General features: G+C 41.6%; 1 protein-coding gene across 5 annotated transcripts; it reads right to left on the reverse strand.

The window, feature by feature from the left end:
• Positions 1 to 31,357: 31,357 nt before the first annotated feature.
• NPR3 (natriuretic peptide receptor 3) lies at positions 31,358 to 102,037 on the reverse strand. Of its 5 annotated transcripts, none has more exons than XM_073891054.1 (8): positions 101,532 to 102,037; positions 89,912 to 90,036; positions 79,053 to 79,219; positions 46,260 to 46,395; positions 41,157 to 41,251; positions 39,428 to 39,563; positions 37,877 to 37,961; positions 31,358 to 36,852 (listed from the first exon to the last, which is right to left on the reverse strand). In XM_073891054.1, exons 1-8 carry the CDS (start codon positions 101,903 to 101,905, stop codon positions 36,741 to 36,743), a joined length of 1,230 nt encoding a protein of 409 aa, XP_073747155.1. In that variant the 5' UTR covers positions 101,906 to 102,037; the 3' UTR covers positions 31,358 to 36,740. The 5 variants fall into 5 exon arrangements, with proteins under 5 accessions (XP_073747155.1, XP_073747154.1, XP_025722454.1 ...); XM_073891053.1 differs by having other exon boundaries at positions 37,877 to 37,964; XM_025866669.2 differs by lacking the exon at positions 101,532 to 102,037 and adding an exon at positions 99,808 to 101,241 and having other exon boundaries at positions 89,912 to 90,034.
• Between the last annotated feature and the right edge of the window lie 42,142 nt (positions 102,038 to 144,179).

Genomic DNA, 144,179 nt, shown 5'->3' on the forward strand with positions numbered 1-144,179 from the left:
GCCAGAGAAATTTAAAGACAAAATTCCATGCAGAATATTTTGCTCTCTTCTAAGAAGTAAAATGAGAACACCAGGGGGAAAGGAAAGCAGTTTTCATCAGGGAGGAACCCTGTGAGGGTCAGAGTTGAGAACAATCTCAATTTGTCTGAGCTGTTACTATAGATTTAAAATATATAGCCATGCAGTGTTTTTGGCTGATTTCCCAGGGGCATATATGCTCCAAATTCCTAGCTCATCTATCAAGAGCTGTTAAGTGTTTAATGTTGCTTAAGACACTGTGGGTGTTGCCAATACAGTCTTCCCTTCAGGGAGCATGTGTTTCCCCTTGATAGTTTTCATCTTGGCTTGTTTGAGGCAAAGGCCTTAAAAACGCATCAAGTGTTTTGCTCTGGGTATTACCACACCCTGACTGCTCCTCCCTATTCTATACCTCATAGAATATAGAAATGAGTCTTTTCATTCATTCTTTAATTCGTTAAGCCTTTAAGCCCATCGTATTTGTTCCAGATACTAAGCTTGGAAGACTTAGGCAAGTGGGAGAGATCAACAAGTCAACACAAAACCAAAATCCAAGGGGATTATTGCTAAGAGATTTAGAACAAAGTGCTTTTGGAATATTTTTCAACAGTCTTGTCCTCAACTAAATTATGGGCTCATCTCAGTGATTTTGCCTTCTTAGACTCTTCACTACGCCCCAAATATAAATATCTCTCATTTAGCTTGGTTTTTTCTAGAAGAGCCTTATACTCTATTTTTTCTAGTAGATGGGCTTAGAAAGTCTAAGTATGCTTTGCACAAAGCCATTAATTATTTATTCTGTTATAGCTCTAGTATAGTCCCTAAAACATAAAGGTCACTGGGAGATTTTTGACCCTCTTCTCCAAGGTACCATGCTATTCCAAATAATAGCTAAGAAGCATATGGGCTTTTGTGCCATGAAATTCATTCAAGAGAAAGAGAGGCCTTCCTTCTGAAGGATTTTGTGCAAAATATTGAAGATGTGAATTCAGTCACTGGCCTCCCAAGCAGAGGGTTCTTTCAAAACAGGAAGGAGCAGCAGCTAAATGTTCTTTCAGTTAAATCATCTGAAAGCATAAACACAGGAATTCCACTTCCTTATCAATTTATCTCCAATGCCTCTGATGGATAAAAGAGGTGATCTCACATTGTTGATTTGGATGGGTAACTATTTTACTTGAGCTCTCCTGCAACAAGGCATTATTTGGAATATGTTAGAGAAAAGAAAAAGTAATGCCAGTTCTTTAGAACAATTATGGAGAAACTGCCAATGGAGCTGGCATTTCTTTATAAACAGTTGGCTTCAAATGGTCCAGAGATTAATGGACTGGAAGCAGGAATGACCTCATCAGCTTTCACCTTGACGTCACAAAACTACTATTGCTTGCTCTTCCCTCCTTCAAACAAAGGGACTCAAAGCTTTTGGTGAGTCCATATCCCTATTCCCATCACCAAAAGCCGTCATGCATTTAAATGTCAATGCCTCTCTAAAGGGACCTCAGCCCTGCTGAACCAGGAAAAGGGAGAGCAAACAGATGCTTATCTGCAGGACCAGAGGAACAAACTGCTCCCTCGTCTGAACCTGAGTCTGCAGCTGAGCCAGGCACCGGGAGGATACTGCCCGGCAGGAGGCCATGGCGCGGCCCTCTGTGGACACCCGGCGCCCTGAAAGAGTTCATTCACTCCACATGGGTGAGCAATTTCCTCCCAAGTGGCTACTCACCAATGGCAGACCCAATTACAGACAAGATTGATGAGTCTGCCTGGAGTGCTGAATCTACCTTAGTTCTTTTTTCTTACTTTGAAAAAAAAGTCTTCACACACAAGAACTAAAGCTCTGGGACAAATCTCATCTCAAATAATGGGATGATTTCTTTAAATGGAGGGTAAAAGGAAACAAAAGGAAAGTCACAGAAATATTATAGAAAGTAACACAGGAAGCACTGCCTTCCACACCTCCCTCCTACACACACACACACACACACACACACACACACACCCCAGAAAGGCAATAATTCTCAGGGCCAAGAGTTGAAGACGCTTTCTTACTAGTGTGGGAAAAGCCGTAAGTTCTGCCCACGGGAATGACAGGGGCTGTCTGCATTCTCTCCCTTCCTGGTTTCATTCCTGCAGCCTGGGTCTGAGGCTAAGGGGAAGAGTTTGCCTTTGTCACATTTTATCTAGAATAACTCTTGCTAGGGCTATACTGCAACCCCAAGCCCTCTAAAATTTCACCTACTAGCATTTTTCTTCCAGGGCCAGCTACATAACTTATGTGGCTCTGTGCAAAATGCAAATGTAAGATCCTTGTCCACAAAAGCAAGAAAAAAAGTTTTTCCTTTCTTTTGTGGTCTTTCAGCCGGTCAAGGTAAGGGTTTTTTTATTTGCTATTTAGTGTTGTACTCCCTTGAGTGCAACAGGAAACTTCCAGGTGAACTCACAGGTGTCTGGGTCCTTGCCCCACAGTTTAGGGTGCATATGCTTGCCCCCAACCCTCTCACCAGGGGTAGAAGACAGCAGCAGTAACTGAGCACTTTTAGGGAGTGGGAAAAAGAGAACCCATCCAACAGAGGTGGTGGGGGAGAGGAGCACAGGTAAATCAAGGCTCCAAAGCCACTGTGCCTGCTTCATTGTCCCTTCGGAGTTCACTTACAAAAACACAATTTAAAGATAAAATTATCTAGAATTTCAAAATGACAACCACAGAACACTAAACCCCAAGCATGAAATGCTTTCTGAGCTATGGGACCCTGTGCAACTGTACTGGTTGCCCACTCAGGAAGCCAGCCCTGTTTTCTCCTAATACAGGAAATACGGATATGAAGGTAAAAATTGTAAGAGTTTCCTCAAACATACAGATTGAGATAAACAGAGGATATACACACACACACATGCATTTACATGTGTGTAACTAGCTCTTCCCTATACTGTTTTCTTAAGCTGGTTGCTCAGATGCAGGATTACTGAGACAAAAGTGTAGACACTGTTGTGGCTCTGGATGCACATTGACAGATTACTTTGCTGAAGGGTGTGTTAACTTACAGTGCCACCAGCAAACCCCAGCAGAACAAGGTAAATATATCCGTTTAGGCACTGGGGGGTACAGTGTGTTGGTAAACAGTTTTGTTCATTTAATATAAAAAAGTAGCCTAATTTTATTTTCATTTACATTGAAATATTATTTTATGTACCTTATGTCTGAAATATCTTGAAATTTTTGAAACCATCAACATTTTTCAAAATTAAACATGCTATTTAGGGATCTCATACAACAGGCAGTATTATAAAATGTCACCTTTCATGTTGATCTTAATGAGCAAGTTTGTGTCCAGCAGAAAAGGAGAGGAGAAGAGAAAAAGAAAAGGAACAGGAAAATTAAACCTCAGTGGGAAAATGTCTTATGTTAAAGTCATGTCAAATGTGGCAGTTGGATCTATCCCTTGTCATTGCAGTAGGTCCCATAGAAGACATTAGATCTATCCCTTGTCATTGCAGTAGGTCCCATAGAAGACATTATCAGTATTCATAAGTCCTTTATCACTGGCTATTTTTACTGTGGTTACTTTTACCTATGTTTTATTCCCCATTCTTCTATCCTTAAGCAAATCATAAGCCCCTCAGGTTTGATGCAGCTTTGCATGATCCCACAATGCTTAGCACACTGATAAGTACATTGTCTTCATAAGACTTTCCAAAAGCATCAGGAAAATTCACTCAGCCTATGCATGTTGAGGTCCCTCATCCCTCATGTATAGCTATTACTAGATTTATGAGTTTTAGGTAGACTCATATGGTAACCATGAATTAAAAGATGAAGAGTCAAATCTAAAAACAATTATCATATATATATAGATATATACATGCATATATGTAAGGTATGGGTATGCAGACACATGCATATAAGAAAATGACATTTGGTAAAACTGTAATACCTGCACTATTCAGAACATACAATGTTGCATTTTTCTCTAAATTGTTTCCTAATTAATATCTAAATTCAGGATATTTAGGATATAATAGAAAAATAGTTTCTAACTGACAATAAAACTATATATATATAAATTTTATAATACATTATACATTAAAAGTTTATAAGTACTATAATGAAGCTAACAAAAAAATAAGGTTAAACATATCTGCAAATATTTTTTTTTTAAAGATTCTATTTATTTATTAGGGAGAGAGAGAGAAAGCGCAAGCAGGGCTAGCGGCAGGCAGAGGGAGAAGTAGGCTCCTCACTGAGCAGGGAGCCCAATGTGGGACTCAATCCCAGGACCCCGAGATCACGACCTGAGCTGAAGGCGGACGCTTAACCGACTGAGCCACCCAGGCATCCCTCTGCAAATATTTTTAAACTAAATACTAACCTTTTTCTTAAACCAGAGTTGAAACCAATAATAATAAATATAGACAACTTAATACAAAACACACTACAAATGGAAACAAATATTTTTAAAGGAGATCCACCAGACAATGCAGTTACTAAATATAGGCATCCTGGCCAGTAAGAAACTTTACATATAGATACAGATGTAGAGATAGACATAGATAGACAGATACAAATATATATAATGGATAATTCAAAGTATTATCATCACTGTGTTCTCAGGGAAGAGGAGACACTATACAGAATACTAACATAAAAACAAAGTTTATTGAGCATTTATCATGTGAAAGGTATTCTGGGGTATTTCATTTAATTCTCACAAAAACCCTAAGGAATTAGAGACTATTGTTTACCTGCCGTTTTGCAGAGGAGGGAATCGAGACACAGGAAGGTGAAATAAGCTAGTAAGCTGTGGAATCAGAATATGAACTCAGGCAACGAACAATTCAGCTTTAGCTTCTACGTTTGTCTGCCTCTCGCGATGTTTTAGTAGATTCACTGCCCTTAAAGCTTGGACCAGGCCATCAACTGCTTCTTGCCACGGAAGCCAATTTGTAGAGTTGCCAGATTTAGCAAATTAAAAATATAGGATGCCCAGTTAAAATTGAACTTCAGATAAATATTAAATTTTTTAGTATAAGTATATCCCAATATTGCATGGGACATACTTATATTTAAAAATGTTTCATTATGGGGCACCTGGGTCACTCAGTCAGTTAAGCATCTGCCTTTGGGTCAGGTCATGATGCCGGAATCCTGGGATGGAGTCCCACACATTAGGCTCCCTGCTCATCGGGGAGTCTGCTTCTCCCTCTGCTGCTCTCTCTCTCTGTCAAATAAATAAAATCTTTTAAAAAATTAAAAAATGAAAAAATGTTTCATTGTTTATCTGGAATTCAAATTTAATTAAATGTCCTATATTTTATCTTGCAACCCTACTGGCTTGCCATCTCCCAGTACCTCTGAGTGACCATCACAGTTTCTGAAATGACAGCAATGTGGCTTTTTGAAAAACATAGAATAATTCTAAGTTGAAGTTGGCATCAGAGACAAGGGCAAACCCTGTTTCCATAGGTAAGATCTCCACTTCATAGCAACCAAAATGAAAATCCCTCTTAAACTTGCAGATTGGGCCAAATAGCCCTATAGAACCCCTCCTCTTGTAGGCCGTGTAAACCTTAATCAATATTTACAGAGTAAGGGCCCTCTGACCTTTATGCTTCTCACCTTTAAATAATGATAACATTTCACTGGGTTGTTTTGAAGGTCAAATGAGGTTATATATGTAAACATTTACTGTAAATGCTGCTTGGGGACTTGTTTTTGGACATATAAAATTAAGAAGTTATGTCATTTTTTTCCAAGAACCAAGAATAAATGTTGTTAATCCAAGCCACTTTCAGTGCACATATAAACCAGGGAGCCTAATATTTAAACAGATTAAGATAAAAACTAACATACTTGAAAGTGTATTTTTTTAAAAAAAGATTTAAATTTTGAAATCAGCTGTAAAATCAGTGTCTGTTCAAGCAGCCATATACAAGTAAAACTAATCTTTTTCATTATTTATTTCCATTATTATCCAGTGTCAACTATTTTTTTATTATGTTCAGTTAGCCAACATACAGTAGTATATCATTAGTTTTTGATGTAGTGTTCAATGATTCATTAGTTGCATATAACACCTAGTGCTTATCACACGACATGCCCTCCTTAATACCCATCACCCAGCTATCCCATCCCCCCACCCCCTCTCCTTTGAAACCCTCAGTTTGTTTCCTGGAGTCCAGAGTTTCTCATGGTTTGTCTCCCTCTCTGATTTCTTCCCTTTCAGTTTTCCCTCCCTTCCCCTGTGGTCAGTGTCAACTATTTTTAAATGATATATCAAAAGCAAGTAATAATATTAAAGATTATCCTTTTTTCTCTTTTTAGCTGAAAAGTTACCAAGGCACAGTTACATAGAACAAAGATTTAATAAAAAAAAAAAAAACTGCTAGTAGCCAAAAGTAATATGGGAAGAGGAAAAATAAATGTTATACACATACAGGATGATAATGAAACAATGATTTTTTTAGTGAAGTTTTAATTTACCAATATTTTTCAGATATCTGCTCAAGTACTTGTTTTTTTAGAAAAGTCTTGGTTTTCTTTTAAAAATCTCCCCAAATCGGAATTTCAACTCTTTTTCTTTAAAAATAGAAAACACCTCTGAAGAAAAATTAATTGAATAGAAGTCTCAAATATTCAAGTTGGATTGATTAACTGAAGCAATTTATTCCTCCAAATTCTTTGTGAACTGGCAAACGTCAGTCTGACCAGCGTCAGAATACTTGAAATGTAACTCTACTGCTAGAAACTCCTGATAGAGTTTGAAGAAATTTTAGGGAGTTTGAGGAGAAATGATGGAGATACAGAGCAGAGAGAAAGAGTTGAAGCTGATGAAACTGAGTGTAAACTTGTGGTTTCAGACAGCAGGCAATGGAGGAGATGGGGTTGTAATGAAAAGAATATAGAGCTTGCAAGGTAGGAAGATCTGAATTCTTGTCCTGTGTCCACTACCAACTTGCTGTGACACTGGGCAAATCACTCAATCCCTCTAAGCCTCCATTTTCCCATTTTCAAAACAGAGTTGGTATTATATCACAGGGATATTGTGAGGAGAAAATGAGGTAATGTCACCCCAAAATGTACTTTTTTAAAGTTAATAAGTGGTTGTTATAAATAATATTCTTAAGTATTTGTAAGGGAGTAGAACCTAAAGGCTAGATGCTCAGGAAAGAGGGGATTCAATGAACGGAGAATTCATAGGCAGAATTCAAGGACTTTATACAATGGAGTTCATTTGGGTACAGGAAGAAGAAACTGGGGTTGGAAAGGTAGATACGGAATCCAGAAAATGAGTTATAGTTCCAGAAAATTCTGATGTTAAGTGGTACATAGACCTGAAAATTATTGTAAAAACTTCTATTGTCTGTACACTCATAACTAAAGTCATTATACATGTAAGTGGTCCTACAAAATCTCTTCACATAATAACAATCTCATTTGTTCTATGCCTGAGTCTACTGAGTGGAGACAACCCAGGATAGGAGCAGTGACTCAGGAGAGTGTGAAGGAAAGACTGTGGCTTTGGAGGAGAAATCTGTGATTGGATGTGATGGAGGAAAGTTTCTCAAGTGTCAACCAAACCAGATAGCTGCATTCTACTTGGATGATTTCATGTTTTGCAATGATTCCAAATTAGAAACAGTTGGCAGGCAGTCAAATCAAATCACATTATGAGTTCAGTCTCATCTCTTCCCTCTGCTGCCCTGCAAGTGGGAATGAGGGATGAATGAGCTACCAGGTACCATATCCCCCAAATTCCAGGGATACATAAAAGCTCTTCTGAGTGATTTTCTTGAAGTCTCTTCCCCCATTTGACTTACGGTAAAAGGGAAGTATTCTCTGACCCCACCCCAGGATGGGGGCTATAGCCACCATGCCAAAAATGTTCTCCAGAAATGTTCTCCTATTGGCCTTATCAATGTCTTCATTAATTCATAGCCTTCTCAAAAATATAGCTTCTTATATGAACTAATAATGGCAGACCGGAACCACTCACTTTGCAAATCCTGCATAAATAGTCTGATAACCTCACTCTAGAATGCAGGTGTTGACACCTATTGTTTTATCCTCAATTTTATGGGCCTCTAGCAAAAGAGACACTAAGAAAATTCTCAGTTACATCCAATTTCATTAGTATATTGATAAAAATATCTAAAGGAATATGCACAAAACTATATACAGTGATTTTCGAAGTGAAAATGATCACAAGGGACTAACTTTCTACATGACACAGTTCTACTAAGATTAAATTTTTTGTGATAAGGAAAAAAATCATTAATATGAATATCCACAAGATCCTAAGCTAAGGTATTCACAAGGAATGTTGAATTGATTATGAATCTCTCCTTGGGAAGAAAGCAAACTCCAGTTTTAAGGCATGAAGTTTCAAAAGATGACATCAGCTCTTTGCCCTCTCTTCATACAAAACTTGGCTTTGTCTTCCTCTGAGTTGGCTTCATTCCCAGGCAGACTATCTCCATGTGGAAGCAAATGTGCCTTCCAAAAGTTCCAAGTTCACCTGGTTTCTTTGTCCTCACAAAGTCAAAAATAAGGGGTCTCTCCTTCATAGAGTTTATAGTGATCTCTCCTATTCCAGAGATTCTCAGTGGCCCTGCTAGGACCTTTGGACCAATCACTGTGTCCGGGGTAGAGCACTTTGATTGGTGAGCCTGGGTTAAGTGGCTTGGCCACTTAGTGGCTCACCAAGTGGCAGGTGAGATAAGATCCACTTGATGGTAGGCCCCATCTAAAATATATGTAAAAGAGAAGAGAATGTTTCTTAAAGTGATATAGAGCCAGACCAAAAGAAAAAAGAAAAAAGGAAGAAGGAAAGGCAGGGAGGAAGGGAGGGAAGGATGGAGGAAGAGATGGAAGGAGTGAGGAAGGGAGGAGAATAAAAAATGGCTTAATACCTCAGAGATGCTGCATCTATAGAGAACATTTATTGACTGCCATCTGCATGCATGACAGATCCTTAGAAATCTAGGATTTAAGATTGAAAGTTTTAGCTATAAGGGATTTCAAAGATCCAAGATAAGATGGCATATAATAAATTCTATGGTGATAGTGTTTCCCACATTGGTGAAACCCAAAATTTATTGTGCATCAGAAGCACTTAGAAGACTTAACTAAAACACAGATCGCTGCCCCAGTAAGTCTGGGGTGGGGCCCAAGAATGTACATTTTTAGGAAGTTCCCAAGTGATACTGATATTGTGAGGCTAATACTTTGAGAACCAATGCCCTACATCAAAGGATTTCATGAAGACAAAGTAGATAATATAAGGTGGCTTCTGCTAATTTGAATCTCTACTTCAGCAAGAGTACTAACCTTATTTGATGAACAAGTCAATTCAACTTCTGCATCTCAATTAGTGGCGTCCTTGACTTTAAGAAAACCATAAAATCAATGTGTGCTTCAGAATTATCAAAATTTGGTGTTCAAAGTTTAACCAAGAGTCCACCCTAAAGAACAATGAAATTCAATGTCAGATGCTAATTCTCTAACTGAAGCTAAAGCCTGAAGGAAATATCCCATCGTTACCTTTCCCCACTGCTGCCTTATCCTATGAAAAATAATGCAAGGCATGGTCAAGTCAAGGACACCATCAGAAAGAAGCCAGCAAAACAGGCAGAAAAGACACCAAGAGCTTTAAACTCAAGATGCTTTCAACTCCAAAACAGCCATGTTCTTTCTCTTTAGTTCATCCAGTGTTTCTGACGGAAGTGAAATTCTTCTCTGGCATCCAAGAAAGATTTATGACCGGAAAAGAACAGATTTTACCTGGCAGCTGGTGCGTGCAAGCTTTGTTCTCTTTCATAGCAGGTCCAATTCCTCTTTATTTTGCAGATGCTAATATTAGACTCAGTTAATCATCGCACATTCCTTTTATTAGGTGAGGAGCTACATTCTTGAAACCACTCTCGAGAAAACAATCCTTCACTTCCAGACCACCCTGAGTTGTAGACTTGGGGTTTCGGCAGCAGTAGCACCACTGGGTCATGTGGCAGACGTCTGGGCAGCCCAGAGACATCTGTTCTTCAGCCTCAACCCTTTGCAAGTGGTTCAGGAACTTCCTCTTTTCTTGCTCTCTTGACCCAATGTTGTTCCTTCTACAAACATCCAGAAGGTGTTAGTGCCACCAGAGTATCAGACTTTTATTGCCACTTTCCTGATGGGAAAATTGGCCTGTAATGAAGGCCAGCCTGCTAGAATAGGATGTATTCAATCTACTTTATTTGAAGCCCTAATTCAGACAAGTTAGATCCATCTGCGTTTTGTACAAAATCTGAAATAGTTAGACCATATTAGTTCTGTTAGTTCTCGGCGAATATGTCTTGTTTTAATAGTCATTTCTAAGTTGATAATTGGCAAATTCGTAGCCAATTTGCCATAGAACCATTGTGGTTAGATTCTGAGCCAATCCCCAGATGCTTCCTTAACTCATTTTTCTCCTGAAGTACAGTACTACACTAATAGTAGCATGAGATCTCATCACCACTTTCAACTATCTACTTTTGAAATTAAAACATCCCAAGTTCCAGTTGAGGACTCTAGGGAGTGATGCTGGGACTCTCCTTCATTCCCTTCTGTTCCACCCATAGTAACCTGCAGAACTCCCAACAGTGAGATGCAGATCCCAGAAAGCAGAAAGGGGATCCTGGGGGGAGACTTGAGGTGATGGCAGCAATGGAAGTCTAGGCCTTTGGTGAGCATCAGCAAGCAGGAGCAGATATCCACAGTTTACATGGCAGTCCCCGTCTTTGCTGAGTGACAGTGATGGTAGAAATGGGGAGTAGGGAAACAAGAGGAGGAAAAGGGGGCCCCTCACAGAAGCAGTGATGCCTGCAGGGAGATAAGCTTCTGGCTTGGCCTCCAGTTCACAAGAAGAAAATACTGCAGAGTCTTGAATTAAGAAGTGGTCCATTTGAGGGCGCCTGGGTGGCTCAGTCGTTGAGCATCTGTCTGCCTTCGGGTCAGGTCATGATCCCGGAGTCCTTGGGATCGAGCCCTGCATCGGGCTCCCTGCTCCGCGGGGAGCTTGCTTCCCCCTCTCCCACTCCCCCTGCTTGTGTTCCCTCTCTCGCTGTGTCTCTGTCAAATAAATAAATAAAATCTTTAATAAAAAAAAAAGAAGTGGTCCATTTGATGACCACAGTGGAACACACACACACATACACACACACACACACAACACACACATTGCCAACAAAATCCTTTGGGGAATTGCTTCACCAAGGAAAATAAAATGGTGTATAATTGGTACATCAATTTGAAACATAAATCCTTCCAATATGCTTGAAAATCATTTATTCCTTTAAATCTTTTAGCACCTACTTCTCTGCCCACCCCCAGATTCCATTATCAGACCTCACCCATCAACTATTTACTGAGTACCTACTCTGTGCCAAGACCAACCTCATGTATCTACTGTTAGTTTGCACAATCTACAAAGCATTTGCTGTGCGTCAGAAATACTCACTTGCCCAGTTCCTTCCCACGTACTGCCTCTGGGCCCCCTCTTTCTTTTCTTCTTTGCTCCTTCTCTTCTCTAAAATTCACTCAACCTGACTGGCCCTCCTAGAAGGCCTGTGGGTGCTGCTTATTCTAGAATCCCACTCCTGGTCATATCCCAAGCCCAGATAGACGAGATTCCCCCCTTCTCCCAGGATAAGGAAATAGACACCAGTCCTGGCTGCCGCAAGACTGTGAAACAGGATAAATGAAGCCTGCCTCTATTTCTGCCTACATTCTATTTTCTAGGCTCTAAGAGGACTTGCTTCTTTTTCCTTCTTTCTTTCTTTTCCCTCATTCCATTTTTCCTTTTATATCCCTTTGTTTTTCTTCTCTTTCATCCTTCTTTTCAACCTTTATCTGTGAAACTCCTGCATTCTGCTAAGTGGTATGGAGAATCAGAGGAGATATCAAGTATACACATGCCCAGCTCACACAGAGGAGAAATGCATATATTAGGCTGCAAATGATGAAAACAAGGAATTGAGAAGTACATCCCACAGAACTCTTCTTGGGAAAAACTCCTTACAGGCATTCATAGAAGGCTCAAGCCTATTAGACTTCATTTACATTTCATAGCTTTTACTGAATTTTCTTCAACTGTCTCTCCAAACATACTTCTCTGGTCCATAAACCATTTCCAGGGAAACTTAGATCATATTGGGTATAATTCCTGTAACTTTGCAAGAATATGAGATGGACCATTCATTTCTAAGCAAAGCTCTCTATTTAAAAGATAATGTTTAGTAAAAGGTGAATCCTCAGTCAGCATTGTCCATAACACCATCCTCCCACATTCTGATAATCATGGTGTTCTGTATCTCCTTAAAATACTGCTTACTGGGACCTGCATGCCACTTTTAATTTCATTACTTCTTTATAAACATTTATTTATTAAACTATGAACAAGTCTATTCAGATTGCATGGGGCCAAATGTGAGAGAAATACTAATAACATTGGATATGCCCAGGCTTCCCCAACCCTTTTATTGCTTTTAAGTAAAATATTTTTCATGCTAAAATTAGATAACATATAAGGCTTGGAGGTGACTTCTTTCAGCATATTGTATTTTCCTTAGGGATAATGTAATATGGAATTCCAAGGAGGGAGCATCCAGGCTATGTTGTGAAGTTTGTGAAATATTATAGCATTAAGGTAACCACTTACTCCTGTGTGTCTGGGGGCTCCAAGAAGTCAGAGGAATTGCTCACTGGCCCACTGCTTCCTGGAGTTTCACTTTTAAAATGACCACAATGTAATTAGGAGGCAGCCTGATCCATAAAGACCACCTAAGGCAAGGAAATTTACCTGTAGGATAGACATTAGCTCTGCCTTCCCTTGTCCTGGAACATGATGAACACACAAAGGCAAGCTCCTCTTTAAGCCACCTGGAAGAAACAGAATCTCTCTCCTGGGAGTCTAGCCAAGGAAAAGAACTTTTGTTAATCATTACTCATTATCAATTTGGCCAAAGGATTGGGGGTTTATTTTTTTGCATCTGGGTGGCACAGACTCTGGGCAAACTTTATCACATAAACAAGTAGTTTACAATTCTGGGTGGTTTCCCTGGGGCAGAAATTCTCACACCTGTCCTTCTGAATTTCTACTGGGATCTATTTCACCTTAAAATAAGAAAAGACTTGGCATTTTCAGTCATCCTCTTGACTTGGTAAGATGGAATCCTCCGTGCATCTCTTCAGAGCTCAGGAGGCTTTTCTGGAGAAAAAAATAATTGTACAGACTATCATTTTCATGTACAGTTATCCTAAAATGGAATAATCATAAAAACACTTCTGTGCCTTCTTCTGCCCCATCATCTGGTGCTGTAGACTCAAGGATACAGCTGGCCTTTGGGAACAGGGGAATGCTTTTCAATACTAGTAATGGATCTAGCTTTTCTTCCTCAGGATTAGTTATTCGAATGGTGACCTTATATGATTTAAACAAGCCATGTTGGTTCTTCTGCCTTCAACAAATAGAAAAGTCCAATAGAAAATCCACATTAACTCTTATGGATACCAGATATGCATTATTAATTACTCTAATTCTCAAAGGCACTTAGAAACACTTAGTTTTCATTGCTTATAATGCTCCCTGGGGATATCTCAGGCAAAATATCATTTGCTTAGGTAGGCAGGAGATTGTGAGGTCTTTCATTTTATTTCTTTTCCTGAGAGCACTTGGAAAAACTGAGAGACTTCCATTCCTCTGATATGAGACATAAAAAAGTAAATTATTCTTTTAGAACCCACCACCAAGCAAGATGGACTAGCCAAGATTGTTCCTAGTCTAAGAAAAAAGCCATTTGATTTTTAGCAAAATCAAATTGTACTTTTTTAGAGATTAAATTTGAGACAGCATTTTTCAAACATTTGTCTTTACTATAACTCACAGCAAAAAAATGTAATTTACATCATTTACACACACATATATATATTTACCTGAAAAAACATTATGGGATTTTTTGGGGTTTTTTTAATAACATTTTGTGAAACATCACTTATTCATACCATGTGCTATGAATGTGCTATGCTCATGTTCATGCTATGAACTCTGATATTTTCATCTCTTCTATTTCATCCTATTCAATTCTATTTCATTCTTTTTAAAATACTAGCTGCAACTCACAAAATTGGCTTCCCAATCTATGACCCACAGTGTGAAAAAAAAACTCTTGGGGGTAGGGGAGAAAGAAAATAATTTTATCATAAATCCTCTAAAAATCCTCCCACTTCTACTGAAGATGCTTAAATTTCCCATTGAAGATGGCATTGCTTTAGCTAAAATGGTCTCTATTATTAAAATGTAAATGAACCTTGAACGGGTAAGAGATTCAACTTGGTCTATCATTTACACCTTTATGAGACTGAAAATATTACATGACATCGCAACACATCACACCACAACAGAAAAGAGGTTGAATAGGGGAGGAGATGAGAGTGACAATAAGAATGCTCAGAGGAAGGACTGGGTGAAAGGCTTCTAAGGAGATTAGGGCACCTTGGTGATCCTAGACCTTTGCCCTCTCCCCATGTGAAGGTAGAGAGAATGTAGGCTTTTTTTTAATAACATTTTTTTAAACATTTATTGGTGTCACTTATGGTAGAAAAAAGTATCTAGAGATGTGCATGACCCAGTTGTTAAATAGAACATTTCCAAGGTGAACACATGCCCTAGCTTTTTTACCCACTTTCTAAGATAGCCAATTCCTCCTTTCTCCCCACCCCAAGGCCTCCTCAGCACACCTCGAGTTCCCTGACGGCCCCCCTCCAGTCCAGCACATATCATAGGGCAAGAATGGGAAATGCATGCAGAAATGGAAGGAACATAACCCAGCACCATAGGGCCTACAGTGAAGCTTCCATTAAGCAAAGAACAACCCAGGAGCAGGAGGCCCCACCTGGCCCCACCTCTTCCCCTTCTGTACACTCTTTCTCCCTCTGGGAATGTCCTTCCCATTCTTCTGCACCTTGCTCACCTTTTCCAATAAGAAGTTTCCAACTCTGCCAGCCCTGCTCTGAACCCCAGGAGCACTTTCTACCAATACCACTCCTCTGTCCTTTCAAAGCAATGTCTGCATACGTCCATCAGAGCACTGCATGCAGAACATCATCACGGTTTGATTGGCTGCCGCAGTTATTAGATTGTCAGTTCCTTGAGGGACCTAGTCATCCCTAGTACCCAGGACAGTGACCATGCCCCTTACTCATTCATACCTTTCATTCATTTAACAAATACTAATATAGTGCCAGTACACTGGGCCAGGTGTAAGTAGTGCGGTGATGAGCTGCTGTTATAGAATGTTTGTCTATTTGTCAGTGTTGTCTGTTTGTCAATTAATAAATATTTGCTGAATGAATGAAGGGATGGAGGAGTGAATAAATGAACCCCATACTGTCATATACTGTTACCGCACCACTTCATCATATACACCTATCCATTCCAGGACAGCTTTGATTGTGAGGAAGCCCTTATACTGAACCAGTCTTTTGCCCTGAAGCTTCTATGTATTAGTCCATAAAGAATAAGAGCAGCTGACAATAGCTGCTCTGTCTCTGGGCTTTCTCCTCTCCAACCTAAACATCCTCGGTGCTTTCAGGGGTCCCCAAGATAGCTGCATCAGCAATAACATGGAACAATTTGAGTTCCCTCACCCATCTACTTGCTCTCCTAGAAACATCTTCCATGTGGTCTGTAATCTCCTGTAACCATGACACCATGACAAAACCCCAGCCTCCAGGTGTGCTAACTGCTGCATCCAAAACTACACATCTATAGACCCAAACTCTTGATATATCAGCTTCTCCGAAAAACACATTCTCTCATTGACTTACTATTAATGTTGGCCACATACTTATATTTGAACTATATAGTGTTGTTTATCCAGAAACTCCCTTTACTTCTTGAAATTTTGGAATGGCCCTCCTCTTTCCCCCTGCCCATAGCACATTTAAATGACCATTTTGAAAGCTTCCTTTTTTTACATGATTGTGTTTCCCTGGCTACAGGAGAGCCCTTACCAAATGTCCTATCAGAATTCTTTCACAGAATTTTCTGGGTCTCTTTCAAGTCTAGTAGCAAAAGTCAGAAGAGGGAAGACTCACAAGCATTTAAAGTTCATAATGCTGCCTGGCGTGGAAAAATGGTCTGTAGTGAGAGAAGAAAACCCAAAGGAGAGAATGCCACCCGAAGAGAAGCCAAGACTAGAATGGAGGGCCCCAGGGCTTTTGTGTCCCTTGCCCAATTTATCCCTGAAACCTAGCAGCAATATTCCTTCCCTCAGTCTGGTTGTTCTTGGATTCTGAGAGCCAATAAATTCCCTTTTTTGCCCTTTTGCCTAATTCCAGTTGGGTTTCTCTAAGTTGCAACCAAAAAATTCCTGACTAATACAACCCCTAATTTTTTCTTCCTGAGTGTTGCCATGCTGTTCCTAAACCAAATAATCTCATCCTGTACTTACATGTTTTTCAACTCAAAGGTAGGATCTTACATTTACTGCTGTGGAACATCATCTTGTTTTATTTGATTCATAATTCTAGTGTAGCTGTTCACAAATTTGTACACACTACTGTCAGTTGTCCTAAGAAAAAGTGGCTTTTGTAAACTTTTGGTAGCAGAGCTAGTCACCCTCATAAGACCCTGCTGAGTGGCAAGAAAAAAATAAATTTTCCAGTAACAGTGTCTCAAAAAAGACTTTTAGGCCGAAAGAAACTGACTTGATTCTTTTGAGTAAATTTTTAGTCCTTTAGAACACTCCAGCCCCTCTTCTCCAAGATGTTGACTGGCTAAAGGAAGGAATCATGAGATTTCATGATGATGGAAATGGGGCCCCAAATCCAGGTGACTTCCTCCGGTCTTCCCTGGTCTGTACAGTGGAACAATTTGTCCGGTCTCATCCCAGAGGTGTTGAGGACTTCACCTAAGCATTGGGTCATCATAGTGGCATCCACAGCTGGATCAGTGTCCCTGACCAGTCGACTCTGGTTACAAACTTACTTTATGCTGTTATCAAATAGAAACAAATCCAGACTTACCAAGGAAAGACTTGATTCAAAAGGATTGTTCCAAAAGAGAGAAGAGAAGTAGGAGTAGGGACTATTGTTATAGGGAGGACATCTTGAGCATAAGGTCTGCAAGAATCTCAAGATTTCGCAAAAATAGTTTTTCTTTTATACAGAGGAGTTAACAAGACTAAAAAGAACTGGATGTAGGGAAATGGGATGAAACTGTGGTATGATGGAATAGTAGACCAGAGAATATTTTACCCTGAGGCCAGCCTGTTCATAGGAGGGCTTGTATGCTGATTCAGGCTGAGGGTGGGCCAAAGTTCAGAGACCTGGGGTAAGGAGAGAGTCCTAACTAACTAAAGTTCAATTAGAGGGCAACTGGGTAGCGCAGTCGGTTAAGCGTCTGACTCTTGATCTCAGCTCAGGTCTTGATCTCAGAGTCATAAGTTCAAGGCTCTGCAATGGGCGTGGAGCCTACTTTAAAAAAAAAAAAACTTAAAAAAAATAAATGAATGAAGTTCAATGAAAAAGTATTTTTTCCTGTTTAGTCAATAGACACAAGCAATTCATCTAATCATTTATGAGGCAAAATGGGAATTTGGAGGATGTGTGTATGGCCTTGTTGTAGATAAGGCAGGCAGCATGGGGAGAATCTTATCTAGGTCATATGGGAGAGGGTGGTTCTTTGCAGTGAACCCTCTCCTGGAACACAAAAGGATGGGGGATTTCTTCCCCTCTCTTGTTTCAGGATCACAGAGCTCAGGTAAGGTCCAACATTGTCACTGTGAACCTTGGTTTTCAGTCCAAGCCCTCTTAGCATCTCCATATGCCCTCTCCAGGGCATGTGAGAATTTCTGGGCTCCAAGAATGACACAGATGGATTACAGAAAGCTGGAAGTGGTGCCTTGGATCCATCTATCAAGCCACCTCTCTGTCAGTGATACACCATCCTGGAAGCTATTGATGCCCAGCCCATTGTGAGACTAATTCTAGAAGTTTGCAGGTTACCACAGACTCTGCCTACAGAAACTGAACAATCATCCCAATATGATTGGATTCCCATTCCATAAACCTATCTGAATACTTCTGCACCCTTGAATTTTGGGGCCCTTGAATAAGGTCCCTGAGGGCCCTACCATCAGACCTTCATACCCTACTTGGTCTCCTTTCTCCTTCCCACAGCCCTCTGAGATTACAAAGGGTGAATTTTCCTTCCTTCCTTAATGGCTTCCATGACATGATACCTAAGTCCCCTCTGCCCTCAATGATCAAAACCATTAGTAGGAACTAAAGTTTAGAAAATCTATTCTCCCCCACCAAAACTTGTCTTCCAAAATATAATCAGTTTGTAAACTCAAAACTTCCATTTTGGAATTTAAAGTTCAGCATTGTCTTTGTTGTTGCATTCCTGCTGCAAAAATTCTAATATTCTGCAAGGCAAATGGGTGCCTCTGGCTGTCTAGGAGGTCACATATAAGGAAATTCAAATATGAAGATTATTTTACATAAATCAAAAATATTATCCCCATTACATTAGCATGGAAATAAAAATGGAACCTATTTGTGTCATCTAAATTATTTGTTAACTCTGATCTCATTCACCCATAAATTTGAAAAACTCATCTTCATTGGTAAAGAATAAAATTATTGAACAAGGTAGAGGATCTTGGAGATGCACCTCTAAAAATATGTTTGCAAATGGACTGTGATCCACAGTGAAAATACTGCTTGCCTCAAATTTATTCTGATGTTAGCACAAGTAAATCATTTTTGGGGGGATGTAGTCTACAGACCCTAAAGTGACCCCCAAAGATCCTCATCTTCTGGTATTCATGCCTTTCTGTAATCGCATTGCCTTGAGTCTGGGCATTACTCGTGAGTTGCTTCTAACCAATAGAATATGGCAATGGTGATAAAATGTCTCTCCTTGATTATGTTAAGTTGTATAAGACACAATCTTGTTAGAGACTTTCTCCCTTGCTGGCTTTGAAGAAATAAATGGACATGTTAGAAGGCCCACATGTCAAGAGGGTGAGGGTGGCCTCTAGGAGCCAGTATAATAGATAGTAGATATATATTGTTTTAAGACACTGTGTTTGTGGCAATTTGTTACATAGCATAGAAAACTAATACAGAATCATATAGTGAGGGAACAAACTGTTCAGATATGTGCCTTGGTTCTGATCCCTGCTTCAGATTATATTGCCTTTTTAGGCAGGTGGCTGAATCAGTACTCAGAAGAGCTAGGATTCAAGACAAATCCCAATAAATGGTGACAAACAATTCCCTTCCCTTCTCTGTGCCTCACTTTTCTCATCTGTAAAATAAGGACATCATAATGGGTGAACTCTAAGGGACCTTTCAACTCAAAAGTTTAATGTCCTATCATCCAAAAAGAGGAAGATACCCTTGAAATGCATTGGAAGTGAGGTGAAACAAAAAGGAATGTAATTTGGAAATAATGGAACAGAAATGAGCAAGTTTTGAAAACTGAAAGGAAATTCAGTTCTAAATAAAAATTTGTAAAAAGCCCATATACTGATAGTCCCATAGAAGTCAATGAAATGAAACAACCCAGACCAGTTACAAATGTGATGCTGGCACGTCTAACAAGTGGGCAATGGGGCCGTTAGTACTTCTCAGATTAGTTTTATGGACTTCATTCTGGAGACATATGTTGTTTAAAAAAAAAAGAAAAGAAAAGAAAAATTCTAGTTCAAATCTTTTCCAGTGAAAGAAAAAAGAACTTACCTTCAGCCCAACTCTGAGAAACTTAATATGGAAATCCTCTTCGGGTTGTCCACCCCTAATAACAGACATTGCTCAGTTATTAGACCACTGTCATGACTTCTGGTTAGTTGGAAGAGCAGAGCCAATGTTCTTAGAAGTAAACCAGAGCAACAAACTCATGTGAAATAGTTTTGTGGGTCTCCATTTTCTAATGCTACATAAAGAAAGGCTTTGAATAGTGTTGGATTCTGGGAAGAACCACGGTGAGTATTTTCTAAGATTTCAAAGTCAATGGGGGATATAACTGAGAACATAAATTCTAAAACCATCATAAGCCGAATGTTGGAAAAAGAGAAGCAAGTGTTCTTTTCAGTGTGAAGGAAAAAAAAAACCTGCTCATTAGAGCCTTAGAATGAATCTACTCTTATAAGTCTAATCCATGAATAAACTAAGAAATAGAACTTTGCTGAAAAATTCCTCATGGATTTACAAGTTGCTATAAGTCCCCAGGGAGTGGGGTTTGAGCTATAAAGTTGCCTGAGGTACACAGCTCTGTACAGTGTAGTGAGAATTTGGAAACTGACATCTCTCCACAACAAAGACACTACTGATACCAAAAACCAGACCTATCTGGCTTTCTGTCCCCTGTGTTAAATAGTACTTAGTGTGGGTTTAAGAGTAACTTAATGGTTGCTGGCTTTAAAAAGAGGGAATTTTTGAGGGACTATTGGATATGGGAAAGCAGAAGTGCCTATCTAGATTTCTTTAAAACCTGGGACATGGAAGTCATTTAATTAATTTTTTATTTTAAATTGATAATTATGAATGGTGTAATAATACTCAAAATTCTTAATTACTTAAGAACATATAAATAAGACCTGAAAACAAGTGTACATATACTTTTATTTTCCTTGTCAAATGAAATTACAATGTTAAAGAGCCCAGCAAATAGAAGGTATCAATAAATTTAGGTTTCATTTAACTTTCCATTCTGTGCTTTTTCCAAATTCCCTATAATAATGGACCAATTTTTTGCCAACTCTTAGATTTTGTAATGAACTCAGCTGAATGTTAAGTGTGTTGTTTTGGGTGGACACCAGGTATAAACAGTCACAAAACTATATTATAGTAGACTAAGCTGATGATATTGACTATCTTGCACGTTATACCAAGCTCTGGTAATGGAGTACTCAATCCATTTTTAAAGTCTGCTTTGACTAAATGTAACATTTCTTTCTTCCTCAAATGAGGAAAGATCCAATTTGGTAGTACTGCAGAAAATAGGAAAATTATCAACTTTGGGGGCATAAGATTGCTGGTCACAGTAAGGATTATTTTATCTTCTGTATGTTTTGATCATTAGACTGAATCAGAAAACTGGAAGTCAGTGATTCATAATGATCTTACCACCTTAGACAGCTGGTTGCTCACCAGGTAGAGGGCTCCAGATAAATGTTCCATGACCCTGAGATCTCTCCAGGATGAGATTTTTATTTACCTTTGTGTTCAATCAGATTTTCTAGTTCACATTCAAGAATTCAATTTAAAAAATTAGCAATTTCACTCAGTATTTTTAATTACTTACCAAATACTCATTCACCAAAGAATGTATTGGTGTCCAACTATATTCAAAACACCTTGTCAGTTAGGTAGAGCAGTGTGGGGATAAAGATAAAGGCATAAATAAGATGTAATTTCTAGCTTTTAAGAACAGCTTCTCTAGTAAAAGAAATGAGACATAGTCACAGACAACCACGCTACAAGGTAGGATATACCCTAACAGGAATACAGGTAATATGCAATATGAGTTCAGAGGCAGGATAATTTGATATTGGCAATATTCAAAATAAGATTTGACAGTATTTATCATTGATGCCACAATGTGGAACAATCATAATTATCTTATAATCAAGGATCTCAGAAGTAGGAGAATTCTGAGAAATCATCAAGTCCAGTCCTCTGTCCCATGGGTTCTTAAGTAGAAATTCATAGACTAACTTTAAGATATTCAGACCTTCTACATTGTATATCCTTCTCTGTCTCCTTTGGAGGCTCATCCTCTTCTATCCCAGCATTAAATATTGAAGTGCCTCAAAGATTCATCCCAAGCCCATCCATCCATATCCAGGACTTCAATAGTTATATATATCAATGACTCCTAAATTCATCTCTCCAAACAGGATCTCATTTCTAAGTTCCATATATTTCAATGCCTACTTGGCATTTTCACTAGGAAAACTTAAAGGCAGATTACATTCAACATGTCTGAGATGTATCTCATAATCTTCCCACTCAAACCTGGTCTTCTTTTATACTTACCCCAGGCATTCATCCTTAAACCCCTACAATACCACCTTCAACACTGAAACTAGACCATCTTTTTGCAATTCATATCTGACCATGTTACATTTTTGCTAAAACCCTTTAGCAGCTTCCCATTGTTCATTACTTAAAACCCTAAACATGGCTTCAGGTTTTGGATGCTTTGGATTGCAAATAACAGAGATCCCCACTTAACTATCTTAAATAATAATTATGTCACTTAACAAGAAGTCTTTAAAATAGTGGCTCTGGATGGATCATCAACATCATCAAGGACCCAGTTTCTTTCCAGTCTTTCTTCTCTGCCATTGAATTTTTTTTTTAAGATTTCTGGTTTATGCTCACCATAGTCTTCATCATGAAAAAAATTTCCTTTCCATACCAATCCCTCACACATTTATTGTGTACTTTAATTATGATGAGGGTACTTCTGCAAGGTGTTTTCAAGTGTGAGTAGATAGGGTTCCTGAGATCTGTTGCCTCAACAGGGTGCCCAGTTTGAGAACCATCACCTTGGTCACATGACCAAAAAACATCATGGTCCTATATCTATTTATTTATAAAGCACCAACCAATGAGTTTCAAGGTCAGAAGCATTCAGTTGTATTGGACTGAAATGTCTAATGGTGTTTGGTCAAGCATAGGTTGGCACACTGTGTTGCCCTCAGTCTACCTCCTAATGAGATGAAATATTCATCAACTGTGAGTCATAAACTCTCTCCTTGCCATGTACTTTGCTGTGCTGAATGCATGCAGGGATTTAACTCAAGAGATGATAAGGAAATAAAAGGTAATATAAGAGGTATGATTTATTATTTTAGAGCCATGCATTGGAGGAGAGGCACACCAGGCAGAAAGGTACCATAAGATACCCTCCTTGGGAATGGCATGATGCTCTTAGGAATGCAGGCTACCAAGGTGAGTATACCAGGTTTTGATCCAATATCAACTGCAAACAAAATTTGATAAACAAGAAAGTCATTTACAGTGAAGATATGTTACTTGTGGTCATTACTTAGAGGTAGCCAAGGTGACCTTTGTGACCTCCAAAAGAAGCCAACCACCCCAGTCTGAAGAGAGACCAATACTTAGAATCAGGAGGGATTGGAGTTCTAGCCTAGTCCAAACATATAAAAGACATGGCACAATGACCTTAGCATGAGCTCACAGAAGAAAAGTAGAAGCCAAGATGAAGTGGTCTTTCCATCATTAGGAAAACACACAGAAGTCTTGTAAGGAGAGCACTATGAAGTTTATGTAATGAAACCAGGTGGAATTTGGTGGTGAACACTAATTGAGTGATAATTTTGGATGGAAAACAAACATGAATGTTCTGGATGTTTTCCACTCTTGATCAAAAACTCTTAATTTGTCACAGTTTCTTTGAATTTTGAAGATCATTTGAATACCCATCAGCCATTTAAAGTCAAACTGAGCAACCAGAGGTTGGTTGATCAGATATTTTCAAAACATCCATAATTCCAGCAATCGTATGAAGAAGTATAAGAAAGACATTGCCACCACACACCCATTAGGATGGCTACTGTCAAAAAAACAGAAAATAATAAGTATTAGCAAGGATTGGACCTCTGTGCACTGTTTGCAGGAATGTAAAATGCAGCTGCTATGGAAAACAGTATGGAAGTTCCTCAAAAAATTAAAAATAGGACTACCACATGATCCAGCAACTCCTCTTCTGTGTATACACCTGAATTTAAATCAGGGTCTCAAAGAGATATTTGCATACCCATGTTTATAGCAGCATTGTTAACAATAGCCAAGATGTGGAAGCAACCCAAATGTCCATTGACAGATTTATGTAAAAACAAAATGTGTATACATACAGTAGAATATTATTTGGCCTTAAAAAGGAAAGAAGTCTTGCCATATGCTACAACATGGACATGAACCTTGAAGACAGTATGCTAAGTGAAATAAGCCAGTCACAAAAAGACAAATATTGTATAATACCACTTCTATGAGGTATCTAGTAGTCAAATTCACAGAAATAGAAGAATCATGGTTACCAGGGAAAAGGGGAGTCGTTGTTTTAGATTTGCAAGATAAAAAAAAGTTCTGAAGATCTGTTTCACAACACTGTGAATATACTTAACATTATTGGACTTAAAAATGGCTAAGATGGTAAATTTTATGTTATGTACTTTTTACCAAAATAAAAGACTACAAATTCTCTCGTTGACAATGAACTTCAGTAGAGATCTGGTGAGAAACTTCTTCACAGACAATGGGAAGATGGATGGGAGAAAGAATACAGAGTTTTAAGGGGTCTGGACTTGGCTGTCCTTCCTAGTAACTTAGGAAGTATTGAATGTAAATGAAGATAGAGCTGAGATAATAACTTCAGAATACAAAAGGGATTGAAGAGGTTAATGCAAGACCTCCATTCTGCTAACTGCAGGTCTCCCCAGTTCTGAATGTCCTGATAGATCCACATCTTTTGATAACACAGACCCACCCATTCTCTCCTCCTTAGAACCTGTACTACCTGAACTGTCAAGGCAAAGTCTTCATATGATTTGCCCCTATCTATCCATTCTGGGAAGAAGGCTAAAAGAAAGTACTTATATCCTGGGAGCTAAAACACAAGAATGGATTGGGCTTGGGGGGAAACCTGGGGATCAGGTGAGCGAGCTAAGGGGAATACGCATACATAGTTCTTTAGTTTGGAGCAAGGCATTGATTCAAAACATTCAGGCAGTGAGAAACCAGAGGGTAACAAAGAACTAAAAACAAGGCTAGCCAGGGGGACAGAGCCTGAGGAGCAGAGCCCAGTAGTCCAGATCATAGGCATGAATAGGAACTTCAATTCCCCAGGGGGTAAGTATAACTAACGGAGGTTTCAGAACTCAGTCAGGTGGTCCAAGCAGCACACCCAGGAATCCTACAGCAAATGTAACTGATGCCCGTCAGAAAGCTCTTCGCAGCAGAAATATAGACCATTCCATACAGAAATTCATCTTACCTCAAAGACCCAGATTGAAGACTTCGCCAATTATTGACCCTTCCAACTAAGAGTAAGAAAAGGCATTCACTGTTTCTAGCTTGATCTCTTTCCATTCATTGCCTTTAATTAGATTGCAAAGACTTTATTTCTGGAAGTACAGAGGATATGATTACCTGGAAACTGCCCACTACAGAACAGCTAGAAATACTGGAAAGAGTGAAAGAGAGAGAATCAAACATTCCTGTAAATTTATAGCTGAGCTCACAAAAAAAAAAAAAATCAAGGGCCCCAGGGCCCCAAAATTCAGAAGGAACTGAATGAACTCCAGAGCAGTAAGAGCATGAGCCAAATGGCCACTGCCCTTGACATGAAGGAGAGGTGGGGAGTTTGCCATTTTACAGAAACCAGGACTTGGGTCTTAACAGCCATGCCAGAAAGGAGAATGAATGTTTTGGAGAAATTTTGCCATGACTAGGTGCCTCTCTTGGGTGACTTTGGTGGACTTCTAGCCTCCTTGTCAGAACCAGTCCCCAAATCTTTCTTCCCATTCGTTGTTCCTAAAGATGAATATAATGAACTTTCTTCAGTGCTTCTTCTGGATATGTTTATCTCAGAAAGCAGAGGACATTGAAGCTTCTTAAGTACAATAACAAACCCTGGAGACCCTCAAAGTCTTCTAGTTTGTGCAAAATTTAGTCATCCATGAGCCTTTAGCTTCTCGTCTTCTCGTCCAGGTTCACAAAGTTTAGGAATACATATTCTCACTTGCCTCGTTAAAGGCTCCTAGATTCTGTAATCTATAGCCCAGAGGATCTTGAGCCCAGAACCTACCTTACCTTAAAATGAACAGTTAAACCTAGAATGTTCTTTCAGAAAAATTCAACAATTATTCCTTTTAGAAGAAGGAAGCTTGCAAGTTTTTTGTTTGTTTTGTTAGGTTTCCTTTTTTTTTTTTGAATCATTATGTCCCCAACATCTAGCAACAAGCACTTAAAACATTTATTGAAAAGGGGTGCCTGGGTGGCTCAGTCCGTTAATCGTCTGACTCTTGATTTTGGCTCAGGTCATGATCTCAGGGTCGGGATGGAGCCCCACGTTGGGCCCCGCATTGAGCACGGAACCTGCTTAGGATTCTCTCTCCCTCTCCGTCTGCCCCTCCCCCCACCCCTGCCCCCTTCTCTCCACCCCCCATCCCTCCATGCTCACAAGCACACATGAACTCTCTATTAAAAAAAAAATTATTGAAAACCAATGAATGATTGCAGGCCTTTATACCACATCATGTAATCAGTCTTTCAGCACAGAAGGGTGGCATCTCTGGATTGTGATCTCAGTTGCTACTTAGAACATTAATAGGCTGGGTGATGTTTTCCTCTGTGCTGCAAGGGGAATCCCATGCTCAGGGGATGGCTTTTTCCTGCCCTAAAGACCAGTCTCCCAGTCTTTGCTTCATAGCCTTTCTCACTTTCTTTTTTCTTCTCTTTCTGGTTTCCTCCTACTTTGCAACCTTCAAGTCAAACAGCTAAGTTGAATTTTGTATGAGCTTAGTTTTTTTTCTTAATCTATTGTTGAAGTATAATTGACATACAATGTTATATTACTTCCAGGTGTACTGAAACTACTGCTTCAACATTCTATACATTACTCAACATACTGCTCAACAATTCTATACATTACTGATGATGCAACAATTCCAGACATTACTCAATGCTCACCACAATCACTGTAGTCACCATCTGTCACCATACAATGTTATCGCAATATTATTGACTATATTCCCTATACTGTACTTTTTAATCTCTGTGACTTATTTACTCTGTAACTGGAAGTTTCTACCTCTTGATCTTCTTCATCTGTTCTGCCCACCCCTCTAAACACCATCTCCCTTCTGGCAACCACCTCACCTGCCTAACTGTTTTTAAAGCCAAATAGGATGTCTTTCCTTTAACAAGTCTCCATAGTGACAGCTTTGGTCATGGCCACCTCAGGCCTGGAACCAGTACCTAGCTGAAGAATTAGAGGTCTCAGGAAATGGTACCAAACTGTCAGGAAACCAGTAGACATCTAGAAAGAAAAAAAGGAGCACATAGTTACAGTAAAAACAGAGCTCCTTATCAGTGATGGTCATTCTTCTCAGACAAGGAATTTTGTGTTTTCCTGAGAAGGTAAAAATGAGAAGATCATTAGCCCTGAGATAACTCACTGAAATGCACCCAGAGTGGCTATATGTTCACTGGGAGACCCCCATTGGCATTGCTGGCTGTAAATTATGGTCATTCCTAAGAGGTAACAAGAGAGGTTCTGTCAGCTGTGCAATTACTTTGTTTTGGCAGGACACTTTGGAGTCAAGAAAACATTGGCTGGAGTTCAAGGCCAAGATTTTGGATCAGCTGCCACCATAATTTTTCAGAAATGTGATGACCGTACCTCAAGAAATAGTTTCCTAAGTAGGCTGCAGGAATGTCTCCTGTACATGTTTGAAAGGGATTTAAGGAATGAAGCTCTTGGGGACTTTACCAGTATAGCTGAGTTACCATGGGCTTCTCAAGCAAAGGGCGAGAAGTCCGATTGAATCGGGAATCGTCTTCACCAAATGCAGTGAAGTAATTGGTGGCTTTAATTGAGATAGGGCATGCCTGGACTCCGTATCTTCTACATGATGTATGAACACGGCAATATAAAATCTATCAAGGTTACCCAGATCTCTCTTCGTCATTGAAAGTTCTGTGTTAAACTAAACAGCATAAGCTTCCTACACTTCTCAGTATCCTGTTTGAATGTAACAATAGTGAAGAGAAGAACCATGTGAACATCTAAATGATCCCCAAACTTCCAGAGGGCCAATAGATATACTGAGGGTCCATTTCTTGCTTATTCACAGTCCTTCATTTATATATCAGAAAGCACCACTCATTCTTAAAAATTTCAGGGGATCACTGCAATTTGAATACCTAGGTCTATGGCTTGACATGGAGAATATTTCCTGCCCATTTGTATTTAGCATAACATTGCATCTAGACAAATACTCTATTACTAACAGTATATATTGTGGTTGTCAAGGGAAATATTTACAGTGTACCTGAGTTCCTACAATAGAAAATAAGATAAAATTTGAGTGGTGGGAGGTTGGGTGTGAAATTGAAAATCAAATATTGAGTCAGAAATACCATCACAGGGGCACCTGGGTGGCTCTGTTGGATAAGCATCTGCCTTCAGCTTAGGTCATGATCTCAGGGTCTGGGGATCAAGCCCCAAGTCAGACTCTATGTTCAGTGGGGAGTCTGCTTGAGATTCTCTCTTACTCTCTCCCTTTGCCCCTCCCACTCGCGCACTCTCTCTCTCTCTCTCTCTAAACAAATCAATACAATCTTAAAAAAAAAAAGATATATCATCACAGAAGTATAGATATGATACCTACAGAGGAACTGAACATGCTTGGCCAGTGAGGGTAGAAAAAGAAAACCCTAGTCCTTAGAGGGCAGTAGCTGGGCCAGGCAAATAACATCATGAAACGACCAGGCAAGCCATTAATTTATTATCAATTATTACATTAATTTTATTAATTTTATGGAATAAAACTAAGTATATTAAAAACACTTCTATAAGTGATTTAAAAAATAGTGGTGGGTCTCTGAGAATTTATATAGGAGGCTGGACTCCTCATTCTGTTTGGGAAATTATATTATTCATTACTCTTGAGGAAGCCTGTAAAATTTCTCTGCTGCACTATGAGTGTGCTCAGATTGGTTCTACATTATAAATGTAATATTTAAAATGCCGCAAGATATAGTATAATGCAAATGCATGGACCGACGTCTTACTTGGAAGGCCTACTATTTTCTATATTGTTAATCGCATTTCCAACTTTACTATGTGTGCCATGTATGGGTATGTATGTGGTGTGTGGGGGTGGGAGCCGTAAATGGGGGAAGAGATGGGGTTCTTAAAGGTTCAACAAAAGCAAAGTTTCCAATGATCAGATTCCTAAGGGTTCTCATCCTTCTGGCACCTTCCCTTCCCATCCTCCAACTTCCACTGCACATACAAACCTCACTAAAATACTGAGGGTTTCTCATAAAACAGTTGGGACTATTAGCTATGGCCATAAAAGCATTTTTGTCTTTTAAGGAATCAGGAATCAAATCGTTGATCTCTTGGGAGACTCTCAGGGCAGTGCTTTCTCCAGGGCCATTAGTAAGCTGGGAAGTTTATCCCAATATTCAAGGTTTTTTTTAGAGTCTGAGGTATCCTTCGTTCCCTAGCATAAAAAGAGTACTAGGTAGGCTTTTGAAGACCTGGGCTCTAGTGCTGGGTTTACTGTTTATCAACTGTGAGACTTTGAAAAGGTCATTTAACTTCTCAGAATATCAATTTCTTTTTCTGTGAAAGAGAAGCATCGTTGATGGGTTGCATTCTGGGCTCACCTAGTAGGAAGAGGAAAATGGTAAACAATGGTACGTTGGTAAACATTTAACAACCAGTTCTCTGGAGGGAATGTGCCATGATCTGTAGCATTTGTTGGTGTTTATGGTGTAAATACTCATAACACGGCCAATGTCAAGCTACCAACCTGATTCCATTGAATGTGGAGCTAAAAAGAGATGTACAGTAGTGCATGATTCCTTACAGATATCTTGCAGATAGAGTAGATGTAAATAACCTCAAATGCATAGATAACAGTAAAATGTAATGAAATAATTTGAAAGTATGCTTTGTTTTTCACAGGGTGCCCTTTAAAATAACCACTTGGACTTAAGCCTGTGAAAAGTTAGAGATCTCTGCCCCTACTACCTTATAAATAATAGATGCTTGCTACCCTGTTTCTCCCTTTTTTTTAAGATTTTATTTTATTTATTTGAGAGATAGAGAGAGTGAGAGTGGAGGAGAGGCACAGGGAAAGGGAGAGGCAGACTCCCCAGAGTGGGGAGCCCATTGTGGGTCTCGATTCCAGGACCCCGGGATCATGATGTGAGTAAAGGCAGATGCTTAACTGCTTAACCGACTGAGTGACCCAGGCACCCCTCCTGCTATCTGTCTCATGCTGACTCATGACCTGGGACAGAGGACTGCCTTCCCCCTTCCCTACTCCCCTCATTGCATTTCCTGTCCTCCACACACCTGTTCCTGGGATTTGTAAGTAACAAATCTTGTGACTTTACTTCCTTTGTGTGAGTATATTGAAACTGTGCCTTCAATCAAAAGAACCCCAAGGTTTTCACTTGCTTAAAGTGGGAGCTCCAATGCTAAGGGAGCTACCTGCCAACCCTGTGTGGGTACCTTGTGCCCCCTCATTCATGAAATCATACTCTGCATGTTGTTAATTCAGTACACTGGCTTGGGCTTCCCAACACATACCTCTCTCTCTCTCTCTGCACATGTATGTACCCAGGAAAGGACATGTGAGGGTACAGCAGGAAGGCAGCCATCTATAAGCCAAGAAGAAAGCTCTCACCAGGAACCAAATTAGCAGGCATCTTGATCTTGGACTTCCAGCCTCCAGAACTGTGAGAAATAAATTTCTGCTGGTGAAGACCCCCAGTCTGTGGTATTCTGGTCGGGCAGCCCCAGTGGACAGCCTGTGTTTCCTGGAGATTTCCTGGCCCCACCCTTCATTGCTGTCAGGCCCTCCACCACCACCCCAACCCCCCACTCCCACCTGCAGCCCAGAAACACATCCTGCTCAGAATCTTCTCAAACCTGGGCACCCAGTGTGAATGGCATTTGTGGTGCTGTCAGGGGAGATCACCGGCAGCCGTAGCCACAGCAGGAACAGGGAAACATCACTCCAACCATGAGAATCGCTGTGTTTCTCCAGCTTAAAATAAATCATAAATAACTTTCCAGATAATGAAGCAGCTTTTTACAACCCTGAGGCAACTGGAGATGCTTGAGGCTAATCAGTTTGCTTAGTCTGCTAGAACCTGAGGAGCTCTTTAGAGTGACAAAACTGACTTAGGATCTCTTCCAGCTGGGCAAGGGACATCACCATATGAGTCGGTGAGGCCAACTGTGTAACCATGTAGAGATGCAAAGTAACAGTGTTCCTGAAGAGTTCTTTCCTTACCTGCCAATTCAAGGTTTACCACTCATTATAATATATTGTTTTCTTATTTCTATAAACTTCCCTTTGCTGGGCAAAAATTCTTGTGTTCTTTCATGGGTACCATTCAAGCAGTACAATTCATCACAACCACTAACTGATCTTTACTTAAACTCTCCCTAGGAAAACAGAAAGTCCTCAGAGAATATGGATATGTGCAGTGTATGTTGGTTGAATTATAAACAGGAAAAGGTTTCCGTGGGATGTATTTTTAATGAGAACACATTGTTATACTGCGAGCATGTGGCATTCTTGCTTAAGAGAAACATTTACAAGAACACATACACATTTCTATCCAAACACCAAACGAAGTAGATACTTTAAACGACCAGTTTGCACCAGAAATAAAATATATTATACAAAACGGGGGGTTATATCCACAGTCATTAATTTTCATTTTCTACACAAAACAATAAATTAAATCACATTATATGCAGATAGTTCTACTTACATTAAAATAATAAATTGTAGCTTGTGCAGCTTTTATTTTTTTTTCTACCATACTCATGGTAGATTTGTATTGTTTGGTAGTCCTATATTTAGAATAACAATGAGTAATATGGCCCAGAAGACAAGGGCTGCAGAAATAATCCTCCACGGTATCTATTCCATGTCCTCTTGGTTTCAACTATTCACCATGCATGAGGAACAAAGCTCAGATTCCCAGGACCCAGCAAAAAGAGTCTGCAAACTCACAACATCTCCAGGCTGTTGAGGGCACCCCATTGCTGTCTTGCAAGTAAGATGCACCACTTTGAACTCTTTCAGATGTTGGCATTAAATAATAAATAGGGCATCCTATATAGAAATCCAACTTTTCCTCTTTCTCGAAATTTTCTGCCCAATTATTGTGTGCTATCACAGCTTTGTTCCCCTAGCAAATAAAAAACAATTTGGTAGTCATGTGACGATTTATACCCTTGGTGGAAGGGCCCTTTATTCCTGTGCATAAAATTTAGGTCTTTAAACATGTGAATCAAAGTAACACCATTTTTGCTAACTCTTAATTTTGCTTGTTCAAATGTCTCCCCTAGGAAACATTCCACGCCTGATACATCAAAGAGCTATTATAACACATGCATTTTTACTTCTGACACTCGACTCCCATTGAAACCCTTTCACCATGTTCGACGTAGCTTAAAACAGGAGCATTAACAGCATCAGCTGGTTTAGAATTGCTTTACCTTTGGTATGAATTAACATTAGTGGTTAATGAAAAATTTGAACAAACTCCAATCTAGCCCCTTTTGAAAGTCATTTTAATCCTAGGGTCTAGCTGTGGGGTATGCCTTCAAGAGACATTCGTGAGATCTACATGCTGAAAACCAAAGCGAGGCTTGTTGGAATATAGGCACATCACAGGCTTGCCCAGCCCCAGAGCATGTGTGGGTTCTGATCCAAAGCCAGCTACGTTCTTATAGGCAGCACTATTTTGTCTTTTTTCCCTCTGAGGAAGTACAGAGGTCCTACTCACAAGTTTCTACCTGCATGGGCAAGATGCCAACTCATCTTTGGAGCTTCAAGTGGATGGTGCGGGGGTGGGGGGGTGTTGAGGGAGATGGATGATGGCAGGGGTTGTGAGTGAGAAAGGAGTGGTAAGGACAGGGGCTAGTTGCAATGCCACTCTCTTCTGTTTGTTTTGGAGGATCAAGCTCCTGATTCTTCTGGCTGGATGTGTCCCAAGCTTCTTGCTGAGTCTGGCTGTTGAAGATGGGCTAAATTATTGGGTATTCTGTAGTTTTAAAGATCAATTGAAAAAGAAACAAATCCCTCTGAACAGCACCTTCTCATCTTCTATGCTTCCACACTGCCCCCAAAACATATTCTGTGTTTTCAGACAGTTTCAGTTTTTTCCACTGAAGAAGAAATTCAGCCTATTTTCATCTTCTCCATGAAGCACTAACCACCAGGGGCATAACTAAACAGAACCCCTGAAATATAGATCGAGGGGCCTAATTTGTGTTGGTGTTTGGTTTTATACTGTACCCACTCAGGATCTGCATTCTTTGGGTCCCAAGAAACATAAGTATGCATTCCTTTCAGTTTATAAACAATCCCTTATACTGGTGGTATAATATTTTATTTGGCCTCCTAAAGAGACTTCCACAAATAGCTCTGTATACTCACTCACAAGAAGGTGATGATGCCATGGGAAGCTAATTTCTGAATTGTCACCGTCTGTATGAGTTCTATACAGTAGCTTTAATTTCACTGCCAACAGCATAGCTTACACTCCCAAAATCAGTAGCAACCAGAAGGAAAGTGTTAAATTAGGGACAAAGGGGGCACAGGTACCTTGAATAAGTTAAGAACCCTAGAACCTGTGAACAGGGAGAAGTGATGGGAAATTTTAAAGCAAAAGTCTGAATTTCAAGGAAGAGGAGAAAAGGAGACATTCTCTTTCCATACATTTCTCTTCTCCCTCCTTTAAATATAGCTTCTGAAATGTAAAAAAATAATAATAATAACTATCTCAAAGCCTGTGAAACTATGTCTGTGGTTCAGGAAAGGACAAGCTGACAGTTCTGAGAAATGTAATGTTATAGGGGCTTCCTTGTGGATACTGTAGTCAGTCGGGGGGAAGATACGCACTCTATACAGAAAATTATTCCTGGATAGAAGTGATCATCTGGAGAAAGCTTTTATTTTTGAATCCAGAAAAAAAAATCTAAGAAGGTGACAATGATGACCATAAAACCTATACTTACTTCCAACACCATGAATATATACAAGAAATATATACTCATTTTGACCTATATAAATATCAGCTTCTTTGGCCAGATGAAAAAATACTGATAAAGTTTCCCTTCTGAAATCTGAATGCCCTAGATTTCAGGGTAAAAATTTATAGAGTGATTTAAGAATTAAAGCCCTATTTATTTTACTGTATGATATGTGGCTTCTGGTGGAGTATGAATGACTAGTTGTCAAAGATGCTGCTTAGCAGTAAGGAAATTAAGTCCCAAATTATAATCTCTAGAGGTCCTAACCCAGAATACACTTGCGCCAAACACCTACACTTGTAGCAAAGTTTTCCAACTTAATGGAGTTTTCAAAACTTAATGGAGTTTTGGTAACTCATATGATGACTTCAAGGAGGAAAGAAGTGAAAACAGACACGTAAATAAGCACTCAGTCTTAGGAACGCCCAGAACGGTTAACTTTGGAACCGAATGGCATGTACCTATGAGAAACCTCATGACTTGTTCTGCCATTTTAAATAAAACTAAAATCTCACTTCTACCATTTTGTCTGGGGATATAATATTAAATTTAGAACTATTCCTCTCTGTGAAGGAGAAATAAAAGATATTTGCTTTAAAAATGTTACAGTTAATGTTACAGTTACAGCCCCTATATTACTTCCAGAAAGGTTAGAAATATTCACGTCCAAAGACTGCAACCAGGCAGAGTGATTTCCCACCTGTAATAAGCACATAGGCTTGAAATTTAAATTTTTTTCACAAACACAAGGTAGTATAAAATGAATATCTCTAAAATACATTGAAAATATCATGAAAAATAAAAATGAGAGAGAAATAAGCTTTCAATTCACAAGAAAAAGATGGATGCAAACCTTCCATTCTGTTTTCACTTTGAGGAGTCCTGAGTTGTTAAATGTTTTGCTTTCCTAGATTTTACTTCCCAGACTCTCTTCCGACATTGGAATTTCTGGACCTTGCCTTCTTGTCTTCTTTTGCCTTCCTTTTTTGAGTCAGCACTTTTTCCTTTGCATCCACCATGGAGAACTACAACAGAGTCATTTCAGTTGATCATAGCTCATTTGGTTAACATGCTCTCCAACTGCCTAAATCCCATCTTTTAAATGTAGAAGGGCAATATGCCTCACACAGAAATAATCCATTCACTGAAATAATCCATTGGCTGGTGGAAGTAGGAGGGACAGAGGCAGACTCCTCCAGGGAAACAAGTTCAGGCCAGCTTCCAAGATATGCAGCTTTTTTCCCTCTGCCTGCCTCCACTCCCGCCTGTGTGAGCTATGACCTCCATCATTACCAAGGAGTTGCTCAAACTCCCCTATTTTCCTCCCTATGCATGATCTTTTATAGTCACTAAGATAATTTTAAAAACTATTTTCCAGATGTTCAAAATGTTACTAAGGAAAGCCCCTAGTGACATAATTACAACATGGTATGCTAATCTGCCAACTCCCTATTCTTCTCTCACTATTTTCTCCATAAATTATCAGCAAAAATGGCAACCTGAGTTTACACCTATGTGCAGAGTACTGGGTGCAAAGTAGATATTCAGTAAATATTTATTTAACTTTGTTCAAATCTCTTATATCTATACCTCACCCGCTATTACACGGGTTATTAGTGGATGACTATAAAGCTTTGTGGAGTCAACTAAGAAGGAATATAGTAGCTATTAGATTCCCTCTTTTAACCAAAATATCACTGAATCTTGTAAAATGTCATGTATGCATTTTTAAATTTATCATTTCTGTGCTTACTGTCAAATTCTAATACTCTATAAGTTGTTCTTAAGGAAAAAGGGCTGCCTTAAACCCTAGTTAATTCTAATCAGTTCCACTCTTTATCTTGAAACTCATCATTTGACCAGAACTGGAAGAGGTCTATTCTAAAATAACTTTGCATTTAAAGCAGGTAAATCGATGTCCTCCTGTAGAGTCTGTGATCTGAATACATTTCTAGATCTCTGTAATTAAAGTAGCAATTGGCATTTGGCTTTGGCCAAGAGGGATAGGGAAAAAGGGAGAGTAAGAGAAGCATCTTTCATCTTTGCTGGTTTGTTGTACACTTTACCCATGCTTTTAAAATATAAGTGGAATTTAATCTTCAAAATGAAAAAATAGACACATTTTCTAATAGCAAAATATAAGATTAAAATACCTAAAAATAAAATGTTAGTGTGAAATAGGGCTTTTTTTTTACATTAAAAAGTGAAACATTTTAGATTTGCTTTTCTTATATAAATCCTCTTATCTTAATAATAGTTACAACTTTCCAGAATAGCTTTTATGAGACACTGAAGAAGATAAGCAGGAAATCCTTTTTCGAGATATGAAGTCAGGTCCTGAATATATATACATTGGACAGAGCAGTCCTCAACTTCTAATCTGTCCACAAGCACTAGAAAAAGGAACACTGTATTTCCAACCTTGGGATTTTTCATTACATTTTCCTCTTTTTGGATGTTAAATTCTTTCCAAGAATATTCTACTCGTAAAAATGATCTTATTCTAGCTATAAAACATTTCATTTAAGAAAACCACATTTTTGTAGCCTTATATGAAATGCCCCCAAAAACCATCAAGATATGGAGACATCAGATTTTCAAACATAAATCTAATCATATGCCCTTGCAACAGTATGAACATTTAACAGAGTGATGTTGTATTCTCATATTTGTTTGTAATCGGGTGAAAGGCCAGGAGGCATATGGTGATTAATTATAGTTCCTGAGCTTCTAAAGAAATTTTACAATGAAATGACTAACTGCTTAAAAGAATGAGTTCTTCAAGAGCGCCCCTTCTGTTCCATTGATGTCTTTCATCCCATCTATCTCCTTAAAGAATCTCAGGCCAAAAGAAAAGGCTTTCTTTTAAGCCACTGAAAAATGGGATCTGATGGAATCTTCCCGTAACTCTCGATGTTTTCCAACGTTACTTTCTTCTTGCTGGCTTCGCCTTTCAATGGTTATTCTGTATTTCTTCCTGGGTAAAGGGAAAGTGAATGTAGTAATAAAATCTCACTTGGCTACAAAATACTATGGTTTCTCTTACAAAGAATGCCCTCAAGGGACATCTGGGTTTGGGTTGATAAATGAGAAGTGACAGAATACGAAACCCTGGTCAGAGATTAAAGCAGTGTGCCCCAAGGCGTTATGCCCTTATTCAAGGAGGAAAATTGGCATGCTTTCTGAAATGCCATAGAACAAGCCCTCCCCTTTTTCCCTGGGTGCCTTGTGGGTTAAGTCTTGTCTATTCTGCCACAGAAGCTCTCCCTAACTCCCAGGATATGCCCTAGATAAAGATCAGATTAAGTGTACTGTGACCAAAGGAACAGGAATACAATTGTTCCCACAAAGACTCACATACACCCGGGGTTACATTTCCATACAGAAATGAAGAAATCTTGGTCTAATGACTTGAGACTAAGCCACAAACTCAGTCACCAAAGATTACAGAGGAATGGACCGCCCTCATGATTTACGACTATCAATACCTTGAACACACGTAAATATTACAATTTTACAAGTTTGGGGGCTTAACCACAGTGGCAATTAAATGTGTGGATTCTCCAATTACTGAGCACAGACCAGCCTGAGAGTGTGGCCTGCTCAGAACCACCTCCCCCTCTTCAGAAGATGAACCCAGACACTTATTTCTGGGTCAGAGGCAGCATAAGAATAGGTAAGTTGTTTCTCCTTTGTCCAGATTCCCTCTCCACTTACACATTTGGTAGGAATTTACATCAGAATATTTGTGATCAGAGGAGGGCAGGGCTCTGTGGCCCACAGGGGGATGCAGTAGAAAGCCCTGGGCCACTGCCCAGTGTGCTAACCCACTGACCACCGAACCAGCAGGGTCATGAAGACCGTCAAAAAGAACGGCTTCGTTCTTTTAACCGCCATGTTTTCAGGGTAAGAGCAAGATATGGACAAGTCACAAGGAGGACTATGCAAAGGTGAGTGACCAAGGCGACAGTGAGTTCTAAAACTTGATAAAGCATCCTAACCTGAAAAAGTAGAAGGCCATTAACAAGCCAGCTCCTAGTAAGGCTCCCACAACGATTCCTGTCACTGCTGACTCTTCTAGACCACCTGCTTAAAAAAGAAACATAGACCATCAGAGTTCATTTGGAGAAACAGAAATGTCTCAAGTCTTAGTCACTGGAAGGTATATCCCAATCTCCCACTTGTGGCAAATTTTCTTTTTTTTTTTTAAGAAAGTTTTTCTAGGGGATCCTGCATTTTCCCTTTTTTTTTTTTTTTTTTTGCCAAGTACAAAGCTTAAGAAGCATTTAAGAAAGGACCATAGGAAAACAATGGGAATAAAGCAGGTTCAAGAAAGATCTGAGGAATGCTGGAAACAGAGGTTTTCAGGTACATCCATTCTCTCTTGAGCTCCTAGTCAGAGAAGGCAACTGGACGGGCCGTGGGGCTGACCCAGTACATCTTATTTTCACAGACAGATGGTGACACTTCAAAGTGCTAGAAGATTTGGTGAAAAATGATTTGGGCTAATGTTCTGTTTTTAGATGTTCTCTCACCAAAGCCGGAGTTTCATGTCAAAATGTCCTATATAGCTTTGTGAAAACGTGCATATCAATTTGAAACAATCGAGTTCAGTAGCGTCCCAGTTATTATATAAATATGATAAGTAGCCTTTATACAAACAGTATATATTAAACAGCCTTTAATGCATTATCCCATTTAATCCTCAGCCCAAAGGATTGGGTACACATTTTTCATTTTACATATGGGGAAACTGAGGTTTAAAGAGGTAAAGGAACATTCCTAGGATCACAAAACCACTAAGTGACAAGGGTGGGATTTCAAATCCACGCCCAGAACTCCAGAGACTTTTTTTAACATATGTCTGCTTTACTCCCTCCCATAATTATCGCATATACACAAATCACACCGTTTGAAGGCTGGTCCCAAAGTAAGGAGCATACATATATTAGCCTAAAGTGACTAACTGGCCCGAAAGATCGATATTCCCTTGGTTCTCCCTCACTAGCTTATCTCTAAAGCAAGGATTTCCAGCAATTTCCTATTTGTAGGCTCCTTGTAAGAATGTCCACCTGCTTCTATGTTTATGTTTGTTTGATATCCAAACAAAACACTCATAAAAGGCATATTTTACACTGATTTGCCAATTTGTAAATCTGAGGGTGTTTAAGGGATATTACCTGTTTGGTTCTGAGGGATAGAAGGACACCTACAAACTCTGAAAATCAGAATGAGACTTGCTACACATGTAATATGGGCTCTTTTTCTTTTCCCTAAGTGGACATCTCAAACGTGAAGAGATTGTATTATGGTAAGAGGGGTAATAATAGGGAGAGGCCTTCTACCATTTTGAAAAAAAGAAGAAAGACCTAGAAACATCTGACGAAAGTGGGATGCCAGTTTGTGTACTGCTCCCATGGGTTTTACCACATCAGAAAAAGCAAGGTGGACTTTCAGAACATGAGTTCCTGGATAGAATCTGTCTTTTAAACTTGCATTGTGGTGATAGTGCAGACTGTGAAAAGCAGAGCAAATTAAGTCTCTAAACTTACATGATTTGCAAGGAGAGCTGTTTGCATGCTCCACAATTCTGGTCTCATCTATTCTCAGTTTTAAAGGTCCCCAAGGATATTTGACATTTGGCCGCATTTCAAAACGACCTTCTTTTCCAAAGTAATCACCAATGACCTATGTAAAAGCAAAAAACAAATGTGCAAACTGAAAGCTCAAAGTTCTCTGTTTCCAAAGGAGGCGTAGGGTGGGCGCCCCGTCACTCTGACTATAATGATGTCTTTTTGAGGACTTTGTAAATCAAGATTTGCAGTCACTAATGGTGCTTTTAAGGTAAGCATAATTTAGGGAGAACTGTGGCTCCCTATAGCAGGAAAGCGGTTATACAGAAAACAACAATCTCAGAAGTTATGGCTTTTCCCTTGCTCATCAGAGGAGGTGCCACTCCACGCATCTGCCCTCCGCCACCGAGCAGCCCACACAGTCAGCCCAGCCCAGCCCAGATTGCTTTCAGGGATGTGGGAGAGAGTCGGGGCCCACCTCATAGCCAGATTAAACCATTACAGGTACACAGCCTCATACCACTCAATCAGCTGGGCATATAAAGAGTCAAAAAGGGGGCACTGGGTGGCTCAGTCTGTTAAGCGTCTGCCTTCAGCTCAGGTCACGGTCCCAGGGTCGTGGGATCGAGCCCCGCATCGGGCTCCCTGCTCCGCGGGGAGTCTGCTTCTCCCTCTCCCACTCCCCCTGCTTGTGTTCCCTCTCTCGCTGTGTCTCTCTCTGTCAAATAAATAAATAAAAATCTTAACAAAAAAAGTGTCTTTTAGGAACATCCTCTTTCACCCTTCTCTGGCTGGAAGATTAGTCAGTGACTTCAGGAGTTCACTCTCCTCTCTGATGAATTTACCTATTTGTGCCCCCATTTCCAGACTGAACTCTCTTTTTCAACGGGCACAGTCTTCCTTGCTGACTCGATTCAAGGTTTGTCCAGTTTCTGTTTCAAACCGATGTTTCACCAGCTACCTGAGCCCTGATCTGGAAGTACCTTCCCACCCAGGTTCTCGGGATCTGTTTCTCTTTCTGCTGGGCACCCGCACATTGCTCCCTGAGTGGCCTGTGACATCACCCCTCTCTCTCCTGACAGAGGCCCAGCAAGCTTCCACAGGCTAGTTCATGTCGTAGTGAAAAGAATTCTAGATAATCACCAAAATCTAACGATCACTGGCATGTGCTGAGCACTTACCAAGTACTTTACACACATCCACTCCTGAATGTTCACAGCCACCCTACAATGGACGATTACTATCCACCTTTCACAGAGGGAGAGACCAGAATGTCCACAAGACCCAGGCCACTCCAAGGGTTAAAGAAGCATCCAGTAAATGTAGCAAGTGCCAGGTTCTGCTGGCTCTGCTCTTCCCACAAAGGCCCAATACATGTGCACTAGGAGAAAAGCAGCAAGTCCCTTATGCCAGGTCCCATCAGGTGCCATGGGAACATCAACTCTGGGCGACAGCCATCCAAGAAGCACACTTGGCCACTGGAAACATAGCATTTGCCCACTTAGGGTAAACATGGAACCATTTCTTGAAATCATCCAGGATATCCTCAACCAGAAGTAAGCCCTCCCTACTCGGAAACACCAAGACTTTCAGCTCATTTTTATTTGGAGACTGCGTTGGGGACAGCTATGTGGACACGGGGACGAAAGCATTCCTTGGAATCTCAACAAGCAGAAGGAGCAGCCGAGGCAGGGTGTCATTTGCTCACCTCCTGGGTGCCCGCCTCGGGGTCTGTCATAGCGATCACGGAGAAATCCCCATACCGGTCTCCGTTGGCATCTATGGACACCTGCCCAGCAATACCTAGAGGATGAGATGTGAAGAACTCCAAGTTAGTGACTTACAAGACCTCCATCCGCCAACAAAAACAAGAAAGTGAATTGACAGGATTCTTTAAACAAACTCATGCCACAGGGAATCTCATCAGACTCTGAGCATTTTTGTTGGCATTTGGAAAGACATTGTACTGTGTCTGCATTCCTAAATTCTTAACATTTCTTCATTTAAAAATGAAAAGAAAAAGAAATAAATGACCTTCTTCGGGGAATATGTTAAAAAAAAATTAAAGCTAATCCTGAAAGCAGCATGCTTATCCCAGAGTTTTGTATTAATCAAAAAAAAAAAAAATCTGCGAGGGAGAGAGGTTGGAAGTGCAGTGTGCTCCTAGACTTGTCATGAGTATGTGTTATCACTGACCAAACATTAGAAAAGAAAACTCGTTCTAAAATAACATAAAATTAAAAAAAAAAAGAAAAGAAAACTCGTTCTAGGCCCAGGACTCAGCAAATTGCTTCATTATGGGCTCCCGTGATGCCCAGGAAAGCTGAGGGCCTGCTTCATGGGTCACGGGGGCCAAGAGCTAAAGAGGAGCTAGTCTTTACCCCACTGTGTCCACTCCTGTTTGTTTTGTTTTGGGGTTTTTTCCACAGCTTTACTGAGCTATAATTGACACACATCACTGTATGAGTTTCAAGTGTACGGCACAAAAGACTGACTTACATATACTGTGAAACAGTGACCACGTCAAGCGTAGTTGACATCCACCATCTCACAGAGACACACTAAATCAGTCATTGTTTATCCAGATGAGTTCTGGGCCAGCACTAGGTGCTGAGTTTAATGCCACTGCCCAGGCAAAGATGAACTGGACACATTCTCCCCCTCAAGACAGGGGCAGCCCGGACTAAGGATTTCTGACTACATGTATTTGAATCCTAGCTTTCACATTTATGAGCTCCGTGTCCGTGGGCAAGGACTTAGCCCTCTGGGCCTTGGTCTTTAAGACCGTAAAAGAGAGACACCAGCACCTCCCAGCCAAGAGGCTGTTGAGACGATTAACTGAGCCACGACAGGTCGAGCACTTGCGCCGCAGGTGTAAAAGATGTTAGCTGCTTTCTTCTGCTGTTGCTACCGCCACTGGGCCTGGAAGCTGGGAGTGGACCTCCGACCGTGCCCATGCCACTCAGAGAAGGAGTTGGCGTCTAGTTGGAGACTCAAGCAGACTCAGTAGAAGAGCAGGTCTTTTATAGGAATGTTAGTGAAGTCCATGACCTAGACAAGTAGCCATGAGGGAGTAGCACTATTCTCAGCAGAAAGGCCAGCCTTGTTAGTATTTAAAGGCATGGAAGCTGAAAGGAAGCAGAGGGACCAGGAGGTTCTGGGGGAGGTAGCCCCTGTGTGTGGAAGGAAGCAGTGAGATGTCAGACTGGAATCGGGTGGCCCTAAGCGCCCACATGAAGGATTTGAATTTGCCTGGCTAGCAACAGTGGTTTAGACAGCTAATCAGTAAAAGCAAATATGTATCATTAGTTGCTATTAAATACGTCTGCATTGTAATTTTCATTAACTAAGTAAGAGAATGCATATGTCAGCCACTTCCTAATTAACTAAGACTATTTGTTTTCTTTCAGTTTAGACCCTAATAGAGTTCAGTGTAATTCTTAGTGTTTCTATTGATTTGATTCTCTCCGGAAGTAAAGTGAATGTCTGGGAAAAGCAATCCCAAGGGAAAGTTCCATCCTCTGGTGTGGTTTGGAGAGGGCAAGTATTTGGGTTTACTGTCCTTTGGGTTGTGGTTTGAAGGCCCACTGATTTTTCCAGACTTTGGTCTACTTTGCCACAAACAGAATGGAGCTACCATTCATCTTGATTTTTTTTTTTGTCTTTTTAATACAGACTGGTTACAAAGTATACACCTATCTCAAACTTGTTTATCCTTGACAGCCTATACAACATTTAGGTAAGAAATGTCATTTTTAAAAATCATATTTATCTCCAAACATATTGCTTATCCAAAACCATTTGTCATTCTGTTCAGAGGTGTTTATAAAGGTGTGTTCTGCTAAGGCTTTTGCAGAGTATTTTAGAAAACAAAGTGGCCCTAGTAATCCAAGACCTCATTACACTTTAGGTTATTACAATTCTGCCAAGAAATGGAGTGAGAACCCTCCGGGTGGCCGATTAGCAAGTGAGAGTTCACCTGAGAGTATTGTGTTAAGGTGAGATTGTAGGGCTGACAGCAGAATTTTCCTGTACATAAGTAATGAGATTCTACCCCCATTTCTATTGGCCTGTAGTGGACCTTAGGTTTGAACCACAGTCTTATTTACCTTGTTACTCTGACCTCTCACAGAGAGGAAATTCAGCTTCTTCCCAGGCCGTTTATTGAGAGTCTTGAGAGATGGTCATAGGTTTCAAGGTAATAAAATCCAAATTTGTCAAATAACATCCGGAGTATTTTTCCCTTGACAATTTAATGGTCACTTACAGAGTGACCATTTCTCAGAGTTCTTTGGGGGGCTACCCTCAGATTGATCACTATTTAGCAAATAAAATGAGCTTTCCAAACAATTCAAGCCCAATTGGCTTCAATTATCTTTACATTCAGATACATAAGATTCTAAGTTTAGCCTGAACTGTATAGTCGATCGTTCTAGGACTTATTCCATATTGCCAGTATAGACCTAGCCCTGAAATGGAAGTATCAAGACAGGCTACAGGAAAATTTAGTCCATGCCCTCTATACAAAACTGAATTCCAGCCCTTGTGGGCATCTGCCCTTCCCTTCACAACCTCCTTCAGAAGACCAGGAACAAATGTCCAGTGAGGAAGCTGAGCTTGTGTCCACACACGCCGGTTTCTCAGTGTATTGGGCACAACTTCTGGGAAATCTGACTCTGTCCTAACATGCCCCCTGAATTATCCTATTTGATTCTAGCTCAACTAAAGCAGTCTGAAGTTGAGCAAGACAATCCGAGAGGCTTATTGGTTCATGTCCTCTAATCTGTCTAATGTTAAAGTAGATGTCACTCTAGTTTTGAGTAAGATGCAACATTCAATAAAGTCACCAAGGAGAAATTAAATCCATTGTCACCATAGCCGCTGCCCAGACAGCTGGAACCTGACCCCTCTAATAAGCAAGGGCAGCGTGAGGCCGGGAGTGCATTGAGGTCCCAAAGGAAAACCCATATATATGGGCCCCAAATCCAGACTTGGAAGTACTTGTTTCCCATCACTGAAAAATCTCATTCATTGAATTACAAATAAATGTAGAAAGGGCTCAAGGGAAGAGTTGGCAGGATGCAGGACTGAACTTTATCAGAGACCTTCCCTGGTCACTTTCTTTAAATTAGCCATCTCCTACCACCCCCTCCTGCCACTTTCTGTCTCCCTACCCTGCTTCATTTTATAGCCCCTGAAATGGTGTACTTATTTTTTTATCACCAGTGCCCCCCACAACCCTGAAAGCTCAGTTGATTGCAGGGAGAATCTTTAGTTCACTGCTGAATCCTCATCACTTTGAACCATGCCTGGCACATAGAAGGTGCTCAAGACTATTTGATGAATGAACGACTGAATGAATATGAAATTGATAGCTGCAAGTCTCTCGCAACTGGGTCATTCTCAGGTTCATTTTCTTTGAGTGTGTCAGTGAATTGAGAGGAAACCAGCACTCTATATGCTGTTAGCAAGAATTTAGACTAGTAGACCTTTATGGAAGATATTTGGCAATATTTAATTAACTTTACAAAGCACTAACATAGGGTGCCTGGGTGGCTCAGTTGGTTAAGTGACTGCCTTCGGCTCAGGTCATGATCCTGGAGTCCCGGGATTGAGTTCCATATCGGGCTCCCTGCTCAGCGGGGAGTCTGCTTCTCTCTCTGACCCTCTTTCCTCTTGTGCTCTCTGTCTCTCATTCTCTCTTTCTCAAATAAATAAATAAATCTAAAAAAAAAAAAAGCACTAACATACATTTCGACCCAGATATCCCATGACTAGAAATGTTCTCTGTTGGATGTACTCACAAATATTCATCAAGATGTGTAACATGCCTGTGATGGCATTTTGCATGACAGCAGAAACTGTAAACAACTGCAGTATCCATCAGTAGGAGACTGACTAAAGGAATCTTTATGCAGCCATATGGTCAAAAAGTATGGAACTACCATTTAAAAATGTGCTGAATCTATGAGTGCTCATATGGCAAATTTTTTTTACTTGACATAGAAGTTTAAAAAGCTGAGATGAAGAGTGGCGTTCATCATATGATTCCTTTTGTGTATGTTTTTTGATAAGATATACAAAAGCATAAGGGGTGGCAGAAGGCACAAAATCTTTTTAGACCGACTCATAGGAAATTAATAGTGCTTACATTAGGGAGAGGGGACTAGGGTGGGAGGGAAAACTTTCACTTTTCATTTTGTACATTTTTGTACTGTTTAAATTTTCCAGCCAAGAGTAGTCTCATTCTTGGACAATTTTTCAGTGTCAACAGAGGTTGCTTGAGTAATGAGATTATGGGCCATTTTTTGCCATGGTTCTTATACTTCTCTGTTCTTAAGAAGGCCACAGCTGATAGTCACCATCTTAAAAATAAAATAAAAGCACAGGGCTTGTTTGGACTTGCTTATCATCCCAAACCATCCAGGATTGAACAGATGAATGTATATATCTAGTACTATTTCTTTTAAAACTGATCACAGAACTCTTCACAAACTGATTATTTGTTGTGAATGAGGTTTGTGATAAATTTAATTTGAAGAAGCATAGAGTTGTTACCTAACAATCAGACGGAGATGAGGCACTTCCTGCATCAGTGGGACTCTATCAAAGCACTTTCACAAGCTTTATCTCATTTAATTTTCACAACAAGCCTGTGAGGTGGGTTGATCTTGACCTACTATCCTCACTTACAGCTGAGAAAAACAAGAAACTGACAATGTCCCACAGGTGTAAGAGAGAAAAGCAGAACCAGGGAAGAAGCAGCTTGATCACCTACAGAGTGTTGTCGCCTTACAGACCGAATCCTCACCTTCAAATGTCCTGTTCCAAGTCTGCTGGATAATTTTCCCTCCATCCTTCTTGCTGTAACCAGCTCTGAGTACTTCATGTAAAGCCAGAACATAGAGGAGGATGGCATCGTGGAATCCTTCAACAAACATGTTAACCTGGAAAGGAAACTCCAGTTGGGTGAGCCCAAACACCAATGTCTCAACATTCATGAATAAGGTAAGCAAATCAAAGCAGTTAAGCAGTTAGACTCAAGGTCCACAAACAGTGGCAGAGATGGGCAGAAGGGTAGCTAACAAGAATCATGCCTTGGTTTTCCTGGCACTGGCTTAGTGAGGAAAACCCTCCCTCAGCTCAGGAATTTGGAGGGCAGACAAGATATTACAGAAGTCAAGGAAATTGCAGCAGTTGATGAGGCTAAGTATTCCAGGTGCATCTGCCTTTGTCCAAAGTTCCCTCTACATAGGAGCCCTCCTCCTTCTTCACGTCTACTCTCTACCTCAAGCCAACCTAAGTCCAACCTCCCCCGTGAGGTCTTCACCATCTTTAACGGTCCCCATGATATTTCCATGGTCTGAATGTGACACCGACTGAAAGAACTGTACAGATCCATTCATTCATTTTCAGATACTATTGAAAGCCTACTCTAGCACTGGTGTTAAGGATTCAAAGAGGAGCAGGGCACTGCCATTTCTACCTGCCTGGCAACTGTGTCCTCTCTTCCATTGGCAATGGCATCTCAGTTTCTCTTTCCAGTTTGTGTTTATAGTGGTTCCTGTTCATCTGACCACTCCCTACCCAACCTCTGGACCACCCCCCTCCCAAGCTCTCACAAACAGGAATGGAAATAGGACCACTGGTTTATCACTGCTGAGTCCTGGATCAAATAAGATAGTCCTTGTCCTCAAGAAACTTAAGCTTCATGTGAATTTGGGGAAGCCTCTTAATTTCTTTCAGCCTTGTTTCATTCCATAAGCACCACTGGAAAGTTCTGATACCATATTTAAACCCATTGAACATTCATTGAACATGATATAAGCAAATACAATCTTGAAATTGAGTAGCTTACAAATTCTGCATAAAAGTACAAAAAACAAAAACAAAAATCAAAACAAGTTTTCTTATTTCAGGAGAAAGTGTCAAGAATGGAATGCCATGGAGCAGAATGAATTCAGCCACTGGGAGTCTTTGTGAGGAGGCATTCTATGCCTCATCCCTAGAAAAAGATCCCACAGGAAGAGAGACACAACTGACCAGCATCACCTGGTTCAAATACACAAGCATTCACAGAAGACACAGCCCCGTGTCCAATACTAGTCGGCCTCATCCCATCCCTAAGCACGGTGAGTCCTGTTCTCATCACAGAAGCAAATATTTTGGATTTGCCAAAGCCCAGTGCTGGAGGCAGTTTAGAATAACGGCTAGAGCCTGGGCTCACTACATAGCTCTGCCACTTCCTAGATGTGTTTCTCCACAACTCGGAGCCTCAGTTTTCCCTCTCTGGAAAATATTAGTACCAATGGGGTTGCTCTTAGGTTTAAATGAATTAGTAGATGTGAAAGACTTCCAACAGCGCCTGACAGAGTCAGTACTCGCTGTTAGGTTTTGGTGTTGTTATTGTCTACATATAGAGAATTATAAACCAAAGGATCTTGCTTAGCCTTTAATTCCTAATAGCAGTATTCAGAAGATAAGTGATCTACTTATGGTATAACATATCTTAGGGACCCATTTTACACTTAATGGAAACTAAAGCTCCTTGTTCATGCTTTAACATACCAAGCAGTTCTCTTACTTCCAGAGTGTCACACCCTTAATTCCTCCCAAGCGTGAAGCACGCAGCCCACGCTGGTCAATTCCACGGACCATCTAGAAAAGGAGGAGGATGGGAAGCATGTTGGTTCACAGAAATCTCAGAGTTAGCTGCTGGACCCAAAGTCTAATCCTAGCCCTGACACATTACTTAATCTCTCTACTCTTCAATTTCCTCATTGGCTAAATGGGGGTTTAGTACCTACTGATCCCACAGAGCTCTTCTGGGGATTAAATGAATTAGTGCATATAAAACATCTTGAAACAGTTTCTGGGACCGCGAGAACAAATGGTAGACGTTGGCTTTTACTCTTAGTCGTCAAGCTTAAGTCTCAGAGTCATTATTTTCTTAGGCAAAGAAGAATGATACAGAAATAACATCTACTGGTCAATGATAACTTTTCTGCTGATTTGGCTGTGCTAATTCAATTTTCCAAAAGAGTATGAAATTTTCACTTAAGCCATGAAGTCATCATGGCTTGAGAGAGTGTGCATGCTGATGAGTTAATGAGTTTTAATAAGTGAACTTAAGCTATGTAATATCTCAGGCCACGATAAAAATTTTTTTCAAAAGATAGCTCTATCTTCCCTTTGATAATTATATAAAACTCAGCCTGCTACAAAAGGAAATCACGGAAGCTTGGGATATGGGAGATGTAAGATGCCTTAGAAAAGCTCTGGTCTAATCCTCTCCTTACTTTTAGAACCAAAAGAGCATCACTCCCATTCAGTCTTCCTGCACTCTCTAATGGAGGGTTGTTCCCTCTCTACTCATTGTTCCTGGAGAGCCTAGTATGCCTCCTGCTTAAACTGTAAAGGACCAGCTACTGGGTATCAGATGTCCACTTCTCTCTCTCTTCTTCCTGATTCCTTCTCAAAATCCTAACGTAGGGCCACCATGCTGTCATCGGTGATCCAAAGCACAGGACAGCCCCAACCCCCTTCTGGCCCCTCCTCTTCCTTCCTTCCTTGATATGCTCTTTCGATTGCCCCCTTTACACTCCCAAATTATCCAGCTGACAAACATGAGCTTGGATTACTCTCTTCCTACCAGGTTTGATGGTAGAAGAGAACAGTTAGGTTCTGAACATGTGTCCAGGTCTGAAAACTCATTCTACCTTGATTTGCAAATGGATTGCAAAATTTACCTTCTTTCCTCTCAAAGTGGCTGAGTGTTTCCCTCTCCTGCCCAAATTAGCAGGAGAGCTGCTGACCCCCACCGAGGTTCACTGGCACCCCAGCCTGCTGTGGGGGAGGTTTCATAACACCTACCTCACAGAACCCCAAGGCAGAAACAAAACCCTACAGACCATCTTTTCTCGGGGAGAACATTCTCACATCCACACGTGTTTTTTAAATGGGAAGCACATTATAGACACTGAAAATTGCAAGTGCAAAAAAAATTTTTTTAAGGAGGGAGAAAAAGATCCAAAGTACTAAGTTGCCTTTGAAACATTTTTCACTCAACCTCCAGGCTAAAAGGAACAAAGTCATCTGGTATGTCCCCCTGCCTCTGGTCATAACAAAATTTGAACCACAAAGTCCTGACTGACAGATCATGCTATTGTTACTAATCAAAGAAAATAGGATTCCCTCACCTGAGTATTCCAGTATTTAGCATCATTTCTAACCAAAAGCTCTTCCTTACCGTCATTAGGCATAAGTCTTTTTTTTTTAAAATTTCTATTTATTTATTTGAGAGAAAGAGATAGCAAGGGAGAGCAGAGGAGGAGGGAGGGAGGGAGGGGCAGAGAGAGAAGCAGGCTCCCTGCTGAGCAGGGAGCCCAACACATGATTTGATGCTAGGACCCTGGGATCATGACCTGAGCCGAAGGCAAACACTTAACCAACCGAGCCACCAGGCACCCCGTAAGTCTTAATTAAATTCCTAAACACAACCATTCCCCTGCTAGATTCTGAGCAATATCGTTCATGAGCCCTGAGAGTTTACAATCTCAACCAAATAGGACCACAGCAACACAAAAACACACAGATGGACTCTACACAAGAAAGTTATGAAGTAGACCATGATGAGGGGCAAGTTTCAGGGTAATAATTACTTGTGCTGTGTATCAAATAAAGCATCTATCATTTAAACAAAATGGAAGTCACTCATCATCTTCCACTCATTCTGGGAAGTTCACGAGAACAAGGTAGCATGCTGGCACTAACACTCCCATCATTTCATCGCCATTCTCTTGATTTTACCCTCTGTAGTTGGCCAGCAGCAGGTATTCCAAATGAAAGAATGCCATTTTGCCACTGGCCTTCCTCTCTGAGAGCTCTTGTCAACCATGTCTATTAATGTTGGTTCGTTGGTTTCTTTGTTTGTTTAATCCTCTATCATGGGGAAAGCTGAATAGAAATCTTATTATATTTTAACTGATCATAAAGAATTACCATTCATGACATGGCTCCTATCTGTGACAGTGAGTGGAGTCTTTCTCATTTCTCTTTGGAGGGGCAAATTCATAGATGAATTCCTCAATGCCTGAGTTCCAAACAAGTAAGCAAAGTATGCTGCATGCCTCAGCTGTTCTGTAAAGTGAGAGTGAATAACACAGGAGTAATCTAGCTCCCCGGGTCGTCTGGATATCTGAGAAAGCCTTTAAAGCTCTCAGACAGAGGCTATGGGGAGAAAGTTAAATGCAAGGCTAGGCTGTCCTGGGATTTTACTTGTGGTATTCATGTAACTCAAGCCTATCACACAGTGTTTCTATCTTCCTTACCACAAACCGATGGTTCCCAGTGCAAATGAGGAAAGCTGAGGGTGTTGGGCAACATTTTTCAAGAGTCTTTTGAAAAAGACATGACCCTTAACCTCTCATTCAGTTGAAGGGGAGAGGAGGGAAATGGAAATTTTTAAAAAGATTTATTTATTTTAGAGAGAGAGAGCACAAGCAAGAGGGGCAAAGGGAGAGGGAGAGAGAAACTCAAGCAGATGCCCCACTGAGCTCAGAGCCTGACAAAGGGCTCGATCTCACAACCTTGAGATCATGACCTGAGCCAAAACCAAGAGTTGGAAGCTCAACCGACTGCACCACTCCTATGCCCCAGGAAACGGAAATTTTGATGGTGACAAGGTAAGAAAAGAGGTGGGTCTAGGACATTCCCTTTCCCCATCATATCAGGAACAATGACAGCTTGTCTGATTAATAATAAGACCCTTAAATGAAACTTATCCTGACCTACCAGGCTCCTGTTGATCACCGACAGGGCAAAGAAATTACCTCGGCATGCCGCAGGGATGGACCAAAGGTTAAAGAATATTATCCATTTGATGAACATTTTACGAGTGATCTCCATGCAATAAAAACAGATTTCATTTTAATTCAACTTTCTGTTGAACCATAAAATTAAAAATCTATAATTTAAGGTCCCTGCAAGAATGTCCATAAACCAAGTGACATCACAACTTCTTCAACACCGAAAGAGGGAGTTCTCGTTCTTACTGGCAGACGCTCCAGTGCCTGTTCTTCTCTGCTGGGCCTGCCTTCATGGAATTCACACTTGGTCACTTGCTTAATTTAGCCTTGAGGAAAGTTAAGTTGAAAATCTAAATCCTTATCCTAGTTGAACTCTGAGGAAACGCAAAGGTCAAGAGGCTTCCTAACAGGAGTTAGGCAGCACATCAGGGAGAGAGCCAGGGCCCAGCTGTGTGCTTGGCCGAAGCATTGCCATCATGTCTGGCAGGTTTCTTCCTCCCTCTACTGAACTTATGACTTACATGGGATGGGGGTTTGCCCTAGGTTTCCCAAATGACTGTCCTATCCTGGGCTCAGGCCCACCCATGTAGCAATTCCTACCCTAGGATTAACTCAGATCTTACAGCCTACAGTGTGGCTGCCTACAGATAGAAGCAGATTTTTTCTCTCTCTCTCTCTCTCTCTCATCACCTAAAACAGAATGGATCATTAAACAAAAGCAGTCCTAGGAAGATCATTAAGTCAAGTTATGATCCCTCTCATTCTACAGCAACTGGCTGCCCTTTTAATGATTGCAGCAGCTGTGGAGGCTAAGCACAGGGACCACAGGGCTGGTATATGGCATACAGGAGCGCATCTCAGCAAGGAAAGCCACATGGGGCCACCTGGTCGGGAGCAACAAGGTAGAGGAAGACTCTGTGGAACTGGATTCTTCGAATTGGTGGCTGTGGAGCACAAGCAAATGAGAATGACTCAGAAACTTTCCCTCTGCTCATGCAGAGAATTCAGTCATCTGTTACATTTGCCCTCTGAATGTGTCACACACACGTCATATCTGGATGCTTCTCATCACCCATTACCTTGAAGGCTTAGTTGAGAAATACACATGCATAATGACACAGCTGTCCCCGGCTTTCAGATGGCCAAGGAGTGGTATCTGTGCTTGGCCTTGATATCCCATCAGTGCCCAACCAGAGAGTTGTGCCTCTGGAAGGCGTGATGACCCAACCCCCACAGACTGCTCTGGATACTCGTTGGCTTCTCTTCCCGGAGGTCTAGGGTCCTATCAGGCACAATGTTGAAGTGGATAAATGCATATTCCAAAATCCAGTGGGAGAAGGGCTGGGGCAGACAGCAGGACCCTGCATGGCCTGCAATGTTCACTGTCAGGTGGTAATGTAGACCCAAGAACAGAAGAGGAGTGACCAAGCCAGAGGGAGATGGAGACAGGGAAACACAGGAGGACAATTTCTGGCTTCATTATTTCTGAAAGGCCAAAATAAGAAGGAACATGTAAATTCTATGTTCTCCAACTTGATGACATCCTTTTAAACAGCCTGAGAACTTCAGACCATTTCCCCTAAGTCATCTGGAGATGTGATGGCAAGGAAGAGATGAGCAAAAATCCAAGCTTTGGGGTTTCTTTCTTGGGGGGAAGGGGTGGACTTATTTTCATTTCTGTCATGTATCTTAAAATGAAACATCTCCCTTTTTCTTTAAGCAATTTCAAGGTATGGTAAGGACTGAGCTAAGATCCAGAACTCCAACTCCTAGTTCAAGTATTATTGATTTATTCAATCACTATGAATAGTCAAAAGCTTAATTTTGTTCAGTTCTTAATTTAGAGTCTCCCAAGATGTATTCCATAGAGCAGCAGCATTCCTTAAAATGTTAAAAGATGACTCTAGAAATAGCAGTATTGTGGTTAACAAGTTTACAAAATGTTAGACTGAACAAAGTCAAGCAGTTCTCTTTAAGGCCAGGTAATTATTATAACAACTAACTTTCATTGAACATCTCCTACATGCTAGGAGCTATGTAAACACTTAAGTTCTATTGTATTGTCTTTACAAAACTTTCATAGATAGGCACTGTTATTATCCCGGAGAGAAACTCTAACTAACCCTCTAACAGAATGGAGATATCTTGGTCAATGGATGGGGTCAAGATTCCAGAAAATGTTGGATGGGCAAGTTCTTAGTAGGGGTCCAAACCAGGACTGCCTAGTTATGACATTTATCCTATTGACACATATGTTCAGCCAACTAATACTGGAAAACAGCTTTGTGTTCTAGTTTGTGTTTTTAATTGGCTTGGTAGCTCTACAAATTGAGTATGTAGACTGGAAAGAGCAATAAGAGTAATAGAGAGAAGACTAAGACTGACGATGTTCTTCAGTGATGGAGAAGCAAATTCCACACCTGGAGAGGGAATAGTAAGGCAGAGGGTGGAAGAAGAAAGGAGGAAAGGGGACATGAGGCAACAAGCTAATTGTCCCTCGTCTCTTAATTCAATCTTTAAACCAGAGTTAATACATGACTCAGATCAAGTGGATCAGGATTTCTGAAAAGTCATGGACTCAAATAAAGTTGACCTTGCAATGAGTAAAAAGACCTTTTATGCCAAAGGAGCATCTAAACAAGCTGGATGTAAAGGATGAGGGTCCTACTTCAGAGACCAGTCTGTTCCAAGCACATCAGCAACCAAACCAGGTAATAAAAGATCTACTGATGTAATGCTTTTCTAACTAGCACTCAATGTGAAATATGATGACTTTGATAAATAATAGTAATAAATGTAGCAAAGCTTCATCTACCCAGCTTCATCAAAGAAAAAAAGATGTTTCATATAAGCAAAGTTTCCAGGTTCTTAAATGTTTTTTCTCTAAGTATCAAAATTTTTAAATATAAACACCGTTGATGGAAGTATTCTTGGGGGAAGCCACATACATTCTAAATTAGCTACATACATTCCTGCCTTGATAGCACAAGTATGCTGCATGTGATATTAACTTATTATGATTCTCCATATGTAAGGCTATGACAATAGGCAGTCCAGTAGCCTTCATTGCTATTAAAAAGTGCACTGGGCTCTTTATACAATTCTGACACCAGACTTGTATGTTCCTAGATATTCTCACTTCTTCCTTGTTGACTCTTCATTATTAGCCACACTCCCAAATGAACTCTATGCCCTACTCTTTACAAAATTTCTTGGATTCTCTGAGCATGCCATGAGGTACATTTACACATTAGCCCCTGGGCTTGGAATTCCCTCCCCATGGGCCTTGTCTCATCCAAAGCAAACTGCTCCTCAACTTTGCTGGATATTCTCAGGTTACCCCCTCCAGATCCACTTCCACCCTTCTTCAACTAGCTCTGAGCTCTGGGAGGCTGACATATATGGACAACTCACCTGGGTCCCCTTGTCCCCAGGCTTCTGGTTGGTTCAGCAGATGAGAGGGTGGAAGGAGATAAAGGTCAGGAAAACAGGGGCTGCACTCCTCCACCAGATGTCACAGGTGGCTTTCCCCAACTGCCACAAGACTCATGGGTGCTAGTAACCTCCCCCTCCTCTTGGTCTAGGGGTTGTAACAGCTTCCCAGATTTGCAGGCCTCGCAGTTCTTTGCCATCTTCTGCTGATCTTCCTTAATTCCACACATAACTTTATAATCGTCCCTTCACTGAGGTCTCTTTCATTTCCTTTCAATGTGTCTTTTATTTCCTCCCAGGATCCTGATGGACACATCAACCTTCTGTGAGCCACTCAAACTTGTTCTTGCTATATCTTTCCCTGAACCATCCAATTCCTCCTTTCTTCCACAAGTGCACCTAATGCAAACTTGTATTATCTCACTGACCAGTCTGTTTTACACTTTTGCGTGCCTCCATACTCTGATATTCCACAAACTATTTGAAGCACAAACCATATGGTAGGTATCTTAGTTTCCCTGGGATCTAGCCCTGCATCTAACACAGAGACTGCACTCACTGGAGTTGACTCCACTGTCACCTGTCACTACCTGCTACTTTCACTGTGCCTCTCTTGATGCCATCTTTCACACACACACACACACACACACACACACACACAAAACTAAATATTATCTCCCTCACAAGAAACTTAATTCCCTACACATTTTGAACACTGTTTATTGAAGAAATTAAGGAATTACTGGAAATTTTCAGGTGTGATAATAGCATTACAGTTCTGTTTTTTAAAAAGAGAGTTCCGGTAGTGGTAGAGTAGTTTGTATCAGATTAACATTTCAAAAAACAATTATACTCTCTGAACAAAAATTTTTAAGAACTAATCGAAGACACTGGGAAGTGATCAAAAAGAGGCAGAAAATATAGGAGATTTGATCCTTGGATAAAGGGACCATATTTCATGAGAACTAAATGTATATGAGTATCCTCTAAGGGTACTCCTTGTCCAGGAGACATGGGGTAGCTAGGATTCAAGCAGAAAGTCAAAGCCTTCTTGGCTTTAGAGGTCAGAGGATGTAGTTCAGAGATGATCCTGAGGACATACAATGAGGGAGTAAATACTGGGAAGAAGAGAGCCACAGAGAAGGGAGCACTCAAATCAATTCATAAATTCTGCTGTCCTTAGTTGATTCCTAAACTGTACACACAGAGGAAAGACACCAAGAAATCCGGTAGAAAGCAAGATCTGGAAAGCTGAAGATGCTAAGGAACATTTAAATTACTGCCTTCTGCCCAGAAGAGTGTTAGGAGTTTGTAACCTGGCAAATATCTTAGGCTTTCTAGTAAAACCTTATATGGGCCACACCTTGGAAGTAGTCTATACCAAGAGACTAAGGATTCATCCTAAAACTAAAAGCAAACCAAAGAAAGCAAAGTTACCTTAATAAAAAATAAAACCAAGCTTCCAAAAGTTCAAAGTAATTAGTAATTTCACTCCCTGCTGGAACAAAAATTACTCTTCAGAGGAACATAGCTGAATACAGTCTTTATAACATATCATCCACAACATACATTACAAACTCAAAAAATACTAGACATTCAGGAGCAGGAGAGATGATCTATAGTCAAGAAAATAGTGAATAAAAAATGACCCTGAAATGATCCAAATGTTGAAATTAATAGATAAGAACCTTAAAGCAGCTATTATAAATATGTTCAAAGACTTAAAGAAAAAGATGACCACAAAGAATGATCAAATACAGAATCAGCAGAGAAATGGAAGCTTTAAAAAAGAACAAGTGGATATTCTAGAACTGAAAAGTGCAATATTGAAAAAAGAAATATTCACTGGTTAAGTTTAAAAGCAGAGTGAGTCCATGATCAAAAAGATGTATCAACATGGGCGCCTGGGTGGCTCAGTTGGTTAAGCGACTGCCTTCGGCTCAGGTCATGATCCTGGAGTCCCGGGATCGAGTCCCGCATCGGGCTCCCTGCTCGGCAGGGAGTCTGCTTCTCCCTCTGACCCTCTTCCCTCTCGTGCTCTCTATCTCTCATTCTCTCTCTCTCAAATAAATAAATAAAATCTTTAAAAAAAAACAAAAAACAGGCTCATTCCATTAAAAAAAAAAGATGTATCAACAATAATTATCTCAATTTAAAGAACAGAAACAATACAAAGTCAATATACAAAAAACAACTTCATTTCTATATTTTACCAGCAAAAAATTGAAAATTTTATTTGTATTCTGCTTACAACAGCTTCAGAAGACATAAAATTATTAGCAATAAATTTAATCAAACATATGCAGAACCTCCACACAGAAAACTACAAACAGTAGAGAAAAATTTTTCTCAGTAGAGAAAAATTAAAGACAACTCAAATAAATGGAGAGATATACCATGTTCATGGATTGGAGATTTAAGGTTTTTAACATGTCAGTTCTTCCCCAAATTAGTCTACAGATCAATCCAATCCAAATCAAAAAATCCCAGAAGTTTTTTTGTAGAAATTGACAAGTTGATTCTAAAATTTATATAGAAAAAGGAAAGAACTTGGAACATGCAAAACTTCCTTGAAAGAGAAAGGCAAATTAGAGGACTTTCAGATTTCAAGATCTACTGCAAAGCCACAGTATTCGATACAGTATAGAATTGTTATAAATACAGACAAATAGAATAATGAAACAGAATAAAGAGTCCAAAATCCACACTTACATCGTTACCTGAATTTTGACTAAATCATTTTAGCAATTCACAATGGGAAAAACAGAATCTTTTAAACACATTGTGATAGGACAAACTGATAAAAAATACAGGAAAAAACTAAAATTTGATTTCTATTTCTCAACATATACAAAAATTCATTTGAGATGGATCACAGATCTCAACATAAAAGCTAAAACTATAAAGCTCTAAAAGAAAACAGAATATCTTTGTGTCTTTGGGATTAGCAAGGTTTTCTTAAAGAGAATACAAAAAAAGCACTAACCATAAAAAAAAAGACTTCATCGATATAAAAAACTCTGCCATCAAAAAGTGTCATTAAAGATATGAAAAAGTGAAAAACTGAGAGAAAATATTTATTATACATATAACTGACTTATATTCAGAATATTTAAAAAGAACTTTTCAAGGCAATAACAAGAGATAAATAACTCCATTTAAAATTGGGCAAAATACTTCAGCAAACAGATCACAAAAATGAAGTAAGCCAACAAGCACATGAAAAGAGGTTCAAAATCACTAGTCACCAGGAGAATGCAATTTAAAACCACAATGAGGTACCATTCTACCTCCATCAGATTAACTAAAAGTAAAAAGCTGACAACACCAAATGTAGATGAGATTGTAGAACAACTGTAACTATCATACATTGCTGGTGGGAATTTAAAATAATATTACTTTGGCAGTTTCTTAAAAAGTTAAATATACACCTATGTTATGACCCAGCAATTTCATTCCTAGATATTTAGCCAATAAAAATTAAAGCCTAAGTCCCCAAAGGGACTTATACACGAATGTTAATTGCAGCCTTAGTCATAATAGTCCCAACCTGGGAAAAAAAAAAAAGTCCATCAACAGGAGAATAAGTTATAAAATTATGGTATACAATAAAACATTACTCATAAATTTTAAAAAGAGAATAATGAACTAATACATAAGACATCATGCAAAATCTCAAAAACAGCATATGAGTGAAAGAAGCCAGACACATAGTATATTCTTGAGAAAAGGAACAAAGCAAGAGGCATCACACTTTTTGATTTCAAAACATATTACAAAGCTATAGTAATCAAAACAGTATGGTACTAGCATAAAAATAGACACATAAACCAATAGAACAGAATCAAAAGCCCAAAAATAAACCCACACATATATGATTAATTAATCCTTGACAAGGGAAGCAAGAATACATAATGAGAAGGGTAGTCTCTTTAATAAATGGTGTTGGGAAAACTGGATATCCACATGTAAAAGAATGAAATTGGACCTCTATCTTACAACACTCACAAAAATTAACTAAAAATGGATTAAAGTCTTAAACAGGAGGCTGAAACTAGAAAACTACCTGGAGAAAACATAGGGAAAAGGTCCCTGGACATTGGTCTTGGCAATGATTTTTTGGGTATGACACCAAAAGCATAAGCAGCAAAAGCAAAAATAAACAAGTGGAAGCATATCACACTAAAAAGCTTCTGCACAGCAAAGGAAACATCAACCAAAAGGCAACATGTGGAAGGGGAGAAAATATTTGCAAACCATTTATCTGTTAAGGGGTTAATATTCAATCTACATAAGGAACTCATACAACTCAACAGCAAATAATAGTAATAATCCAATTTATAAATGAACAAAGGACCTGAATAGACATTTTTTGCCAAAGGGTTCATACAGATGGCCAACAGGTACATGAAAAGGTGCTCAACATCACTAATCATTGGGGGAATGTTAAGTCAAAACCACAATGAGATATCACTTCACACTTCTTAGGATGGTTATTATTTAAAAACAGGAAACAAAACAGGGCGCCTGGATGGCACAGTCGGTTAAGCATCCAACTCTTGATTTCAGCTCAAGCTGTGATCTCAGGGTCCTGGGATCAAGCCTCGTGTCAAGCTCCATGCTCAGCAAGGAGTCTGCTTGAGGATTCTCTCTCTCAGTATGCATCTCCCCCAGCTTGCTCTCTCTCTCTCTTTCAAATAAATAAATAAATCTTTTTTAAAAATTTTTAAAACAAAACAAAAATCAAGAGATAATAACTGTTGGCGAAAATATGGAGAAAAGAGAACACTTGGGCACCATAAGTAGGAATGTAAATTGGTACAGTCATTATGGAAAACAGTATGGAGATTCCTCAAAAAGTTAAAAATAAAACTACCATATGATCCAGCAATCCCACTTCTGGGTATGTGTCTGAAGGAAATGAAATCAGTATCTTGAAGAGATACCTGCAACCCCATGTTCATTGCAGCATTATTCACAATAGCCAAGACACAAAAAAAATCTAAGTATCCATCAATAAATTAATAGATAAAGTAACTGGTAGATATACAATGGAACATTATCCAGCCATAAAAAAAGGAAATCCTACCATTTGTGACAATAGAGATGAACGTAGAGGGCATTATGCTAAGCAAAATAAACCAGACAGAAAAAGACAAATGCTCTATGATCTCACCTATAAGTGGAATCTAAGAAAGTCAAATTCATAGAAACCAAGAGTGGAATGGTGATTGCCAGGGGCTGGGGGTGGGAGAAACGGGGAGATGTTAGTCAAAGAGTACAAACTTACAGTTGTAAGATGAGTAAGTTCTAGGGATCAAATGTATAACATGGTGACTGTAGTTAACAATACTGTATTGTATACTTGTAAAAAAAAGAGTCTTATCTTTTAGATACAAACCAAAATATTTACAGATGAAATGAGGATACCTTAGATTTACTTCAAAATTATCAGGTGTTGGGGGTAAAGGCGGCCAAGTTTATAGATGAAATTAGACTGAGTTGGTAATTATTGAAGCTGAGTGATGGGGACATGGAGCTTCACTATACCACGCTCTCTCTTTTTGTATATATTTGAAATTTCCCACAATAAAAAGTTTTCTTTATTAATCAATTCCCTAAATGAACAACTCAAGCCAGGAGAATAGTGGAAATTTTCCACAGTTGGTGCTATTAGAACATATGAAAATACATAACAATCAGGTCAACATTCATGCTTTGTCCAGCCTACTTCTGCCATCAATCAAAATTTTTTAAATTTTTTTAAAGATTTTAACTTATTCATTTAAGAGAGAGAGAGCATGAGCAAGAGGGAGAACACGAGCAGGGGGAGGGGGAGAAGCAGACTCCCCTGCTAAGTAGGGAGCCCGACGTGGGACTTGATCCCAGGATTCTGGGATCATGACCTGAGCCGAAGGCAGTCGTTTAACCAACTGAGCCACCCAGTTGCCCCAAATTTTTTTAATTTTTAAATCAATGATTTTTAAAAAGACATTTATAGATCTTAAATATCAACCTAAAAGAGTAGAGCAATGCACCAAATGATCAACACTCTCTCAGTCCCATTTGGAATCCATCATAATGAAGTTATCTAAATCATTCTGGAACACATTTTAAGACAGCCTTTGGAAACTATGCAAATAATGAGTTTCATATGCTTACTAACTACCAGGAAAAATAGTCATCCCTTGTAATTATCCTGAAAGTATGCCTTCAGGTCTACAGTTGGAGAATTCAGTTAAGTCTTCAAATTTCAAGAAATGCCCCATAGTCTTCACAAGGTTGACTCATGCTACATCTTATACATTTTGAAGAGGTTGGTCTTTTTAAGTCTATCTCATTAAGAAAATTGTTTCATTCCCTTGGGCAATTAAAAGAATCTCTATTTCTTTTTAAAAACATGTAGAGCTAACATACTCTGCTAATGTGAGGAAACTTGATACTCTTAAGAAAGTTACCAAAACAGAGTATTCTAGATGCAGATGTGTCATGATTCTGATTCATGGCTAGCCCCAATATTTTGAAAGGCAGAATAACACTGAGCTCAATAAATATATTGGCCACGATAGAAGAAACTCGTGGGTATAGCCCAAAAGAATCAGAGAATTACAAAATTCCACAAATCGAAGGGAATTTAGAGTTCATACAGTCCAACCAGCATATCATTACAGGAGAAACTGAAGCCCATAACAGTTGCCTGAGTCACTCAAAGTCACACAGATATCAGGACAGAACTACAACCAGAACTCAAGTCTCCTAACTCCAAACCAGCACCTTCATCATCAGTGTTAACTTGCTTATCAAGCAAGGCACCTCCCCAAGGGTCGAATTCTCATGCCAGGATAGAACACCAAGGATATCAGCCTCTTCTTTCAAAGACTAATATAACTTCTCTAACATGAGATTTCCAAGATGCCATCTACATATCAGGAGGAAGAAAAAAAGAATGCGAAAGTTTATCCTAGCAAGCATATTTTTAATTGTCAGGAAAATAGGATCAAAGGAAGAAAAAAAGGGTAAAGTGGATATCAGATCATTAAAGTCAGGTCTTGCTGCTATAAGAAAAAGGAAGAAGAAAAGAAAAATTGTAAATTGACATAAAGCAGAAAAAAGAGCTTAGCGTTGTTAAGTCCACTGTTCATAAAGCCAATCCATCATCATTTAAGAACCTGCTATGTTATTTTAAGAACTGAGACATGGAATTTAAAGGTGGGGGTTGGGGGGGGAATCCTAATTAGAGACTCTGTTCTCAAAGAACTGAGATGTCAAAAATCTTCTGTCAAATATCATTGTCATCTGACACAAGGACCCTCCCTCACTCCCAGGGCATAATGAATGCATTAAGGAGGTTGGCAGTCAGCTCACATTCTTCCTCTCCACCCACGTTATTGCATTCATACTGGGCCATTTCAATGTCCCTGTGCATTATTCATTCATTCAACACCATAGCCTCTTGGTTGCCTGACTGCCATTATTTGGCAAATTTCATCTTCCCTCAATTTCAACTCACTCTCATGCACACACTCTAGACCAATGCCTCTCAGTCTTTAATGGGCATACAGGTCACACAGGAACCTCATTCAAATGCAGATTATGACTCAGTAGGTCTAAGGAATGAGGCACCAAGAGTCCTCCTTTCTACAATCTCCCAGTTGATTCTAATGTAGCTGCTCCAGAGACCACCCTTTGAGTAGCAAGACCCTAGACCTTATCATCACCTGCTCTACTTTCAAAATCCTTGACAATCTCTTTTTGACTACAATCTCCTATTTCCTTCTGCATGTAGAACAAGTTCTTTGAATTCAAACTTCCATCCTCCTTGCCTCCCCTCTCTGCTTTGTCCAGCCAAGCACCGGAATGGAGCAATTCCCAATAAAAGGATGAGGCAGGCAGACACCATGTTATTCAGGCAGAGGTGCCAGTGGGAAATTGGAAGGGGGGGCCTGCCACTCAGGAGAGAGGTTGCAATTGGAGATATAAATTTAGGTGCTATCCACATAGAGGTGAACATCCCGCCCAGACAAGTGGATGGGCTGCCCAGAAACAGTGTTTAGAGAGAAAAAGGCCAAGGGAAGAAGAACCCTGGGAAACACCAATATTTGTGGAGCGAGTGGGAAAGAGGATTCATGAAAGGACAGTAGGAAGGACTGCAGTGTAGGCAGAGAACTTGGAGACAGAGGCGTCTTGGCAGCCAAGGGAGGGGCAAATTTCAACACAGAAAGAGACCTTTCCAAACTACTCCTCTGTGAAATCCCTCCGGTCAAGCCAGGTTATTTTGCTCACTATTCCCTAAATGCGTCTAATGGCATTCTTACTTCTGAGCTTAGATTCACTTAGCCTCACTTAGGAGGCTCATTTGTACCCATCTCTTCTTGCCTGTCCTTCCAGAGCCACCCACACAGATGCTGAATTGTCCTCACAGGACCTGACACAAGGCCTTGACCAAAGGAAGGACTTGGTAAATTCAAACAACAACCATCTCCAGGCTTAACTATATGCATGGTGATGCATGGGGTCAAGCAGTCAGCAGGAATACATGTGCATCTAGAGAGCCGAGGAACTGTATCTGAAATCTGTTCTCCCCAGAAATTCTTTTCTTTTTTTAATTAACATTTTCTTCTTTTTTTTGAGATTTTATTTATTTGAAAGAGAGACAGAGACAGTGAGAGAGAGCACCACAAGCAGAAGGAGAGGGAGAAGCATGCTCCCCACTGAGCAGGGAGCCTGACTCCACTCGGACTCGATCCCAGGACTCTGGGATCATAACCTGAGCCGAAGGCAGATGCTTAACCAACTAAGCCACCCAGGTGCCCCTCCCCAAGAAATTCTTGGACATAGGTTTGACATCAAATATGTCACTGCTGAGTATAGACAAGGAAAAATGCCCTAAAATTGCAATGCATGCAATTTGTATGGCAACAGTGGGCAAGTTAGGGTGCCAATCTGACACGGGGCCACTTACTAATAGAGAAATTAAATCTTTAAGATCTTTACGATGGGCTGGAAACACAGCCATCTGGCTTCGGTGAGTCAGTAATTATCTCTCATTGAGAGAACAGGAAAAGGAAAGAATAAAGGAAATAATTATTAAAGATCCCCCAATTTAGGCCAATTGTCAAATTATTATACAAAAAAAAAGAAAAGAAAAGAAAATCCTCAGTTCGCCTCCTCCCTACCTCCAATCACAGCCTGTAGGAGCAAGATTTTTAAGAACTTTGCAAAATGAAGCAAGCTCACTCCGGGGCGGGGGCAAAAATCAGGAGACAAATACTAATCCAAAATAATTTCCTCCAGCTTGAGCTACTTTCAGATTTCATGCCTGGGAAGAGGATCGGGCCCCTGGCAACATATTATTCTAGTTCCTCTCCCTTAACAATTGGCCGGCCCCCAGAAAGGATGTCACCTCCAACTACTGCTGCACGCTGCTTGCAGGACTATGGGATGTCCCGCCCTCGGCTGCCGGCCTCTTTTCTTTGGACACTATCACTCGAAGCCCTTAAGCTTATAAAACCCCTTTACAATCATTTTCCATAACTTCCAAGAGCAACTCGGTGCGGTTTTCTCCATTTCACAGATCAAAGTCTCTGGCACACAAGGTGGCATGCCCCGAGGTCATCAATTGTTTTAATGCCCATTAATTAATATTTATTGAACCACTGCCTCGGGCTCTTCCACCGCATCCACCCACACGGACAGCAGCATCACTGGCCAGGCCTTATGAACCAGAGCTCTACCCTTGGACTTTAAAACCCTGCGGCTGCCTTCAGCATCAAACACCAGGATCCTGCGTTAGTGCACTGGCCCACGAATCTGGCCAGGGCCCATCCGCCTCCCTTCTCCCAAGCCGGAAGGCTGGACACGTGGGCATTTGCTTCTGATTCCTGTCACTTTATGCGAAATGCAGAGTCTTCTTGCTGCTGCTCTATCAGTAAAGTGCAAGGCTTCGTGTAGGGGAGCTGAAGACCTGCTCCAGCCAGGGGGTGATCTAACTAAAGCCAGGCTTCCCGAGCAGAGCTCTTAGAGAAAGAATGAATCCTGGCCTATGGGAGACTCTTTCACCTCCTCCTCCTGACAGCAAAATACCACTGTTAGGCTCGTTTACTGTACACCCTCCTTTTCTAGGTTCTTCCTATAAATGCGATATCCTGGTGATGCTAATCTATTGAACCCCAATATCTTTGTGTAAATGAGTTCCTCACCATGTGGAAAAAGAGGGAGGCTGAGACGCTGAGCCTCCAGGAGCACCAGGGGAGAAAAGAAAAAATAAATAAATCAGAGCTTTCCTCCTCCACAGTTTTGCTGTGGGCTCCTTCACTGGCACCAATGGGAATGAGTATAATCGTTCAAGCTGATGCATATTCTCGTTGCAAGCCCAACTGGTAATGTAGCCACAGTCCATATTTTAAGTGATCTGACTATTCTAAAAAGAACTTGGATTGTGTTTTCACTGTGAAGAATTTGGCCAAATGTGCTAAAATGCCCTCTACTCCATGCAGAAAAAAAAAAAAGTAAAACAGCGCAGCCTTTCAGTTGTGAAACGTATTTCCCCACTGCATTGCTATTTTATTCATGCATATTTGAGTATATTGTCGCCATTATTGCAAAATATCTTTCTAACTGAAATTATATCACTGTACATAATGGAAATTAAAAAACAGTGATTGTCTTTCAAAAGGTCAGTGAAACCTACTGCTTGGAAAAGTCCTTTTTCATAGGTACTGTGGTTCTTCCTTTTTCAAACATTTTCAGATTGCACCTGTTCAGTACTATTTTTGCAATTAATAAATCCACACCTGCCAATTTGTGAAAACTCACAAGCAAATGGATAATGGTTTACAATCAAACAAAAAGCACTTCAGTTGGGAGGTTCCCAAGTTTTTAAAATATTCTAATTTGGCACAACTAAAGCTACTTAAAAGTTATAGGAATAAGCAATTTCAAAGCAATTCTCCTATTTCAAGAAAAGGAAAGTGACTATTTTTTAGATTTCAGTGCATCTTTATTTAAATGTGCTTTGAAAGCCAACTGGTATTTCTTTAGCTAGCACAAAGAATGGCTTTTAATAAGCCACTCCTTTTGCAGTGCCACTGTCTGCCTGATTACATTTTCCTAATAAAACTAATCTTATTAATATGTTGGCATGTGAACTCATTATTCTTCTGTTGTTAAAAGCCAACTTATGGTTCACTTTTACTCTTTCAAATACAATTAGCAAAGCTCTCCAGTGCCTGAAAGGGCCTTTTCATTTGGACAAATTATTCCCCGGCTGGCTTTAAAGAAAAGGGGTGAGGACAAAAAGGGGAGAGGGCCGGTGGGTGGGGGGTGGGGCGAGGGGGAGGCCCTCCTCTATTCTGATGCATCTCTGGCAGACACAAAAGCAGACACAAAATATGCACCATCTCACCAGAAGTGGGGCAAATACGGCTTGCATCCATCAGCTGCATTTTCTTCTTCCATGACTTTTACTGAAGAGCTAAATTTTAAAACTCTCAGTAAGAGTATACAGAGTCCATTAAATGATATTATGTAAGGCAAGAGGGGATGAAGTGCCTGGCCAAGATTTTATTGATGATCTGATAACTTTTCAACTGATGTCACCTCCCACACTGTTCCTGTGCAAAACCAGTGTCAAAATACCAGCTGGTTTAGACAGCTTTACTGCTAGGCCATCCCCTCATTGAAGGAAATGAGAGTGGTGTTTTCCAACATTTCGGGCTTTCCAAAATGTAATGTGTGGCCTATCTAAACAATGATTTATTAAACCTGTCTCTGTTCAAATACCTTGGCTGGATACATCGGCTGCTCCGCAGGCTCCCATTTCATTCTGGAGTGTCAGTGGGAAACGTGGGAGAGAGACAATGCCCAAATAAACATCCCACCTCCCTAACAATACTGCTGGGCATCAAACACTGCCGGAATATTTGTTTAATTAGTTAAATTTTCAACTCTTAAATAAGGAGAAAAAACAAGCTATGGGTGGCCCGCTAACCTCAAATGAGCAAATATTCAAGGTTATAAAATCACCCCCTGCTCAGAATACCTGGTTAGAAATAAAAACAGCATTTACCAAATTCTACCCCAAGTCAAGAACAGAGGTGGCATTAAGAAGCATGAAACTGAATTTGAAAGCCAAAGCACTAAGGATGCAGCATTATTTCATAAAAAAAAAAAAATGGACTCTACACGTTCTTTATAACTAGAACACCTTTTTGTAATAACAAAAAGCCATTTCTGAGGTTCACTGGAGAAAGACTAAAAAACAGTTCTGATCCATTCTTAAAAACCAGGCTCCAATTGTGTCTTTGCAAAAGTACACTCGCAGCTCTATCTTTGCTAAGGCAAATTGAACCCAGAACACTGCAATTCCTTATGTATGCAAAAGTGAGTTTTGCATATTCAAACACATGCCATAGAACGATGACTATTTCAAAGCTGAAGAAAAGTTGGTCCTTTGTTCTTAAAAACTGGAGTAATGAAAATCTCCGAGACTCTTCTGATGTAAGGTTACAAGCAGCAGAATAGTACATTGTAATAAGTCTCCTAAAATGGGGGGGGGGGGGAAAGGGGGCCTTGTGATGATTGTTACACTGTGATTTTTCAGTAAAGGATATGTACATTCCATACCCAGATAAGGACAATGAAATACAGCCTCTAAGTTAAGACCAAAGTCAGAAAAACATTTTCAATATGTAATAACAGAAACCTGGGAATGGGAAAGCTCCTTGAGGTGGTAGCCCAAATCTCTGGTTTTATAATAGAGGAAGCCCCAAGAGGTGAAGGGACCTGGCCAAGGACTTTCTCAGCCCAAGTCCACTGCCCTAGTCCACGGTCAGGAAGTCTGCCTTCTCTCCTACAGCTCTTTCCCAGCTGGATTGCATTTGGCTCTAGAATAATGCTGTCTGCAATAGTGGAGATTAGTAGGGGTTGGATCACATTCAGAGGAGACAGTCTCTGCTTTGGAAGGTAACTGAGCCCCACATTGGGGCCCTCTTAATATCTTCAAATGTTTTTTAACTTTTTTTTCTGAAGTATTTTGTTTACAATAAAAGAGTCCTAACAGATTCTAGAAAGGGTTTTAAATTGCTACCACTGCACTATGATAAATTACAAATAACCGGCCAGGGCACAAACAGCTCCCATTATTTTTATTTAAATATCCCTTTTTTTTTTTTAAGATTCTGTTTATTTATTTGACAGAGAGAGACAGAGCAAGAGAGGGGACACCAGCAGGGGGTGTGGGAGAGGGAGAAGCAGGCTTCCCACTAAGCAGGGAGCCTGACATGGGGCTTGATCCCAGGATCCTGGATCAGGACCTGAGCCAAAGGCAGACACTTAACGACTGAGCCACCCAGGCGCCCCTAAATATCCCATCTTTTAACCTTAAAGTGAGTCAACTTGGCTGTTAAAAAAAAATCTGCTTTAAAACCTTAACTTCTACTTGGACTGGCAACAGGATCCCTAGATGATGTTCCTGTATAGGTACAAAAGAATCATTTTTCAAGTGAAGCTGGTATATAAGCTATATAAGAGGAGTTTAGCCCTAGACATAAAGTAAAATAAAAAAAAGACAGTCTTCATACACTAGTATAACAAACCTGTAAAAGAACAACCCTTTTCTTAGTATTACTGTTAATGTATGTTGCTTGTGTATAATTGCTTTTAAAGAATCACAGAAGGCAGACATGTCTGTGAGGGTGAAAAAGTGAGCAATAAGCTATTAAGTCAAGAAAAAGTAGTCACTAGAAGGGAACGAAAACCAAATAGGAATTTCTAAAGGAGCTACAGCATTTGGAACCAAAAGAAACAGGATCGATCCCTCTCTCAAACACACACAACTCTCTTCCTTGCTCTGAATATAATGAGATTAACCTCCCACACCTGTCACTACCAAAAAACAAACAAACATACAAAACAAGATGGCATCACCATCTTTGAATATTTGCATTGTCCTGAGATTCAACAATCCAGGGAAACTTCTGGTAAAACACACATTCCCTCCAAAATTCCTACCAAGAAAACAATAAAAGAAATTTTTTAGGTATAAACTTGTAAGTGGAAAGGGTATGGGAAGGAAATAGTAGATGAGAAATATCAACAAAATTTTGGAAGCTGGAAAGGGGTAACCGACACAATAGACCCAAGAAACTAAAACTAGACTGTGCACAGGAACAGGGCGGGCGGGGGTCCAATAAAAAAGAATTCTCAAGGGGCACCTGGGTGGCTCAGTCATTAAGCATTTGCCTTCGGCTCAGGTCATGGTCCCAGGGTCCTGGGATCGAGCCCCACATCGGGCTCCTTGCTCCACGGGAGGCCTGCTTCTCCCTCTCCCACTCACCCTGCTTGTGTTCCCTCTCTCGCTGTCAAATAAATAAATAAAATCTTTAAAAAAAAAAATTCTCGTAAAGAAGTTCTAGAATTGGAGACACTATTTACCTCTGGAGGCAGGGATGCCATGCAGTTGAAAATGGTGGGATTAGTTGAAAGTCTGTATACAGATCATTTCAACTCAAATGCAGCTCCCTGCCCCTCCCCGCCCCCACCCCCGCCCCCAGCCACTGCCACACCTTACCCAGAGAAGAAATTCCCCCTTTCCATCCAGACAGAAAACAGGAGGTTTATTGGCTAAAAGTGTTGACACAAAAAAGATCTGAACAGGAAGGTATCAGGCACAGGTGGAGCTCAGATAAAGCATAAAACTGAAGATCAGGTTTAAGTGAAAAGTCTACAATCCTAAAGGTGAGGCTTCCACACCGTGTTCTCCGAGAATGTAAGGAAGGCTTACAACTCTCAAGAAGGGATTTGGAGGGGAATTCTCTAATGAACCCGATAAGCCTAAGAGAAACAATCTCCAGCTAATCATATTCGAGATAACCCTTTGAAAAAACTAGCTCAATACCTTATTTCCCTACAATAAAATCTACCTCTAAACAAGTTCCCATGTACACAGAGCTTCTAGATAGCCTCTTTCATGGATCACCCTTAAATATAAATAGCTAAGGCTTATCAATAGTTTAAGAAAACCTTGTAATATAAAAGAAAGAAATCAAAAGTGATATTTTTAAAAGGAACTCGAAATAAGCAATGAAAAAGTAAAAGAAAACCTACAAAAAACACCTTGTCTCAACAAAAGTAAGATACCAGAATTGTAAAAAGCATCTTTGTTTTATGTTCCCTTAGAAAAAATTCTACTTACTAAATTGTGACAGTCCACCAATTATAAAATGGATCCCAACTTCAGATAAGTTAAAATGTGAAATAAATGTAATCTAGAACTGGTGAAAGGGTATATGCAGAAAGATAAGATATTGAATCCAAGAAACATTGTCAGGGTACTATTTTTTAGAAAGAGAATAAGAGAGAGCTCTTGGAAATTAAAAATATGATAGCAGAATTTAAAAATTCAATGGACACTTTGGAAGATGTAGTTGAAACAGTCTCTCAGAACAGAAAAGAAAAAGGCCAAGTAGGAAAATGGGAGAAAAAATTGAAGAATCAACTGAAAAGGGCCAACATCCAACTTTAAAATTTCTGGAAAGAGCAAAGTGACCAGCGCAAAGATTTTAAAAGACCCACACCGAGACACATCATTATGAAAAACTGGAGCCCCAGTGAGCCAATTGTCTGCCTGTGGCCTCCAATTTATTTCCCTCCCTGCATCTGCTTTGCTCTGCTCTACATCATAAGAGGATGAGTCTTCCAGGCTGCATTTCCTTGTCAGCAGACTTCTGGTTGGTTCAGCCAACAGGAAACACTGGTGGAAGAGTCAGGAAGAAGAGAAAAGCCGAGACATTACTTCCTCTCTCTCACCTCGTCTTAGGAAGCATCCCTGGCAGAAGATGCATTTCTTCCATGCATCTAGCTCTTATGAGCAGCCCTAACTCTTTGGTCCTGGTAAAACTGTTTCTTTCCTGGTCCTTCTAGCTCTGGAAGTGGTAATAGCTTTTGCTGTTGCTAATTTCTGGCTTGCCTTACGATTCTATTTGGCATTTCAGCTTTTCTTACACCTTACAGTTAGCTTCTCCTATTAAATTCCTTCTGCTGAATTACCTAGTTTTTCCTGACTAGACCCTGATTAAGCAATCAACAATACAGAGAAAACACTAAAGGCTTCTAGAGAGAGAGAAAAAAAAAAGTGACATGAAAAAGATAATCAGAATGGTAATACAAAAAGCTGCAAAACAATAGAGCAATGACATCAAAATTGAGGGAAAATTAATCTTCAAGCTAAAATTTTATACCCAGCTAAATAATCGATTATATATAAAAATAAAACAAAATGTTTTCTAATATTCAAAGTCTCAAAAGATTTTCCACTCATATCATCTTCTTCAAAATTAAGGTGAAATTCAACTAAGAAGGAGATTTGATATCCAAGAAAAAGGGGAACTAATACAAGAGAAAACTGAAGGACATTTCCAGGTTGATACTAAAGGAAGCAATTACTCTAAACTGGAACAGGATACAAAAAGCTGAAGAAGAAAAATCATTAACATCATTCTAGGGAATGAGAATGACATAATGAGAACTACATGGAAGCAAATAGAAAAACAAAGAAATTATTAAATTCAGAGAAAAAAGCCTACACAGGAGAGGAAATGTAATCATAAAACACCACATGGTTCTGCTATGTGGTTCATTATATATATGGTCATAATAATAATAGCTCTGAATGTGGTGGGGGTACTTTTCTTCAAATTTTACTTTGTGAATGTACCTTTAACTAAAAACTATGTTATAAAATATTGGGAGGATGGAGGAAAAGGAAGTACTTGTAGAGAAAGTGTGTAAAGGAGCTAAATCTCTTTCCATTTTAGAAAAAAAAATGAGATGATACCAGATTTTACATATCAAAAATAGCAGCATAAATAAGCTATTTTAGAAATATAGAGGGAAACAGCAGAAAAAGCCCATAAAAACATTAAGGATTATTGCCTCTAAGGAATGGGAGTCAGGAGCAGAGAAGAACAAGACACTGCTGTCTATCCATAACTCTTACAGTACCATAAATTTATTTTTAATTCCATCTGGTTCTTTTTTTTGTTGATTGTATTCAATCTAGAAAGTTATGTATTACTTTGGTTTCAACAACAACAACAACAACATCAGGGGAAGATGAACTTCACCCAAAGGCAGAGCCAACTATTTATGAAGCCAGCCAGTGAATGGGCCTCAGAAGTGCCAAACACAATAGGGAGAATGGGGCAAGGCCAAGACTGGGATTTACACGGCTGAGAAGTCAGACAGGCTGCCAGAGGGGAAAAGATGTCTCCAGCACTGGCTCAGTCTAAACTGAGAAATAGTAGCAAGGATAAATTTAAGTCTACCTCTTAAAGACATAATGTGAAAACACTAGGAACTGGAAAGACTAGACTGACTCTCTAGTCCAAAATGAAGGAAGGAAAGAATGACCTGGTATCTCTTTCATCTCAGCAATAAAACTAATGGTTTTAGAATTTAAGATTAGGAAATCCTCCAGCATTTAGGTGTTTCTTCATTTTCTTCCAGGGGAATGAGTTTTCAATGCAGCTGTGTGTGCACAACATTGTACCCTATCCGTAAGAAAAAATACAGCTTCAGACAATAACCGGGCAAATGGTAGGCTGACTAGCCATGGGGTCTAGTTCAATGATTCTTACTTCTTTGTGACACTGACCCCATTAAGAATCAGGTGAAAGATACTGGCCTCTCTCTCCAGAAATATACACATGTTCGTTTACACACAAAAGTGTGTACATAATTAAAAAGAGTTAATGAACACTAAGTCAAGAGACCATTATCCACTTAAAGAGGTCATGGAAACTTGGATGAATTGGGAAGGAGCTTCCTCCTAAAGAACTAAGCGAACCCACTCCACTGTGGTTGACTTTATTCCTCTAGGACCATGGGTATTTTCACATATGCACCACATACGGTCTGCTACAAGATAAATTGTCCACATCTCTGTGAGTACTGTCAGTATATGCAAATGTCCTACACTGAGGTGCATAATGTTTTATATCCATGCTGGCATAGAAATGTGGCTCTTGTGGGCTTCCAGAGCTCATGGCCATGGATAGACCTGCTTAAGCATTTTTAGGTGATGAGGATCTCACCCCGGATTGGACCACTGCATGCTCACAAATCCAGCTCACAGCCATGCTCTCTGGAGCACTCAATGAACAGTATCTCATGATCTATAAAATAATGATTTACACTTCAGAAGAAAACAGGTTGCTGCAGATGAAGAAGAGACAGAGTTCTGGCCAGATTTCATCAAGCGTGTAAAAGAGCAAAGAGAAACTGATATCTTAAAAGTGTGTATTTGATCAGGCAGGGTGCAGGAAAAGGAAGGAAGGACTTCAGCCTGTGTTGCCTGCCAGACTCACTTGCAGGGCCCGAGACATTTAATCTTCAGGTCATGGGCTCAACCCCATATTGGGTGTGTTGTTAATAGAAAGGTCAGACTAATGACGTTGAAGCAGGAGTCAGGGGATGCAACTAATCCTGGCTCGGCCACCACACAGCACATTCTAAAACAAAATACCAGAGCTCTAGAACTGGAACCACTCACATGGCAAAGGCCAAACACCCATTAAGATGCCCTGGAGTGAGAGCCACTGCCCATGTAGGCAACACAATAAAAACCAGCAGAGAAGGCCAGGCAGGCACTTTGCAAACACTTGTCTTAGCCACGCTGGGAGCCCATCTGATACCTGAGGGCCTCTCCCAGTGGGGTTTTACTTCCAATTTGAGATTTCTGATGACTCCCAGAGGGTCTTCAGAATTCCCATTATGAAAACTATCCCCATTACTATCCCCCAATACCATTTCCCACAGTATAAGTGACACTGAACTCCTCGCTTTGTGGACCTAACAAGGTCTAGGATTCCATCACCACTCAACATTGTTATATTGAGTGCAGCGTCCTAGTTATATTTGGAAAGGCCACCTCACCTGCCTGGGCCTCAGTTTCTACCTTTCTATCACTGTGCTGGGAATGGGTTGGATTTGATGTCCTCTGGTTCAATAATAACTAAAACAATAAGCCTGATAATAAAAGTTCATGTTTATTGGCTGTTTCCTTTGTACCAAGCATACAAGGGGAAGCAAGAATGAACAGAAACAGACATAGTTCCTCCTCTCACAGAGTTTACTGTCTGGTAGAAGAGGCCAGATTTAATTAGAAAATCCCACACACAGCTAAAGGCTATGACGGGAAGGATCAGGGTGCCTTAAGACAGTCTGGAGTGTCAGGAAAGACACGTCCTAAGAAGGTGGCGCCTGAGTTGAGAGCTGAAGGGTAGGTAGGAGTACTGGATACCGTAGGCATGCAGGAGCATCATGTACAATGGTCTCGAGTGTAAGAAACAAAAGTAAAAGAAATAACAGCTATCATCCATTGTATTCAATATGTATTCAATATGTATTGAATTCAATTGTATTCAATATGCAAAGGTATTCAATAATACAATTCATTGTATTCAATATGCCACAATGCCTGGCATTGTGTTAAATATTATTTACATATGATTCTTGAGTTTTTTCAATAGCCTTGTCAGTTAAAAATTATTTTCCCCATTTTATAGTCAGTAAACCAAGGCACAGAGCTTCCCAGGAATGTGCCCAAGATAAGAACAGTAAGAGGCAGCACCAGGTCTATGAAACCCCAGCCTACATATTTTAACCATAGGCTACACTGTCTGCAGCAATGGCTCCTGGGTCCTCCTAGAACACAGTGTTCAGAATGGAATAGGTCTCCACCGGGTTCACTAGTAAGAGGACAAATGTACTTTAAAAAAAAATATTTTTAGGGGCACCTGGGTGGCGTACTCGGTTAAGTGGCCGACTCTTGACTTTGGCTCAGGTCATGATCTCAGGGTGGTGTGATCAAGCCCCACATTATAGGGTTCTGCGCTCGGCAGAGAGTCTGCTTTGGGATTTCTTTCCCTCTCCCTCTGCCCCCACCTCCACTCGCACAAGCACTTGCTCTCACTCTCGCTCTCTCCAAAATAAATAATCTTTTAAAAATATATATTTTGTATTACCCATAGCAATGGTGGAAACATCATCATAAAGACACATATACTAATAACCAGACCATTACAGTACATGCAACACATACAGTCCCAATGAAAGCCCAGCCCTAAGCAGTCTGATTTTCTATCACACCACACACACACACCTGCCAAACTACCCACCAAAGATAAAGGAAACAGGAGTAGATACTTGACCCAGAGATGCTAACGTACAGGCTGCCAATAGCCCTTGAGATGGCACAGCTGAAGAAGCTGCACCCAGGCAAACATGCATAGGTTCAACCGTAATCTTATTCTCCAAAATATGACCTGGGAAACGGAAAAGCTCAAAGTCTTGAAGAGTAGAGAGAGCAGAGTTATGCCTGGAGTGCAGACATTGTTAAAATTAGAAAAATCTAGTAATAGAAGTGGTTAAAAGTTACAAACTTTCAGGTATAAGATAAATAAATTCTGGAAATTTAATGTAAAGTGTGATGACTATAATTAATACTGTATTGTATATTGGAAAGTCGCAAAGATAGTAGATCATAAAACTTCTCATCACCAGAAAAAAAATTTTGTGACTATGCAAGGTGATGGATGTTAAGTAAACTAACTGTGGTAAGCATTTTGCCACATATGCATATATCAAATATGAAACTTATATGATGTTATATGTCAATTATATCTCAATAATACTGGAAAAGAGAAAAATCTGGTAATACAACTTAGTACATTATAACAGAATTAAAAAAAACCCATCTGATTATCTCAGCAAATGTAGAAAAGGCATTTGATGAAATTCAAACACCCCAACCTACACAGGTGATAAAATTGCATGGAACTGAATCTGCACACTCTATACTACACGCACACACACATACACAGGAATAAGGTCAGTGCATTGTGTCAGTGTCAATATCTGTATTGTGATCTTATACATAATTTCCAAAATGTAACCAGTGGGGGAAATTGGGCAATGTATACAAGTGATCTCTCTGTACTGCATCTTAAAACTGCACTTATCTCAATTAAAAAATCAACTTTAAAAAGACAGTGCAAGAGGTGGAGACGGAGGAAAAAAGGGAGAGATGAAGGAAAAGATCGATTTTATGGAAACAAAATAGCATTAATCCATCAAAATTTGATAAATTGAAAACATAAAATGCTAATTTTATTTTAATAATCATACCCCCTCCAACTTCCCAATGTTTCAGTATAGGCTATCAAAGTTTAAAGTTTCACATTTTTGCATTTTGAGATCACAACATTTCCAAGGCTGCTGCCTACATACCGAATATGATGAAAGCAGCACTCACACGTATGACAGAGGGTCAGGGATATATTACAATTTACAGTGCCTACAATAAAAAACCTGTGTCTGTCGCTTTTCCCTAACGTCCATTATATAAACTCCAATGCTTGTTATGCTACCTTTGTTTCAGTTATTCTAATAAAAGATATAGTTTTGCCCAAACAAAACAAAACCTCATCAACAAAGAATAGAAAGGAACTTCCATAATCTAATAAGGACTCTCCCCCAAACCCCACACTAAACATTATGCATAAATGATGATTGGAACAGATAGGAAACCGTTATGTGTTCTTCATATTAAAGTTAAGAATAAGGCAAGGATGCTCACTATCACTGCTTTTATTCAATACGGTACTGGGATCCTAGCCAATGCCATTAAAAGTTTTAATGTAATTAGTTATACTTAATTTAATTTAATATGCTTAATTTAATGAAGTATACTTTTAATTAAGCATACATAGGAGAAGAATTGAAAAGAAACAAAACTGTCACTATTCACAAGTCATGTGATTGTTTAAAAAAATGAGTGGTGAATTTTAGAACTAATAAGAGTCCACCAAAGTTGCTGGATTTGAAATCAACAGCAGAGGCTGAAGAGCCCATGATGAGTGTCATGAACTGAAGTTCTAAGTAAGCAGATAAGACAACCCATTGGTACAAAGAAGAAAAGTAGAAAGACCTAGGAAAGAGCTGAGCCCTAGAATGAAGACCACCAAGCCTCGCTAGCTGTGTTAAGTGTCTCCTACAGCATTAGATCAAGTTCTAGCACCCATTGAGTCCCAACTAGAGCAGCTCCTGGGTCTTTGGCTCCCACATCTCCCTCTTCCACAATACTCACCACAACTACCTGTCCACACTAACTAGATGGCACTGAGAAGAGCCCAACTAAACACGCATAAAATATGATGGGGCGCATGGGTGGCTCAGTCAGTTTAGCATCTGATGCTGGAATTCGGCTCAGGTCATGATCTCAGGATTGTGGGATCCAGCCCCGCACCAGGCTCTGCGCTCAGCAGGGAGTCTGCTTGAGATTCTCTCTCTCCCTCTTCCTCTGCCCCTCCCCCCTAGAAATAAATCAATAAATCTTTAAAAAAATACATAAAATATAAAAAAGTAGACACATGTTCAGAATTGAAATAAATTATTATGAGTTCTAATTTCTACTTAACATTATAATTTGTATATTTGTATAATTGTAATCTACAACCACAACTAATCTCTAAAGCACTAGCGCTTGGTTTGGAATATATTATAGATCTTTCTAGTAGGTACAAAGGTACACATTTCTTTTGCCCAAGAAGTATCATTATGTGGGACAGTCTCTATTGTGATACTTGAACTTCAACAGCTTCAGGTAAAAGGCCAAATAAAAATGCTCAGTGCCTTTACATTCTTTCCTATTCCTGAGGCAAAGGATTTGGATGATGACAATACTATCATAGGTTTCCTCAAACCTGGGCTCTACTGCAGAAGCTCCACTTCCTTCATAATTCAGAACCCACTGTCCAATATGGTAGCCACTAGTCACACATGGCTACTGAGCATTCGAAGGGAATTAAGATATGCTGTAAAGGGTAAAATACACACTGGATTTCAAAGACTTTACACAATAAAAAGAATATATAATCTCATCCATAGTTTTTACATTGATTCAATGTTGAAAGAACATTTTCTATGTGAGTTAAATAAAATGTATTATTCAAATTAATTTCACCTGGTTATTTTAACTTTTCAAAAATGTAGCTACTAGAAATTTTAAATTACATTTAAATTACATATGTGGCTCACATTTGCAACTCACATATATATATATCTACTGGACAGTACTGATTTAGAAAGTCAAAAGGTATTTTAAATGATATGTGTATTATATATAACACTTAAAACATGAATAAATATGTTTATAAGACCCTTTATATGTCTTTTGATAGCAAATTCTTATAAAGCCAGGAGTAATATAACAATAGTATAAAAGAGGCATCCCTTATGGAGCTCCAACTTTTTGACTGGGATAATACTAAATGCTTCAGATAGATTCTCTGTAATCCTCCCAACAGGGAGGAGTAGTTTGGACCAGGGAGACTGTGTAATTTGCCCTAGATCACACAGCTAAGAAGTGTTAGCTTCAGGCTCTGAATGTAGGTCTGTCTGGGGCCAATGTCTGTACCCTGCAGTACTTCAACTAAAGAAACTGAGAGAGGCCCTGTTTGGAAGTGCCCAAGTGAAACTGGTCTTACGAAGACAGTCATTATCCACTTCGGGCAAGAACAATCCAAAGCGCTATATCTCCTGTTAAGAAGGTGTCTCTTTTCTGCCTTGGACACTGTGGAGTGAACAGTGTTGAAAACCAGCACAGGCACCCAATTGGTTTGAGGAATCCATGGCTCACCCAGCTCTGAGAATGAATCTACAGGAATGATGCAGAGTTTTGAGGAACCAGAGGTGGCAGAACAAGGGTGCCAAGTGAGGTGTGGCCAGCCGGCTTCGGTGCCACCTCTCAGATGAGCGACTCTGCTCGGTCCTTAGCATGGCCAAAGCTCCTGACCCTCGTCCTCTCTTGGAAAATGCATCAGTAACAACAGCACTGAGGAGCAGGAAGCTCTAGAAGCCCCAAGGGAAATGACACTGCCACAGGAGACGGGGCAGACTTGCCAAAAAGATTGTCATAAGGAAGAGACTTCTAAAACCCAAAATATCTCCTGCCATTGGGCTTTGGAAAAATTCAGCATGCAAAACTTGGGCACTCCATCATCCATCTTCCCCCCACAACATGCTCCCAGTCAAATAGGTGCCGGAAGTCTACCAACATCTGCTCAGCATTACCACAAGTACCCACAAAAAGCAATTTTCCTTCCTGCAGCAGTTGGAAAAGTGGGGTGGGGGGTGATTGGGGGGTGGAAGCGGGCCAGAAAAAAAAACACAGAGAAAGCTCAGTGACATTCAGACACGAACCTAGGAATTTCTGAATGGTTCAGAATGGGACACTGTCACCTCTGATTTAATTAGAAGACTGTTTTCGGGATGCAGAAGGCCTAGGCCCATAATCAAGCACTTACGTAATCCTCCTCATTGAGTCCTTGTTTCTCAACAGAACTTTTCACCTCCATGGAAAACTTCTCAAATTCAGGCTTCACTGTCCTCAGTAGAGTGATTGTTTGGAGGGATGAGTATGCTTGCTTAGCTTCAAAGTCATGTTTGTCTCCTCTCTTCCACGAGCCATCTCCTACAGAGAAATAAAAATATTTATAATTCCAAGGCAGTCACCATAAAGGGACCATTCTCCCCCCTTCGACTGCAGCGTGTCACTACGTGTTACTTTTGGCAACTGGGGCAGACGGTATTGTCATAGTCGTGCCCTTGGACATAATCTGACGATGCCAAGATCCTCAAAGGAGAAGGCCTTTTGGACACGTGTTCCTTTGAAATGCGAGAGACAAAGCAAAGCATTCTAGAGTTAACTGCCTTATAATGACAGCGTAACTGTAATTTTCAGCCCCTGAGAACTGCAGCACTGCAGGAGTAAGAAGAAAGCTTTTATTCCTTTCCATTCACTTGTTTTTTTTTTTAATATCTACAGTCAACTGCGGAGGTCAACCGAGTCGTTACTATAGTACGATACACCTGACGTTGTGTGGATGTGAAATGACAGGAGCGCCGTGTATCACAACGGACATGCGCAAGTATGATAAAGTGGGCGCTATTCATAGAAAAACTTTGGAGATTGAGATTATTGATACTTTTTGAACTATTTGTGGAATCTCCTCAGAATGAAAGTAACTTAGGTGACCATGAGGATTTATCTCTCTCTAGTGCTGGCAACCTCATATAAAAATTATTTTTTGGACAATATTCATCAGTGCATCAAGAGTAATAAAATAAAAATTGCTAACACTTACTGAGCACATATATAATAATAAAAGCTCTATTTATTGGGGCACCTGAGGGGCTCAGTCATTTCAGCGTCTGCCTTCAGCTCAGGTCATGATCCCAGGGTCCTGGGATGGAGCCCTGTGTTGGACTCCCTGCTCAGCAGGGAGTCTGCTTCTCCCTCTCCCTATGCCTTTCCCCACCACTCATGTTCTCTCTCAGACGTGCTCTTTCCCTTTCTCAAATAAACAAATAAAATCTTTTTTAAAAAGCTCTATTTATTGAGCACTTTATATGTAGGACTCATTTAATCTTCACAAGACTCCTTGGTTTGGGTATGTTATCCTCTTTTATAGATGGGGAAACTGAGGCACTGAGAAACTGGGTCCCCCCGGCTTCACGGTGCTCCCTTTCACAAAAGCAAAGGCAAATTACATGGATAAGATTTAGTACTCTTCTCTTTCTGATCTCGTTTTTGAGGAAACATGTGGCCTGCAGGACCCCAAAAGGAAATGTGGACTTCTAACATTTGGCAATAAACTGTTGTTTCTATGAATTATCCTTATGATCCCTCCAGTTCTCTGGAGCCACAACAAAGAATTCAACCTGCTGGAGTCCAGCACCAGAGTCATTTGTTCACACTGAGCCCCTAGTCCACGGCGCACCCCTGGAGCCAGCAGCTGAGTAGTGAGGATGCTTGCGGAGCGTGCCGCCAGGGCTCCGCAGATCTCACTTTCAAGAAAGAGTTGGTGGCTTGGGAACTTCTAGACCCGCTTAAATCAGACAGAAAGTAATCAGCCATGTACCACACGCAAGGTTCCGTGATCGCCACCCCAGCAGGCATTATGAAGGGCTTGAACAGCCTCCACCACCTGAGGACAGGGTTTCGGAGCCGTCCGTGTGAACAGCTGAAGTTACAGCAAGGAACAGCTAGCTCACTGTGGCAGGAGGTAGGGAGTAGTAAGAAACAATGCGGAGGGTTATGAGGATAGAGGCAAGGAGCTCCCACACTCCCAAGGGGGAAGGTTTCAAGTGAGGACGAGGCATCGGTCGTCCCTAAATGTGTGACTAGGATTTTAATAGAAGGCGAGCAGGATGGAAAGGTGTGCTTGGCTGAGCCCGTGGCACAGGCAAAGGCGCAAATGTGTATGACATTCAGCAGGCAGCTGGGAGCCTCAGTCTCGAGCACAAGAAAAGGCCGAGACAAAGAATTTGTTTGTGGAGTTATCTGTGTAATGATAATCCTAATAATAGCAACCATTCATTAATTGCTTCTATGTGCCAGGGAGCTGTTAAAAGATAAATAAGACAGAGCTGAGGACAGAATTCATTAAGGACTAGATCCGTTCTCAAGGAGCACAGATTAAATTTCAGGCCACCAAACAAAACTTGACAAAGTCCTCCTCCATATGAAACCTCCCAAACACCAAGGAGGTGACAGCATGCAGGGCAGGCAGCTGAGCCTGTAGTGAGGGAGAGCTGTTGTCCCTGCCCCCAGCCAGGGGGAGCCCAGCTGCGAGCTCGAGACACAGACAACATGGCCTTTGTTAAGGAGCCAAACCCATTTGCCAGGAAGACCCCCCAATTCTAAGAATGTCCAGAACATCTTCATCCCAAGGAGGAATACATTTCTTTGAAGCGTGCAATCAATATTTATTGATTCCTTTATAACTGATTTGAGATATCAAGACAACAGGAGTCATGTTCTGTAGGCAGAGGGTCAGAGCTTCTCAACTCTGGGAAAGAGTACTCTCCAGGCGCTTAAGAAAGAAAATACTTAACCCTGAAGGGTTCTGTACTGCAGTCAGACAACACATACAGAACTAGAAACAGCAACCATCTCACTCACTGAAAGAGGAAAACACTTTTCCCAAGAAGTGAAATCCAATACAATAAATCTGTTTACCGCAATCCAAAGGGTAATAACTTGGGAGTTCTGTCTTCAAGAAAAAAAAAAATGGAAAACAATCTGCTTAGTAAATCTAATCCAAACTAAATGCTTATCTAGTCACCACCATAATTGATCCTGTGACTTCCTGCTTTTGCGGGCGTTCCTTGTTGTAATGTGTCAGTAACGTTGCCCACACCCAGGCTGTTGAACACTGGAAAAGCAGAGTTGGCTTGGCATGATGCCCCGTCAGTAGGGACAAATTTAATTCAGTAGACAACTGGGTGCCTCTGGAGATTTACGAGTGTAACAGAAGAGTGACATGATCAGAATCAGGCCCTGGGGAATAGCAATGGATTAGAATAGGGAGACACAGAGGGTTCACAGTCACAGCCGTCCAGGCAAGAGGTTACGAGAGGCGATCCAGGGGAAGTCACACACCAAAAAGCTAAGCGTGCTTCTCTGGGTAGCTAGACCTATGGGCAAGTTTTCTTTTCTCTTTTTTCTTTTCCTTTTTTGTGTTTTTGGGAATCTAATGAATTTTCAATAATAAGCATTTACTGCTTTTGGAATCATAAGAAGAGGGAGAGCCCCTGAGAATGAAAAGCAGGACAGTGCAAGAGGAATCTCAAGACTCTACAAGAGTGAGGGAGTGAGGGACAACAGAAAGGGAGGCACATCGCATCACATCTGGTGACGCCAGAGAGGAAAGGAAAAGGAGATGTTATTAGAAGAAAGAGCAGAGCCAGATGGAGGAGGAGGGAAATGACGTGGAAATGGTAATGATGTCTTTCAGTCAGGGTCATGGTCAATCCAAGGTGACAACACCAGGCTGGAGCTGGAAACAGTGGTCTGAAGCCAGAAAGAGGAGTGAGCACTAGAAAACACTTTGGGGATGATGTTTCTAGTGGGCAGGAGAAGTACGAGGAGACAGAGAGGAGCTGACAGAGAACCAAAGAATGCCGTGCTACCGACACTAAGAAAAATAGGTTTCCAGAAAGAAATTGGTGAAAACAAAATGGAATGCTCTAGACGAGACCTGTGCTGCCTAATAGAGCAACCACCAGCCACACGTATGACTATTAAAATTTAAACTGATTAAAATTAAATAAAATTTAAAATTCGGTTCATCGGTCACATGTGGCACATTTCAGGTGCCTGGTAGCCACGTGTGGCTAGTAGCTGCCATCCTGGGCAACACAGAACAGAACACAGCATCATGGAACATTCCATTTGGACAGCACTGCTTTAGAGGCACGGAGGCTTGGTCTGACCTCAGGCTAAGGGCTTTGGTGATGAGGTCATCGGTGACCTTGATGATAACACTTTCAGAGTGGTTAGTGCTAATGCCATCTTCTTTCAGTTGTCCTGAGCAAGGGATCAAGAAGAGGAAAAAGAAGGCTGCTAGCGAAGAGTAGGGCAGAGGAGGTGATCCTCTGAGGTTGTTTCAGGAATGAGGAAAAGTGAATTTGCTTTGTTTTGTTTTAAACATCATGGAGTCCCAAGCTTGTGTTTAGAGTAAGAGCACAGGATATTTGTGAAAAAGGAAACAACAGGGGCGCCTGGGTGGCTCAGTCGTTAAGCGTCTGCCTTTGGCTCAGGTCATGGTCCCAGGGCCCTGGGATCGAGCCCCACATCGGGCTCCCTGCCCTGTGGAGAGTCTGCTTCTCCCTCTCCCACTCCCCTGCTTATGTTCCCTCTCTCACTGTGTCTCTCTCTGTCAAATAAATAAATAAAAATCTTAAAAAAGGAAAAAAAAAAAAAAGAAAGAGGAAATAACCTGCTCACCACCAAGCCCTGTACTCAGCAATCCTGTGGCCAGGGGTCTGGAGTTGGCAAGGGGTACCCACCCTGGGATAACTAGCTAAGACATCACAGAATATGTCCAAGAAATGAATGCCTGGAGCTCCCCTGGGCTGGCTGTGTAGCAGTCTGGCTCTTGACCTCGCCTCACCCCACCCTCTCCAAATGGCCGGGTGTTACACGCTTGCCGTGAGCTAGGCTGGTCCACTTGCTCCCATCAGTAACAACAGCACCGCTTATTGGGCGATGCCGTTGTGAATGGCATTGCCTGTAGCGTTTCATTCTTCAATCCTCATAAAAACTCCACGAGAAGGATGTGAGCATAAGTGCCACGTTACAGACGAGGAAACTGAGGCTCAAGGAGACTGACGTGCCCCAAGTCCCTTAGCCAATAAACAGAAGACGGATTCAAGTGCAAGCCAGACTCCAAACACTGGTGCCACGCCGTCCCTGCTCCATATTCATTTCATCAGAGTTTGGGGTGTTCCAAGCTTTAAAACTGACCATGCAATGGGATGACAAAAGTGTTAGGAACAAAAGTAACACAGAAGGAAAAGTCAGAAGAGGAAGCGTCTAAATGTGGTTTGACAACCGTCACAGCTGGAAGATTGTATGAGAATTCTTTTTCTTTTCACATCATCCCATACAAACTCGAATGTGCATATATTACTTTTGTAGTAAAACGTAATAAATCTAATCTCTCCTCAATTTTTCTATTTTTCCACTTTTAGCGAGTCAAATAATTTATGTGTATCACCTAGCTCTACTATACTTCCATCTTCACCTTAATGAGTGCCCTCTGAGTTACCAGGAACTCCAGAAGGCTCTACACTACCCTTAACAGTCCTGGACAGGGTCACCCAAATAACTTGCCACCTACCTTACATCCAAAGAAGATAATGCCAATGAACAAGAATGCCAGTGGGTGCTATTAAGAACTCTACAGGGCAATATATATCACCTTCTTTCTAGATTTTTTTAAAAGATTTATTTATTTATTTATTTGAGAGAGAGCACGTGAGTAAGCAGGAGGGAGGGGCAGCGGGAGAGGGAGAGAATCTCAAGCAGAGACTCCATGCTGAGCACAGAGCCCTAGATGAGGCTCGATCCCAGAACCCTGAAATCATGACCTGAGCTGAAATCAAGTATCAGACGCTTAACCAACTAAGCCACCCAGACATCACTTCTCTCTAATTTTTTTTAAACCCATCCTTTCAATCTTATTTTCCACCACCTGAATTCCCCCATAATATATTCTGAATTCCTATAACTATAATTTGGGCAGATCTGAGAATTTGTCTGAGTACTCACCAAGACCAAACAACCCAGTAATCAATAAATATGGACACACTATATGTTTTAAAAAAAAAATCCAATAGCAAGCAAGTATTAATTAAAATAGAGCCTTCTTCTGGAACTGGTATAGAGTTTGCTGTGAGGAAGCACAGGGAGAAAACAGTGTTGAAGAATCTTTCATGAGCATATATTTGATTCTTAAGGCACAGTGGGGCTCCTGGGTAGCTCAGTCAGTTGAGCTTCTGACTCTTGGTTTCAGCTGAAGTCATGATCTCATGGGCGGCAGAATCAAGCCCCATGTGGGGCTCCACGCTCAGTGGGGAGTCTGCTTGAAGATTCTCTCCCTCTGCTCCTCCCCCAACTCATGCACACTCACACATGTGCATGCTTGCTCACTCTCTCTCTCAAATAAATAAATAAATATTTTTTAAAAATCTCAAAGAAGACCCTTTACTAGGTCTCTCTGCCTGCAATAAGATTCTGTTTACTGCTTCTATTCTGAGGAGGAAAAGGGCTTCAGGGTCTGTGGCAAGCATAGACATTTGCTTCCCTACATCCATTCTTCCTTCTTCCTTAGTAACAGTTTCCTAAATTGATTTGGGGTAACAGAGAATCTAGCTGAAAGCACACATTTTCTGGCATCCTTCACAACTAGGGGTAGCAAATGATATGTAAGTAGAAGTTAATCAGAGGGGCTTCCAGACAGACAGATCTTCAAACAGAATTGAGTCAGCTGAGATAGTGTCTTTTTTGCCTTTCATCTTTCCGCGTTCATCTTGCCTAGAATGAAGACACCGTCCCTGGAGTCCTAGCCACCACCTTGTGATCTTTAGGATGGATGCTGTTCACTAAGATTAAGGGAGCTGAGAAACAGAAGAAGCTTGGAACCCTGATGATATTATGGAACCACCATCTCTACTCTGGACTGCCCACCTCTGGACTTCTTACAGGTGAGAGGAAAAACCTCTACATTTGCTTAAATAAATATAGGTGGGAGTCTTGGTTATTTGCATGCAGATGTAATTTCTAATGCACCTACATCCATTCTTGGTTCATTTGTTAACAGAATGTATGGCCTAAACTTGTCTATAAAACTATACCAAGAGGGGTGTTTGGGTGGCTCAATGGGCTAAGTGTCTGCCTTTCTTTCAGGTCATGAACTCCGGGTCCTGAGTTCAAGCCCCATGTGGGGCTCCCTGCTGAGCAGGGTGCCCGCTTCTGCCTCTCCCTCTTCCCCTCCTCCCCGCTCATGCTCTCTTGCTCTCTCTCTCTCTCTCTCAAATAAATAAATAAAATCTTAAAAAAATAACTACACCAAGAAAAATGTATAAACTTACCATTTTTAAGAACTATATATAATCTATAATCATCAGAGTAAACTAAGACTAATAATATAGCTAACATTTATTAAACACTCTTTATGTTTCAAGAAGTTTGCTATGTATCTCACACACATTACCTCATTTATTACTCTGCTTGATGCCATGAGGTAAGTACTATTATTATCATTAAAAGAAACTAAGGCCCACGGGGGAGGGCAGGGTTACATCAAGCACAGCCTCTCAGGCAGACTGAGAGCAGAGGCCAAAGCCTGAGCACCCATGCTATAAAAGGTAGGAAAAGAAAGGTCTAATCAGAAATACCAAGGATACTTTGCAAGTTGTATAGAGCACACTGTATAACTCTATGTAATTTAATTTTCAAGAAGCAAAAAAACTGAACTCATGGAAAAATACTTTAAAAATGCAACTTAAAAAAAAAGTTATCCCCAGATCACCAATACTAAGTCATATATATGGCTATGACTTCTTACACAGGGATATCATGCAGTGTAAAGGACACAATATCGCTTTTTGGTATTCTTGCCAAATAAGTATAAACTCAATCTTACCACATGAAAACAACAGATAAATCCAAACTGGGAGACATTCTACAAAATAACAGGCTCATCAAAACTGTCAGGTCATGAATGGCAAAGAAAGATTGAGGAAATAACACAGATTGGCAAAGATTAAGAAAATACAACAACTATATGGATTGGATCCTGGAACAGAAAAAGATCATTAGGAAAGGTAGTAAATTTCAAATAGGCTTACAGTTTAGTTAGTAGTATGGTACCAATGTTAATATTCTTATTTTGATAATTGTACTATGGTTATTTAAATTGTTAACATTAGAGGAATCTGGGTAAAAAGTATACATGAACTTTCTATATTATTTTTGCAAGTTTTCTGTAAGTCTAAAATTATTTCAAAATAAATTTTTTTAAGTTTTTCAAAAATTACCTCTAAAAAGAAGTTAGGTCCAGATACAGAGTTGAATTGTTTCCATCTTTCAAGGAATATTCTTATGGTATATAAACTGTTCTAGAGCACAAAAACAATGGAAAGTGTCCCAATTAATTTTATAAAGCTAATATAAACCTGATATTAAAATCTGCCAATACCACCTCAAGGCAAGAAAACTACTGTCCAATCTCACTCATGAATATAGACTCAAAAGTCCTAAATAAGATACCAAAAGTTAAAATCAGCAATACACCTAAAAAAGTCATCATGACAAAGTATACTTAATTCCAAGAATACTACAATGGCTCAATCTCCTATTTATTAAAGAATAAAAGAATAGGTCAAATGTACTTGATAACATTCCCTACTCATTTCTAATTTTTAAAACCACACTTAATAAACTAGAAATAAAAGGAGACTTTAACATCTACTTCAATTCAAGAAGTTAGAAATTAAAGTATCACCATTTGTTATACAATATAATTCTGGAGGTTCTTGCCAATGCAATAAAAAAAGAAAAAAATGATCAATTGTCAAAATGGAGAAAAACACTTGTTGCTATATGAAAATAATATAAAAAACTATCAAAAGAGGATTTAATATGTGGAATTCTTGCAAAATAAATAAACAGAATCTCATAGCTTTTCTATATAACAACTACAGTTATAAAATGTAATGGGAAAAGAACATGATCATAATAACAACCAGAAAACATAATATCTAAGAATGACCTCAACAAGAATGGTACAGAATATAAACGAAGAAACTGCAAAATGTTGCTTATGGACATAAGAAGAAATTCAAATAAATAAAATAATTGAAAAGTTAGATGGTGTAAGGATGCAGGAAAACAGACAATCTCATAGCTTGTTGCAAAAGCATAAAGTGGTAAACCTCTTTAGGGGTCAACTTGGCAAGATCTATCAGAACTTAAAACTTTCAACTCATAAATTCTACTTCAAGAAATTTATCTCACATGTAATATGTATGTATAAGTATGGGTATGTGCGTATGTGCATGCACATACAAGGCTACTCAACATAGCATTGTTCTTAATAGTAAAAAGCTGAGAACAACATAAATATTGAAAAATGACAGATTGCTTAGGTAAAGATGGCATATCAACATTATAAAATACTATGTAGCCACACTTGAAATAGTATCACCACTTTATTGAAAAATATTTTTGTAAATTTTTTTATAAAATAAGGAAGATGCACATACTTCTAAATATTATCAATATACTTTTTAGCTAGGTGGAAGAATTATAGTAACTTATTTTCTTCCCTGTAACTTTCTGTTTCTCAATTTTTCTATAATATTCGTGTATTGTAATTGCAAAGAAAGGTAATACAAGCTTTATCTGTGAATGCAAGGAATTCCAGTACCTAATATTTGCACTGCACTGGCCCATTTATAATGTGCACTCACATGCATTTTTTCCAAATACACACTATGTTTGCATTACCAGCTTGCAAAACTCAGAATAAATGTTTTTCATTTTGACCAGTCTCCACCACTATCTCAGTGAACTCAATAGTATAATTGCATTCTGATCTGGGGTCAGAAAGTGAAACCAACACTTTGCCTATGCAAAGAGAAGGGGAAAGACACCCATGGCAGCAAGGAGGAAAAAGAGGTGTTTATCCTGCAAGCCTCAAATCTCTAATCTTCTCCACTACAGGAATCAGGAGCTACTTTTGTTTCATCAACTTTTCTTTAGCCCTGTGAGAATTGTGTTTTATTATCTGTTTATGTGCAATGCTCTACTCTTTGAGTTGATTGACTAAGCCAGGGCATCAAAGCAGGAAAGTGAGGTGTATGCTTTAAGGTTTAGATCCTGTCTAACTGTCTCTCAACAGCAAGAACAGGGAAGTAGAGCTCAGCATAAACAAGCCATTTGTGACAAGTAACACTTATGATTCCCTATAATTGCTCAGTTTTGAGCAGGCAATGTGCAGTATTTGAGAAAATGTTCCATTGTCCTACGCTGTCTCCTTCAGAGAGAGCCCTAATCACATATGAAGGAAATGTTTTGTACCTGTGACCTTTTTAAACACCATCCCAGCAACACTGGGAACTTCCCCAGATCCATCTTAAGGAATCATATGCTTTCAATCATATGTGTTGGTGGGTCTCAAACTTCTATATAGGGGAGGCTGAACGGGCAGTAATCTGGAAGGAAGTGGGGCTGGGAGCAGTAGCTTTAAAAAATGCTTTTACCTCAATTTATACTAATGGTTATTTTATTTTCACACTGCAGCCCATTACAAACCCCTATGTGTAACCTGCTTAGATATATAGACACATACAATTATATTACCAAAATAAAAGTTTTGTGAAATAATACACTTGCATGTGTGACACACTTTGACATGTTCTATTACATCGATACAGTCTAGTCTATTCTATTAAAAATCATGCCCAAATCTCATTAAAATATTCCAACCGTCCATCACGGTGGTAACCTGCAGTGGGAAACACGTTTGAGAGGGGTCGTTAGGGCCTGCATTTATGACCATCCAGAGTGCTGGAGGGAGTGATGCTCACTCCCAGACAATCCGTGACCACCCCAAGTAGGAGGTATCTTCTTGCTCTGAGTTCTCAAAGAAGAAAAGCTTGAGACCTTACAAGAAGTCCTGGGAGTGTTCAATATCACAAATTTCTAAGTTCCTTTTTATGGAACCAAGTCTATTGAGGTAATTCAAATTACTGGCTTTCTCAGGACCTCTTTGGACAGCTTAGAGAGAGGGGAAACTGGAAGCACAGTTACCGTAGGAAGAACTGTTGAAGAGCTCGATGTTGAAGAAGGCGTAGTCTCCACTGGTCATCCCATGCTTGTGCGCCGCCAGCATGATGCCCCGGATGGTGTCGCTGCTCGCACACATGATCACCACTGGGGAGGGAGGAACAAACAACATGTGTGAAACGCCCTTTCCCACAGGCCAGTGAGGACACGGAAACCAGGGGTGGGGACGTCTGACAAGGAACCAGGGACTAATATAGCCCTAAAGCACCACCTTACTCATGACTTACTAATTACAGAGGGAAAGAAGAGGAGCTCGACAATGGAGAAAGCGAGCGGACGCCTGCATAACCAGGTGATAGAAGCCCCCATCACCAACCATGGGAGCACACGCATGAACCAACACCCAGGACCAAAAAGGTCAAAATGGGCAACGTGAATCCAATCAGGAGAGCAGCCAAAAACCCAGCTTTGGAAATGTTCTAACCCAAAAAGGGGTTAGAGGAACAGAAAACTAAAATGTGTGATCCTGCATCTTAAAAAAATAATAATAATAAAAGTTTTGCTATAAAGGGCATTATTGAGACAACTGGAAAAATTTGGGGAAGTCTGTAAATTAGATAGCAGTATTGCATCTGTGTTAAAAGTTTTTGCTTTTCATACTTATACTGTGGCTTTGTAAGTGAGTGCCCTTGTTCTTGGGGAGCACACACCTAAGTATTTAAGGGTAAGGGAGCATGACGGCTCTACTTACTTCTCAAATCGTTCCTAAAAAGATACGTGTGGGTGTGTGTGTGTGTGTGTGTGTGTGTGTGTGTGTGTATTTGAAGGTGGTAGGAAGGGAAAGAGCAGGGAGAGATTTGGAGTGAAAGCATATGGGGCAAAATGTTAAAACTGGTGACAGTCGAGGTCAAGGCTGTACAGAGTTTCCTTAAACTTTCTTACATCTTCTCCAAAAGTATAAAATTATTTCAAAATCAAGTTTTTTAAAAAAAGACTTCAAAGATATCATCAAATTTGCCCAATAAAAGCCAGTGAAGAGTATCAACAGCTTTTTGTACTGCATAGCATGGCAAATACATTTTCCTGAGAAAGCAAACTGAACGGCTCTAGGGAGAACAGTCGTTTGGCAAATCAGAGGATGCAGGGAGTGGTGTAAGTTTTCTGCTGTCTGAATGTTGAAACATTTCTCTCAAGCTGTCTCAACGTGTATAGGAAATAGTTAACGAGACTCCAGGACCCTCCTCATGTTCTCTCCGTTTGTACCCACACTGGCAGGTTTGAGGAGCTTTAAGCAGCTCCAGAACATTGTGGCCTGCCACGTGTGAGCTACACCAGGCTGGCGTGAAGCGGGTCCCTGGCTGTCATCCAGTTAATTCCATCACTGTCGGTGGCCTCTGGTCCCCATGACGCAGACCACTGTGTTTCGCTGCATACACGGAGAGAGGAGACCCGGGGAGGCCGGGGGGGGGGGGCGTCCCCACATTATCACCACACACGCCAGCCCTCTGCGATGTGTCTGTGTTTTGTAAAAGCATGGGTGCTGAAAGACGTCAAACAAACTCCAGGCTGGGCCAAAGCTGCCTTGGCAACCTGCACGAAGGGTTAGGCGCCTGTTGATATGTCGTTTATTACACATGTTAATTCAGAGTGTTAGATCGTGACTCTGACATTTCTTACTACAGAAGGGCTCGCTGCGCAGGCTCACGCTCTGGAGAACGAGTTTTAACAATACGAAATTCCATAAGGTCTGTAACTGTGGGAGTAGGTGTTGTTTGTGCCTAGAAATACTGGTATATATTTGGAATAAATAGTCAAATTCCAAGATGCCTCAGCAAGGAAGCTTTGAAAGAAACTCTTCATCACTCATTAGGACCTACACTCTTGTTTCAGCTCTGATTCAATTTTAGTCCCTTGAAATGATAAAAAGAGCCACGGTGTCCCACAGAGCAGCCAATAAGGAAAAGGCTGAGGCTAGACAAGTTTCAAGAGTGCAGATTCCAAGAGTGGGCATCTACAGAAGGACCCCGGAGGCTCTAGCTAACTGTCCACCAGCAGCCCCCATCATTTTGTGATCAATTTATCATAGTCCGGAGTCTGGCCCTAAACCCCCAGATATAGAACCTAATTCTATCGGCACATGAAGAGTAGAGTCATTGCTTGGAAGTAGAATCCCAATAATCTAACGCAGATGTTTTTAGATACTCTCAAATGCAGATAACTTCATTTCAATGAGGACCCCAATGGTCACACACACATTTGTATCAACATGTCCCTGGGCATGCCAAATGAGAAGCCATAGTGTAAGCAATCCGGTGTTAGTGAGGATGGAATCTGAATCAAGGAGGTCAGTTGGAGGATTCAGGCATCCAAAGGCATCAGGCCTTGGTAACCGTAAGCACCCATGGAAGTGCTATACCTAGCCCAGGACCTAACAGGCTATGTCCTCGGGCTGGAACATAAGCTTCCCTAAGTCCTGGATGGGCTCTGCCTGACACTGCCCCCCTGTCACTTCTTTGTCTATTTTTACAGCTCTGGCCCATCTCCTTCTCTCTATTTCCATCACCACAAAGACCAAACCCTCTGACAGACACACTCTTTCTTTAAATGTCAGTACCTGCTGGGACTGAGCAAGAGTGACACAGAGCAGCAGTGTGTCTATCTGAGCAGACTTTAATTATTCTAGATCTCATCCATTTTGTGTTGACCATGCAGTTAAATCCTCCTTTGTGAGAACGAATTTCCAAGTTCACGGGCAGGATATTGTTTTTCTTGCATAAAAGAAGCCCATAATGCACATTATCATCCAGTTGAAGTTGGAGCAAGCACTTACAGACACTGGCAAAGCAGAGAGAATGCAGAATCCTTCTAGATTTGTAGAATGTTTCCTAATCTCATATGGCTGTTTCATTCATGCCTAATTCAACAGCAACTATTTTTAGCAACTTGCCTTTATACAATCTGTCAGAAGGTTTAAAATAGTTTTCACTAAAATAGCTTTCTCCTCCTGCTCATGTTTCATCAGTTTATATAATAACTAATTAAATTACACATCTATTATAATAAATACAACTGGGATAAACGGATTTGGCGACAACTCTTGGAGAGTATATGGACAAGTGTGAGAAGCGTGTGGCCATAATCAGGAGAAGCATACAGTGACCAGCATTCACCAAGAGTCAGCACAGTGTGTGGAGCAAGAGAGCTGCAGCTGACCCTGCAGGCGGCTTAAATGACGGCCAATTAAGACAATCTGTGCTGTATTGAAGTAGAGTTAAATATATAAATACTCACTTTTTGGTCAAATTGTTAAGCTTGTAAAACGAGGGATGATGGTGTGATTCTAAGGTTCTGGATGGACTGTTCATCATTCTGCTCTATTTCTCTCTTTGCCAAAGACTTGTGATGTCCCATGGCATCCTCCACTATCTGACTCCCAGTGTCTTCTGGAAGTGACTTTGCAATCACTCTAAGAATGGCAGAGAGAAGTGTTAAAGGGTGGCTACAGAAGCCAATTCAGAGAACCAGAAACAGTCCAGGTGGCATACCTGAGTTCGGGGGGATATCTTTTCCCCAGTCTTACGTTTCCATCTGGGGTTACCTCTAAGAGGGTGAGACTCCTCATCCCTCAATGTGCCTTCATTTATCCCTCCCTCCCCCACCACCACCCAGAGGAAAAGGAGTAAATTGTTGGATTGGTGAGGTGAGTCTGAAAACAAAAATGGCATGCTGGATCCTTTCTTCCTTCCTCTTTTGGGTGCATGTCTGCTTGCAGAGGGGCACATATTAAGGGAGAAATAACAGTAAGTAGCAACAAATCTAAGTGGCAACAAATCTAAATCCATGTTTTCCGATTGGTTTTATCAATAATAAAAACATGGGGCACCCAGGTGGCTCAGTCGTTAAGCGTCTGCCTTCGGCTCAGGTCATGATCCCAGGGTCCTGGGATCGAGCCCCGCATCGGGCTCCCTGCTCGGCGGGAAGCCTGCTTCTCCCTCTCCCACTCCCCCTGCTTGTGTTCCCTCTCTCGCTGTGTCTCTCTCTGTCAAATAAATAAATAAAATCTTTAAAAAATAATAATAATAATAAAAACATATTTTGGGGGTACCTGGGTGGCTCCGTTGGTTAAGCGTCTGCCTTCTGCTCAGGTCGTGATCTCGGGTTCCTGGGATCAAGCCCCTGCTCAGTGGGGAGTCTGTTTCTCCCTCTCCCTCTGCTCCTCCCCCCATTCGTGCTTGCTCACATGCTCTCTCTCAAATAAATAAAGTCTTTTAAAATAACATATTTTCACATTCTCTATCTGACTCTTGCATCCATTTTCCATTTAATTCTAAGCTTAAAAAAGAAAGAGATGTTACTTTACAGAAGCAAAGCAATATATGCCATATGCTGCAAATTGAAAATATGATAGCAGAAATTAGAAACCAAAACTTAATAGTAATTTGAGGAGCAAAGAAATATTTAAATGAGAGGAATTTCTTCTTAAAAGACAGGTGGTAAATAGGAGAAAAGAGGTAAGGAAGGTAGAGTTTCAGTCCAGTAAGTCTAACATCCAAATAATACAAATTTTAGAAAGACAAACAGAGAAAATGAAGGGGATAAAAGAAATAATTTAAGAAAATTTTTCAGAACTAAAAGACATGAGTCTCTGAACTGAAGAGGTGTACCCTCCAATACCCTGATATGCATAAGGCAAGATACTGGCATGAAAGTACATCATAACAAAATGTTAAAACTTTGAGAGCAAAGAGAAAATTCTAAAGTTTTTCAGGAAAAAAATAACAGATAACAAACAATAGGTCAAGAATCCAAATCGATTCAAACTTCCTAGTAGTAACATAGGAATCTGTAAGACAATCCTTCAGATCTTGAGGGAAAATGATTTCCAACCTAGAATTCCATAAAAATGTATAAGGGTAGAATGAAGACATTTTCGGTCATGAAAATGACCTTTCGGTCATGAAAGGTATCAAGCTTTAGCTCTACTACATCCTTTCTGAGAAAGCTCCTGGAGGAAGTGATCCACCAAAACAAGAACACAAACTAAGAAAGAGGAACACCTAGGGATCTAGTCAGAGAGAGAGAGGGGCAATGGGAGTTGCAGGGGGTGTTAAAGAAAGAATCCAGAGTGACAACTGTGCAATCTGCTTAGAAAATAACCTAACTGGAGCATCTCAGGGGCTTACAATAGAGTTGATGGATGATTTGGTTGTAACTCCATAGGAAACTAAGCAAACAAGCAAAAACAGACTTTTTTTTTAACCCAAGGAAAACTAGAACAAAGCAGGAAATGTCATTGTAATAGCTGATTTGGTCCGACTACAGATAGCATTTAGAGGACAATGATAGAGACACTGAAAGCTGAGCTAACCAAAAATTCTTACACCACCGTTCTGAGAGGGTGTGTGCAAGGACACACACACGCATGCATGTGCGCACGTGTGATGGAATATTATGCAGCCATCAAAAAATGAAATCTTGCCATTTGCAATGACGTGGATGGAACTAGAGGGTATTATGCTGAGCGAAATAAGTCAATCAGGGAAAGACATGTATCATATGCTCTCACTGATATGAGGAATTTGAGAAATAAGACAGAGGATCATAGGGGAAGGGAGGGAAAAATGAAACAAGACAAAACTGGAGAGGGAGACAAACCATAAGAGACTCCTAATCTCAGGAGACAAACTGAGCATTGCTGGAGTGGTGGGGGTGGGAGGGATGGGGCGGCTGGTGATGGACACTGGGGAGGGTATGTGCTATGGTGAGCACTGTGAATTGTGTAAGACTGATGAATCACAGACCTGTACCCCTGAAACAAATAATACATTATATGTTAATAAAAAATTTTAAAAAAAATTTTTTAATTAAAATAAGGTAAAAAAAAATGATGTCTGCAAGGAGAGCTCGAGCAGGTGGTTAATACGCAGGAGAAGAGAACTAAATTATCATCTGTCCCTGGGATGGCAAGAGACAAACCCTCAAACCGAAATAATCAAAGTCACATGTTATTTAGAGGTATGAAGTCAAATACCTACAGAAATCACTGCAAGAGCTGAAAGTACTTTCCTCTGGCAAGTGAAACATGGAAAGTGTGAGGGAGCAAACTCTTATTCTTGGGTGATCTTCTGACTTTTTAATCTATGTAACTGTATAACTAACTCCCATAAAACTAGTATCTTTTTTTAAAAAAGACTTCTTTCTGGCTGTTTCTACACTATACAGCAATGGGTTTCATTTGCAAAATAGAGATTGCACTTTTGTTTTTCACAAAGGTCCATCCACTCCAAAGACTTTCAGAGTTTCTACACTGCAGCTTACAATGCTTCATTTTTCCCCTGCTGTGTGTTAGTTATTTTACACTTATCATGCGTTCTTTGCTTGAAAATTCTGCTGATCAACCATTTGGTCATTTATCCTAGACTAAATCTAAAAATAAGTGACTCTTGTACTGATTAAATACTGTTGTCTCTATAGTTGTTAGCAGGCCCACATCAGTGACACACTAATAACTAAGAGGCTAAAACTACAGTTCTTCATACAAAAAATGTGTGTGTATACTCCTTCCAGTTCTGTGTTTCCTAAGATGCATAGACAAAACAACTGCTAGCTTCTATTGCTTGAAAAAATTGTTATTTTTAAACTTGTCTTTTTAAAAAAAATAAATTTATTGCTGACTATAGAATACTGAGGGCAGTCGTGGACTAGAATTGAATAAGTTTTAAGTAAAGATCATTATGTTTTTACTGATACAGACTCAGGCATGTGTATTTCGGTGATGCTCTATGTTGGCTAAAGACAAAAGACGGAAAAAATTTTTAATTATTGACCTTGATGGTAAATCCTTAAAAGGAATGATCAGTTCCCCTCAGTTCTTCATTTTACAGTACAGCACATAGCCAAGTGAAATTTTAGTCATATTATTATTTGAGATGGTGGCATTATCAGTTTTTACCCGTTAGGAAATTCAAACATTCTCGATATGATTTTAAAGATGAAAATAAGTTCAGAAAAAGTGCTAAGAATGTTATCGCCAAAAGATGGGGGGGGGGACAGACACTCTCTGGTTCTATGATGTTTCATATGGAGTTTTCGAGGACAAAATTGTGGTCGGTTATTATGTTTTTAATATTTGAGTGAGCACAAATCCAAACCCCAGATCAGCGTGAAGAGGCCTAATTCTCATCTGATCCCACTGTTCCAGCAGGAGGAAATCCCTGCTCAGAGAAGGTAAATGCTTTGCCCAGGGCCATGCAGCAGCGGAGAGGGGACCCCAAAGCCAGAGCATCTGCTCCTCCTGCCAGAGTTCTCTCCCCAAGGCATGGCCTCACCTCGGTAAGGACGATTATCATCATATATATAAAATAAGAATAACCATAATCAAACGTCACATTGACTGAGCATCCGGTATGTGCCTGGCACTGTTTCAGCACATTCCACGTGTTCACTCACTTAACCCTCCCAGCATCCCCAACATGGGTTGCCCCAGCTACTGCCACTTTAGCTGAGGAGCCTGAGGTATGAGGCTTAGTAGCAGCAGCCAAACCTCTTTTGCTAGGGCAGGTGCTCTGGAAGTCAAACTCCACGGAACCCCTGAACTGAAGCCCTATTTAACACTTTAACCACTTATGGCAAAGTAAGGGTGATTAGTAAAAGATCCCCAGAGAAAGCTTTGTGATCAAGCAACTTTCACCCGAGGGTAGGGAAAGAGGGAGTGGGAGAGAAGACTTAGTAGAGAAACGGTTTTGTTTTATATTTATGAATATTTATCCTTCTGCCAAGTCATTGTTGGAAATAGACTTTAGATTATGAATGATAGCCTCATCACCTGCAATACACACAGTTCAGCCCAGCAAACTTTCACCACTAAATTCAAACTAAAATAAAAGAGAGAGAGAGAAGGAGAAGCAGCAAAAAGACCTGGGAACAGCTATGAGGCTTCAGGAATTAAATTAATCCGAGGCACCAGACTGTAGTCCAAGCTCTCTGAAGCCCCCAGGCCTAGCAGGGCACTGGCACCTCCCTACCCCTTGCCTCAGCCACACCATTGTGAGGCTGAGGGGACCGGTGGCTGCGATCTGCCCTCATGGGGCCGACCGCTCCCCTGAGGCCATGGATCTCAGGCGGTGTGTGCATCGGTCACCGCCAGCATTTAGACCTTCAGGGCTGTGGCAGCATAGACGGGTTGGCTGACCGCGGCTCGCGCCCGCCGGATAACACCCCCCTCCCCCCTCCCCCGGCCATCTCCAGCCCTTCGTGCCATGAAAACCAGAGCTGAAGAATCAGGTTCCGGGGACACAGGGCAACCTGAGGTCTACAGGCTCTGCAAAAACCTGGGGACTGGGAGAGGGGAAAGAAGTAGATGTGGGTTTCTCCGCCGGGCGTGACGAGTCCTCAGCGGTTGGACACAAGTGCCCTTTTTCATAATCAGCAAAACCGGCGCCCCGCCTGCTTGTCTGGCGGGGATTCGGCGCAGACAGCTTGGAGTTCGAATGCTCAAAACTTGGCCATGCATCCCCACTGTCAACACTGTCAACACCTCCCACTTCTTCTCTCTAAAGAGTGCGTTCACTCCCCAGTCCGAGTGGCCAAACTGAGCAAGGGGGCGACCACGACGCCATCCTCCAGGGAGCTTCTGCCCACTCTCACCTGTTCCTGAGGCTTCTAGCTTCCGGTTGCGCTGTGTCCCACAGCCACAGCGCCCAGGCGCCTGGCCGTGCCGAGTCGTGGACCAGCCCTGTGTTTGGCTCAGCCCTTCTCGCCTGTGGCCTCCCCGCGTGGGGTCGTGGGGAACTTTGCCCCGACTGCACCACTGGCAATCCAGGAGCGTGCGCGCCGAGGGGGAAGCCGAAGTGGGTTCCCCGGCTCCCCCCGGGGACTCTGCACCCCAAACCTGACACCAGGAAAGAGGGAATGCACTATGCTGGGATCTCAGCCCACCTTCACGCAGCCTACCCTGCAGTAAAATGGGCCGCACTGGGGTCTTCTGCAATTAGGTATCCTCGACCACCCGCTTCTCCTCCCGCTCCCTGCTCCCTGCCGCGGTAGCCGCCATCCTCAGCCTTGAGCTTTGTCGGGTTTGGTAGTTATTCAAACTCCCACAGACCCGGGGAGAAAACTTGGGGCGCACGTGCAAAGGCTGTAAGCGCCCGCTTCCCCAGCGCGAGCTCTTGCAAAGCCTCGCTCGGGGCGCTTTAGAGACCTTGGAGCCGAACGCGCGGCGGGGGGGGGGGGGGGGGGGGGGGGGGGGGGGGGGGGTAGTAAGCGTCGCCCGAGTCCAGACACAGCGAGGCATTTTTGGTGGAAACCACAGAGGCTCGTTTATAAGGGTCACGGAAGGAATGAGAAGGGCGAAACAATGACCCTTTAAAAGAAAGCTGGAGTTTGTGGAAGGTGCAGCCAAGGAAACCCTTGGAACGAAGCTAGACAAGTAGCCGCTAGCCAGTTGTGGAGCGAAAAAACATGCTTCCGCACTAGGAGGGGGCGCACGATGGTAAAGGACTGAGTAACTAATTCTCTCGGCCGCGGGACGCTTTCAGACCCTGGTTGCAGCAGGGCACCGAGAGTGCGCCCCCAATCACCAGCCTGGCGCTGGCGAAGGGAGAGAGAGGAAGAAAAACCCAAGCAATCTGACAGCACCTGTCGGACCTGGGCATTCGGGAGCTGCAGGCCCAGACGCCCCTCCCCCAGGCTCCACCACCCCCCTCGGACCTCTATATTCACCCCGCGACCGCGAAGGGAGATGGTCAAAAGTTGTCGCAGCCAAACGGTGCACACCCGGGCGAATCCCCGCGTGCGCGTCCTCCCCGGGTGCTCGGTGCAGCAGGGGGTGGTAGGGTCCGCAGAGGAGCGGACGGGTGTGTAGGGAGAGCCGCGAGAGCGGTTGGGTTAGGGCCGGAATTCCGGGGCGCACTCCTGCTCACCTCGCTCACTGGCCTGGATGTAGCGCACTATGTCGTCCAGGTCCAAGTCTTTGGTCTCATCGAAATTGTAGGCGGACGTGTGCAAGCCCTCCTCCTGGAAGACCTCGTGGACCCCCTCGAGGGTGAAGTAGCAGTTCCGCTCCAGCTTGTCATCGCTGTAGACCAGTGCGGCGCGGCTCCACTGGTGGTGGCGGAATAGGGCGAGCATCATCTCACCCATCTTAGCGTATGCGGGTGCCACGCGCGTGAGGTGTGAGTACTCCGTGTCCTTGTGCTGGAAGCCGGCGGCCAGTGCCCCTGCCGACAGCATAGGCAGGTCCCAGTGCGACGCAAGCCGGGCCACGGGCGCTGCTGCGTACTCGCACACGGGTCCCAGGATGAGATCCGGCTTGGCGCCGCGCGCCGCCGCCACGCGGTCCACCAGGCTGAAAAGTGCGCGGTTGCCGCAGTCCGAGTCTTCATAGGCCACCTGGAAGCGAGTGCCGGGTGGCAGAAGCCGCCGCTCGGTCCCGTTGCCCTCCACGCTGCGCAGCGCGTATTCGATGGCCGGCCGCACCCGGGCCAGAGAGAACAGGTACGAGTCGTCCTGGGGCAACAGCACCAGCACCTCGATCTTCTGCGGCTGCAGCACTTCTCTCTCCCGGCGCCATCCGCCGAGGCTGGCGCTCCCGCCGCCACCGCCACGGGTGCTGCCGACCAGCAACGCCCAGACAAGCAAGACGCACGCGGAGAAAGTGAGCACCAGCAGGGACGGCATCGTGCTGCAGGAAAGAGCCTGCCCTCGCTGCCGACTCGCCCTCTGCCCCCCACCCACCCTTCCTCTTTCCTCCCCACTCTTCTCCCCGAGGTCCCTGCGCCCCCTTGGGCGCTCTAAGAAAACAGAATACCCCCTTCGCCAAAAGACAGAGAGGAAGAGTCTTTCTTTGCAGTGTCACTCGTTTAAAAAAAGAGAGAGAAAGAAAAGAAAGAAAAAGTTCACCGCGTGTAAACCTGTACGCCTGTAATATATTTATATATATATACTTATAAATATATATATATATATATTCGCCCTCCCTTTATATATACTATTTTGCTTAGAGGTGGCTTCTTATTTGGGCGTTGCTAAGATTGCTTTTGAAAGCGTATTTGTAAAAGAAAAAAAAGTTAGACTTGTCCAAGTGCTTGTAATTGACGGTGCATCTCCCCCGCGTTTGATCTCATTGATTCGCGCCGGTTCCTGGATCCATAGCCCGCGTTTAAATAGCGTGGCAGCGGCGGAGCGTGTTACCACACAAGGCGCTCCGAGGCTGGGCTTGTATTTCCAGCGGGTGGGGTGGGTGGGGGTGGGGAGTGGTGGGGGCTGGGCTGGGGGAGCCTCTCATTAACATTCTTACATCAGGGCTCCTCCCCACACCCCTACCTTCCCCCCCCCCCCCCGGCCCCAACCCCCACAACCCCCAGCCAGCCCCCGGCCTTGTCCTTAAAGCCGCAGTCGCCCACGTCCGCACCGGCGGGAGTCCCCAGCACACCGCACTGCCTCTGGGGTCCCCCGCCTTACCCTGGCCCCGCACGCGGCACCGCCTTCTCCAGCTCCAGGCTTTAAAAAGGGAAATGTGTTTTCTAAGTAAATGAGCGCAGGCACACACACTGCGCAAAAAACAACAGGATTAGAGGAAGGGGGTGGTCCTAGAAATTTGTAGTTTCGTTGCAAATATCGGTAAATCCCGCTCACTCTCACCTCTTTCTCACTCCAGCCAAATTCCCTCCTGACGCGCCAACTCGGGGCGGGCACCCGACCTTCCCAGTCCCCTGGCACAAGGTCCGGGAACAGGGACCAAGGTTCCAGTGCAGACGGCTCGATCGAGGACCTAGAACTCCCAGCTAGCCCAGGCGGTACTTGCACCCCTCCCTCCCCCGCTCTCCCCTGCCGCGCGCCCGCGTCCTCCCTCTGGGCCGCGCGGTTCGCGCTGGAGTCGCCGCCGGCGTTTCCAGGATTCCAGGGACCCAACGCAAAGACCCTCAGCCCGCGAGCTGCAAGCGGAAAAGAGAAACTTGTTGCTCCCAAAGGCGAGCGAAGAGTTCGGCTTCTGGAGGTGGCGAATAGTTTGAAGAGCATCTCCGAGGCGTCCTCAAGGTTTTGTTTGCCAAACCAGGGAACTAAAGAGACCTCCCTATATCGTCACCCGAGGGTCCCCTGGGTGCAGGAGCACCGTCCGTTCCAACCGCTTCTCCTCAAGGTCGCGAGAGACACTATGCTCGCGGTCTTGCACTGCCGAGAAAGGTCCTGTGTCGGAGACCTAGACTTGCCACTGGTCAGAGCCACAACAGCAGCGGAGACAAGGATGGAAACGGCCGTGAAGTCCGTGGCCAGAGGGGCCTCGCGGGAGTCCTCCGCGCTACAGGGCAGGTCCAAATGGAACCTGACCCTCTGAACGTGACAACAGACCGAAGTCATTTGCAGTTCGAACGTGCTACGTTGGACTGGGGAATTCCGATACTTAAGTGCCGCAAATTAAAATAAATTGAAAATGTTTTTAAAGGGACTTTCATTAGACTGTGTCCATGAATTCCTATTAGTCTTAGACCAACGCCCTCTTTCGGCAGAAACTTGCAGCCGGCTGTTATCGCTGATGCCACCGCCCCAGGCGCTGCGTTTCGTTGGTTTGCTGTTGGTTGTTCTTTCTTTTCTTTTTTCTTTTCTTTTCCTTGCTTTTCCTTTCTCTTCCTTTCAACAGGGAGACCCCAAAAGAGCAATCGTTCTCATTTGTAACGGTGAAAAGGCAAATTGGGATTACAGGAGACGTGGCAACTTCAAGCAACAGCGCTGGATGCCAGTTACAGCACCTCCTGAACGCTCTTTCTGGCACCGGAAATGTAATTATGGACAACAGATCACTTTCTGGATCTTTTAGATTTCAGATTATGCACTATGATCCCTGAATCTTCAAGTAGGACCTTTCTGCTCCTATAAGAACTCTCATTTATTTAGTTAGAGCTGCTAATCAATAGCAAAAGAGGCATCTTTATAAAATTTTAATTCCACAAAGAGGGTAATTCGCACACACTGGAAATTGAGATTTAGCACTTCACAGCAATTAAACCCTCCCTGAACTCCTGGGAAGAAAGAGGGAGGGAGGGAAGAAGGAAGGGAAGGAGGGAGGGAGGGAGGGAGGGAGGAAGGAAGGAAGGAAGGAAGGAAGGAAGGAAGGAAGGAAGGAAGGAAGGAAGGAAGGAAGGAGAGAGAACAGAGCTAAATCACGAATTCCAAGGGTCTTAATGGATTTCCAAACTGGTTGCCAGGAGACATGAAGGAACCAAGGTTTCCTATTACTGCTTTCTGTGCCCTGTGTCTGGAGAACACCGGCCAATGGCGCTATGATTCTGCACACTGGGTGGTGTGGGCTTAATAGGAGAGTCTGGGGTTTCAGTGGCACTGGGCGTGATCGCTTCTGCCCCAGTCACACTGAGGGTCACGCCCAGGACAGTGCGTTTATGTTTGGGTATCATAGCCTCTCGGTGGCCTTTGGATCAGCTCTCTCAACTTCCAGCTTGTCACCCAAGGGCACTGACAAACCAAGCTGTGGAAAGGAAGAGCCCCCAAACTAGAGAGCAGAACCAGAGAAGCCAGCGTTAGTGCCCTTGCTGGTGCTCAAAGCACCCCTTAAATTGTTCCAGTGAGCAGAAGTTGGGGTTCTTTTTAATTGAGGTATAATTGATATGTAACATTATATTAGTCTCAGGTATACTACATAATGATTCCATATTTGTATATATTGGGAAATGGTCACCACAATAAGTCTAGTTATAACTTTCATCACCATGCATAGTTACAAAAATTTTCTTCTTGTGATGAGAACTTCTAAGATCTCTTTGCAACTTTCAGATTTGCAATGCAGTCTTAACTATAGGCAACACGCTATATCTTACCTCCCCAGGACTTATATATTTTATAGAAATTAGGATTCTTAAAGAAAAATTTTAATTGAAAATGTGCACATTATAGGAAGTAGGAAGTATATGAATTTTAATATTATGAGTTTGTTTACTTTCCATCAAATAAGATTTTTTCCAAGCAGCCAAAAGCCTATGTAAATTTCTTGAATACCGTGAAGTTCTCCCATCATAGAACTGGAAAAGATTTTAGAAGTCACCACACTGACACCCCTCACTCACTAGATGGTGAATTAGGCCAAAGAATAAAAATGAGGTACTTAAATACATCTTCGTCCCTGAGAGTATTTTAAAATGGGATTGAATTAGAAATAAGCATGTACCACCTATTATACCACGTAAGAGAAGTTTGGAGACAAAGCTAATTTCATTAAGTAATAACATTCTTTGTATTAAAATTTTATTTTATATACAGCTAAATTTTGAGGTTATACAGCACACTAAGATAATTATTAATAGAGTATAATAGAATTTTTGCAGCACTATAAACATGAATATAGATCAAGCCAAGAAAGAAGGAAAAAAGAAAAGAAAGAGAAATAACTCATCCCTTAGAGTCAATTTCTAAACATTGTTCCTTTCAAGTCTGTAAAACAGTGAAATGGAAAAAAAAAAAAAAGATCCCTAACCTTTTCACTTAGTACATTGTTTCTGGCAACAATTGCTGAATGAAAACAAAAGAAAGTTACAGGGAAATGCTGAAAATAAAATTAACCAAGTGAAAGGCAATGTGAGGTCTAAACAGGATTATTACAAAAGCTAGTTGACTCTTATATAGGATTTAGAAATGTTTTCCTCCATATCCACAAACTATATTTTTGAACTTGAAGTTACTAAAATAAGGTGACCAGTTTTCTATATTCAGTTGTTTCTTTACCGGCTCTTTGAAATGTCCGGTGTCTGTATGTTAATTCTTCCACCACCAGGAAAGACAGCATGATCCAGAGAAGCCCAACATGCCATTCTGTGAAATGTGTTAGAAATGCTATCATAAGGAAGTTTTCTCCACCAATTTTAACAGTCTGTATGACCTTCTCCCTCACAAACCCAGTGGCAACCTCTCAAGTAAGAACCCTTCCAGATTTTCGCAGAGAACATCTTCTCCCTCGTGAAGCCAGCCCTGAGGTCACAGTAAGGGACAGTAAAGGATCCCTGTGAAGCCAGCAGCCCACAAAGAAAATACCTTCTGGGGACAGAATTGTTGAAAACACACTTCCCCCTAGAGGCAGAAAAGATGAAAGAATATTACGCACAATTCAGAACATTTCTGTAATTTAATGAGTATTGAGGTTTTAGTTTTAACATATAGCTGATGTTTTAGAGGGAACCATTCAAGACCTGGGAGAGGAATCAGTGAATGCCAAAAAATTAAATTACAACTTTGCCTCTGGGCTTTATCTCTCCTCAAGCAGGGACTCTATTCATTGACCCCTTTTCTTCTGTTTTACAAATCTGTGATTTTTTTCCAGCACTATAAAAAATAGCAATTACATATTTTTTCCATTTAAATGTATGATTCAATTTCACCAGAAACTGCGGCTAAAGATGGGCTTGAGGGATTCTTTTGAAAACAACTCTAACAGACTTACATTCTTAAGGTTAGATTTGTTTCTGTCTTACTGTCCCCTCTTAGGTTCCCATTAGCCACAATCTCTTTTCACTTCTTTGAAGATGTCCTGAGACAAAATGACATTAGAAAGACTTGGGTGGCTCAGTAGTTAAGCGTCTGCCTTCGGTTCAGGTCGTGGTCCCAGGGTCAGCAGGAAGCCTGCTTCTCCCTCTCCCGCACTTGTGTTCCCCCTCTTGCTGTGTCTCTTTCTGTCAAATAAATAAATAAATAAATCTTTAAAAAAAAAAAAAGAAAGAAAGAAAGAAAGACTTCTGAAAAACGTAGAGTTACTGCTCTGGTGTAACCTGAGTACCGGGCTGGGGGCCAGGCTTCCCAGGGGCATCCTAGGGAAAGAGCACCCCCAGAGAACCCTCCCAGCTCTTAGGCAGGTTATCACCTCGCCTGTTTGACCTTCAGTGTCCTCACTGGCCTCGATTTTTCTCGATTCTACATGGGGGATAATAATATTGTCCTGGTGTTGCAGAAATAAGGATCAGAAAAAAGTAGATGCAGGATGCTTTGTATCCCGTAGGAAAATAAATGGCAGCTCTCGTTATTAAATTCCCTCTAATGCCTGGTAAAGAGTACTAGACCAAGTAAGTGTTCAATAAATGTTTATGGAATGAAGGAATTAATTCAAAATCCAAACCAGTGTGGCTTTGGTGTAACTTGCTTGGAATTATCTATCGACCTTACTTAACAATGTTTGTTTGGTGACAGTGGTTTCCCAGGGGGAACCCTTTTGGCAATCACTGTGATACTGGCCCTGGATTCCCAACCTCAGATATTTCCTAGTAAGCTGGAGACAAAAGCTTGTTCAAGTGTTCCCTCTGCACAGTGGAGCAAAGAGAGTAGGAGCTGATGTTTGCCACCCACAGCTGCCCTTCCCATCTCAAAGTTTCCTCCACAAAGTCAGGCTGCCTCCAGCCTCAGAGAACTAAAGGAGCAAGGGAAGCCAGGGATACATCAGAGAGTGATTTCTTTAAACGGAGGGGGTGGTGGGAATAGAGCAGTTGTGCAGGGGACAGGACTTTGGGGTTGGGGAAGCAAGAGGCAGATTGTATGGAAGCACAAAGGTTGTGCTGGAAGGAATGTGTTTACTTTATAGATCGAGGACATTATCACAAATAATGAGAAAAGAATAAAATGTATCCTAATGTACTAACTACCCAGGTAATAAAAATGTGAGGCCAGAGCTTAATGCTCTTGTCCAATTCAGCAAACCTTTTAAGATACTTACAGTGTGCCAAGGACTATGGTGTTCTGGGGCTTCATTAAACCTACTGTATCAGACATTCATTTGTTTTGTTTGGGGCTATGATCTGACCCAAGTTATACTTACTTGTATGTGATAGAAAATCACGCTATAATACTCACCTGGGCTATGTTTTGGAGAAACATTATCAGGACAAAATTACATCAAATTTCAAAAACATAAAAATAATTTTCCTGCTGTTATTACATTACAATATTGAATGGTTTATACTCTAAATTAATGAGCATTAATCTATTAGAATACAGGCTTCATGAGGACTGAGGGTTTTTTCTTTAATCCTGCATTGCCTCCTTCAAGAAGGATATAGCAGGCACCTAAAATTTTCTTACCGACGATAAATCCAAAGAACACAAATTTCCCATAAAACAGAATTTAGAAGACAAATAATAAAGCAATGAAAGGAAAAAAAGATAATTCAAAGAGAAATTTGTTCATAGATACAAACATATATATAAACTTCTAAATTCATAATTTTCGAAAACATTCAGATATGACCATGTTGGATTTCTGAATACGCAAACAACATAAGAGGCCCAAAATCCTAAATACCAATTTTAAGAGGTCTTAACACATTGATACACCAGCATTTCATCACTTGTACTCAATTCTTGATTATTTCCTTGTTAATGGGAAAAATGCAGTATCGTAAAAAAAAATCAGTATATTATCTTTTGTAATGCTATGAACAGGAATTTAAGGTGATGAGGAAAATTTTTGTTACACTATGTGCAATGTTGTGAGATATAATTTTTTATTTCTTTCCAGCAAGTACATTCCACTAGGTATTAAATCCTGGATAGCTGATACATGAGACTAAAATAGAATAGAATGCCATGAGGAAAACATCAGGAAAATTCTTGACATTTGCCCTCTCATATTTTCGGTGATCATGTTGTGACATCAAATTTCGCCCCGACACTAGTGGAGAAAATTGTTTCTTCAAGCTCACATTGTTACTTTTCACTTGTTGGTAACTCCCTTGACATTAAATGTTCTTCGTTCCTCTTCATCCATCCCTCAAAAATATTCTCCTTTCAACCCTTCTTCTCTTTCTCCCTTTACTAACTGCCTGGGGAAAATAGTAAAGATTATTTTAACCTGAATCCGTTGCTTTGCAGACTCTTGGAAGTCTCAGGGTATGACACGGAAATGACTTTCTACTTGGGCAATTTCTCATATTCAAGTGTATGTACAAATTGTCTCAAATTGCAAATCATTCATGCTGTAGTAGATCACCATGAGGTTTTTTTCACCTCAGGTACAAATTTTTAAATTAACCATAGCATCAATTCTTGGCCCATTCAATCTGGCACATATCAATCTGCGAGTTTCTTGTCTTAATTTCTCTCCTTCATCGGTCTCTTCACATTCCCTTTACTCAACGGGATCCTCTTTGTATGTTTAATATATGCCACAGATAGGTCTTAGATTCTTGAAAAAGAGTGTTTCTTGTGCATGCCTGTGTCATTCCAATATGGAAATTGTATTATGCTATTTCTTATTCTCACAGAGAGTAACATGGATAGACCTTAACTATTAGGTGAAAAATTTATATCGTTACTTTTGTTTAATTTTTAGACCTGGTAATCTCTTTTTTTCCAACTTTATTGAGGAATAATTCTCAAGTATTATACATATTTAAAGTGTACAATGTGATGATGTGATGTATATCTACATGGTGGACTAGTTACCAAGATCAAGATAATTAATGCATACATACCTCATGTAGTTAGCTCTTTTTGTGTGTTTGGTGAGAATGCTTAAAATTTCTTAGCAACTTTCAAGTACACAGTCCTGTATTATTGACTATAGTCACCGTGCTGTACATTTGATCCTCAGAACTAATTCTTCTTATAACTGAAAGTTTATATCTTTTGACCTACATCTCCCTATTTCCCCCTCCCCCCAGTGCCTGGCAACCACTATTTTGTTCTCTGTTTCTATGGTATTGGCTTTTTTATTCTATATACAAGTGATACCATAGTGTCCTTGTCTTTGTCTGGCTGGCTTGTCTTACTTAGCATAATGTCTTCCAGGTTCATCCATGTTGTTGCAAAATATATATCATTATATACGTATATGTATGCAAATATGTATGCATATATTTATATATGTATAGATAAATATATTTTTTAATCCATTCATCTGTTGAAATTTAGGCTCTTTTCCTATCTTTGCTATTGTGAATAATGCTGGAGGAAACCTGGGAGTGCAGGTATCTCTTCAAGATACTGATTTCATTTCCTTTGCATATTACCAGAAGTGGGATTGCTGGATCATATGGTAGCTCTATACTTAATTTTTTGAGGAACTGCCATACTGTTTCTCATCATGGCTACACAAATTTACATTCCCACCCACAGGGTGTAAAGGTTCCCTCTTCTCCACATTTTCATCATTCATCTCTTATCTTTTTGATAAGAGCCCTCCTAACAGATACGAGGTGATATCTCATTGTGGTTTTGATTTGCATTTCCCTGATGATGAGTGATGTTCAGCATTTTTTCATATACCTACTGGCCATTAATTTGTATATTTTCTTTGGAAATAATGTCTATTCAGGTCCTTTGCTCATTGTTTAATTGGATTATTTACTTTTCTTGCTATTTTGTACAGGCTCTATATATTTTGAATATTAACCTCTTATCAGATACATGGTTTACAAATATTTTCTCCCCTTCCATAGGTTGTCTTTTCAACTTATTGATGGTTTCTTTTAAAAAAAATTTATTTATTTATTTGAGACAGAGCATGAAAGGGGAAAGGGTCAGAGGGAAAACAGACTCCCTGCTGAGCCAGGAGCCTGACGCAGGGCTTGATCCCAGGACCCTGGGATCATGACCTGAGCTGAAGGCAGACACTTAACTGACTGAGCCACCCAGGCACCCTTATTGATGGTTTCTTTGGCTGTACAGAAGCTCTTTAGTTTGATGTGTCCCACTTGTTTGTTTTAGCTGTTGTTGCCTATGCTTTTGGTGTCCTATCCAAGAAATTATTACCAAGACCAATGTCAAAGAGCTTTTTCCCTGTTTCTTCTAAAATTTTTGTGGTTTCAGGTCTGACATGTAAATCTTTAATTCATTTCAAGTTAATTTTTGTAAGTGGTGTAATATAGGGGTTCAATTTCATTCCTTCACTTGTGGATCTCCAATTTTCCCAACATCATATTAAAGAGACTACCTTGTCCCCATTGTGTGTTCTTGTTGCCCTTGTCAAAGATTTGTTGACTGTAGATGCAAGGGTCTTCTGGGCTCTCAATTCTGACCCACTGGTTTGTGTGCCTGTTTTTATGCCAGAACCTTACTGTTTTGATTATTATAGTTTTGTAATATAGTTTGAAATCAGGAAGTGTAATACTTTACCTTTGTTCTTCTTTCTCAGTATTGTTTTGGCTTAGGGATCCTTTGGGGATCCATAAAAATTTTAGGATAGTTTTTGTTATTTCTGTGAAAAATGCTATTGGAATTTTGATAGGGATAGCATTGAATCTGTAAATTGCTCTCAGTAGTATGGACATTTTAACAATATTAATTCTTCTAATCCAAGTACATGGGGTATCTTTTCCATTTATTGTGTCTTCAATTTCTTTCATCAATGTCTTATAGTTTTCAGTGCACAGGCCTTTCACTTGCTTAGTGAAATTTATTCCTAAGTATTTTATTGTTTTTTTATGCCACCATCCATGGGATTCCTTTTTTTCTCTTTCAGATAGTTTATTGTTAGTGGATAGAAACACATAACGGATCTTTATACATTGATTGTGTAACCTGCAACATAGCTGAATTCATTTCTTCATTTACTAATGGTGTTCTAACAGTTTTTAGTGGAATCTTTAGGTTTTCTTTACATAGGATCATGTCAACGGCAGAGATAACATTACCTCTTCCTTTCCAACTTAGAGGTCTTTCATTTCTTTTCCTTGCCTAATTGCTGTGGCTAGGACTTCCAATATTATGTTAAACAGAAGTGGTGAGAGTAGACATCTTTTCCTGTTCCATCTTAGAGGAAAGTCTTTTAACTTTACACCACTGAGTATGATGATGGCTGTGGGCTTGTTGTGTTAGACTTTCATAGGTCAGTGCGGTGACAGCTGCAGCCCTGGGGAGGGAACAGAGCAGCAGGGACTCTGGGCAGCTCCAGCACATGGTTTCCATGTTGGTGAGGACTGTGGGCATCCTCAGGAGTGAGGATTACTAGGGTTCTCCTGTTCTCCTTTTCCCCCCATGGGGTAAAATCCCTCTAAGGGTCTCCCTCTTGGTGCTGAGCTGTTTTGGACAGGGGCTGGGATGACACAGGTAAAATGTTTCCTACTCTTGTCTATGTGTACTTTTTTCAACATCCTCAGTTTTTGAGCTCTGCAGAGTTTCTGCTGATGCTTCACTGTAGTCCAGAGCTTTCCCAGAGCCATTTTCATCAGCTGTTCGCTTACTGGTTTTTTGGTTTGTTTTTGTGGGGTAGAGGAACATCAGGACCTTCTAGCCTGCCATGTTGCTGAACTACATTGTTACTTTTGAGTGCTGCATAGTAGTTGACCATAGCGTACTTGTTCATTCTCCTAGCTTTCAACCAATGTTAATTCTCTGCTGCCAGAAACAGCTCGGATAAGGATCGTCATCTGGGCCCCCTATATGAGAGTTTTCCTGAGGTTTATGTTGTTGGGTCACAGGTATATGTGTTTTTATTTTACTCTCTATGGCCAGACTACTCTGCAGAATGCCAGCATTAGTTTCCATCCCCACCAGCTTCACATGAGGGTTTCCCTTAGGAACCTCTTTAGGGAAAAACTTCAATATGTTCCTAATGCCTGTTTAGTGTGTCTCCATTACCAAAAAGGAGGGCTGAACCAGTTTCCTCAGACACTTCATAACTGCAGAGTCTGTCTTCTAGACAATAAGAGAATTTGAACAAGTCCTAAACCTGACTTTAATTGTTAATTAGGTCACCCACCTCTTCCTGTCCAAACACTGTGGCCAAAGGAATCGCACGTGAGAACTGAATAATTGATGGCCCTAACTAAAATCCCAGTATTGTTACTAAAAGAGAGAGAAATGGATGTTGAATGACCAGAACAAGTGCTTACTAGAGCATATGTTCTTAAAACTATAGCCTGTAGTTAGTAGGTATGACCAATCCACAGTCCTAACCCAAGCCACAACATCTCTGAGCAATATCCAAGATGGCTCAGTTCTGTTTCTGCATAAGAGACAACCTCAAAACTTAATGGCTTGAGACAGAACCCATTTATTTACTCATGATTCTGTAAGTGAGTTCAACTGAGGGGTTCTCCTGGTATTTTGTCTAGAATTACTCATGTGGCTATAATCATCTGGCAGCTTCTCTGGTGCTGGAAGATCCAAGAGGGCCTCACTCACATGCCTGGAAATTAGATGGGGCTGCCAGCTGTTATGTCTCAGTTCTCATCCATGCAGCCTCTCTGATAAGATGGCCTGCGTTTCTTACACAGAGGCGATCACAGTAGGCAAGCCTCAGTGCAAGAGTACATAACAAGTCTCTGGTTTGACGTTTGCTGATGTCTCATTGGCCAAAGCATGTCACATGGCCAAACCCAAAATCAACATGGGGAGGTGCCACATAAGGGAGTGAGTGTCAGATGCATGCTTCATTGAGAGCCATTAAAATAACAGTCTACTATTCTAGAGGACAGTTCCACAGCATACTACACTAAAATTAGTGCTTTACTGAGAGTCACCTAGAAAGGGGTACGACTCCCTGGCCAAAAACTGAAACCTAGAGAAATATTTGGCTCTTCTGGATTGAGCCAGCCCAGGAGATTGAGGGAACACTGAGTTAATGGATTCTAAGACAACACCCCCACATGGAGACTAGAGAAAAGTTCAAGGTACAAACAAAACAGACAATGAGACTTTGAGCTTTGGTGTTGGAAGACATCTACTGAACAGGGATTCTCAGCCATAGAAGCAATCTGCGGCAGAGAGGGCTAGTTGTCCACCCAATATCCGTTCTTCCCTTTGTCCTTATTAATAGGATCCATTTTATTCAAGGCAAAATCTTCTCTAATGAAAAATTATATTCATTGGCCTCCCTTGAAACTAAGTATGGCAATGTGAAGCTAAATATGGCTAATCACATTCTGGAAAACAGTATGGATTTTCCTCAAAAAGTTAAAAATAGAACTACTCTATAGTCCAGCAGTTGCACAACTAGGTATTTACCCAAAGAATAAAAAAATGCTAATTCAAAGAGATACATGCACCCCAATGTTTATAGCATCATTATCTACAATAGCCAAGCTGTGGAAACAGCCCATGTGCCCATCAACTGATGAATGCGTAAAGAAGATGTGGTATATATATATAAAATGGAATATTACTTGGCCATTAAAAAGAATGAAATCTTGCCATTTGCAACACAGATGGAGCTAGAGAGTATTATGCTAAGTGAAATAAGTTAGAGAAAAACAAATACCATATTATTTCACTCAGATGTGGAACTTAAGAAACAAAACAGATGAACATGGGTGGAGGGAAAGAGAGGCAAACCAGAAAACAGACTCTTAACTGTAGAGAACAACTGAGAGTTGCTGGAGGGGAGGTGGGCAGGGAGATGGGCTAAATGGGGGATGGGTATTGAAGAGGGCACTTGTTGTGATGATCACTGGGTGTTATATGCAAATGATGAGTCAGATGTAGTTTTTATACCTGAAACTAATATTACACTGTACGTTAACAAACTGGAATTTAATAAAAACGAAAAAATAGGGACACCTGGTGGCTCAATAAATTAAGCGTATGACTCTTGGTTTAGGCTCAGGTCACAATCTCAAGGTCATGAGATCCAGCCCCATGGCAGGCCCCTCATTCAACCCAGAATCTGATTGAGATGTTCTCTCCCTCTCCCTCTGCCCCTCCCCACCACGGGTCTCTAAATAAATAAATAACAAATAAATAAATAAAATCTTTTTTTAAAAACCTTGAAAAAGATAACAAAATAATAAAAAATAATAAACATGGCTAGTCAAATGTAAGTGGAAATTTATTTTTGGGTAAAAGTTCCGGGAAGGCTCTTTAAAGGGGGACAATACTCTGACTCCGTTGGCCATTTCTCTTCTTCCTCCCTGGAATATGTACATGATGGCTGAAGCTCCAGCAGTCATATTAAGACTGTGAAATGACCTTGGGGATGAAGCCTTCGTGCCAAGGATGGTGGAGTAGGAAAATCAGTATCTGAGTCCCCAGTGATAGACTGGTGGGCTTCTTTTACAAGAGTGAACAAACTATATTTTCAAGCCATTCTTTGAGTTTTTAGCCAATACTGCTGAATTTAATCCTAACTAGTACATCAAGGTAGATTGAGGGATTTGTACTATGTACACTGGGCTAATTTGTGGCTTTTTGAAACTTGATTTATTTTCCTTTTTTTTCCCCCTGTTTTACAGAAAGTCTCTCAAAGCCCTGTCCTTGTTTCAGTTATACCCAGGGAACACAAGGCAAGAGATTCTTGCCTAGACAGACTGTGTACAGGTGGCTGGCGGGAATAACAAAATGAAAGGACACATGAGGGGACGTAATTAGAACTACAAATCAGCTTCCCCTGCTCACTAGGACACTTTGATAAACACTGGAGGTTCCAACTTATCAGGAGAAGAGAATTACTCTTTACACACCCTGGAGAACCATCAGATAAACCTTGAATGATTCTTTAAAAGATGGAAAATATTTGGACACAGAAAAGAAAGGACAATGGACATTCCAAATAAGGGTAGTCTCACAAGCATGAGCTCCAAGTCAGTTAGCAGTATGCTGGCTGGTCTCAGAGGAATGGACTTGTTGAGGTGAAGGGTTCATAGGAAGATGGAATGGAAAAAGAATAGGGAAAACTTTTAATAACATTTTAGAGGTTGAATATTTCTCCTGAAATCATCAAGCAGAGCCTGAGGATTTTATAGCAGGGGGACCATATGATGAAGCTAATGATTTTAAAAGGTCAGTCTGGTCTTGACATTAAAGATGGGTTTGGAACTGAAGGAAGTCTAGAGGTTAGAAGAGCCTTTAAAGGTCCTTATAATAGTCCGGATGTGAAATAATCTTCTCCTGGATGGACTCAGGTGATAGCAACAGGAACAGAGATGAAGTGAACAGAGATGAAGGCTTGTGGAAGGATGGCAGAGTTCCGAGTCACACTAACATGGTTACTTGGGAGCTTATTTCTCTGGAAAACTAAGAAACTAAGAGTGTTACTGAAAGCTATTACAAAAAGCTTTAAGGAAAAGTCTGAGTTTTTGGGTCAGGCACAAAAATCAAAGTATATCTGAAAATCAAAGTGGTTATTATATTCTAAGAAAAACAGAAATGTTCTACCTGAACACCATTATTAGGCTGTGTCACCCAGACTCAAAGAACAATTATGGAACTTTCTACCTTTTTGTAGATTTATAAACTTCTCTGTAGAGCAATGCAAGTGAAATGGTTAAAACGACAAGCTTTTCTAAATGCAATTCAGTATATTCTGGATTGGATCCTGAGATAGAAAAAGGACATTAGTGGAAAAACTTGTGAAATCTGAGTAAAGTCTAGAGCTTAGTTAATAGTAACGAACCAACGTTAACCTCATAGTTTTAGCAAATGTGCTTCAGTTACAGAAGATGTTAATATTAGGGGAAACTGAGTATGTGAGTCCATTCATGTGGCTATAACAAAAATATCATAGACTGGAGGGCTTAAACAAAAACATTTCTCACACTTCTGGAGGCTTGGAAGTCCGAGATCAAGGTGCTGGCAGATTCAGTGTCTAGTGAAGGCCCACTTCCTGGTTCACAGACGACCATCTTCAGGCTGTGTTTTCACATTGTAGAAGGGTGAGGGAGCTCTCTGGGGTCTCTTACAAGGGCACTAATCTCATGATTGGGGCTCCACCCTCATGACTTAATTACCTCCCAAACATCACTTCTCCTAATATCTCACACTGGGGTTTAAGCTTCAACATAGGAATTCTGGGACACAAATATTCAGTCCATAGCACTGGGGATACAGGAACGCTCTGTGCTATCTTTGCAATTTTTCTATAACCTAAAATTATTCTAAAATAAAAAACCATAAACTTCGAAGCCAAAGAGACCTAGGTTGAACTCCAGCTGAATGAATTTAGGCAATTTCCCTAAATCTCACTTTCCTCAAAAATGAAATAGGGTAACAAGAGTACTGATCTCATGGTATTTAATGAGACAATACAGGGGTGCCTGGGTGGCTCAAGGCCACCCCGGTTAAGCATCTGCCTTTGGCTTAGGTCATGATCCCGGGGTCCTGGGATCGAGGCCCCACAATGCATCAGGCTCCCTGCTCAGTGAGGAATTTTCTTCTCCCTCTGCCTCTTCCCCTCCCCCTTGCTCTGTGCTCTCTCTCTCTCTCTCTCTTGCTCTCTCTCAAATAAATAAATAAAATCTTTAATGAGACAATACTGGTAAAATCCTAAGTGTGCTGCCTGGTACCAAGTAACACTAGGGTTTATTTTTTGTGCTATTGGTGAACCTTTTATTCAAAAGAGTTCCCAAATAACTCAAAAGTAATGGAAGGATCTAAAAACTTGCTGGTCAAAAAATGATTCAACCACAACACGTCTATCAGAATGGCCAAAATCTGAAACACTACCAACACCAAATGCTGGTGAGGATGTGTAGCAACTGGAACTCTCATTCATCGCTGATGGAATAAAAAATGGTGCAGCCACTTTGGAAGGCAGTTTGGCTGTTTCTTACAAAGCTAAACATACACTTACCATATGATCCAGCAATCATGCCCCTTGGTATTTACCCAAAGGAATTGAAAACTCATACCCACACAAAACCTGCACACAGATGTTTATAGCAGCTTTATTCATATTTGCCAAAACTTGGAAGCAACCAGGATGTCCTTCAGTAGGTGAATGGATAAATCAACTGTGATACATCAGACAATGGGATATTATTCAGCCTAAAAATAAATGAGCTATCAAGCCATGAAAAGACATAGGAAAGGTTTAAATGCATATTACTAAGTGAAAGAAATCAATCTGAAAAGGCTGCATACTGTATGATTCCAACTATATGACATTCTGGAAAGACAAAACTATGGAGATTGTAAAAAAATCACTGGTTGCCAGGGCTTGGGGAGGGGACAGAGATGAATACACAAAACATGGAGGATGTTTAGGGCAGCAAAAATAATCTGTCTGATACCATAATGATAGATACATGTCAATATACAATTGTCCAAACCCATAGAATGAATCCTAATGTAAACCATCGACTTACGGTGATTACGATATGTCAGGATAGGTTCATCAGTTGTAACACATGTCCCATTCTGGTGGGGGTACTGATAATTAGGGGGAGACTATACATGTGTGAGGGCGGGAGTATATGGGAAATCTCTATACCTTCCTCTGCATTTTGCTATGAACCTAAAACTGCCCTTAAAAAAGAAGTCTTTTCTTTTTTTGTATCCTTTGGGTAAATCCCTAGTAGTGCAATTACTGGGTCATAGGTACCTCTATTTTTAACATTTGGAGGAACCTCCATGCTGTTTTCCAGAGTGGCTGCAGCAGTTTACATTCCCACCAACAGTGTAGGAGGGTTCCCATTTCTCCACATCCCCACCAACATCTGTCGTTTCCTGTGTTGCTCATTTTAGCTGTTCTGTCTGGTGTGAGGTGATACCTCATTGTAGTTTTGATTTTCGTTTCCCTGATGATAAGTGATGTTGAGCATCTTTTTTTTTTTAAGATTTCATCTATTTATTTGACAGAATGAGAGAGCAGGAGAGCATTAGCAGTGGAAGTGGCAGAGGGAGAGGGAGAGGCAGACTCCCCGCCGAGCAGGGAGCCCGATGCAGGATTCAATCCCAGGACCCTGAGATCATGACCTGAGCCAAAGGCAATCGTTTAACCAACTGAGCCGCCCAGGTGCCCCTGATGTTGGGCATCTTTTCAAGTGTCTGTTGGCCATCTGGATGTCTTCTTTGGAAAAATGTTTATTCATGTCTTCCCATCTTTTAACTGGGTTATTTGGGTGTTGAGTTTTTTTTTTTTTTTAAGATTTTATTTATTTATTTGAGAGAGAGAATGAGAGAGAGAGAGCACGAGAGGGAAGAAGGTCAGAGGGAGAAGCAGACTCCCCGCTGAGCAGGGAGCCCGATATGGGACTCGATCCCGGGACTCCAGGATCATGACCTGAGCCGAAGGCAGTCGCTTAACCAACTGAGCCACCCAGGCGCCCCTGGGTGTTGAGTTTTATAAGTTGTTTGTATATTTTGGATACTAATTCTTTATCAGATCTGTCATTTACAAATATCCTCTCCTATTCCGTAGATTGCTTTTTAGTTTTGTTGATTGTTTCCTCTGCTGAGCAGAAGCTTTTTATTTTGATGAAGTTCCAATAGATTATTTTTGCTTTTGTTTCCCATATAAGAGACACATCTAGTAAGAAGTAGCTATGGCCAACGTCAAAGAGGTATGGAAGTGTTGAATGACTAAATTCTACACCTGAAACTAGTATTACACTGTATATTAACTAACTGGAATTTAAATAAAAACTTGGGGGAAAAAATGAAGTCTTTTTTTTAAAGAAATGAAAAACATTAAAATTTGATTTTTTATTGAGGTATGATTAACATACAACATATTAGTTTCAGATGTACAACATAATGATTAGATATTTGCGTATGCTGGGAAATGATCACCACCATAAGTCTAGTTAACATGTCACCATACGTAGCTACAGAATTTTTTTTCTTGTGATAAGAACTTCTAAGATTTACTCTCTTAGCAACTTTCAAACACGCAATAAAGTTATATTAACTAGAGTCACTGTGTGTACATTATATCCCCGTAACTTATTTGTTATAACTGGAACTTTGTACCTTTTGACTCCCCTCAACCATTTCCCCCCACTCTTTACCCCCCACTTCTAGCAACCACCAATCTGTTCTCTGTATCTATAAATTTGGTGCTTTTTTTTTTTAAGATTTGATTTTTAAATGGGATTGAATTTAATGTTACAGATACTCTGATGGTCAGTTTTATGCATCAACTTGGTTGAGCTATAGTCCTACAGTTATTTAATCAAACGCTAATCTAGGTGTTTCTGTGAAGGTATTTTGTAGATGTAAATTAAAGTCCACAATCCATTGACTTGAAGTGAAGGAATTATAAATAACCTAGGTGGGCCTGTTTAAATTAGTTGAAAGGCTTTAAAGAATAAAACTGAGGCTTTCATGAGGAAGAAACTCCACCTGTGGATAGCAGATAAGGTTCTTAATCAAGAGACGCCTGGGTGGCTCAGTTGGTTAAGCGTCTGCTTTCTGCTCAGGTCATGATCCCAGTCCTAGGATCAAGTCCCACACTGGGCTTCTTGTTCAGCAGGAAGCCTGTTTCTCCCTCTGCCCGCTGTTCCCCCTGCTTGTGCTCTCTCTCTCTCTCTCTCTCTCTCTCTCTCTCTCTCTGATAAATAAAAATCTTTTTTTTTTTTTTAAAAAAAAAGGCTCTTACTCAAGAAGTCCAACCTGCCATTCCTGAAAAACTGCCTTGTAAATTTTGGACTTGCCTTGCCAGCCCCACAATCACATGAGCCAATTCTGTGGAATAAATCTCTTAATGTATATCTTCCACTGGTTCTGTCGCTCTGGTTGAACCTGGATTGATACTGGTAACCTACCCAAGATTCTGGATTCAGCGTGCCCACAAGCAGCTTGAATTTCTCCAATATCAAACTATGGTGACCAAAGTTAAACAAAGTTGAGGTGACAGAAATTCATTAGAATAATGCAGAGGAATACACTCTAGATGGGTTCATCAAGTTCCCCTCTTTCAGCTCAGCTCACACCCAAAGCAATATGGAGGAGAGTCCCTGATGACCAGCTGACGACACTTTGAAGGCCTGAAAATGGACCACTGCTGTCCCATAGGGACAGCCCCAAAACACAGCAGTGAAGGCAAGTATTCACAACGAGCAGAGCTTGGGGCCATACACTTAGTTGTCCGCTTCATGTGGAAAGATAAGTGGCTCAAGGTAAGAACACTCACGGACCACAGATGTATACCACTGTCCGCCCCTGGCAAAGGGTGAGCTGCTCTAATCCCCTCACTGACGGGAATGGAAAAGGACACGTTCCTCACTGTTCAATGTTCATTCACACCGGCATTCATTCACCGCTGCTATCTGTGCACCTGAGGTTTTGTTTAGATGCCCACATCTGACACAATACTGCAGTCCAAGATATTACCTGGTTGAGTGTGAGTAATCTTATGTAATCCTCCAGGATTGGTCTAGATGTTTTAGGGGCTAAATCTGCAAATTAAACAGGAATACAAGAGGACCACTACCCCCTACATCCTTTAGGGTAACATTAGCCTGTGCTGTTTCCCATGAAGATGTAATATTGTTTGGGCTGGAGCAGTGGGAAGGGGATGAGGAGTTTCAGGGAATACCCACTGGGGTGCTCTTATCTTTCAGGCCAAGGAGCCAATGTAGAGGTTCTGTCATATACCAATTTCAGGGCCAACTGACCCACTAGAGACCAGATGACCCACTGTGAAGTAGACCTGAGTCAAGACTCTTATTTCCTGGCCTCCCGTTTGCCCCCACTCTAACAGTAGACCACAAAACTGCTTTGGGTTCTCAGAGAGCAATGTCAACTTATACCCTATGTCCAATAGTTTGGAAATGCTTGGTTATTCCCTTTCCCCAGTGATTGGTTATCTGAGCAAATGGCCATGGGTCTCCCTGGGAAAGGACTAGAGGAATCATTACCATACCTACTGGCCATGGTGTTGTCATATCCTTCATTCTCGGAGACATGGTCTCTCCTTAATTCAGGGTACCTGGGTCTTAAAACAGCTCAGGTCTCTTATCATCCATGCTTGATTTCTCTCGATGGCTTAAATTAAGCAATACCCTTATTGCCTGTCCATCTGTCTCTCTCCCAGGGAACACATCTATTAACCAACTCTGTAGCCTTCTTAGCGATCAGCCCCACGCACCCCCATGACACTCCGATTTTGTAGCCTCATTGCTTCTGACGAGTACAGACCTGCTGGTCTTTATCATCTTGGGGTCCTTTTACCCCCTTGTTAGCAGGAAGCCCTATTCTGTCATCAGCCCTGTCCTCCAGGGACAACTACCAAAGAGACTCTCAGCCAATCTGGTGCCCTCTTAACAGAGCGTTCTTTTTTTTTTTTTTTTTAAGATTTTATCCATTGCTTTGACAGAGAGAGAGAGCACAAGTGGGCAGAGCAGCAGCAGAGGCAGAGGGAGAAGCAGGCTCTCCGCGGAGCAGGGAGCCCGACGCGGGGCTTGATCCCAGGACCCCGGGATCACGACCCGAGCCGAAGGCAGACGCTTAACTCACTGGGCCCCCCAGGTGCCCTGACAGAACATTCTCTAATATGTTGATAAATGGACTGTCCTCTGGGCCCTGCCCCAGAACTTGATCCGTCGGTGGGCTTTCTGGCCCTAGGTTATGTGTCCACTCTAGCATGCCCTCTTCTCTCAGACTTCTGACCCATTTTTCTACCTCCTGCCACAGCAGTTCTGGAATTTCTACTTCACTTGGTGTGGGCCTTGCCTTTCTTCAAACTTTAAAGAGCCATCATTTCCCAGGGTCATTGCCAAAGGTGTTAAATCACGTATTATGGAAGAATGCTCCCATGATAAGCTCTCGTTATTATGTTCTAACCTCCCTTCAGCGGGCACCGTCAGGATCCAGTTCCAGCTACACCTTCCCGGCCGCTGCTAGTGCACGCTGGTGGGCTCCCTCAGTTCCTTCCTCCGAGAGCCTCTGTCCTTCCTTAGCAGGCTCAGCACTCCCACGGTTGAGTTTTATTGTGATTTAACCCTGCTTACTGGCCTGACAGCCAGAGGAGGAGATGGCTGGAGATCCTGAGGGGGCTCCCTATTGTGTTGCATGGCAGACGCTTCTGTGTTGTTTTCAAACAAGCGGGGAGCATGGTTTTTAACAGGAAGTAGTACGCCCTTTCCTCAGGCTCAGGACACTCAGAGGAGTCTGGGGCTTTGAGATTTTCTGAGGCATCAACCCAGATTCCCGATCCCAAGTCATAGGGTACCAACCTTTGCCAGTCGTGGCCCTGACCTTGGTGTCACAGACTTGGTAATTGGAGAACGCAACCACCTCTGGAGCACTAGTATTCTTCTAATTACACATGAGGCCTGATCCTTTGGTTGTTCTGCTCTCCAGCAGCAGGAATATTGTGATGGGATCACCACAGAATTAGAGAAAGGACAGACACTATTGAGAAATCCCGACCCAGAAGCTGTTTACCATAACCGATGTGATTTTAGTTGGTCTTCCTTAGGAGAACAAATGTGTGCATTTTTAGTTACCTGAAAATAATTCATCATGTTAGGCAGGTGATTTTCTTGTTGGGCTGTGTGATTTGGGGATGCTATAGAAGGTGGAAATGGAAATGCCAAAGTGATGGCTGCCGTGGATATGGGTCAGTGTTCCTTCCCCATGGCTTCCCAACCCCCACCCCTCCCAATCTTAGGACGATAGAGGTGGGATTCAGTGCTCTGCCTCCCACTGGGGAAATCAGGTCAAAGAGAGCCTTTCCTCTCCCCATTCCAGGGCGGCCAGCACACAGCTGGCTGGTCCGGTTTTGCCAAGGTCCAGGAATCTGGAAGGAGGAGCACCCGGCTGGCTGAGACTCCGAGGAAGACACGGCCACGTCGGGGAAGCAGGTGGGGTCGGCATGACTGACCTGGGAGTGGCCTGCCTGGCTACAGCCTGCTTCTGGCATGTGGCAGGCCCGGTTCTGATTCTCAGGCAACTGGGACAGGCTGGCTCTGCAGCAGATGCTCTCAGCAGCCCCGCTGCCTCACCTGTGTGTGCTGCACCCCGGGGGCAACTGCCAGGAGCTGGCCCTCTGACAGGAGGCTTCCCCCCGCCCCGCCCCCCGAACAGGAGTAGGCTGCCCTACCCATGCTAGCGGCTGCCAGAAGGATCCGACAGTGAGCAAGCCCGAAGCAGCCCCGAGGCTCGGACTCACAGAAATCAGTGTCTACTCCCCCTGTGCCTGCCCCACGTGAGCAAGAGAACTCAAAGATCCGTGTTCCCACACGTTCGCAGAGTTCTGCTGAGGGCTCATTTCTGGAGCCCACCAGACGGCTCTGATTATACACTTTTGATCAGCTGTCTCTCTTCCCGCCTCCCGTCTCCACTCTCCTAACCGATGTTTCTGCCACCTCCCAAATAAACTCCTTGCTTTCAAACTCTTTGCCCAGAATCTGCTTTTGGAGGAAACCAAACTAAACAGGTTCCCTTCAGCACAAAGGGATTTCACTGGGAGGCTCCTGGAGGTGCGAAGGATTGAGGGGAGGGAGGGTTCACAAGCAAGCCAGGAAATAGATAATCACAGAACTCAAAAGGGGTAGGCCTGTCGAGAAGAGCCCAGTCCACACGTCACACTGATCCCCCGCAGAGGAGCCAAAGTCTGAGAGATGTGTCTGCTTGCAGAGCGCAGCTCCAGAGCTGCCCCTGGCTGGGTGTGCAGGTTGGAAAAAATAAAGTGTTTTCTTTGGCTTCCAACGTGGGGGGTAGGTGTCTCCTCCCGTCAAGACTTGCAACGTTGTGTCTGCCTTTGGCTCAGGTCACGATCCCAGGGTCCTAGGATCCAGCCCCGCATCGGGCTCCTTGCTCAACAAGGAACCTGCTTCTCTCTCTGCCTGCCACTCCCCGTGCTTGTGCTCTCTCTCTCTCTCTGACAAATAAATAAATAAAATCTTAAAAAAAAAAAAAAAAGACTTGTAACATGAGCTGGGTGCTTTTACAAAGACGAGCTGAACTCTTAAAAGACAGGGAAAAAAAGACAAACTCCAAGCAGAAAAAAAACCTAATGGCCTTGAATCTACTTCATTTTATTCTCCAGGGTTATGAAGAAGGTATGAAACCACTGGTTATCACCCAAATAACAATCACAGCTTTTGCCGTCTGCTTATCAAAATGTCTGTGGTATAAAAGCTTTAGGAGAGTCAAAATGTCCTGTTCCTTCCCAATCTGATACTGATTTTTTTTCTGTCATTTCTTAAGTTAATTTTTCTGCCTTTGTAAACTCTATTAGGATCTATTTTCTACCTTCGTGAAATAGTTCATCTTTCTCTTATACTAGATGCTCTATTCCCCCCAACTTCCTTTATATTATTTATAAATCATATCACATTTTTTCTTTACTATTCCTAGTCCTACAAGATCATAAGGGCATGGAATTGAGATCCAAGAAGGCAATAGGGCATAATAAGAGGAACCACTTTTTGAGCACTTGCTCAGTGAAAACAAACGGCAGCAGGCATTCGCTCACTGAAACCTCACAGTTACTCTCTGAACTAGCCATTAGTCTCAGCTCCATTTTAGAGGCAACGAAACTGAACCTTCAGACTTACCCTAGGGTAAGAAGCCTAGCAGATTTTACCCTCTGTACCTTTACCCCTCAGCCGTATCAACCCTGCAGTTACAAAAAGGGAAGGATTCCCTCCAAGCTGTCATGGAGGCCTTCTGGTTTCCTGTATGCATTCTTAAGTGTATCTTTAAAGCTTTTCATTTCCCTTGGACTATCTAGGGTTCTCAGAAGAAGCCAGGTGTCTCCATGATCCTTACAAACACGACTATCACTATGGCAATTAAGTCCCACAGCCACTTGATCTCCCCATGCCTTGCCCTCCACCGCACTTGGCTTCTTGCTATCATACCATGATCATTTGGGTAGTCATGTTGCGGCTATATGCCATGAATTTTCCATGTCCCATTCTCCCCTCACTCCTACCAAGCACATGATCTCTGTGCTATGCACAACCCAGTCTCAAAATCCTGTTTCAAGGGTCTGCTTTCTGAGTATAATACAAATTATAAACTGGAAGTTGTCCCTTAATTCCACGATCCCACACAGAACTCCAGAAATAAAACACAGATAACAACTGTCCCCTAACTGTACATAGGCTACATCATATTACATCACCTTTCACTCTAAAATCCCCAGTCTGTCATTCTTTGGCTAATTTCTCTTCTCTTCCCATTCTCATTTGACTTTTAATTAAGCATTTCCTCAGTGGTGTTTAATTCCTTGCTTTCCACCCAAGGCAGATTATCAATGTACTTCTTCAAACAAAGTCAATGTGTTTTCCAAGAAAAATAATCAGTGGACTTAATTTCTTTTCTCTTACTAGTTTTGCATCCCCCGCACAGAGCTCAGTGACTGTCTCATAAAACATATGAAAATTGTAAGAATAACACTTTATATTTTAAGTCTTTACTATACGCTTTACATATCTTATCTCATTTAATCTTCACAACAATACCATGTGGTATTTACCATTATTATCCCAGCTGTGAGGAAACAGGCTTGGAGAGTTTAAGGAACATGCCCAAGGCAACACACACAACTGATAAGTGAGAGAAGGGCTCCACGTGATACTAAATGTGTTGACGTTCCACAGCCTCTTTCAAGAGTGTTTATAGAATGAACAGCCAGGGGGCGCCTGGGTGGCTCAGTCATTAAGTGTCTGTTTTCAGCTCAGGTCATGATCTCAGGGTACTGGGATCAAGTCCTGCATCGGGCTCCCTGCTCCGCGGGAGGCCTGCTTCTCCCTCTCCCACTCCCCCTGCTTGTGTTCCCTCTCTCGCTGTGTCTCTCTCTGTCAAATAAATAAATAAAATCCTTAAAAAAATTTAAAAATTTAAAAAAAAATAATGAACAGCCAGATGATGAACCCCAATAAATGCTATACATTCTTTTTGTGACCCAGACAAAACTTCCTGGTATCATCACTGACCCTTTTTACCAGACTTCACTCTTATGGCTCCATCAATTGTTGTGGGTAATAGAAACCAACTCTGGCTAAACTTATCAAAAATAAAGGGATGGGTTGAAAGGTAAGGTTAGCCCACAGAATTAAAGCGATGACTGATCAGCAAATTTTGGAAAGGACAGAACCCAGGCAAAACCAAGGAATAAAGCGGCAGGAGACTCGACCCTTTGGGATGAATCAGCATCAACTATTTTCAGTCCTCATGTCACTCTGCGTCAAGCCTCAAATTCCAGTGAGAGCCTGTCTGACATCATTGGGATCCCCATCCAGCCCCAGGCCAGGGAGTGGGGGTGGAGGTGGGATGGGGCACCGTGATTGGCGGTTCCACTGAGACCACTTCCAGAAAGGAAAGCAGAGGAGCAATAACTGTAGATAGACTTCGTGTGTGCTGGGCAGGCAACAAAATGTCTGCCGCAATGACCTCAACACATCCGTGGTCAGAGGAGAAAGATCTGGACTAGTGAAAATATTCAAGGAAATGCACAACAGAGAAAATTCCTCAAGAAAAGGTCCAAAATGTTTGGAGCACTGTTTCTCAAAAAGACCACTTTTAACAAAATAAATAAAAGATTTTAAAAGAAAAGCTCACGGACCATCTAGTGTTGCCTTAAATTACTTTTCACTGCAACGTTACTTAGATGTGTACAAATATGAAAACAGGGGTAAAAATTTCCTTGGATTTACAGCACTTATAAAATTATAAAGGCACAACACATTTTAAAATTCGACCCAAACAAAATGATGAAACCAATATAATTGAAGTTACTTACACAAGTTTAACTTGACAGCTGATATTTTTCTGAAACGGAGCTGTTACTCCCAAAGTGCCTCGGGTTCTGCCTGCTACACTGAGGCATTTCAGAGTTCAGCACTGCGGTGTGGTTGCATACTTGCTGATGACTCAGTTCTCCCGCCACTTTATCCCTTCAATCCACGGGGAAACCTTGGGACAGCAGGGCCGGTCATGACTTGGCCTTCATTTGGCATGAAAATATCTGTGCTCTCTTATTAACCCATGATAATTAGAATAATTTGATGTTAATGAATCAGAAACACAAACAGAGGCATAAAAATTCTTGGCAATGCTCAGTAATGAGATGATCACTCGGATGATCCATAACATGGCTGATACTGAAATTTTTTAGAGTACCTTAGAAACATAAATGCAACTTTTAAACTTTCTTATGTAGATTTCATGGATATCTGAGACTATATCCTTGGGACCCCAGGCATTGTGACCCCCAGTTTGAGAAAGAGGTGTTTAGAGCACTGGCATCATCCTTAGAATAAATATGTGATGAACCCTTTGAAAAGGGTATTACAATGACTTGCTGCTATAAATTCCTACATATGTGTTGGGTATAAAATTTCCATATGCATTCTGATAGTTCTTCTGCCCTTGATATTCTGTATGTTGTATTTAAAGAGAAAAAAAAATACCTTACAGCCTCTTGATAACCTCTACGGTGTGGGTGAAAACTCCAGTTTCTATGAATACAGTAATACGTGTTCGTCAAAGTGTATAAAAAAAGCATGTAAATTGAGGGACACCTGTGTGGCTCAGTCGGTTAAGCGTCTGCCATCAGCTCAGGTCATGATCCCAGGGTCCTGGGATCGAGTCCTGCATCGGGCTCCCTGCTCAGCGGGGAGCCTGCTTCTCCCTCTGCCTCTACCCCTCCCCCTGCTTATTCTCTCTCTCTGACAAATAAATAAATAAAATCTTTTAAAAAAGGGTGTAAATTGAGTTAATAGAGGTTGGGATTCTGACCATTCCTCTAGTTACAAAATGGCTAATAATTATCTAGCTATTCTGAGTAAATGCACATGTGGAGAATTTTGCTTCCCAGTGATTGTGAAACACAGCACTTGATTTTAAAAATATTTCTGATCCAGTAAGACTAAACGACATTCTGCTCCATTTAAAAAGATCAACTCAACCAAACTTTGCAAGCACTGACTTTCTAAATACATTGTTTAAGTTATTCTAAATTATGTGGCTGAGTTAGACTCAGAATTACAGCATCTTAATAAGGCACAAAACAGTGATAGCTGAAGAGAAATGCTTTCATATGTAAAGAATTCAAACAAAGAATTGTTTGAATTTTGCATTTATATTTCTAAAATAACCTCAGAAAGTTTAATATCAGCATGTTATGATTATCTGGGTGACCATCTATAACAATGAGAAAGATTTTGATTATCACTGGTGATATGGGTCTCTTTAATTTATAATTATGCCTTGTTTACAAGTCTCTTAAAAACATGAACAAATAGCACTGAGACTATTTCAATGAAGAATAGCTTTTAAATCATCATATAAGAAAAAAGTAATCTTGCATGTGCTAGTTCCAAATGCCAGAATGATTCTGATTACTTAGATCAACAGAACTAGTTAATAGGCTAGGTTTATGAAGAGAGGCTATACAGAAACATCTTCTTAATATTTAGTTTCATTTTGGGGCGCCTGGGTGGCTCAGTGAGTTAAACATCTGACTTCGGTTCAGGTCATGATCTCAGGATCCTGGGATCGAGCCCCGCGTCAGGTTCCATGCTCAGCAAGGAGCCTGCTTATCCCTCTGCCCCTCCCCTTGCTCTCTCTCTCACTCTCAAATAAATAAATAAAAACTTTTCTTAAAAATTTAGTTTCATTTTACACAAAATATAATATATAATCCTTAATTTCCACAGTTAAAAATTTGAAGAATCTGCTTTTAATAGTCATACATTAATAGTAACATGTTTTGTGGAGATGTATGAAACTCCCATGATGAAATTGGTCATACTGAAAGAATGCAGGGTTGGGCAAGTTTAATTATTTGCACAATTCCAAATGAGTCAATAGTTGAGTAATAACCAAAAAAAATTAGAGATTTCTGCATCATCTGTCACTTTATTTTTTTTTTAAGATTTTATTTATTTATTTGAGAGAGAGAGAATGAGAGATAGAGAGTACGAGAGGGAAGAGGGTCAGAGGGAGAAGCAGACTCCCCGCTGAGCGGGGAGCCCGATGTGGGACTCGATCCCAGGACTCCAGGATCATGACCTGAACCGAAGGCAGTCGCCCAACCAACTGAGCCACCCAGGCGCCCTCATCTGTCACTTTAAAATGTCAACTTTTACAGTACTTTATATGAGAAAAATTAGAACATTTTAGAAATATCAGAAAAATCTATGCGGGTTCCTGGGTGGCTCAGTCGGTTGAGCATCTGACTCTCGATTTCGGCTCAGGTCATGATCTCAGGGTCTCGGGATGGAGCCCTGTGTTGGGCTCTCAGCTCAGCGCGGAGTGTGCCTGGGATTCTCTCCCTGTGCCTCTGTCCCTCCCCCTGCTTGCGCATGCTCATGCTCTCTCTCTCTCAAATAAATAAATAAATCTTTAAAAAAAATAAGAAAAGAAAAATCTATGGATTATCACTTTGTTAGTTGTAAGTTGGGGAAGGAAGAGATACCCTGCAGAAAGTGTCAAGCACATCAGGGTCTTCATTTTCTAGCTGGATACGAGCTAGCTTATGAGCATCACATGATGAAGTGCAATGGGTGGGCTTTGAAACCAGCCAGGTCTTGGGCTGACTGCAGGCTGTGCCTTTTATGAATTGTGTGATCCAAGACATGTCCTTAACAACTCTGAACTTTAGTTTCTTAATTTCAGGTGAAGAGGATAATAAGACTGACATGTAGGAGTGAGAGGACTTGGTTTCTTTTCAGGCTCTCTAATTCACTCTGTAATTTTGGCAGTCACATGACTACTTCAGGCCTCCTATCCTCTAGGTAATGGAGGTTTTAGTGGTTCTCAACAGGACTGTTACTTTCCTCCACCCCGGGGGCATTTGGATATGTGTGGGGTGGGTTTGGGTTGTCATAAAAATTAAGGGAATCAAGAATGCTAAATGCCCTGTACTGAGGAGGCCAGTCCCATACAACAAAGAATTGTTCCATCAGAAAGTCAACACAACCCTATTGTGAAACTAACATAGATCATCTCTGATGTTTTCACTTTGACATTTCAACATTTTATTTTATGTCATTGTTTCTTTACAATCATCTTGGGTAAACCAGATAATTAAATGCTGTGAGCCACCATGACACACATGAGCATGTTTATCAAAATAAAGAATTGTGGGGAAAGAATTGGCTTTTTTTTTCCCCTTTGGTTGGAATGGAGTACTCAAAGTAAGTCTAAGAGCTTGTGAAATAGAAGCTTTCCTGGAAATAGTTCCTAAGTGCTCCAGGCTAACTGACCTGAGGCCTTAGAGAGAAGAAGACATTCTTCCTCTGCCTCTGCTAAGACCGACCCTTTATGCTCCCACCTCCTTCCCCAGGACTGACATTTCCAGAATGACGGACTGGTGGTCGGACTGTCCAACCCTTTCACAGAAAACTCCAGCCTCCACTCCCAGGACTGTAGTATTGTTCTTTAGCCCCAAAAGACATCAGAACAGATTTCTGTATTAGTACATTTACCAAATGGGGGATTCAGTCTTTAATAACACCATTTGGAGTCAGCCAAATCCCACCCAGGTCGCTCTGCTCCAAGCAAAGTTCCTTGGCACAGTCTCTCCTCTAGCATAAGGAAAGAGGAGACCAGAGCTGCGTGTGCTCCCAGAGTCTTCAGGGTCTCTGCTCCTGATATGGGAGCAAGAATACATACACTGTGCTCCAATATTTGGAGCACTGACATACAAAGCATCATGGCCTGGATCTGTACTTTAGAGAAACCCCATTAATGCAAAGACAACAGGCAGCAAGGCAGCTCTGCCCACAGTAGCAACCCCATGTACAGAGACAAGTCACTTAGCGAACCCCTGTCTGTTCCAAAGGAAGGCCTTTGCTTCACCTTTCATTACTAAAGGCCTGTCTTGACTCCAGAACAAAGGGACAGCTGACCAAATAAATTAAAAGTCAGGAATTTTCCCAGTTTCAACTCATCAAGTGTTCAAACACTATGGAGTACAACAACAGTCAAAATCATTTGTTACAATCCAACAAACATATAACAATCACTCTTACATGTCAGGTATGATGCTAAGTCTTAAAAAAACAGGAAGGAAGGAAGGAAGGAAGAACGAAAGAAAGAAAGAACAAATGAACGAACGAACGAAAGAAAGAAAGAAAGAAAGAAAGAAAGAAAGAAAGAAAGAAAGAAAGAAAGAAAGAAAAGAAAGGAAAGGAAAGAAAAGAAAAAAAAGAAAAGAAAAAGAAGAAAGAAAAACAGCTCTAGACTCAGGAATAAACATGTAAAGAAATTCAGTCACAAGTTCCTGATAAATTCTAGCAACAAACCTAACACTACACATCTCTGTGGCAAGCTTGAGAATTCTGATGCCAGTAAACCCAAGCCACTCCTAACAGGCGTATTTAGAAAAGGAAGAATGCAGGCGGGAGCCAGACTGCTGAAAACGGAAAATGAAGGTAGACCACAGAGCACGACTTCAGTGAAAACTCAGGAAGGTAAAGGAAGCAGAGAGAAGTCTACTTCCTCAGGATTGGGCTCTGGGATTGTACAGAAGGAAGGAACGAAGACATCTACGAGAGGGCTTGACAGCCAGGGCTGAGCAGAGACACAAGGCGCTCTGGGAAGGCCAACAATTTGGCGTGTCTCCAAATCAATGTTATTTTTTAAAATGGTTCAACATTTATTTAGTGAGGTTAAGTTTAGGGTCCTTTTATTCTTTCCTTTTTTTTTAAGATTTTATTTATTTATTTGAGAGAGTGGGAGCATGAGTTGGGGGGGAGGGCAGAGGGAGAGGGAGAAGCGGACTTCCCGCTGAGCAGAGAGCCCGATACGGGGCTCAATCCCAGGACCCCGGGATCATGACCTGAGCCAAAGGCAGATGCTTAACTGACTGAGCCACCCAGGCGCCCCTAGGGTCCTTTTATTCTTAAAAAGTACATATAAGCCCTCCTCCTCCTTCTGCTTCGCTTCTCTTTCCTTCTCAGACCATTCAGTCTGAAAGCTACCAGATGAGGCAGGAGACGGAGAGAAGAGAGAAGAAGCCATGGTGGCCCAGAATGGAATGTCAGCTCAGCAAGGGGAACGCAGTGTCTGCACACTGGGGCAGTGGGGTGCATTAGAGCTCTGCATGAGGAGGAGGACATCCTTCGGAGGTGAGGGGCCACCAGGCCAGGGTGCTGGGGCAAGGGGGAGAAGGGTATCTTTGTGGAGGGGCAGCCGGGCAAGGGGTACCCACACTCTGGAGTGAAGAAGGCATCTGGGCAGGACAAGGAGTGGCAGATTGGCTGATGGAAGGAGTACAGTACAGTTGTTCCACTTTATCCGTGGGGGATATGTTCCAACACCCCCCAGTGGATGCCTGAAACCACAGAGAGTACCAATCCTATATATACTATATCTTCTCCTGGCCATACATACCTGTGATAAAGTTAATTTATAAATAAGGCACAGTAAGTGATTAGCAACAATAATAGTAAGACAGGACAACTCTAACAATACACTGTGTAATAGTTACATGACTGTGGTCTCTCTCCAAATATCTTACTGAGGCGGAGGCATGGTGCTGGACCGTTAGGCAACTAGTGACCTTCTGACAATAGGTTCGAAGGAGGATCGTCTACTTCTGGACCACAGCTGACCACGGCCGACTGAAGCCCAAGAAAGGGAAACCTCTGATAAGGGGGGGACAACTGTAAAGGTAATGGAGCCAGGCTTCTCATGCAGAAGAGAGGTACAAACATGGGAAGGAAGGAACTTTTATGGTGATGGATTCCAATTGGAGGTATTGACGTGAGGTCATGAGTTGCAATAACAGCAGATACAGAAATTAATATAAATTTAAATGTGTGTTTCTGTACATACATATATCAAGAGAGACAGGGACAGAGAAAGAATCTACCTACTAAAGGGGCCTGGGAGCAACAATACTCCAGTAACAGTGAGTACACCCAGTACCCAGATCTTGAATCCTAACCACCACTGGTCGCTGAAGAGAACCAGGGCTCCCCGGGGAAATGGCCGGCCCGCCCTCAGCCTGGGGCAGCACAGTAGAAGATGAGGCTGGAGCATCTGGAGCATCTGAGGCCAGAAAAGCACCAAGTGCTCAGAGAATGAGGGGACATGCCAGAAAGGACACAGAAGCCAGGCTGAATGGGGGCCGAAACGGGGACAGTTGATCAAGATAAGTTACGGTAATCATAGATTCTTACCCAAACACATGAACCCATACTCATAATGGAAAAACACAATCAATGAATTGTCAGTTCAATGAGGTACAGGATATATATATCTCCCCACAAAAATACTGACTAATCACAAAGAGGAAAAGAAAAGTCTCAGAGGTAAAAATGTTCTGTGGGGTGCTTGCAGCTTTTCTGTGTGATTGCTTCAAAACTTTATCTCTTAAAAGTGCATGAGATGGGGCGCCTGGGTGGCTCAGTTGATTAGGCCTCTGCCTTAGGCTCAGGTCACAGTCCCGGGGTCCTGGGATCGAGTCCCACATCGGGCTTCCTGCTTATCGGGGAGTCTGCTTCTCCCTCTCCCTCTCCCTCTGTGTTCTCCCTCTTTCTCTCTCTCTCAAATAAATAAAGAAAACCTTAAAAAAAAAGTGCATGAGAAACGCAAATTCAATTCTGACTGAAATGTAGTCAGTGGTCTGAAAAAATCCAACAGAACATTTCCAGCTTTTGTGGTAGTTGTTTCCCGTTGGAATTTTCTAATCCTAGCCAATTATTGGGAGGCATATTAAATAATAAAAGAAATCCGTCCTCCGTCATTTATTCCATCCACACGAAACTCCCTGTGCCATGCTTTCCTTGGTTTGCGGATCCCAGTTGCTGGGATGGCTCACTGTTAACTGGCTGGAGGAACTGTGCGTGGGCATCGCAAGAACAGTCCGGAGACAGAGCTTGGCGCTCAAGTTATTTTATGTCTACTCATAGGTGCCATCTGTCTGAACCAATGTCCCACTGCACTAGTGCCTTCCCGTGCTGCATCAGCCCTGGGCAGATGCCTGCTCCCACCACCCTCCGGGCTCTGTGGGGGGCATCACCCCTGGAGCCACAGTGAGTGTGGGAAATGACTCAACAGTCCCCACTCACTGACTATTTGGATGGACACAGATGCAGAGGAAGAAACATGTCTCTTACTATACATGCTATCTCAGCAAAGATATTTGCATGCATATTGTTTCAAGTGCAGAAGAAAGACCCTAAAAAGTTTCCACCAAGCACATTTAAATTACCTGTAGCTTATCCATATTAGTATTTTAGGATGTATGAAGTGCTATGGATAATCCCTCTCAGAGCAGCCATGTATGGTTGGGCAGGTTGTGCCCTGCACAAGGGCACCTGGCCGACTGAGGCTGTGTCCACCCAGAGAAAGGGGTGCATTTTAAATTTTGCACAGAGCGTCTGTATGGCCTAGCAGCAGCCATGAATGTATTACCTATACCGCTCTAACTTAGTGAACAACAATAAGAAATTGTATAAAAACATTTATATGTTCACTTCTGACGCCACTACCTCAACTCCTTAAAATCTTTTTTTTCAACTATAAATTCTCCTTCCGTGCAGACTGTCAGGGACCTCTCCTTGCAATTTGGGAAGACTGGAGAAATAGTACAACATGGGACTTGCAGAGAGAAGAAAAGTACAAAGTACTAGGTGACTGGAAAAGAAAAGACACAGGAAGATTGTATCAAATTTCTAAACAGCAGTTGCTTTTAAACTTGCCTGTAACATTGCGGATAAGGCAGAAATGTAGCCCTGGGGAAGCTGCATTCTTACATCATTGTTTGGACGATGTCCTATTCAAAATTCAGTATGATTGTAGTAAAGAGATAATTCCATATTCATTATAAAAAATTTACCTAGCATATGTTTCCATCTAGTTCCAGAGAGAAAATTCATGTCTATTGCATAAGTCCCTGGGGGGGAAAAAAATCTGGAACATTGACTTTACCCTGCTAAAGCAAGTTCATGCTGGAATTATACTAGAGAGGTTCTTAGTAAGAATTAGTGTTGGTAAGGGGCACCTGGGTGGCTCAGTCTGCCTTCGCCTCAGGTCATGATCCCAGGGTCCTGGGATCGAGCCCTGCATCAGGCTCCCTGCCTAAGGGGAGGGGGGGGCTGCTTGTCCCTCTCCCTCTGCCTGCCCTTGCCCCCCACTTGTACACTCTCCCTCTCTCTCTCTGACAAATCAATAAATAAAATCTTTTTTTAAAAAGCATTAAAAAGAGAATTAGTGTTGGTAGACAAAAAAACCTCATCCCCTCTCCAAGTGGGATTTTGTATAAGAGGAAAATAAGAGAATACATTCTCACCGGCCGTGCTAAGTAGACAGACAAGCAGGCAGAGGACTAGCTGCAGCATTAGAAGTAAAGACCTGAGGTTCGAGCGCTAACTCAGGCTACAGCACTGAAAATCTACTAATCATTCACTGGCTCAGTATGTAATTTGACTGCATAGCGGGACTAATTCAAATTTCTTTTTAACATTACATTATAGATAAAAAATGTTGCTTCAAAAAAATCTAACCATTATATCTTATGCTTAGAATTTTTCATTATTACTTTATTATCAAATATTTCAACATACACAAAAATACTGTAGTATATATTATACCACTTAGCTATAATAAATATTTTCACTTTTCCATATTCATTTCAGTTTTTTGTTGTTGTTAAAGAGATGAAACTTAGTGTGACTACTGTCTCCTCCGTGGCCTTAGCCAATGTCATTTCCTCCCTCCAGTCCAGAGTAGCCCACTATCCAGAAGCTGAAGTGTTTCCATCCCGAGCATATTTTTAAACTTTTACCTCCTAAGTACATAAACAATATTATTCTATAACTTGGGTTTTTTTTCACTTAACATTGTATTTTTAATATTTTTTCCATATTCATATACAGACTTCTAAGTCCCTTTGCTGATCACCATAGGGTTTAGCAATAGTTTAAGTATCTGTTCTGCTACTGAAGGAAATTTTAGTTGTTTGCAGTTTTTTACCATTACAACCAGTGATGAATAGTCTCATGCATTTTTCCTGGAGAACAGGCATGAGAATTTTTCCAGAGACCTATCCATCCCATTTGCTTTTCCATAAAGCCTGCTTAAATAGAGCAGATTTATATGGCTGCAGCTAGCAACAGGTTGCCAAGAAATTCTCCCCTTCGTGGAGGAAAACATAATCGTCGGCGAGGGCTCTCTGGGTGACCTGGGCCTCTACCATAGACAATGACTCCCACCTCCCACGTTGGGGAACAGCGGGGGCCCTCCAGCCCCATCGTCCTCCACGGGGAGAGCTAAAACATGCAGGGCATGCAGTTTTCATCCTGCAGGTACCCAGGTTGGTGCTTAGGAAACCCGGAACCGGAGAAGCCCTGTGGAAATGATGTATGCATGTGACAAATAGCCAAAGCTGTTGGAGGTTTACAAGTGAATATGACACTGTGGTGGGCAGGTTAATGGCTCCCCAAAGATTTCCACATCTAATCCTTGAAACCTGTGAATGTGTTTCCTCGCATGGCAGAAGGGACCATGAAAGTATGATTACGTTAAGGTCCCTTGAGAAGAGGTGATTACCCTGGATTATCTGGAAGGGGCTGGGGTCCCATGTAATCACAAGGGTCCTTAACAAGGAACACAGAGGGTCAGAGTTAGAGGCTGGAACATGCTAGGCTGCTGGCTTTGAAGATGGAGGAGGGGCCCCCAACCAAGGAATGCGGCAGCCTCTAGAAGCTGGAAAGGGCAAGGCAAGGGATCCTCCCCCAGAGCCTCCAGAAGGAACACAGCCCTCCCAACACCTTGATGTTAGCCCAGTGATCTTGGCCCAGTGTCTCTTTTGGGGCTCCAGAACTGAGAGGTAATAAATTTGTGTTGTTTTAAGTCGCTGAGTTTGTGGTAATTTATGACAGCGGTGCCATGAAATGAACAACAGCAAAGGTGGAGGAGGACCCACCTTGTTGAAACTCACAAAAAAGGAGGCACACTGCACCCTCCTGGTCCAAGAACCAGAGTGGCCAATACCACGACTAACCTGCAGAAGAGTGTCCTTCAGAACCCCAGCCGCGAGTGCTCCCCACAGAGCCCCACTGGGGATTTGGCAGCCCATTCCTGCAAGGAGTCAATGGCCTTTAGAATTTGTGGGTGTGGTAGGCTGCAGTAAATTGGTGTGCTGTTTGTGTGATCTTTCCCATCCAGGAATTGGAGGAAACGCTCTGGTATCACTTGCTCCCTAGTCAACCCCTGATGTTGGAATCTGAGGTCTTGTCTCACTGTTCTATGTCTGAGGGCGGCTCCCTGGGATCCACCCGCCCGGGATCCTGCTCTCTGACCCCAGTGGGCACATCCAGACCTCGCTCTGAGCTGGACCCCTTCCTGCATGCTTGGACTCCTGGCTGTGCCCTCTACTTAGATGGGAAACCTCTGGACATGGACTCCTGATGGGTCCCATCTGAGCATGTCTATCTATGCTCTATGACAGATTTGGATCTCGCTGCCCCATTCCCTGGACTTGTGACCTGGTTTTGTTTGTCCTCCAGGTTGGTCTGACCTCTGAGACCTAGACCTTGACATGACTAACTCTTGTGACTTTTATACAAAGCACACTTCCTGGCCAGCCATGCCACTAGTTAGATTAGTGCCCCCATTAAATGAAGGGGCTTTCTATTCTTCAAGGAGCCAGCAATAAATTGACAACGTATTTCAGAGCCAGGGACGGTGTTGGCAGCTCTAGATACATAGTCCATTCGATCCTAAAAGATCCCAGGGTGTGTCAGAATTCAGAATACCAATGCCCCAGGCTGCTTCTTCTGGAAAACACACCTTCCTTCTTTCAGAAGTAAGTCTAACATACATTCTTTCAGAGACCTGCTCCCCCCCTTCCCCACCATGAAGACCATGTTGATAGAGTGGATGTGGCCAATCACGTCCTCCACTCCTCCAGCCACAGTAGCAATATGTGAGCTGAGCTCATGAGAACACCTCCCCCTCCTGCCCACCAAGACGGGGTGTGTGACCTCAAGTCGGTTAATTGTAGCCCTTCTCCAGAAGGTTTTCAATAAAGCATTATGGGGGAGGATCCCTTTCCTGGGAAAGAGGTGAGGAGCAAGATAAAAGATGAGAGCCTGGTCTCTAATCTCACTGGGAAAGTTGGTTGAAGAGAACAAAACAGACCCAAGGACACGAGAGTCACACTGAGAAAATAAACTTTGACAGCACTGAAGTCCCTGGAGACGCACAACGCACAGTGCTTCCAGATGTGGGCTCGGAGTCAGACTGCCTGGGTAACCTTGGGAAAGAACACCTCCCAACCTGAGTTTCACATCTGTAAAAAGATAATAATAGTACGTAACTCGTGGGGTTGTTGTGAGGATTGAACGAATTAACATATGTGAAGCATGTTAACACGTGTGAAGCATGTTGAACAGTGCTTGGCACGTGGTCATCTCACAATAAATAGTAACTGTTATAAGCTGCTGCACCCGTGTCCCGCCTTCGGTTTGGTTACCCGAGCAAATGTCTAAGCTAGCGTTGGGTCTCTATTATTTACAACCTGAAGAGTCCTGAGGGGTGTAGTCATGATTTTTCTAAGTTCCTGGATCCCATGAGATGCTTAGGAGAAAGAGTTCCCATAGATAAGTTTGAGCAACTCTTGGAGATTACTTGTGTTTTCATTTATATAGCTCCCCTCTTTGATAATCTCATTATATGTGAATATAGTAAAGGTTCTGAGTGACCCTACGACTAAAAAGCCAGTAGAACTTTATTCAACCTGCCCCTTCCCAAACTTAATTTTTAACTCTTGTTTCTTTTCTTCTTTCCCGGGTTCCTTGTTTTCTATTCTACAAAGTTAGCGTTCCACAAAATACACCTTGGTGTGATGAGCAGAACATAAAGATGAGAAAGCCGAAGGATATGCTGTGGGACAAGGTGAACCCACATCTATTTGAATCTAGAATATACACCCTTGAGACACCTGGGTGGCTCAGTCAGTTAAGCTTCTGCCTTCGGCTCAGGTCATGATCCCAGGGTCCTGGGATCGAGCCCCGCGTCAGGCTCCCTGCTCAACAGAGAGCCTGCTTCTCCCTCTGCCTCTCTCTCTCTCAAATAAATAAATAAAATCTTTTAAAAAATAGCATATACACTCTTTTCACAGTTTTGAACACATACACAGAAACACAACGTAAGTATCACTCACCATTTGGAAGGTAAATGTTAGACATACTGGTTTTGAGTTTGCTTTTCTCTTTTAAGTGTTACTTGGCCAGAGAACAAAGTTTTGGGCACTTGCTCTTACAGATTCATATATACCATGCAAAATAAGTGGCATTAAATCTTTCTAAGACAATCTTGAATAAAAATGACCTGGGACACGCGATAGCCTCTTCTCTGAAAAATTTTAAGAAAGATGGCTTTTCTTTTTGGGTCGCCAGAGCCCATTACAGAAGAAACACTAGCTTGGATGATGTTTTCATTCTAATCACGCCATCAGATACCTTTGTCTTCATTTGCAGGAGGGCCAAATTATTGCACAAGTTCTCACATGTCCCTCTGGACCAAACTCTAGCTTCTGATTATGCAAAGCTATGTTATCGAATCTGGGAAATGGATACTATTCCTGTTATCATTATTACTGTTGTGGGTTGGTATTGATTGTTGGGCCCTAAGAATTGTCAGAGGGGACTCTTGGGCCAAATGAGAGACCCGGTTCCCTCTGGCAGCCTTACAATCTAAATTAGACTGAGTTGTATAACAGTTTTAGGCATCTGATATGGGACTTGCCAAATTTCATGGCTTCAGGCACACGGAATGCACATCCCTGTTCCAGGGAGGCTAAATATTTTTCCAAATCAGTAGATAAAACAAACTCCCTGACCTCAACTTACTTCCTGGCGCCTGGAGTCCTGAGTAGCTGATGAAGAGTGTCTGTCTGCTATCAAGTGACAGGACACATTCAGACTGACTCCTGCCCTCAAGACCATGTGGGACCTGATCCTGTCTCCATCTTCGGAGCTGAGATTTTGGCCACAACTTAAAGATCTAAGTCCAGAGGGCGAAGGGCCAGGGTTAGATACCATTAAATGCCATTGAATCAGCCTTGAAGGGCAACTGTGGCTTCTTAGGGCATGAGGCAATGCGCTGCAGCTGGACGCCGGTGAGAGCCTGGGATCACAGACCCCGGGGAAACCAAGCCTCCGACGTCAGATCTGAAATGGAGAGGTGGCCACACCGCTGTCTTCAGTAAATACATGCACAGATTTCAGACCTCTCAGAGCCAACCAAGGAGGGAGTAAATCCACCGAAGGGAACCTGAAGCTTCTGACCTCAGGGCTTGGTTGGTTAGACACCTTCACTATTTGACAGTGACATCTACTGACTATGTTAGACACCGCCACCTTACAGGTCAAACGGGAATTAGCGAAGCTTTGAAGACTCAAAGGAAGGCAAAAGGGGAGGGGGGGGAATTCCCATGGGTGGCCCAGAGAGAGATTAATAGAGAAGGGGGAGCGCCGATATTAAAAAGCATTGTTGAGTGTTACAGACAATAAAAATGAATTTCCTACCATCACTAAGTCCTTGGAGTCTTCTCAGGAGAGCTACTATAAATGCGCCAGGCACTGTTTTGGAGCCTTTCCGTGTCCATCAGCTCATCTCCGTGGCACTTCCCTGGAGGTCTTCCCTGCAGTCAATTGCATTTGCCTGGTAGACTCTTGGGCATCTGCACTGCTGTACCTAGGTATGCTTTTCTCCCCACTTTCTCCTCTCCCTGCCCCAGCCTCCTGCGAATAAGCTATATTTGATCAAAAGCCTGGATTCCTCTCTCTTCTTTTTACTGAGTCATCGAAATAACTTTTTTTCTGACATCTGCTGAACCCAGCGAGGCCTGCAGCCAGAGTCCCCCCTCACGTCCTACTTTATATACGGAAAGACACAGGACCCCACTTCGTTCCAAACTGCCCCAAACCTCCCAGCCACCCCTTTTCCCGCAAAGGCCACCAAGCTGCCGGTGCTAGTGAGTGCACTGCTTGAAGGGGCTGTTCACCCCACCGTAGGTCCCGACTGTGCACCCTGGAGAGCAGGGAGAGTGTCCCTTCCCACTTCTGCATCCCTCAGACCTACCTGGCGGCCTTTAATAAATGCTTACTATATGAATGAATGATTGAGAGGCCTGTTTTAATTCAAGGACACCAATGGATTGAAAAGGTTCTGCTCAGAGCTACCATCATGCCCAAATACTCAAAATTGGAAACACGGAAATTAAACATTTTCAAAGAAAAATTGAGTCTGGCTTCCTGGTCTTTTCTATCATTGTCTACTTTTTTGTAATTAAAATAATTTTTTTTAAAAAGGAACTCCTTGGGGCACCTGAGTGGCTCAGTCTGCCAAGTGTCTGCCTTCAGCTCAGGTCAGGATCCCAGTGCCCTGGGATCAAGTCCCACATCCAGCTCCCTGCTCAGCGGGGAGCCTGCTTCTCCCTCTCCCTCTGCCGCTCCCCCTCCCGACACTTACACCCTCTTTCAGTCTCTCAAATAAATAAACTCCTTAAAAAATAAAATAAAATAAAAAAGGAACTCCTTTTGAACATTTGTCTCAACTAAGATCACAACACAGTGTCCTAAGTTTCTGTAATTTTCTCTTTAAGGAAGTGGGTTTCAGTTCTTCAAGGGAATGCTCAAAGAGGAATCCTGCACACTGAGAGTCAGGAGCTGAATCAGGAATTGGCATCGCCTCCCAGATCTTAGACTGGGGGCCTGCTTTGAAGAGTGACAGCAGAAGGCTGAGAATTATAGTTGTGATTGAGTTAGGAAAATAACCTTGGCTTTTACTGCTAAAAAAAAAAAATTCTCCTTTCCTACATGAAAGCATTTTCCATCAATTTTTATTTGGTAGATAAAATGCATGTATGGAAAACAGTACTTTTTAAATGTTGCCCCCAAGATTAGCTGCTCAGAATGTCTACATGTAAATACACTGTTTTAGCCCTTTCGTTATTGCTGTGCAACTATTGGGGGGCCTATCAGGATTTTAGGGTGGGTTTTCATGCTGTCGGAGGTTGTTGAGTAATTATGAAAATTGAACTCTGCAAGCAAGATCTGGTGGAATTATTTGATCTCATCCCTTCTGACTTCTTTTTGGGGGCACCAGACGTCTGTCACTTGGAAGGAAGAAAGATGCAAGAGTGAAGAGATGGAATGAAGCAGAGATCATCTAGCACCCCGACAAAAAGATAGCATGTGAACCATTTATTCCACCAAGGGTGTCTGGCACACCTCGGTGCTTAATCTGGAACACTAGGAAGATAAAGATGACTCACGGTTTAGCCACATCCATGGAGACAAAGGGGTGATAATTGCCAGCAAAGGGCTGACCTGTTAGAAAATGCTGAGAGGCACACTGGTACGTCGTCATTCTGGGGTTCTGCCTCCACGACTTCTCCTGCAGAGGGGCAGTCACTGCTGGTGTGACCAGCAAGGCGGGAAATGGGAAAGAGAAAAAAGTTGCTTAGGCATTCTCTCTTGGGATAGCATTTGGAAGGTTAGGTGTCTTTAATACCCCCAGGAACTAGGAAGCAAGGCGGCTCACTCTAGTGGACCCTAAACAGAGAAGACTTGGCCCAAGGATTATCATGCTTCCTATAGCGGTCAGTAATTCTCTGCCTTTTGTCACTTCCTCGCTCTCAGGAAAGCCTCTCTTAAGTGACATAACCTTGGCTCGGCTGTGCTGTAGGCATGCATGGAAAGGTCATGCTGCCCTGTTTAGGCCAGTTTTGTTAAAGGGGAAATGATACTCGCCGCTCTCACTACTCCCCCCAGCCAGCGTGGAGTTGGCGGCGGGAATGCATATAAAAGGACCCCCCACACACACACCGCCACAGTGCAGTGGAACGTGGGGGACAAACAACAGGGCCATAGGATCCAGCCGTTCCTCCTCTCCAGGAGATCCTCTTTCCAGGGTTAACCTCGAAGGACCTGGTTTGTTTGTTGGTTGGTTTTTATTAAATTAGGGGAGGGGGACAATTACTTTCAGGCACTACCGTTTTCTAGATGAAATGATCTCATATCTAAAATGAAAGAAGTTGTTATAGACTGAATTTTGTCCCCCCCCCCACATTCATATGTTAAAACCCTAATCCCATCTTGACAGTATTTGGAGAGAGGCCTTTAAAAAGCTAATTATAGTCATCTGAGGTCATAAGGGTGGGACCCTAATCCTACAGGACTGGTGTCCTTATAAGAAGAGAAAGAGGGGCACCTGGGTGGCTCAGTCAGTTAAGTGTCTGACTTGATTTGAGCTCAGGTCATGATCTCAGGGTCATGAGATCGAGCCCCGTGTCGGGCTCCGAGCTCAGTGGGGAGTCTGCTCCTCTCCTTCTCTCTCCCTCTGCCCTCCCCCCCATGCTCTCTCTAAAATAAAGGAATAAATAAAATCTTTAAAAAAAGGAAGAAGAGGAAGAAACACCAGAGAGCTCTCTCTGGTGAGCCACAGAGGTGGCGGTCTACAAGCCAGGGAGAGAGGACTCACCAGAAACCCACCCTGACAGCACCTTGATCCTGGACTTCTGGCCTCCAAAACTATGAAAAAAATAAATTTCTGTTGCTTAAGCCACTTGGGCTGTGGTATTTCGTCCTGGCAGCCCAAGTGGACTAACACAGGAGGCAAGGCCCCTAGCTCCCAGAATAGTCTTGCCCTTTGCTGAGGTGCCTGTTAAAACACTGTATTCACAGATGCAAGTTCTCTGAGGACTGTTCCTCTGGGGAAAGAGGCATCTCAACAAACTTGCTGATGGTTTGAATAAAGTAAAGTACAAGCTCCAAAGCTGCAAGGGGAAAGGGACTCCGGGTTCCAAAGGCAATAACTTCTTTTCACTTAACAGCATTTTCTTTTCCAGAAAACATCCACATTCTGAGAGAGGATTTAATTCTTGTATCTGCAAACACCTTGTCGGTATTTTACAATATTACTCAGCAAGTTCTGTATTCCTGTTTGTCTCCTGCAGTAACTTCCAAATGCTTAGCATGTTGCCTGGAACACCCCAGGCCCTGGGTCATTATTTGTCAACTTCCATTGAACTTCAGAAGGAAATATCAAAGACTGCATTTCTGAGTTTCAAACTTGCTGAGGGCAAGAATGAAAGTGTTGAATTTATCCTTATATCCCAACCCCAGGGCACGTAAGAGAGGGTATACAATAGTTACTCCATAAATGTTGCCTCCAGTGAAATTTAACAAAACAAAACTCAGCCATTGTAAATATCTGGTTGAAAACTGCCAATTCTACTTTCATTTGGATGAAGTTTGCTCATGTTTGCCTCAGTTTGACTCAGGTTTCTCAATCTGGTTTATGCAACATTCCTGGCATCATGGGGGAAAGCATTGTAAAGCGGCAGTGTTAATATGATCAGCAGAACATCTGAGTCATAACTAAGACATAACCCAGGAATTTGAAATGCAAATAAATCATTTTTCTTGAAGTATCTGAACCAAAATACGTAGTAAATACAATCCAATAATACATATGGTTAAAGAGACTGGGACTTTAATATATAGCAATTGGCGGGCACCTGGGGGGCTCAGTCCATGAAGAGTCCGACTCTTGATTTTGGCTCAGGTCATGATCTCAGGGTCGTGAGATGGAGCCCCACATCAGGCTCTGCGCTCAGGGTGGAGTCTGCTTCAGATTCTCTCCCTCTGCTCATCCCCCCGCTCGTGCATGTGGAGTCACTCGCATGCTCTCCCTCTCTCTGAAATAAATAAATCAATCTTAAAAAAAA

Source organism: Callorhinus ursinus, unplaced genomic scaffold, assembly GCF_003265705.2.
Source record: "Callorhinus ursinus isolate GAN/ISIS: 27379988/994484 unplaced genomic scaffold, GSC_fseal_2.0 scaffold3, whole genome shotgun sequence".
NCBI classification, from domain to species: Eukaryota; Metazoa; Chordata; class Mammalia; order Carnivora; family Otariidae; genus Callorhinus; species Callorhinus ursinus.

Coding starts and splice junctions, on each gene's coding strand:
- NPR3 (XM_025866668.2), bottom strand. CDS start 100,564: ATGCCGTCCCTGCTGGTGCTCACTTTCTCCGCGTGCGTCTTGCTTGTC. Junction 90,035..99,807: donor CATCCAGGCCAGTGAGCGAG/GTGAGCAGGAGT, acceptor CTCCCTCCCCAG/TGGTGATCATGTGTGCGAGC. Junction 39,564..41,156: donor CCGAGGCGGGCACCCAGGAG/GTGAGCAAATGA, acceptor GCTTTTACATAG/GTCATTGGTGATTACTTTGG.